A 144,179-nucleotide genomic window follows, 5' to 3' on the forward strand; every position below is an offset into this window, starting at 1 on the left:
TACCCAGAAGAAAATTAAGTTTTCTTCACCCTACTGTTTTTAAGGTAAAATAAATTTGTATTTCTTAAATCTTGAAATAAATTTTAAGAGAACATATGTAAAATCTAGGAATTGGGTTTCAATCAAGAAACCCATAAGGTATATAAGAAAATACAGATATATTTGATGATACAAACATTAAAACTGATTATGTGAACGAAGGCACCACAAAAAACTAAAAAGGTAAATAATAGTTTGGGATAAAATATTCACAAGGTAAATGAAGAAAAAAGGATGATAAATGTGTCAACAAAGAGCTTTTACAAATGATAAAAAAAAAGACAAATATTCCAATAGAAAATATAGGCAAAGGAAAATAAAAGGAGAATCTCTTGCTCTCTCTCTCTCACGCACACATGCACACATACACACACATACACCATCATCACCACCACCACCACCAAATCAAAATGACCAATAAAATAGGAAGGACATTAAGCTCATCTTATTGTGCAAGAAATGTAAAATAAAATTAGAAATTAAAGAAGTAATATCACTTTTTACCTATCTGACTGGCAAATGCTTTAAAAAGAGTAGAAAATTCTGTTGCTGACACGGATTTGGGGGAATTATCCTTCTGAAACATTGTCCGTGTAAGTATGAATCATTGTTACCTTTTTGGAAAGTATTCTGGCAATATCTATGAAAATTTAAAAAATATATATCCCAGAAATCTCGCCCTTCAAAATTCAACCCCCCAAAATAAATAATCATATATAAAAGTATCAGAGACAAGTAATAATGATGATATCATCAATAATAGTAGTTAATATATCTTAAACACATTCACATCACGTACTGTTTTAAATATTTTGCAGACATTAAGCCACTTTATCTACATGACAAGCCAACAGAGATAAGTGCTATCATTAATTCCATTTTACAAGTGAGCTAGAAAATCTAAGTACAAGAATGTATATTATAGCTTTATTTATAGTGGAGACAAAAGGTTTGCCTGCCTATCAATGGTGGAGTAAAATGTGACCATCCACATCATACGACAGTGTGCCACTATTTGAAAGAATGATTAGAATTAGTGGTTCTCAACCCTGGCTAAACATACAATCATCTGGGGAGCTTTTGAAAAACACAGATGCTTGGACCCTACTCCAGTTAAATCAGCATTTGAGAGTAGTAATATGTAGGTAGTATATATATAATAATCTGGAAAAAGTATAGAAATATACAGATAAGGTTATTAGTTAAGAAATGGGATACAAATGGCTCATGATTGATGGACAGAGAGGAAGGAGGCAGAGACAAGATGGGAAGAAACTAAAAAAGAAAAAGAGGTCTTCAGCTGCAGTTTACCATATAAAAGAGCATATATTCTCATAGTAGTTATCTCAAGGAAGTGAGGTTTCATGTACTTTATACTTTTCTGTATAAAATAGATTTTCTATAAGCCCACATCATTTACATAATCAGAAAAAAATTTCACATTATTATTTTTTTAAGTGATATGTTGTTTTTAGCTCACATAATGCCCTCTGTTAGAACAAGGTCCCCTTGATTATTTGCCTGGCTAACTCTTATCCTTGAGGCCTCAACTTACATGTCAGCTCCTCAGAACTCCCTTGAGATGGATTTGTTCTCTCTCACACTCAATCCTGTCCCGCTGTCCTTTGCTTCTAAAGCACTTATCACAGTTTGAAATTATTTGTGTGGCTACTAGTTTGTCTTCCCCTCTAGAGTAGAAGCCACAAGAGGTCAGGGACCAGGCCTGTTTGCTCTCCATTGAATTCCTAGTACCATGCCCAGTGTTGGGCACATAGGGGTTTCCAAAAAATCGTGCTAACCACTTGGATCATTCTTCTCTATTTAATAACTTTCCACATGTTCCTACCTTGTGCTTGAATGGGATTTTGTGGTCTCTGATGTCTGGGACTGGGTCTTACATATTTTTATTCTCTTGAATGTTCAACAGATCTGTCTGTGGCTGATTGGATATGTTGCGGACCCTTGTTTCCCTCACGAGCAACACCATTTTCCTTTATATCATGCCCACTGCCACTGTCACCTTCTCCTGCTGCTCTGGGAGAAAGATAAATTGGGATAAGAGCCCCAACCATCCCAGAGGTTTCAGTTCTTTTGACTACACTTCAGCTCCTTTGATTATAACTAGATGATCATTAGTTGCCAAGTCAATTACAGTTCCCGTTTTTGTGAGCTTCCCCCTCCTCCACCCCCTCAGTGGTAGAGTTTCCTGTCCCATCTTGGTATGAACTGAATTATGCCCCTCCCAAATTCATTTGTTAAATTCCTAACTCTCAGTACCTCAGAACGTGACTGTATATGGAGGCCAGATCTTTCAAGAGGCAATCAAATTAAAATGAGACCTTTTGAGTGGGGCCCTAATCCAATCTGACTGTAGTCCTCAGAAAAGGAAAAGACACCAGGATGTCTGCATGTGAGGACACAGGAAAAGGCAGTCATCTGGAAGGAGCCTCAAGAGAAGCCAACCCTACTGGCACCTTGATCTTGGACTTCTATCCTCCAGAACTGTGAGAAAGCTGGGGTGCCTGGGTGGCTCAGTCAGTTAAGCATCTGCCTTCAGCTCAGGTCATGATCCCAGGGTCCTAGGATCGAGCCCCATGTAAGGCTCCCTGCTCAGAGGGGAGCCTGCTTCTCCCTCTCCCTCTGCCTGTTGCTCCCCCTGCTTGGGCTCTCTCCCTCTCTCTGTCATATGGATAAATAAAATCTTTTAAAAAATTAAAAAAAAAAAAAAGAACTGTGAGAAAATTAATTTCCTTGTTTAGACCACCCAGTCAGTGGTATTTTGTTCTGGCAGCTCTAGCAGACTAGCACATTCACTCGGGTTTCCCAGGGCTAGAGAGAGACATCTTAGTGGCATCACCCTTTGTTGTCCTCCCTGCCACCAGTCAACCAGTTGCCCCAGGAAGGTGGAACAACCTTCTAGCTGATGTCTTCTGAAGGGTGAGTTTTTTGCTTTTCTGGGACAGGTACTGATGTTCTTCCCACCTCTCCCAGAAGTTGGGGACAGCAGTATCATTGCTCTTTACTCAAGAGTTTCAATGTTAGGTCCACAGGAAGCTCACTATTACCGCCACCCTACATACCCCTTTATTATTTCTCTTCAGGAGGCCTAGCAGGTACTCTTCAAATGAGTCTCCTGATGATCTGTCATGGTAACATAGAGTTCTTGACGTAGGCATCTAAATCAGGAATCTACTAAAATAAAATCTTTCTTCGGACCTCTCCCTCAGGACTTTTGGAAACCAAGAAAGTCCACAAAGGCTACATTAGAGATAACACACTTACCTTCCTCTGAGAAAGGAAAAACTTCTCAAAGTACATGCTGGGGGCATCATCACGAAAAGGAACACTTAGACCCCACTTCTTTTTTTTTTTTTTAAAGATTTTATTTATTTATTTATTTATTTATTTATTTATTTGACAGAGAGAGAGAGAGAGCCAGCGAGAGGGGGAACACAGCAGGGGGAGTGGGAGAGGAAGAAGCAAGCTCCCTCAGACCCCACTTCTGTTTCACTACTTAGAACCCACAATATCTGTTATTGAAACATGATTAAGAAAACCAAATGTCAAGGAAAACGTGGCTTTTTATCATAGGCTTATGGCAGTTTATAATCTACAGTCAGTGTTGAGAAAATAAAATTTGGCCCTTTGGGCCCCTAAAAATAAAATTGATCAAGATCAAACCATCCAGAAAAAAACAATAATAACAACAAAAATAGAAAAAAAAATTAATGAAGTCTGATACCTAAACATCAATGAGTCTTTAATTATTAAATATTTCATTAAAAATACCTGGTGGAACAGAGTGCCAAATGACTGGTACCAACTGAAATAACTCTTTTATATTTGGCTATAGTTCCTTAACTCATCGTACAAACACTGAAAATTTTTCATTACCAAGTCTCTGCCTCATATCTAAGCTTCTTTGGAGTCATGGGATAATGGAGTGAAGACAGAGACAAGTCTGATTTGCAGAACTTAGTATATTTTTACCATCTTCATTTTGCACTCTAGCATCAGAAATGGCAACATGATATTTCAAGCCCTATGCAGAAGAAGACTATGACAAAGTCCTATTAACGAAGGATATGTACATTAAATCCCATTCTGCACTGCAATGCCTATCACAGCCACCTCCCAATTCATTCTCTCCCATTACCGTGACAATCCCGATCTGTCATAAGCAGCCAGAACAACCAGGAAGTAAAGACTAAGACTTTACCTCCAGCTCATGTGGCTTTATTTCAAATAATAATCTTGTTTCTCTGTAAATTCTTGCCTTATTATAACATTGAGGAGTTAGTCATTAGCACGGGAGAGATCCATGCATTCTTGGGCTCCTGGCATCAAGAACTGCTTAGATTCTGGTTTCCTCTTCAATATCCAATTGAGAACAAGATCATATAAAGCCTCAGCTTTCCAGCTCACTCTAATTATACCTCAATCATTAAATGAAACTTAAGTGATCTAAGATAAATGGCAATGTTGAATGACACCATGCAACAAATAAATCATACAAAAGCCCTATCAAAAAGGACATGAAAGAAACAGCATATAGGTCAACCACATCTGCAGTTTTTTGTACCTCAGCTTGAGGGCCTAGTACAGTTCACCATAACTTCTTTTGATTAACAATCTCTAGAAGCTTCCTAAACCAAAATATCTGTTATAAATAGTTCAGGTTAATTGAGATGATCCAGTTAAAGATATAACAAACCAGGGGCACCTGGGTGGCTCACTCATTAGTGTCTGCCTTCGGCTCAGGTCATGATCCCAGGGTCCTGGGATTGAGCCCCACATCGGGCCCCCTGCTCCGCTGGGAGCCTGCTTCTTCCCCTCCCACTCCCCCTGCTTGTGTTCCCTCTCTCGCTGGCTGTCTCTCTGTGTCAAATAAATAAATAAAATATTTAAAAAAAGATATAACAAGCCATAGCTGTAAAAACAGGGGAATTACAATAGTTTTTCTTCAAAAGCTGGGGACACAGTAATTATTCTTCATATAGTTTGTAACCCTGAATTGGGTAAAAGCCAACTACTTCTAGAAAGACTGCTATGTAAAGTAGACAGAAAAATACATAGCTGACAAATCTGTCTGCAATTTGAGGGTCTATCAAGAACTTGGTTTTAATCTCTTGATAAGTGAATTTTGCATTTCCTACCTTAAAGTGTTAAGTAAAGTCTGTAGGACAGCTGTGTACATTTAAGTTAAGCTGTAGAACACCGATAACACTTTTCATTACATTAAACATGGCACCACACTGAAATGTTGCAAACTCATCAAAGACAAATGAAAAGGACCTCTTTTAATGATGAGAGAAATATAGACAATTGTAACACAGAGTGTAATAAGTACAACAGATAAATACACACAAGACCACTGATGGTGTTAAAGTAAATAAAAGCAATGTTGCCCCGCAGGTTAGGGAAAAACTTCACTGAAGAAGGAACATTTAGACTGGGCCTTACAGGTGAAAAGGATTCATGAGGGTGTTTAGGAAGGGAAGGATGCTCATGAAAAGAAAATAACAGCTTCAAAAGCATGGAAGCAAGTGATGCCAGTGAAAATGGCAGAGTAAAGACCTTCAAAAATTCTCCCCTCCAGAAAAATAATGAAAAAATTGGCAACAATGGGCAGAATCAACTTTTTCAGAAAGCAGTAAATTAACTAAAGCCTTGCAGGATTCTGGGCAGGATTTATTCAAGAACACCTGCTGAATTTTAGTAAGAAGAAAGAATTTTGCAATGTTTTAACTTTTTCTGTATTTCACTTACCAACTCTATAGTAGCCTTGAAAATTAACAGCCCATACTCATGGTGAAAACTAGCAGGCCGGCAGCCACCAGAGGAAACAGAACAGGGGTGGAGTTCCTCCAAAACCTCATTCCCAGAGAATTATCATTATTTCCTCTGGCTAGTAGTTCCTGTCCTTGCTGTCTATATCTGACCTCACTTGCTGTCTATATTTGACCTGACTCTGGGTTCTTCCAGTACAAACAGACTTTTCCCTAAGCACATTTGTTAGAAGAATTATAGTCAATTGTTTAACTTCATGGCTGCCTGAAGATGTGAATAATAGTGGGGGCAAACAATGGACTAACCAAGAAGAGCTGGAGAATGAGATGTTCATAGAGGCTTTGGAAAGCTCCCATGTATTTCTGGGACTCTAAAAGACTATGCCTATATACATTGTTGTGCACATTCCCATGGCTGTAAAAATGCTCAGAAAAGACCTGCTAAGGCCCTATGCTTTCACCTCTGGCTGACGAGGCTCTGCACAAGCAGGAAATGAGCGCTAAGGCAAAGTTGTAAACTGCCTGGCTGTTTGCTGAAGGTATACCGCCAACACATAACAGAGTTCCTTGGCAAAGAATGGGAATCATATTTGTTCCAAGTTGTTAAGGAAATCTCTGTCCAATCACCAGCTGACCTCTGAGTTAAATTAGCAGAGACTTCAGTGGCCACATACAACATAAAACACAGACTACAGAATTAGTCCAGAAAAATCACTAAACAAATACCAATAATCATAACACATAGAAACAACAACAAACACAGGGGAAAGGAAGAAGCTGATTTCCCCAATTGTCATGTTATATATTTAAGATGCCTAGTTTTCAACAATAAAAAATTATGAAACATTCAAAGAAAAAAGAAATGATGTCACATACACAAGGAAAAAAAGAGCAATTAATAGAAACGGTCCCTGAGGAAACCCACACATTGGATTTATTAGACAAAGATTTTAAGTCCATGATCTTATATATGTTCAGAGAACTAAAGGAACCATGTCTAAAGAACTAAAGGAAAATATACAATGTCTCATCAAATAGAAAATATCAATAAAGAGAATTTATGAAAAGGAACCAAGTGGAAATTCTGGAGTTTAAATGTGTAACTAAAATGAAAAATTCACTAGACAAGATCAATATCCGATCTGAACAGGGAGACGAAAGAATCAGCAAACTTGGAGATAGGTCAGTTGCGATTTTCCAGTTGGATGAATGAAATAAAAAAGGAATAAAAATTAACAGAGCCTCAGAGACCTGTGTGGGAAATAATCAAATATACCAATAAATGCATGATAGGAATCCCAGAAGAAGAGAGAAAAGAGGGCAGAAAGAATATTTGAGGAATTCCTAAATTTGATGAAAAACATTATTCTACATATCTAAGAAGCCCAATAAATTCCAAGTAGGAAAAACTCAGAGATTCACACCTAGACACATCATAAACTGTTGAAAGACAAAGAATCTTGAAAACCTCAAGAGAGAAGTGAGAAATCATACAAAGGATTCTCAATAAGATTAACTACTGACTGCTCATCAGAAGCCACAGAGGCAAGGAAGTAGTGGAATGACATAACTGAGGTGCTAAAAGGAAAAGAAAAAACAACCTGTCAAACAAGAATTCTATAATAAGTAATGTTATCCTTCAAAATTGAAGATATACACAGATAATCAACAACTGAGAGAAATTATCATTAGCAGACTGGCCCTATAGAAATACTAAAAGGAATCCACCAAGCTAAAATAAAAGGACACTAGATAGTAGGTTGACTCCACATTAAAAATAAGGAGCATCGGTAAAGGTACCTACACAGGTAAATAAAAATAAAATATAAATATGTATATTAGTTTCTAATTCTCTTTTCTCCTATCTGATTTAGAAGATAACTCCATAAAGCAATAATTATAAATCTGTATTGATGGGTACATAAACTATAAAGGTGTAATTTATACATCAATAAGAGCATGGCAGGGTAAGGAATAGAACTATACAGAAGCAAAGTTTTCATATACTATTCAAGTTAAATTGGCATCAATCTGAAGACTTGGACAACACTATAAAGCAACTAGATCTGATAGACATCTATAGAAAACTCACCTATCTACAGCAGAATATACTTTCTTCACAAGTGCACATGGAACATTCTCCAGGAGAGACCATATGTGTGGCCATAAAGCAAATATCAATACTTTTTAAAGGAGAGAAATCACATGAAGTATGTTCTTTAATCACAAAAGAATTAAATTAGAAATCTATAACAGTGGGCACCTGGGTGGCTCAGTCAGTTGAGCATCTGACTCTTTTTTTAAAAATAATAATATTTTTTTATTATATTATGTTAGTCACCATATAGTACATCCCTGGTTTTTGATGTAAAGTTCCATGATTCATTACTTGCATATAACACCCAGTGCACCATGCAATACGTGCCCTCCTTACTACCCATCACCAGCCTATCCCATTCCCCCACCTCCCTCCCCTCTGAGGCCCTCACTCTTGATCTCAGCTCAGGTCTTGGTCTCAGGGTTGTGAATTAAAGCCCCACATTGGGCTCCATGCTGGTTGTGGAGCTTACTGGAAGAAAGAAAGAAGAGAAAGAAAGAAACAAACAAACAAAAAGGAGGAAGGAAGAAAGAAAGAGGAAGGAAGAAAAGAAAAGAAAAGAAAAGAAAAGAAAAGAAAAAAGAAAAGAAAAGGAAAGGAAAAAAAGATCTAAAACAGTAAGAAATTTGGGAAATTCAAAAATAATAAAGGGGTGCCTGTGTGGCTCAGTCAGTTAAGCATTTGCCTTAAACTCAAGTCATGATCTCAGGGTCCTGGGATCAAGCCCCATGTCAGGCTCCCTGCTCAGTGGGGAGTCTGCTTCTCCTCTCCCTCTGTCCCTCCCTCATGACTCGTGCTCTCTCTCTCTCAAATAAATAATTAAAATCTTTTTAAAAATAGTAAAAATTAAGCCACACACTCCTGAATAACAGGTCGAAAATGAAATCACAAGGGAAATTTTAAAATACTTTGAAATGAAAAGAAATGAAAACACAATATACGAACACTTATGGGATGCAGGTAAAACACTATTTAACAGGAAATTTATAGCTGGAAATGCCTATATTAAAAACAAAGAAAAATCTTAAGTCAATAACTTCAACTTCTGTCTGAAGAAACTAAAAACATATGAGCGAACTAAACTCAAGGAAAGCTATAAATAGTAAGTAATGAAGATGGGAACGGAATTAAATGAAACAGAAAATAGAAAAATAATAGAGAAAAATCAATGAAACCAAAAGTTGGTTGTTTGAAAAGCTCAGTAAAACTGACAAACCTTTCGTTAGAATGACCAAAACAAAACCCAAAACAAACAAACAAAAAAACAAACCAAAACAGGTGCGGGGGAGAAGTCTCAAAATACTAAAATCAAGAATGAAAGAGGGCACATCACTAGTGATCCTACAGAAGTACAAAGGAAATAATCAGAAAACACTATGACCATTTGTATGCTAATAATTAGATAACCTAAATGAGCAAATTTTTGTAAAAGACACAAACTGCCAAAACCAATCCCAGAAGAAATAGGACATTTGAATAGACCTAAAACAATTAAAGAGTTTTAAGTAATCAAAAAACTTCCCAGAAAAAACACCTCAGACCAGATGGCTTCCCAGGTGAATTCTACCAAAAATTAGAAAAGAATTTACACCAATGATTTATGCTCTTCCAAAAAAAAATAGAAGAGGAGGGAACACTTTCCAACTTATTTTACGAGGTCATTATTAACCAAATATGAAAACCTGACAAAAACATCATAAGCAAAGAAAACTATAGCCCAATATCCCTTATGAGTATAGACTGAAAAATCCTCAAAATACTAGCAAAGGAAATCCAGCAACATAGATAAGGACCATACACACACGATGACCAAATGGGATTTATTGCAAGAATGCAAGGCTGTTTTAACATATAATAACCAAATAATGTAACACATCATATTAACAGTATAAAGAACAAAGCCCACATGATAAGATCAGGAGAGGCAGAAAAAGCATTTGACAAAATCCAACACCTTTCATGATAAAAAAAAAAAAAAGATAATCAACAAATTGTGAAGTTTGTTAGGCCATCTATGTAAATGGCCATCTACTAAAAACCCACAGCTAACATCATACCTGATGGTGAAGACTGAAAGTTTTCTCCCTAGGATTAGGAACAAGACAAGTATGTTCACTCTCACCATTTCTAGTCAACTTTGTTCTGGAGGTTCTAGCCAGGGTAATTAGGCAAGAAAAAACATAAAAGGCATCCAGATTGGAAAGGAATGATCTCTATTTGCAGGTGATATGATTTTATATATAGAAAATCACAAGGAACCCAAACACAAAACATAGTAGTGCTAATAAACGAATTCAGCAGAGTTGGTATATACGAGATTAAGATTAATTCACGAAAATCAGTAAAGTCATTTTCATTACTATACGATAGCAAAGAACAACCTGAAAATGAAATTAAGAAAGCAATTCTGTATATAGTAGCATCAAAAATTAAAAATACTTAGGAATAAATTTAACATAAGAAGTATAAGACTTGTACACTGAAAATTATAAAACACTGACAGAAATTAAATACGATTTAAGTAAGTGAAAAGATAGTTCACTTTCATTGAATGGCAGACTTACTACTATTAAGATGGCAATACTCCCCAAATTTATCTACAAATTCAACACAATCTCTATAAACATTCTAGCTACCTTTTGGGGCAAAAGCTGACCAGCTGATTCTAAAATTTATATGCAAATGCAAGGGACAAAGAATAGCCAAAAATATCTAAAGAAAGAAAAACGCAATTGAAGAATTCATACTTCCTAAACAAAACTTACTACAAAGCAACTGTAATCATGACTGTGTGATACTGGCATAGGTATAGATATATAGAACAATAGAATAAAATTCAGAGCTCAGGGGGAAAAAATCCCATACATCTACTGCCAATTGATTTTGACCAAGAGTGTCAAGACAATTAGATGAAAAAGAATAGTCCTTTCAAAAATGGTCTTGGGACAATGGATGTCCATACACAAAAGAAAGCATTTGGATCCCTCCCTCGTACCATATACAAATTAACTGAAAATGGAACACTGACCTAAACATAAGAGCTAAAACTATAAACCTCTTAGAAGAAAATATTGGTGTAAATCTCCATGATCTAAGAATAGCACTGGTTTCTTAGATATGACATTTTAAAGCACAAGCAACCACAGAAAAATAGATAAATTGGACTTCACAAGAATTAAAAATGATTGTGCTTTAAAGATCACTATAAACACAACCCACAGAATGGGAAAGAATAATTGCAAATTATATTTCTGATAGGGTCTGGTATCCAGAGTATATAAAGAACTCTTAAAATTCAACAATAAAAAGACAACTCAACTAAGAAAGGGGCAGAGGATATGAATATACATTTCAATAAAGAAGACAAACAAATAAGCAAATAAGCACATGAAAAGATGTTCAACCTTATTAGTCAATAGGAAAATGCAAATCAAGACCACAGTGAGATTCTCTTCACATCCACTAGGGTGGCTCTAATTCAAAAAGACAGACAATAACAAATATTGGGACGACGTGAAGATAGAAATCTCATATATTGCTGGTGGAAGTGTGACATGGTGCAGTCGCACTGGGAAACAGTTTTGCAGTACCTTAAAAATTTATTTATTTTTAAAGTTTATTTTTTAGTAATGTCTACACCCGACACGGGGCTTGAACTTACCATCCTGACTGAGATCAAGAGTTGCGTGGTCTTCCGACTGAGCCACCCAGGCAGTACTTCAAAAATTTAGAATTTTCGTATGACCCACCAACTCCACTTCTAGATATATACCCAAGATAAGTGAAAACTGACATCCACACAAAAATCTGTACATGAATGTTCATAGCATTATTCATAATAGCTGAAAAGTACAAACAACCCAGTTATCTACTGAGTGACGAGTGAATAAATAAAATATGGCATGTTATTTGTAATGGATATTAATTGGCAATGGCAAAGTGGAATATTATCTGGCAATAAAAAGTAATGAAATGCTGTTACATACATGCTCCAATATGAATGAACCTTGAAAACACAGTAAGTGAAAGAAGCCAGACACAAAAGAAGTCACATAATGTATCTATAACTAAGTAAATCCGTACAGACAGAAAGTAAATTAGTAATTTGCAGTGGCTGGGGCAGGTGGGAATGGGGAGTGACTGCTAATGGGTACAAGGTTTCTTTTTGGGGTGATGAAAGTATTCTGGAATTAGATAGTGGTGGTGCTTACACACTTTGTGAATATCCTTTTTAAAAAAAAACACTGAATTGGGATGTCATGGTGGCTCAGTCAGTTAAGCATCTGCCTTCCTCTCAGGTCATGATCCCAGAGTCCTGGGATCAAGTCCTGCCTTGGGCTCCCTGCTCAGTGGAGAGCCTGCTTTTCCCTCCGCCTGCCACTCCCCCTGCCTACGCTCACGCATGCTCTCTTTCTCTTCCTCTGACAAATAAATAAAATCTTAAAAAAACACAAACCATTGAATCATACATTTTAAAAGAGTCGATTTCATGGTATGTGAATTATATCTCAATCAAAAAATAAAACCTGAAGGCATAACAACTTTCCTCCAGGGAATACAGGATTCATGTGTTCCCTACAACATAAATGAAAAGTCAAGATTATTTAGGCATGCCCAAGCAAATCTTTATAATTTAAATGATAAGCAAAGAATTCTATCAACATCCAGGATGGAGAAAAACAACCTAAAAAAGAGCCAAAAGTGAGATGGCTTCAGACTTCTCCACAGCAGTAAATGACATACTACGAGCAAACTGACAAAGTTTTGAAAGTAAATGTTCTTATTCATCATGAAGACAGCAAAAATATTCTCAGATAACTAAGAACTGAGAAAGCATACCACTACATAGCCGCCCTGATGAGGGAACAGAAGGCGGACTGAAGACAAAGCATAAGCTGACACCCTGCAACTTCCCCCCACCCCCACTCCTGGGTGGGACATGTGTGTGACATTCTTCTAGGAAGCTCCCAACTATCTTAATGTTAATGCCTTGCTAGAGGGGAAAACAACCTTAACTTGACAATGGCAAGGCCATCTGTATCTTGAGCATACGAAAGTTCTTTCGAAACCTCCCTTTTTCCTTACCTCCTCCGACCCCATAGTATATCATTAGCCACATCTCACAAGCCGGGGAACCAGCTCTTTCTGCCCCTGTGCTTTAATAAACCACCATTTTGCACCAAAGACGTCTCAAGAATTCTTTCCTGGTTGTGGGCTCCTGAGCTCATCCCACCGAACGTCACGTATATTCCAAAACCCCACAAACTGATGTGGCAATTTTCATTAAAATTTAAAAATCATGGCCACTAACCCAATGGAAGTAATATGAGGGGTATGTTAACTCCCTGTATGCCTCATTTATAGTGGGAAAAATGAACAAACTACATATCTAGTAATTGGACATTGGCTGTAAGTTATAATACATCTGATGGAAGACTTTGCGACTTTAAAAAAATTACATAGTAAATAAATATTTAGTAACATAAAAATGTTAGTAATGTATTGACAAATGGGAAAGAGGCAGATCATGAAACACCACCCATATGTGCAGGTTAGGAATCGTTTTCTCTGGGTGATGGGATTATATCTAATTTTTATTTTCATATTAGCTTTTTTTTCATTGGATGACCTTTTTTTATAATTAACACATTGCTATTTTTATAATCAGAAAAAAGATATGATACGCAGATCATCAAACTCAATATTCAGAGCAGATGATGTTGCGAGAGCTCAGGGAGAGTGTATGAAGTGGGAAGGCAAAGGGCAAAGGGTAGGACCCAGGGGAACAGCTAGGTAAGAGTGAGTCTGGTAGTACTGTTTGGTCCCTACAACAATGAGACCTGTCCATCATCCTGAAGGGTGGTGCATATAATCCGTGATTGAATTTGCTTTCCTGGTCAGGTACCTAAGGCTCCTTTGGGTTTTTATGATCTAAATGCAGATCATAACCAGGGCAGAGCAAAATCTTTCCCTGAGCACACCCAAGAATGAAGACTCGTCAAGGATCATTCTCTCTCCCTTGTGGCCTAGATCTTGGTGTAGCCAGGGTCCTGGCTTCCTCTCCCCAGTTCCCAAGTAGAGGTCTAGATGACACAACACACACACACACACACACACACACGTACACACACATACACAGATGTACACACACATATACGCACACATGCACACACACGTACACATGCACACCCTTTCCAATGACCTCTCTCACACTTATCCCTCAAGCTGGTTCCACAAAGGGAAGAGAGAAGATCTGTAGAGCAGGGCTAGAGGAAGTGATTTTTTATAATCCTTCCACCCCTCCCATCCCACCGGGAGGCTACGGCCTCCTCCCAACCCAGGACTCCTCAGAAAAGTGGGAGAGGGGAGAAAAGGGAGGCAGCTTCCAGGCATTCCTCTTTGGGAAATGCAGATCTTCAAGTACAATAAAGGAGAGCGAGACAGCTTTAGGAAAGTCTTATCTCCTCACATAAGTCATCAGTTGGCAAATAAAGTGGATCGGATGAAGATATGTTTTCTTGAAACATTCTATATCAACTGCATTTTTGGATAAAATATGGCAACAGAGTTCATTTTTTTAAAGATTTTTTGTTTATTTATTTGACAGAGAGAGAGACAGCCAGCGAGAGAGGGAACACAAGCAGGGGGCGTGGGAGAGGAAGAAGCAGGCTCCCAGTGGAGGAGCCCGATGCGGGGCTCCATCCCAGGATTCTGGGATCATGCCCTGAGCCGAAGGTAGACGCTTAACAACGGAGCCACCCAGGTGCCCCTTTATTTTTTCATTGCTTTTTAAAATGTGTGTATTAAGTCCTTGTTTTAAAGTCTTTGGCAATTCTTAAGTGGTACCATTTATTGAAGCCCTCCTACTTGGCAGTTGGAATTTTACATACATATTGTGTAGTAATCAGCACAACATACTTATAATAAAGATGGTATCATTAACATTTCATGTTAAAGAAGAAGAAAATGAAACTAAGTCTCCCTGATTCTAAAACCATATTCATGTGATATTATGAAGACTATAAAATGTACTGACATCTCTTTTGGGAATATTTTTAACTACTCCAAAGCTATAATTTATTAAACATCAAATAAAGATGTTTAATGACAAATGTGGGGGGGGGGAAAGTGGTGGCAGTTGGGAAGGCCTGGTCTATTTGCTCTGGGCTTTGAATTGTGGCTAATCTGATAAGGGGAGAGAGTATTCATAAGAGAAAATGTTTGTTTCCCTTTGCTATCAACAGCAAGCTTCTTTTCCCCAGATGACAGGTTTTAGCCTGTTAATTAATTTTAATTATTGGCATAATTAAAGGCATACGTTGAGGAATAGCTTAGAAGCTATATGACTTAGACTTCCCTTGAAATCACTAGAAGTCTCAGCCTCTGATCTCACTTCTCAAGAAATTCTTCCTTGAAAAAGAAACCCATTTCTATTAGTAGGGAGTTTCCCAAACTTGGACCTGAGAGATTCTAATCCCGCCACCCTGCCCCCACCTGCCCCAGGCCTTTTCACCTTTGCTGTACTTCAACCCCTCCCACATCCCATGTAGGTCAAAGACTCTGGGAAGGCTCACTGCTTCAGCAACCTTGATTTTTTTCTAATGTTTTATTTATTTGACAGAGAGAGCACAAGCAGGCAGAGCGGCAGGCAGAGGGAGAGGGAGAGGCAGGCTCCCCGCTGAGCAGGGAGCCTGATTCGGGGCTCGATCCCAGGACCCCAGGATCATGACCTGAGCTGAAGGCAGACACTTAACTGACTGAGCCACCCAGGCCCCCTCTCATTGATTTTTTATAATCCCAAGCTGATTATAGTGACTAGCACACAGTAGGCCGCAGTATATCTTTCTTGAATATACTTTGTGGAATGGCAGGTTAATAGTAGCCCTAGAATGAATAACGAAAGTAATCCCAAGAGCACCCTAGAACCAGGGAGAACTTTTCCATGTCCTCTATGAGAGCTTAACTGGATTTGGCCCATTAATGAGGAGTCCGAATCTTGACAAGCTTCTCAATCCATATTATTGACTGACAAATGTATTCCTCCACTCATTTTATTCTGGAGAAAAAACATACGGGTCTAAAATACAATAACTAATTAGAATCTTTCTCAAAATGGTCGGCCTGCAGAAGGAGCCCAATCAAAATGTCTGAGCCTTCATCTAAAATCAAGAAGACAGGCGCCTGGGTGGCTCAGCCATTAAGCGTCTGCCTTAGACTCAGGTCAGGATCCCGGGGTTCTGGGATCGAGCCCCGCGTCGGGCTCCCTGCTCAGCAGGAAGCTTGCTTCTCCCTCTCCCATTCCCCATGCTTGTGTTCCCTCTCTCGCTGTCTCTCTCTGTCAAATAAATAAATAAAATCTTAAGAAAATAAAATAAATAAAGTCAGGAAGATAAGAAACAACAGGTGTTGGCGAGGATGTGGAGAAAAGGGAACCCTTCTGTGCTGTTGGTGGGAATGCACACTGGTGCAGCCACTGTGGAAAACAGTAAGGAGGTTCCTCAAAAAACAAAAAAAATAGAAACACTATATGATCCAATAATTCCACTATTGGGTATTTACCCAGGGAAAACAAAACACTAATTCAAAAAGATACATGCATCCCTGTGTTCACTGCAGCGTTACTTACGACAGCTAAGACATGGAAGGAACCTAAGTGTCCATCAATAGACAAATGGATAAACAAAATGTGGTGTGTGTGTATAATGGAATAATACACAGCCATAAAAAAGATGAGGTCGTGCCATTTGAGACATGGATAGACCTAGAGGGTATTATGTTACATGAAATAAATCAGACTACAAAGACAAATACCATATGATTCACTCACAAATGTAATCTAAAAAAATAATGAATAGGGGCGCCTGGGTGGCTCTTGGTTAAACATCTGATCTTTTTTTTTTTTTTTAAGATTTTATTTATTCACTTGGCAGGGAGAGAGAGACAGCCAGCAAGAGAGGGAACACAAGCACGGGGAGTGAGAGAGGAAGAAACAGGCTCCTAGCGGAGGAGCCCGATGTGGGGCTCGATTCCAGGACTCCGGGATCACACCCTGAGCCGAAGGCAGATGCTTAACGACTGAGCCACCCAGGCGCCCCAGCATCCGACTTTTGATTTCAGCTCAGGTCATGATCTCAGGGTCATGAGATCGAGCTCTGTGCTGAATGTGAAGCCTGCTTGGGATTTTCTCTCTCCCCCTCTCTCTGTCCTTCTCCACTTGTGCTCTCTCTCAAAAAGATAAATAAATAAAAAATAAATAAAATAAATTAAAAAGTAAAAAGAATGAATAAACAAACAAAAAGCAGAATCAGAACTATAAATACACAGAAGAAACTGATGATTGCCAGAGGGTTGGGCAAAATGGTGGAAAGGGAGAGGGAGATACAGGCCTCCAGTTATAGAATGAGTAAGGCACAGGAATAAAAATCAGGGTCTAAGGAATACAGTCAGTGATACTGTAATAGCAATATAATGGGACAAATGGTAGCTATACTTGTGGTGAACACAGAATAATGTATACTCGTCAAATCACTCAGTTTTACACCTGAAACAAATGTAACATCGTATGTCAACTACACTCACACACACACACACACACCCAAGTCTGAGTCTTGGTAACATAAAGATTTCACCACTGTCTGTTCTTCTCAACCTATTCTTCCTGCCCTGAAGCTTGTCCTGAAACAGTCTTTGAAAGAGAAGTGTCCCCTTTCCCTTGAATTAACTCTTTCATAGGAGGCAGGCCAGAAGGGGTAATTAAGTGGGGATCTAGACCCAGCACAGCCACCTACCAGCGGTGCCCTTGAGAAGGATACTGAATGACTCCAAGTCCATTATTCTTATCAACAGAGAAGGGATTATAAACCTCCTTAAGAGAGTTGTTCTGAGAAGTATGACATAACCATGAATGTATTTAACATGGTGACATGGCCGATGGCACTTGATGCATGAGGGCTGCCATCCTCACTGGCAAGGTCTGGCTAAATCAAGAACCCTGCAAGGATCATCATAGTTTAGCAGTCCCTTAAGAAGTGAGGTCAGATGATCTGGGCTTTGCCAATTATTAGGTGCATGACTTGGGAAAGTTACTGAACGGGAGCCTCTGATTTCTCATCCATAAAATGGAGTCAACAGCATACATTCCATCATTTTCTTCTGAGCATTAGACTTGCCAAGGAATATAAATTTTTAGAACGATGCTCAATATCTGTTATCTCTTTTAACTTAGAACCTAGAATAGAATGCAGCACATCGTAGATACTCAAAATATTTGATGAATAAATAAATGTGATTTTTTTCCCTCCTGAAATAATCTGAAACACTAGAAACTAGTTAAGGAAATCTTTTGATGTTTTGTGCACATCTTCCTAGGATAAACTTGAAGCTATCTGGGGTGGTTTGAAATGTTTGAAAGGAAACTGAGACACACCAGAACTTGGGTGGCCACTCTGTCTCTCACTAGATGCCATTTTATGACACCCTGTCAACTAAACTTGATTCTATTCTTATACTTAACTCAGATACTTTGTTCCACAGGACCAACCCAACACAAACTTTACTCCTTAGAAAATTTTTCCTCCAAATTCTCAGCTGCCTCCTTAGAACTGTCCCCCTTCTCCTTATCGGCTGACTCCTTATCAAGACTCAGCCCTCTCCAGATGGACTGGATTGGGAAGATTATAAATTCTTTCACTGTGAGAAATGTGTCTCTGCTTGAAGATGTTTGGGAAGCTATTTGCAAATTAATGAATAGCTCCTTCTGGGATGTGGCAGACTGGAGAAATAAAGACAACTATTTATTGTCCAACTTCCCCCTTAGGCTTTATTCCCAGTTGTTTTCAGGTATGTATTCATTCCTCTGACAAAGCATTCCTCTGATAAATCAAAGGTGACCTATATATTAGTCAACATACAAGAGCCAGCTTCTCAGTTATCAAGCAAACAGAAAAATCTAGACATTGGTCCAACTCCTAATGATTTTTTTTTCCTGAATGTACTGATCCTTCAAATGCCTGGAATCAAACTGACACCATTTCTAAACTTTTTACATGTTTCCATTAGATGAACTATTTTAGGAGATCTAAATGTTGCAACACTGATGGTTATACCAAAAATTCCTTAATTTAGGAATTAAGATAATACATTGCCTCTCTATGGGGGCAGGGAAATGTCTCAGTTAAAAAAAAATCACCAAACTCATTTATTCTGTAACTCAGTAGGATGAATGGTATCTCAGTAGTAAGTCTATAAATACTTGGACAAAATTATTTTTTTTACAATACCATTGGACTATATTCTCCATGCTGTACTTTACATCCCCATGACTATTCATTCCATAACTAGAAACCTGTATCTCCCGCTCTCCTTCCCCCATTTTACCCATCCCTCTACTCCCTATTCTCTGTATTACAGGGTCTGTTTTTGCTTTTTGTTTGTTTCCTAGGTTCCACATAGAAGTAAAATCATATGGTATTCGTTTTCTCAGACTTCTCTCACTTAACAAAATATCCTCTAGGTCCATCCATGTTATTGCAAATGACAAGATTTCATTCTTTTTATGGCTGAGTAATATTCCATTGTATATATACCACATCTTCTTTATCTATTCGTCTATGGATGGTCAGTTAGGTTGTTCCCATATCTTCTCTACTGTAAATAATGCTCCGGGGCACCTGGGTGGGTCAGTCAGTTAAGCAGCTGACTCTCGATTTCCACTCAGGTCATGATTTCAGGGTCCTGGGATGGAGCGCTGTGTCGGGCTCCTTGCTTAGCGGGGAGTCCTCTTCCGAATTCTTTCTCCTTCTGCCCCTCCCTCTGCTCTGTCTCTCTCTCTCTAAATTAAATAAATAAATCTTAAAAAAAATAATGCTCCAATAAAATAGGGGTGCATATATCTTTTTGAGTTAGTGTTTTCATTTTCTTTTTTTTAACTTTTTTCTTTTTTTTTAAATTTATCTGTCAGAGAAAGAGCACAAGCAGAGGGTGCGGCAGGCAGAGGTGGAGGGAGCAGCACACTCCCCACTGAGAAATGATCCCAGGGTCCTGGGATCATGACCTGAGCTGAAGGCAGCCGCTTAACCGACTAAGCTACCCAGGCACCCCTGTATCTTCATCTTCTTTAGGTAAATTCTCAGTAGTGGAATTACTGGATCATATAGTATTTCTATTTTTAATTTTTTGAGGAATCTCCATACAGTTTTCCACAGTGGCTGCACCCATTTGCATTTCCAACAGGGCACGAGGGGTCCTTTTTCTCTACAGCCTCGCCAACATTTGTTATTTCTTGTTATTTTGTGGGCAAGATTATTTAATAGTCAACCCTTCTTTGCCTATTTCCATTTTCAAAATAGGCATCTCTTGTTAAAGGGGATCATTTCTCTCTGGACTGTATTCTATTCCTAATTCTATTCCTAATTCTAATTTTGCACAAAATGGTGAGATTAGGTAGCGAGAAGGTGCAAGTGGAATCTGGTTATCTACAAGTAGCTTACTCAGCGAAGCAATCCATAGACCCCTTCTCAAGTTAATTTTGGGGAAGAATATCAGTTTGGAGTACCTTCCTTGACAGACCAGTTCAGCGAATCTTGACAGTCTTATGTCTGGGCATTCATTTAAAATGTTAAATTCCTACCGTGTCACAAATACTGTGCTAGTTCCTAGTTACTAAGATGATTAAGATACAGTCTTTGTTTGCTTTTGAATGCAGTGTAGCAAGAGAGCTGATGTGGAGGAGTGGTGAGATATGCATGCATTCCTTCAAAAATATTTGAACGCCTAGGATGGTGTCCGGTGCAATGAGCTAGCATTTAGTACAAACAAAAGAAAGCCGTGTACCTGGTTTTCATAGAGCTTATTGCCTATGAGTGGCGGAGGGAAGACAACATCATTGATTAAATTACACAATAAGTACTATGATGGAAAAGTATAGGGTGCCCGAGAGCACATAGCGAAGGAAGAGGTAGTAACAGACTTGATTTTGGTAAGAGACTGCTCGAAACTGTGAAGACACAGCAACAAATAAAACTCCGAAACAGTTTTAGTAGATTTAAATTCTTTTGTTAGCAGTTCATTCGTCCAAACAATAACTTAAAGACTCCAGGCTTAGCCAACTGGGTCAATAAGGTCAACAATAAATATACATTTGAAGCTGTTACCCATGGTCTGGGCCTGGCTTCTTCAACAATGATGAGGTTGTCCTATAAAACTTACAATTATACACTAATGAGCCAGCAAGTCCTGTCTGTCTACTTGGGATCCCTTGACAAGGCACACTTAAAACACCTGTGATAAGCTATATACTTGCCCCCAGACACCCAACTTCTAATCTCCGGAACCTGTGAATGTTACCTTTACGGCAAAAGAGAGTCTACAGATGTGATTAAGGTAAAGATCTCGACGTGGGAGATTAGTCTGAATTATCTAGGTGGGCCCAAGGTCCTTATAAGACAGAAGCAGAAGATCAGAAGTAAAAGGTTACATGGCCACAGAAGCCGACACCGAGTGATGAGGCGAGGACCAAGGCATGCCATGGCCTCTGCAAGCTGCAAGAGACAAAGCATGGAGTCTTCCCTTTCAGAAGAAACCAGCCCTGCCAACATTTTCACTTTAGCCCCTGAAGACTCATTTTGTAATCTGACCTCCAGAACTATTAATAGAATAAACTTGTGTTGTCTAACGCCACTAAGTTTGTGGTAACTTGTTAGAGCAATGGGAAACTAATACGACACCCTATTACGTCAACAAAAAAGGACCTCGGGAGTCTTTACGGGAAGTTAGTGCGACTGGCATTTCCTTACCACTGGTCTTTTCTGTTGCCATTCTTCCCGTAAAAGCAAAATACTCTTCATTCTCTTCCTCTTCCTTCATTATAGTGTCCATTCAGAGGAAACTATAGTGGAAAAATTAATTACAATAAGTAATACGGGAAGATTGCTCGAAAGTGACTGCTGGTCTCTACCAATTTTCTTCCTTATAAACTTGAGAATTATGCTTTCTGATCGATGCTGCGTTAGAGGCAGGCATATTATAGACATAACGGTTCATTTCAGATCACCGTATTTCTATTTGTTATTATTAAGATTGGTGTGTGTGTGTGTGGGGGGAAGACATAAGGCTTTAAATTATTTGCTGATGATAATCAATCTTTATTGCCTCAAAAAGGATCAGCAAGGTGGTGAGACGCCGTCCTTGATGTTACCGCTATTTCTTCAGTGCCCACTGAAAGAATTAGTGTGCGGAAGGGAGGTGAGAGAGGCAGATCACACTCCAGTTGTAGGCAGTGTAAGACATGTTCTAGTCTCTTCTTTCACATAAACGAATCCATCAACATTTATATCTATAAACATATAACTCGATTGGGCGGCACAATTAGATGGATGCATGTCGCCTGCAATAGCAAATAGGAAAGCAAACATTCTGTAATATGAAATGCATCTATAATCATTAAAGGGGCTCTAGGAAGCAGATAAATCTGTTGTATTATCACCTGCAAAAACAGCTAGCTTCCATGATTTTAAAACCCTAATGATCTGATGTGATGGGTATTCAGCAACTCTCAAGTGCCTCCCAGCCCTGAGTAACTGTCTGACTCTCCAGATCTTCTCCTCACCTGTGCTGCGCCCCAGAAGGCTGACCTGTGTCCACTGTTATCATATGGGTTTCTTTCTGACTCCTCTTCCGTGGTGTCTGGAAGCTCTGCCCACATTTTGGTAAATCACTCATTTATTAAACTCTCCTCTGAGTCGGGTGTGTATTTTTTACCCATCTTACACAATCACTTCTTTCAATTTCTTGAAGTCGTATTTTGAAGCAAAGCAATTCCATCATAATCTATTCTCTTCAAAATCAATTGCTCTGTGGGGTCTAGACTGAAGTTATTTTAATACTAACTTGGCTACATCTGCCTTTGACATTTTTCAATAAATAAGTAATCTCTTCTAAGCTTTATATAACAAGAGCTCCAGGGTCTCAGCTGAGAAGTTGTCTAAATCCTCAGATGCAAAACTCTTTTTCAAAAGAGATTTCACCCTATAGAGAGAAGGGATAAATGAGAATAACAATGAGATTTCTCTATTTTTTGCCAGAGTATCAATAGTCTTGACTCAGTAAAAATGTCATAAAAAACATTTGACTCTCTATAGTTAGCAAGTACTCCAGTCATTCACTAAAGAATTTAACCATGAAATGACTTTGATCTAGCAAAAACTTGTCAACACTATTTTGTTCAAGAAATTGGAGATCTGCCCACCTCAATGCATAAAACCCCTGTTTCATTCCATTCTCTGAGTATAACATTGTACCTATACATTCCCCCACTAAAGGTATTTAATTTCATTGTTTTACTACAACTACAATGGACATTTTTATACACATCTCCCTGCACATATGCACTAGGCAAGTATTAAGGCCAATACAAACCTTATCAAGTTTCACTTTTACCAGCTCCATGTTTTGACCTGCTTACAAACTGCGAAATCACTTTTTCTATGTCTTTACCAGCATTCTTTTCATTTTAAGGTGAAATAAGATAGAAAATACAAGTCAATGTATATACAAAGGGTAAGGATTATCTTACAAAACTTTTTTTATATATATGGATATGTATGCAGATGTGGGCACCATGTGTGTCACAGTGTAAAACATTTTTCTTATAATGGGTTAGAGTCAAAATGTCTGAAAACTATTCTGTGATAAACACATAGAAGCACAATTTCTGTATCATAGAATATGCACATTTTCAACCTGAGTCACTGTTAATCCAGTTGATGATAAATTTATGTTTCTATGAGGATGTAAGCGAATTCGTTTTTCTCCGTATCTTTAACATTTGATTTTATAACTTCCTCCTCAATATAATGGATTTTAAATGATATCTTTTTTTTAAAGATTTATTTATTTATTCGACAGAGATAGAGACAGCCAGCGAGAGAGGGAACACAAGCAGGGGGAGTGGGAGAGGAAGAAGCAGGCTCATAGCGGAGGAGCCTGATGTGGGGCTCGATCCCATAACGCCGGGGTCACGCCCTGAGCCGAAGGCAGACGCTTAACCGCTGTGCCACCCAGGCGCCCCTTAAATGATATCTTAATGTTGTTTCAATTTACGTTTCTCTGACCCTCCAGTGAAGTGGAACATCTTTTCATCTGTGAATTGCCTAACAATATTTTTGTAAACGTCCTATTACTTTTCTTTCTGATTTGCATTTTTTTAAGAAAAATCTTAAATGTTATTGAAGATCACACATCTAGTAAATGACGGGGTTCTGAATTACACCCAGGCAATCTAATTATAAAATTCTTACTGTTTTGCTTGTAATCCACTGAAATGATGTACATTTTTATTTTAATTTCCAATTATTTGTTGCTAGGACATAGAAATACAATTGATTTTTACATATGGACTACATTCTTTCACCTTGCTAAACTTTCTACACCTGTACAACTTTTTTTTAGATTTATTTTAGAGAGAGAGAGAGAGAGCAAGGGAGTGGGGGGAGGGGCAGAGGGAGAGAGAGAGAGAGGGAGAGAATTTAGAGCAGACTCCCCACTAAGTGCAGAGCCAGACATGGGGCTCGTTCTCACAACCCTGAGATCATGACCTGAACCAAAATCGAGAGTCAGACGTTTAACCAACTGAGCCACTCAGATACCCACCTTGTACAACTTCTTAGCTGTAGTAGTGTTTTTGTAAATTTTTTAGATCTTTCTATGAAGTGGGAGACATTCCCTCACCTTTATTTTCTGAAAGACTGTGTAGAATTGGTAACATTACTCCCTTGGATACTTGGTAGGATTCACAAGTAAAGCCACCTGGGCCTGGAGCTTTCTCTGTGAAAAGGTTTGTAACTATTACTTCAATTTCTTTCAACAATAAAGGCTATTCAGAGTACATATTTCTCCTTGGGTGAGCTTCATAGTTTGTGTCTTTCAAAATATTTCTCCATTTCATTTAAATTATAAAATTTACTGGAATAAAGTTGTTCATAATGATGTTTTATCAGCTACAGAATCTTAGTGATGTCTATGCTTTTATTCCCGATGTTGGTAATTTGCTGCACTTTTGATATATCCTGAACATGAATCCTTATCTCTTACAGAAGTTGCAAATATTTTTTCCTAACTTACTACGTTTCTTCAACTTTGTGGTATGTTTAGTCATACAGAAGGAAAATTTAAATTTAGATATAACCAAACATACCAATTTTTTTTAATGATTTGTGATTTTCACTTTTTGTCTGAGAAATCCATCTATCCCACAAGGTCAGTCATAAGAATATTCTTCTGTATCACTTTTTTCTTTAAAGATTTTATTTATTTTAGAGAGAGAGGAAGAGAGAGAGCATGTGCGCACATGTGTGAGGAAAGGAACAAAGGGGTAGGGAGAAGGAGGAGGAAAGAATCTCAAGCAGACTCCACACTGAGTACAGGGCCCAACACGGGGTTCGATTCCCAGATCTGGAGATCATGACCCCAGCTGAAACCAAAAGTCAGATCCTCAACTGACTGAGCCACCCAGGCACCCCTCACCTATCTCACTTTCTAATAGTTTTAAAGTTTTGCTTTTTTCCAGTTAGGTCTTTAATTCACTTGGAATTTATTTTTGTTATGGTGAAAAGAAAGGACCTAATTTTATTTTCTTTGATATGGAAACCCAGAGTTCTCACAACAGGAATTGAATAGTTTGTTCTTTTCCTATGATTTGTGATGCCATCTTTGAAAATTGCCCAATTGTTTATATGCTTGGTCTTGTTCTGGGATCTCTATTATGTTCAATTTATTCTACTTGTCTATTGCTGCATCAATACTTAGATTCTTTATAAGTTTCAATATCTGGACAGTCAAGTCCCTCTGCTTGCTCTTAATTTTCAGGATTGTCTTGAGTATTTTTGGATCTTTAATTTTCTATATGAATACTAGAATTATTTTGCCAGGTTCTATGTTAAAATCTTGTTCTATGTAGGTTCTATCTTGTTCACCCTATGTTCTACCTAAAATCTTGTTAAGATTTTAATCGATGTTGCCCCTGTTAGTGTGGCTGCCGAAATTGCCTCAGCAAGACCAAATGCCTCCATCACTGTGGACCCCAGCTGAAAAGAACCTACACATCACAAGTATGGCCTCCACACCACTCCCACCTTCCAAATTCTAGCTGTATCTGACTGATGGACACTAAATCACATCTAGAAGCCTAGGTGTAAGAGAGTTTGGGAAATGTACATTTTAGCTTTAAAGCCTTTGTCGTAGAGTAGTGAACCGTGGATTTCACAGTATGGGTGGCAACCTACTAGTGGGTTATGAAATCAATATAGTGGGTCACAAATGGTGTTTAAAAAAATGAAATAGAACAGAATATAAGTTATCAGCATGCCTAGCAAGAATAAGTATTGTTTCATAGAAATATATAGAGAGAGCATATAGTTTTATATATTTGTAAAACTTTATATCTATAGATATTTATAAATCTCTCTCTCTCTCTATATATATATATACATATGTATAAAACTTAAAGGAAACAATACTTATTCTTTTTTTTTAAGTAGTCTTTCCACCCAAAGTGTGACTTGAACTTACAACCCCAAGATCAAGAGTTGCACGCTCTATCGGCTAAGCCAGCCAGGGACCCCAAAACAATACTTATTCTTATACACACACACACACACACACTTATACATATAAAATATTTTAAACATTATATAAATAAGGGGTGAGAGAAAGAGAAAGTGAGAAGTGAGGGAGAAAGAGAGAATATATAAAAAAAAGAAAACATTACTTATGGGTCATGATCAAGAAAGTTTGAGGGCCAAGGTCCCAGGAAGGTGCTAATTCACTGCATGTACTACAATATCCCTTATTTTGCTAAGGAAGTTTCATCTGCTAATAGCTTTTATTTTGAATAGGGGAATTTTGCCAAATAATATTTACATATATATTGAGGTAATCATAAGTTCTTTCTCCTTTAATATAACACAAAGATGAATTTCCAACAATGCATAATCTTTGCATTTTTCTCTAAAAATATTTTTATAGTTACTTATGGTGCCATGACTCCCTAACTTGACTACAGCCCCTGTCCCACATACCATCCATAATTTCTAGCACATTATGTATTTGCCCAGTTTGTCAAAGATGATTCTATACATCCTGACACATTCTCTAAGGAAAAAAAAGGTCTATGCTTTGTGATTCTTTATGAAATTAATAAGAAGCCAAAATATCTGCACTTAAATAGTTTAAAAATTCTCTATAGATACCTTTCCAATCTCAGAACCAATGATCTAATAAGAATTTGTAATGGAAGAGTAAGTGCTATGGGAAAGCTGTATTTTAATTCTGATATGTGGGCACCTGGGTGGCTCAGTCGATTAAGCATCTGCCTTTAGCTCAGGTCATGGGATCGAGCCACCATCGGGCTCCATGCTGAGCAGGGAGTCTGCTTCTCCCTCTCCTTCTGCCCTTCCTCCACCCTCCCCACTACCACCCCACCCCCCGCTTGCTTGTGTGTGCTCTCTCTCTCAAGTAGATAAATAAAGTCTTTAAAAAGATAATAATTCTGATATGCTAGTGACAATTATTTCAATGTTTTTGTTAAGAATATCAATTTACTAACAGTATCTTCCTCAATTTGACCTCCACAAAAATACGTGCCTAGATGATATTCACTTAAGCAGTGCCTCAGAAAATTTCATTTGCTTCTTATTTGTTGTATTGCTCATTTTTAAATACTAAAGAATGTCTATATTGCTTGAAAGCAGCCAAATGACAAATACTGCATTTTCAATGGGCAGTGGTTTTAACTCACCAAATCAGGAAACTACAACACTGTTTCTTTTAACATATCAGTACCAAGGTTCTGGACAAGATGTTCGAAGACCTTTGACACTAGAAACTGGGGGTTTCTTCTGTGTCTTACATTTTTCTTGCCACTTTTGAGGACAAAAGAAATTTAATTTTGAATACAATAAAAAAGGATGCTTTTTACAAATCATCTGCATAAATTATATTCCCTGTAAATTAAAAGCTTTCCAATCATTTCATCAGTGCAAATACACACATGTACACATTCTCTATAATCGCTATTCTTCAACGGTTAATATCAAAAGGAAAAAAATCTGTTTATAAAAGGTGGTAGAATGAAAAAACTGTAATTATTAAACTTCACCAAAAGACCATCTAGAAAGAAACAACAACCTTATTAGTGACACAACTGACTCAAGCAGCTGATAGCTGGCCTGGCCTTTTTAAGCAACATGTGTATCCCCCTTTCCTTCTTCCACCCCACAGATGGGAAAGCAGGAGACCCAGGGACAGAACTAATGGAATCCTCATTTATTTAGCCGGAGGCAGAGGGAACCCCACTGCCAATAGAGAGATAGATTCCCAATCTGTCTTCAGTTAGAACGAAGCCATCACACTGGTTACCTCTGGGTGTTAGGCCTATGGGTGATAGATTTTTTAACTTCTAGTTTCCAAATTTTCTATAATGGGACATAGTACTCTCATAATGCAAAGAGCACTCTAATTGACCAAAGAGCACAGATATACCAGTTCATTGTTTCATCTTTAATGCCCAACCACTAAGAAGATCTTCTAAGTGTCCTTGTAAGTTCCTCCCCTCTTCCTCTCCTGGTGGTGGGTAAGGTCTCCATCGGCCAGAGACGGAGAAGCAGGACTCCACAGTTTGGAGGTTTGGGTCACATTTGCCTGGGATTTATAAAAATGATACTGCAAGGATTTCCACAGTTTTCTTGATGGTTAGAAACAGTAGTATTTATTAGGTCCTTAGTGCGTCTAGGCCCATACTCTTCCGGGCACAGCAGAGAAAAGCAAACAGCAGGAGAGATGGCCCCTATTTATGAAGAGCTCAAAACATCATCAAGGGCATACAGGACATAAGAATAATTTAACAAATACAAAGGTACAGACTGATAGAGTGCAAACCAAGAGGATAATGTGGAAGAGGATGGGAAAATGTCAGAGCCAACTGGGGGTGACGTCTCCAAGATTTCCAGAAGCAGGCCCCATGATGTCTTCTCTTTACCTCCAATGCAACTTCTCTTTCTCCAAGAGTTAGTAAAATGGGAAATTCTGAAGACACAGAAATGTTCCTAGTTGGAAAGCGGCCTAAAGCCATATTGCACAAACCTGTTGCATCCAGGTTAATACTCCTACTTGAGATAGCATTCAAGTTTCGAGGGAAACAGATATTTCCAGCATGTGATTTTAGAAAACTAAGTGTGACAGACTTATTTGAAAGCTGGCAGGACCTCATGAAAAAACAACATATCCTATGAAATTACTTGCTTTCCCCTCTGACTACAGAGGCAGGGACTGATCTGGGATTAGAAGCATTCAAGTTCTTAACGGTTACCCGAGTGCCTCTGTGCACAATGCCGGAAACAGAACAAACAAAAACCCGTGACAGATCATTTTCTTTTCTTCCTATGAAAGCTGCCCCTTTTCAAGTGTTCGACATGTCTGTCACTCTGCACCTGCCCTCCGCCTTCACGAAGCTCCATCCCTTACCAAGCGCGGCTCTGAAGTGATCGCTGGTACTGGAATCTGAGATGGAACGGTTTCTGGAGGTGCGCAAAAGTCAGGACTGAGGAAGTGACACAAGTCGCATGTCAGAGGGAGTGGACAGGGAGCTGCAGCCGCTCCTCTGGCTCTGAGAAAATCGCTTCAGTACAGTTGGCTTTTCCTAGGGGATCATTTGTGGGACTCAAGGCACAAGGTGCTCAAGCCAACCCTGAACCTGGGAAGCAAGGGGCGGACAGTCAGGGTAAAGCTGGAGGCCCTGGGCCACACACAATCACCTCTCAGTGCTTTCCCTCTGGCACAAAACTGGAATGCGAACACCATTTGGCCTCAAGAGATTCCTGGTGAGGTACAGACAATAAGGGGTAGGTGTCAAATATGGTATTAGGATGAAATCTTAAGGATGGTTTATCTTTTCCCACGAATGCACGAGAAGGAATTTTACATGTCTGCCTTTAGGTCATGATCGAGGATAAGCAATACGCTCAGACTTCCAGAAACAAATGAGCTTTCCACTCTGCCATGCAGATTTGAGCTATGTGGCCAGAAGTCAGGGTGCGGAAATAAGCCTGAATTGTGGACTAATGAACGACTGTTCCCTCAGTCCGGTGATGTCCTCGCTCATGAAATCTCTTCTCCATCCTCCTTTGTGCCTGAAAAAGATGAGCCCATGCTAAGGCCTTTCCATGTATGTTCAAGCCTGTACTTCCACAGCTCTTACGTTTCCTGGAAAAGCCTGCCTTTGCCAGAGGCAAGGAGATCATCTGCTTGTGAGGGGGGACCCGGGGCTCTTCACTTAATCATCTGGGTTTCTTCATCCGCATCAAAAAATTCCTCCTCTTCCTCACTCTCACTGCCTAAAATGTCCTTGTCTGCAGACTGAAATGGGAAAGGAGAAGAAGAATGGTCACATAACGCCATGACATTTCTAAATTGAAAATTATCCAGCACTCAACCGACAAATGCATTTTTACGACATCTTCTCCCCTAAGAGTTCGCCCTAAAGTGTTCCACGAAAGTGAATGAATCACTGGCCACCTTCATTTCTCTATGAATGTGCTGCTATGAATCCCAGACCTTTGCTTTCCAACAGTTCTGCTATTAAATCTAACCAGAACATTCTCCCCACCCCCCAAAATATCATCATCCCCAGTGGTACATGTGAATGGTTAAGAAAACTACGCCATACCTGCGGGGGGTCCAAGGTCTGTAAAGATAACGCCTCCTCCCCCAGCCTCCGGTATGAATACACCTGAAGGTCGGAAAATGTCTCTAGCAATGGGCTGTTAAGGGTTTCCGGCAACAACAAACTCAGGAGGCCGGAAGTCAGGCCGGTGGCTCCGAAGACAACGAAGGGTAAAGACCATTGCACATACCTCTGTGGGGGCAGGGAGCAGAACAAAAACATACAAAAACTCGGTATCCATTTCCCAGCACGTGACGTCAGCGGTCTTCTGACCGAGGCATGGCCGTGTTTACTATCCAAGTCATGCCTTCCCACTAGAATACACTATGAGCCACTTCTAACCCCCTGGAGAGTTACCCTGGAAAACCACGGAGTGGTTGCTCAGGCACGCAGAAGTGGGAGTGAGTACACAGAGGCCACAGAGGTATGTGGATCGGATCCGAAGCGGGGGCGGGGGGGGGTATTGCTTTCACTGCAGGCAACTCCCTTAGAACACAGCGATCTCCACATACTCTTTGCTTGGGAGACACCCCAAATCCTCACTCACCATAAACTCTAAAGTTCTCGACACTGGAATCAGCCAAACGATCCCCTTGCCGCCCATGGATTCACTCAGCATTGAGTTAGGGACAGGCGGGGCTAGGAAGGGAGAGATAGGGAGGGGGGCTACGTGATGGGGCTCACAGAAATCCCCAAAATGCAGAGGTGTAAGGAAACCTGAGATAAGGGAACACACCAGACCTCCCTGCCGCAGGTGTCTGAGGAGGGGGGTCTTTTTTATGCCAGTCACCTGGGACCAACAGAGAATAACCAGACCCTAAAAAAAAGTAAGCCATTGAAGATGTTATCACTAGTCCTTACACAAAGGGGCTGTCAGTAGAGAAAAAAGATTTAAATTCCCTGATCAGCTTTCAATAAAAGACCAACCCTAAAAGCCCTGAAGGGCAACGCTGTCGGGACCCCTCTCACTCCAGAAAGCTTTTTCTCCGTATCCTTGCTTAATACTCTATTGCTTTGCTCACTCCTTTGTCCGAGAGATTCATTCTTTGGCTCCGTGAGACAAGAATCTCGCTCTCCTGCCTCAGCAACATACCCGGGAGGTCAGGGGTTAAAGGTATGAATGCCCCCGAAAAGAAAGAGAAAAGCCTAAAGAAACCTAGCACATCCAGGTGGTTTGAAAACTGCTTAACTGAACAGGGTGATACAGCTTTGCTTCAGAGACCCAACAGACCTTCTCAGGAAGATTTACATAGTTTCTTGAAACACAAGCAGGTTCAAAGAGAGCAACGCAGAAAACGCTGTGCTGCTCTGAAGCCACTGGTGTGTTGCTCTGGGGCCTTTCTGAGCTGATTAACATTCTTGAGTTCCTGCACAGGAGTCGCTTAGCTTTCTGATCTTCTCGTGGGAGCTCCCAAATTGTGTGGACGGGACCACCACTAGTTAGGATATCCTCTGCCCGGTTTTTCAGAAGTAAAGAGATGACGGACAAGGTGGGGCAAGGGGCGGAGCTGGGCGGGGAGAATCTCACTTCTGGAGCCCACATGCAAACCCAGGTCCAACACTGTGGGTGCGCTGCTGAATCAAGGGGGACACAACACTTTCACCTCTTCTCAACTGAGTAGGAACAGAGACACAGTGCTAAGTATTCTGATGTTCTAGGAGTTCTAGGAGAACCATCCAGAGGCGGAGACTGTTAGAGATAAACCCCGAATGTCCCACACACTTTGCAGAATGGAACTAATTTATATTAGAGAAATGGTCTCATCGTGTAAAATTAAGCACGAAACGTGGAAAGGGATACTCATGAAAAGGAAGTGTACTGCATGTCAAAGACAGAAGGACGGACGGACAGACAGACAGAAGGAAGGAAGAAAGGGCCACAGTGGCATTTCAGAGACATCATCATGTACTAGTGAGACAGGGAAACCAAAGGGACGGTGACAGGAAAAAGCTGATTCTTCCCTTTGCTGCTTTTCCTGCTTCTCCTCGTGCTAGGACCTGTACCCCCAGCCCACTTTGCACATTCCTTGTAACTCAAATCTCATAGGTCCTTCTTGTAAGGGGCCAGCCTTAGTAATTTCTCTAGAATAGATAACATCTAAGGAAGGACCAGGTGACAATGACCAAGTGAAGCTATCATATGCACATTCCAGACCACTGGAGACATTCTAGACATCTCCACGCCAAGAACCCCTGGCTCTAAGGAATAACACTAGGGCCCTTGTCTTTGTTCTAACCGGTTCCTGGATGCCTGGATGCCTGAGAGGACACGTATACCAGACCACTCCCAGCCCCCTGGACAAAGATGAGACTCCCTCCTTTCCTTTCTGAGCCTCCAAGACTGTCACTCCATCTGTATCTGCTCTCTCTAGATCTTCAATAAACTCTGTTTGACCTCCTGCTGGCTCACATTTGATTTCCATGCTGCGTGAAGCCAAGAACCCTCTTGGCTGATCCTGCGGGAAGCCCCTGGGTCCTTGGACCTGGCCTGCCAACATCGCTAGGAAGTGGGGAGAACAGTTGTCTACACAGCACATGCAGTCACCCTTCGTTGAGTCCTGGCTGGGAGGGCCAAGGTCGGACCCAGCAGACACATGCGCAGGGCCTCTGTGGATTAATCCGTCACAGAACCGGAACATTTCAAGACTGGAAGGACTTTCAGGGCTGCCATTCAGTCTATCCCCTTTCTTTTGACTATGACATTTTAAAAACGCTAAAAACTCTTAAAAGACACACTGTTAGGCATGTTTCTCTTCTAATTTTCTCGTCTAAGTGGTGTGCCTTTGGACAAGTTACTTAACCTGTTTCTGCTGATTTCTCATCTTTAATAGAACCATGCCCGCCTCACATGGTCCTCGTGAAGCTTACACGAAATGATATACGTTGAAGTGCTCAACACGGAGCCCAGCACACTGCAGACCCTTAATAAATATTCACTGACTGACGAACTTGTGAATGGAGACAGAAGGGGCACCACTGGCATGAGCTAACTCTCCAACGAACGCAGATAAGCAAACACTCAGAGCCTGGAGGGTAAAAGCATCCTCCGTCACAGCCCATCTGCCCTGAGGGACATGAGATCTAAAAGATACAAGGTTCACACTCTGGGGCTGGCTGATCTCAAGTGGCAATTGTTCATTACCACGTTCTGCTCAAAGGCACAAGCATTTCCAAAGCAGAGAATCCAGAAAAACAAAACTAGGAGGTACAAACCAACCAGTGAGGGGATGAAGGGAGCAATAATCCCACCAACTCGGGAGAACATGGAACAAGTTCCAAGCCCAACGTTCCTGAAAGGCATAAAAAAGGGGGAACAAATCAGTAAGTTCTGGGGGGGGGTAGCGTTAAGGCCCTGTGGGACAAGGGGCTTATAATAATAAATCCCAAAGTGGGGAAGCACAGGCTCCTTTAGAGCAGTGCTGCTGCTGGAACATTCTGAGCGGCTGGGAATGTTCTATGACTGCACCGTCTAGTATGGAAACCGCTAGATACCTGCAGCCATGAGCACTTGAAATGGGGCTAGTGAGAATGAGGAGCTGGGTTTTTAATTTACTTCATTTTAATTAGTTCAAATTTAAAGAGCCGCACGAGGCTAGTAACTAGCATACTGGACTGTGCAGTTATTACAGAGGACGGTACAGAAGTGACCATGAGAGTATTTTTGTCAAATCTTCTCACGGGTCTTTGTGCGTGAGGTTTCCTACGAATTGATATACCCCCGGAGAGCCAGGGCTTTACGATCTGGGAAGTCTGCCCATTTATTTAAATTCAGCTAATTGACGATTCAAGGGTCAGGCACACGAATAGGAATTGAGCACATATTCTCAGGAAACCAGGAACATTACCTTCATGAGAGGTATGGACATGTAAGAGGTGGGAGGGAGCGGGAATGAGAGTGGTTACAGGAGGGGTGGCCGGACATCACCCTCTCACCCTAGCCTCATTGCTAGTAACGCCCACGCTCGCTCTCAAACGCGTCCCCGTTTGTGAAAAATGGTCATCCTAGCATCACAGCCAGCAGCCAGAAAAAACAGGTCAGAGGAATAATTAGGAAATGACTAGCCAATCACAGACAGCCTGGGAAAAACTGGGGGGGGGGGAAGGGATATAAAATTAATAGGCAGAAAGAATCATTAAGTTTGCATCGATGAGGGAAACATTTGGAATGATCTCCGAAAAGCCTGCGGAAGTGCTGAGCTAGGGAACACCTGCCCGGCCCACAGAGGCAGTTCTAAGAAGGCTGGGCTACGTCCCTGCCCATCACGTTTTGTTTGCAGACTTATTTTATGAGGGGAAACTTGAGCAGAATATGTGCTTTCTGATAGGAGTGTGTCCTACTCAATGGAAACCACATTTAACAACTAATATGTAAACCTCATTTTCACTTCTAAATCGAATTACCTTTTTACCAATGTGTCTACTTTGAGTTAAAATGTGGGTTCTGGGAGAACAGGAACCTAGTCCCCTTGCCTGTCACGTGCCTGACATAGGACGGGTGACTGAATAAATCCAGGCCACTGAAATCAAGATGGCATCCGAGCCCTCTTGGAGTGATGGGATGTGTTTAGTGTAGAGGACTTCTCTCATGATTTCCATGAGGGAATTCAGCCCAAAATACAGCTACAATTTCCTCGGCCACGTGGGCCAAGTGTGGTCTACACAGGCAGTTTCTGGGCTCGGGCCTGCTTGCTGAATCGTTGCCGGCCCACACTAACTAGGGTCCCGCTGGAACAAGAACCGTCTACGGCACGGCATGCAGGATGTGTGAGGCGCACCTGATGACTGTGGGGTACAGCTCGGACGTGTAGATATAGACCACGTTAAAGGCCGCGCTGATCGTCAGCTTCCCGAGCAGAGACAAGGAACGGCTGTTCACCACTGCAAACACGCCTGTATCTGAGGAGGACAAGGGTAACACCGTGAGGTCCTTCGGGGCGAAAAAACTGCCTTTAAATGACACACTGAATTCTGAAGGGGCCAGAGGCATATTGATCTCAAACAGTGAGGAGGTTGTGTGACGGAATACCCTTTCAGCAGGGTTAGTAAGCACACACAAATACTCTCCCAGGGTCTTGGCTAGCCCCCCGACATCGTCCACAGTGGTGGTCACTGTGGTGATTCAACTTGCTTCCTCCTCAGTGACAGAGCTCTTGGAAAACTGTCCTGTAGTAAAGCAAGCTTCCTGGGGATCGAAAGTCTCATCCACCATGGGGGCTCCTTGCCTCTCCTTCCCAACCTCCTTCCACAGCCAGGGACGTGGGACGGTGCTTAGCATGACAAGCTCTGGTGCGGGCGGGGAGTAAGTGTGACGGATCTAAGAGGCAGCGGGGAGGGGAGGTCCAGGAAAACAACTCTCTCCAGTGTGCGTTTCTTGGTGTTCCATTGGAAGATAAGGAATAATCCCGCTAAATGACTACCAGAGGATAGAAATCATTAATGTTCTTTAAAGAACAAGACTCTAAATTTGGAACTACTTTTAATCTTTCTTCCTGACCAACTTCTTTGCATTACTCATCACTAATGATATTTCAGTTTCTTAATGTTACATTTTTACATAAAATGCAAAAATACAGATTATGGCAGTTCATTTCCCTATCAAAAATACTATCAATTATCCCGTGGTTCTTTCTTTTATTAACATTTTTCTCCCTGGGATCTTGCAATGCAATTATTCGCTTTCAAACATATTTAACCTCTCCCTTCAATAACCCACTAGACTCTGCTTTCAAAATAACAATTTCTCCTTCTGAGGAAAATAAATCTCATTGACTCTGTTGTACTTTCCCCCTTGGCTAGCAGACATCTTCAGCGAGCGACCAATCCTCCATTTCCCCAAATACACCTGCCCTGTAGCTCGCTACAATCTGGCTTCCAATAGCAAGCTCTCCTCAAAGTCCTGCTCTTGAAGGTCAACAGCGAGGTCCTAATCACCAAAGTAATTGCCTCTCATTTTCCTTGACATTTCTGCCAGATAGAATACGCTTGTCCCCTTCCTTGGGGCTGCCTGCATGGCTCATGGAAACCACTCCTCCCTTGAATAACTCAAAAGCAGTATCCTTTGCTTCCTTTGACCTCCACTGTCCCTATTCCCTGATCCATTCAACTGGCGTGCTTCAGACACACTCCTGGAGCGGCTTCCTCTTCCATCTTGTCTGCCCCAAATACACTTCGAGTTACTTCAGGCTAAGGCTGGTATCCCATTTGTATCTGTGCCCCTTGCACCATCTCCTGTAGGACAACACTCAATCTTTGTTCAACAAAGAAGCAGAAGGCCTACGACAGGGATTAATTTAGTGAAAAGAATCTGTGTTCATGCTCTTGCAACTTCTAAGGAGGGAGGCATTTAAATACTCCATCCTAAACTACGCTTCACCTCCCTGCTCGACTGTGAAATAAATAATCTATTTTAAAGATGGTTTCCTGAACCCAGTGGCCCAGGCACTGCCAACCCCGACCATCTGGGGCTTTCCCCGCTTCTGCCAGGCTATTTGGAAGAAGATGCTAGCTCTTTTCAGTACTGAATATATTATTTTAAGCCACGAGTGCTTCTGGAAAAAGAACTCTACCTTTCGGCATTTACCCCAAGATATATGTCTGCACTTGAGATCTAACGATCTCTTCCATTAATCCCATAATAAGGGTAATTCTTCAATTATTTTCCAGAAAACTTAGTGTGTTGGGAAAAGGTATTCGGTAGCCTTGAAGCAAACAGGAATATGCACATTTGCTTTACTGCAAATGAGCTCTGGGACCGTTTTCAACCCATACAGGATGGCATCTTTCAGAACTGTATAGCGACGCTCTGTGTAACATCTTTAACAACAGGTTAGGGGATTGCTGTCCTGCAAATTGAATTCAAATGGCGCGCCAGAGAAGGCTTTTTTCCAAACACCCACAAGAGCCAAAGCTGGAGAAGCCTTTCACGCGAAGCTCACGACGCTTCCAGCTGTAAGCCACTGAGGGCGAGGCTCCAGCCGTGTCGTGTACCCACAGAGCACTCCATCGGCCTAACACCTCATCAGATGCTTGAAACTTCTCTCCTGCCTTCCTTTTTTTTAAAGATTTTATTTATTCATTTGACAGAGACAGCGAGAGAGGGAACACAAGCAGGGGAAGTGGGAGAGGAAGAAGCAGGCTCCCAGCAGAGGAGCCTGATGTGGGGCTTGACCCCATAACTCCAGGATCACGCCCTGAGCTGAAGGCAGACGCTTAACGCCTGAGCCACCCAGGCGCCCTGCTCTCCTGCCTTCCCGACAACGGGGTCTGCAGTCACCGCTTGAACCTCGGGGAATTCACCTTATCCCCAGGTAGCCCATGTCAAGGTCAGACAGCTCTGTTTATTAGAAAATTATTTCTTATCCTTTCTGGGGCTCCTGCCTGGGGAGCGGTTGGGCTGTTGGTCATCCTGAGTCAATGTTCGGGAGTGCTCTGCAGCCACTGGGCTGGTTCCTTTGATTCCTGACTTTGGTTCTTTATCTGAAAGTAAAATCAGATATTACTGGCTAGTCCCAGCAAAAGTCCAGAGTGACTGTTTAAAAAAAAAAAAGGTAATTTAAAAAGGAAAACTCGGGGCACCTGGGTGGCTCAGTCAGTTGAGCATCTGCCTTCGGCTCAGGTCATGACCCCAGGGTCCTGGGATTGAGCCCCGTTTGAGGCTCTCTGCTCAGTGGGGAGCCTGCTTCTCCCTCTCCCTCTCCCTCTCTGCCACCCACCCCCTCCCCCCACCAACTTGTGCTCTCTCTCCCTCTGTCTGCCACTCTGTCTAGCCGTGCTCTCTCTCTGTCTAATAAATAAATAAATAAATAAATAAATAAATAAATAAATAAATAAAATCTTTAAAAAAAAGGATACTAAACTCAATTATCTTTGAGGGGGAAAAAAAAGATAATTCTCAAAACACTTGTATCCTTCACAGCACTGAATTCAAGAGGTTATAAGTTTATTCCAACGATGAAGCTATAAGGACATCACTTTTGGAACTAGCTATCTGGAAGTTTCCTCAGAGCCCATCTGAGGTTGCCAGAACAAAAAACATCTCAGTTATGTTACAGCCACATTTCACTGACCCAAAATAGTAAAAATTCAACTTAATCATCTACTTCATTCACTGGGTGATTATGGCAAATTTTTGATTGCTCGTGCATATGTTAAAAATCTTTAGGACAGCAGTATGCCCTCTGCTATGATACACAGGTGGGCAAAAAACCCTACAACTCATTTACTCCCCCCCCCACTTTTTTAAAGAAAAAATACCATAGATGCACGAAGTTCTGTCACTGTAGTTTCACCATTTCTGAAATTTCCCGTGAATGATATAATCCAGTTTGTAGACTTTTGTGTCCGGCTTTAGTTAGCATGAATGCTTTTGAAATGTATCTGTGTTATTGTGTGTCAGGAGGTCACAGTTCAATCCTTCTGCTGGTCTCGTTGAGCAATACTTCATTGTACAAATAGGCCACAACTTGTTTATCCATTCCTCAGCCGATGGGTTCCTTCCATTTGGGGGCTATTATTAATAAAGCAACTATGAACATTTGCATCAAAGTCTTTGTGTACATCCGTGTTCCTGCTTCCCTTCGGTGAAGGTGAGTCAGATGGCAAGTGTATGTCTCCCTTTTAAATAAGCTGCTAATGTTTTTCAAAGGGTCTGTACCATTTTACATTTCTATCAGCGGTATATGAGTTCTAATTCTTCCTTATCATTGCCAATGACCGTATGGTTGGTCTTTTTAATTTAAGCCATTCTATTTTTTTTAAAGACGTTATTTATTTATTTGAGAGAAAGAAAGAGAGCACAAGCAGGTAGGAAGGGCAGAGGGAGAGGGAGAAGCACACTCCCTGTTGAGCAGGGAGCCCGACGTGGGACTCGATTCCTGGACCCTGGGATCATGACCTGAGCCAAAGGTAGATGCTTTAACCAACTGAGCCACCCAGGCACCCCGACTTTAGCCATTCTAATAGGTGTGTAGTGGTATATCTCCACTGTGGTTTTGATTTCCATTTCCCTGTTAAATAATTGAAAATCTTTTCCCATGCTTATAGACCATTTTCTTATCCCTTTGGAGAAGTGTCCGTTCAAATCTTCTGCCCATGTTTTTTTCTCATTATTAAACTGTAAGAGTCCATTCTATATTCTGGGTGCAAGTCCTTTCTCAGGTATATGTTTTGCAATTATTTTTCTCAGTCTGTGCCTTGCTTTTCATTTCTTAAGTATGTCTTTCAAAAAGTAAAAGTTTTTAGGGGCGCCTGGGTGGCTCAGTTGTTAAGCGTCTGCCTTCGGCCCAGGGCGTGATCCCGGTGTTCGGGATCAAGCCCCGCATCAGGCTCCTCCGCTAGGAGCCAGCTTCTTCCTCTCCCATTCCCCCTGCTTGTGTTCCCTCTCTCGCTGGCTGTCTCTCTATCTCTCTGTCAAATAAATAAATAAAATCTTAAAAAACAAAAAGCAAAAGTTTTTAATTTTGAAGTCTAAGTAATGAATTGTTTTCGCTTTGTGCTTTTTGTGTCCTATTTAAGAAACCTTTGCCTAAACCAAAGTCACGAAGATTTTTCTCCTACATTCTCTAATAGAGCTTCTATGGTTTTAGCCTTTTCCTCCGAGTCTCCCATCCATTTTGAGTTAATTACTGCATATGCTGCAACATGCAAGTTGAAGTTAAATTGTTTGCACACGGACATCCAACTATCCCAGCACCAATTGTTTAAAAGATAATCTTTTCCTCATTGAGCTGATTTATCATCTTTGCTAAAAATCAATTGACTGTGTGTATTTTTCTCTATGTTATAATCGGATAAAACATTTTTAAAAGGCGATCAAAATCCTAGGTCCCCTCAAATAATAAAATAAAAATCAACTGACCCTATGTGTGGGTTTATTTCATACTAAATTTTATTATCTATACATCCATTCCTATCTGCCAATATCATACTATCCTGATTAATATAACTTTGTAGTAAGTTTTAAAATCAGGAAGGATAAGTCCTACAGCTTTATTTTTCTTGATAAAAGTTATTTTGGCTATTCTATATCCTTTACATCTCCATAAAAATTTTGGTATTAACTTGCCAATATCTGTCCACAAAAAAAGTCTGCTGGAAATTTTATTGGGATTGATTGAGCTGATGATAGACTGATTTGGGGAGAACTGACGGCTTAAACAAGATCTTCTGACCCTGAGCATAGTAAGCTCTTTATTTATTTTATTATTATTACCACCAATTCATTTATGTAGTGTCTTTTTTCATTTTCTCTCATCAATGTTTTATACTTTATAGCTTTCTACGGGTCTTAAACATATTTTGTAAAATTAATCCCTAAATGTATCACATTTTTATTACACATGGTATTATTTTCTTTCAATTTTAAATTGTTGCTAATATGTAGAAATAAAATTGTGTCACATAACTCCGTGAAACTCATTTATTAATTTTAGATTTGTTGGTATATTCCCTGGGATCTTCTATGGAGACGATCGTGTAGTCTTGTGAATAAAGACAGTTTTACCTCTTCCTTTCCTATTCGGATCCCTTTAATTTCTTTGTACTGCCTTATCCTTTTCACTAGGAATTTCAGCACACCGTCCCATAGAAGTGATAAGAATGGACATCCTTGCCCTTCTCCTGATCTTAGGGAGCAATTTTTTACTTTTTTACCATTACCAAATTTAGTTTTTTACCATTAAATGTGATGTGAGCTGTACGTTTCCCCTTGATGCCCTTTATCAACTACTTCTAGTTGCTGTTTTTGTAATGAATGGATATTGAATTCTCACAAGCGCTTTTTCGACTTGTATTGAAATGATCATATGATGTTTTTTTTTCTTTCGGCTTTTTAAAATGGTGAATCACACTGATTAGCTTTTGAATGTCAAACTAACCGGGCACTGGTAGCATACACCCTGCTCGGTCATGAGGTATTACCCTTGCTGTGCACTGCTGGATTCAGTTTGCTAATATTTCAGGATTTTTGCATCTATATGGATCTGTAGTTTTCTTGTAAAGTCTTTGTTTGGTTTTAGTATCAGGGTAATTGCTGGCCTCACCAATGAGGCTGGGAGACGATTCCTTCCTCCTGTGTTTTCTGGAAGAATGTACAGAATGGCTGTTATTTCTTCCTTAAGTGTTTTGGAGAATTCACCAGTGAAGCCATCTTGTAGGAATGTTTTTACTGACAGATTAAATTTCTTGAATATAGAGGTCTATTCAGGTTATCTGAGTTTTTGAGTATACTTGGCAGCGTGTATCTTTCAAGGAATTGATCCATTTTGCCTAAGTTGAATTTACTGGCATAAAAATGTTCACAATGTTCCCTTATAAATGCTGACTCCCCTCTTTCATTCCTGATATTGGCAATGTGTGTCTTCTCTCTTTTTCCTATATTAGTTTGGCTAGAGATTTATTGATCTCAACAGCCAGGTTTTGGTTTCATTGGTTTTTCCCTAGTATTTTCCTGTTCTTATTTCATTAATTTTTGCTCCTATTATTTGCTTCCTTGTCCTTGCTTTGTGCTTGATTTATCATTTTTTTAAAGTCTGTCTTCTATTTTTTTAGGAAAGAAGCTTAAATCATTAATTTGAAAACACCTTTTTTCTCTAAGCACCGCTTTATTGCATCCCACAAACTTCGATATGTTATACTTTATTGTTTAATTAAAAATATTCTCGGGGCTTAACTTGGGTGGCTCAGTTGGTTAAGCGTCCGCCTTTGGCTCAGGTCATGATCCCGGGATCCTGGGGGGATCGAGCCCCATGTCGGGCTCCCCGCTCAGCATGGAGCTGCTCCTTCCCCTGCTTGTACTCTTTCTATCAAATACATAAATAAAATCTTTAAAATATATATATATATATTTTCTAATTTCCTTTGCAATTTCCTTTCTTCTTTGACCCTTGGGTTTTTAGAAGAGTGATTTTTAAAACCCAAATATCTGAGGATTTCCCTGGTATTTTTCAGTTTCTGATTTCTAGCTTAATTCCACTCTCAACAAACAACTATTTTTGGAAGATTCCGATCTTCTTCAATTTATTGAAACTTGCTTTATGGCCCAAATGTTGCCCTTGTTGGTAAATGTTTCTGTGTGCTTCTGATAGAATGCACGTTCTGCTGCGTTAGGGGAGAGCGTCTGACAAACGGCAGTCAGGTTATGTTCAAGTCTCCGTATCCATAGTTATGTGCTATCTATCAGTCGTGGAGGGGTACTGAAATATCCAACTGTAGTTTTGGATTTGTCTATGTATTGTTGTGGTTCTATCCAACTGTCCTGTGTTTTGAATCTGTTACTGGGTGCTCCACGATCAGTACCGTTACATCCTCTTCAGGAACAGACTTTCTCGTCATGTGTTTACAGCCTTCATCAAACGTGGAAAGGATCTGACCACCTTTTCTGCAAATAATTTTTTCTTTACTTCCTCCTTCTTTGACTCCAATTACAAATACGTGAGGCCTGGTGTTGCCCTACAACTCACTGATGCTTTGTTAACTTTCCATTCCATTATTTTTTTCTGCTTCATTTTGCAGACTTTCTTTTGTTGTGACTTTCACCGAGCTTCTGTAGTTAATCTCAGTCGCTGCGTCTTTTCTCATATAATGTATACTTCATCTCTAGATGTCACACATATGGCTTTTATTAGCCTCTATTAGTCTGTTCTTGATGATCACGCTTTTCTCTATTTTCTTAAACACGTGGAACATATTGATAATAGCTATTTTATTAAAGTTCTTGTCTCCTCCTTCTATCATCTGGGTCTTTTCTGGTTTTATTTCTATTGATATGTCTCCTGGTTGTAAGTGGTATTTTCCTGCCTGGTAATGGCTGGATGCAGTACTCTGTGGATGTTACATTGTTGGGTGCTGGAGTTTATTGTATTCCTTTAAATACTGTTGCTCTTTGTTCTACGATGCAGTTTAGTTACCTGGAATCACTTCATCCTTCTGAGATTTTTAAAGCACTCTGAGGGCAAGCAGAGAACAGCCTTTAGTGTAGGGCCTCTTTGCTCCGGGAGGTCTCTACCCAGAGCAGCACATGTGGATGAAAAGAACACAAACTAGGCACGGCCTTGGGTTCCAAGAACGGTCCTGAATGCTGCTTCCTGGTGGTCCTCTCTCTGGCCTCAGTAGCTTCCTCAAACACACACACAGATCAGTGAACAGCCAAAGATCAGTAAGCAGTCAAAGACTCGGAGGCCCCTTCTGCAGATCTCTGGAGTTCTTCCTCTGTGTATCTTATTCTTCTCCAGCATATTTTCTAGCAAATTCTAGAAATCTTGGCCTCCCCACGTTTTAACACCATTGTCCTCTGAATTCAGTAACGCACCCGGATTTGCTGGGCTCCCCGTCCTTGCGCCGTGGCTCAGACACCCTGAGCTAGGTCACGGTTAGGGAGCACTTTGTTTCCTTCCACTTGGGGATCACTGTCTGTCCTGAGCAGCCTACTGTCCAGGGTCTGAAAATCAGTGCTTCTTATATTTTGTCTGGTTTTATAGCTGTTTAACGCAGGAGGACAGCTGGTCACCGTTACGATCATGGTCCCAAGTGAAAGTCCCCATGGCATTTTGTTGTCAATTCTCCTACGGTAGCTTCTGACTTTTATTGTTGTTGTTGTTTTTCTCTAATCACTCCTTTTCTTCACCAGGTTGTAAGTTCTTTGAGTCCAGGGACTAGGTCTTGTTTATGAATAATATCCTGTATAAGTCAAGCACTAGAGAAGTCAAGTGACTAAAGAATGGGCAGACCAAGGTTGATAAAAGAAATGAGATCTACAGGTGCTCAGAGTAGAGTCTGAGGACACCCTTTCAACTGTGAAACTTGTTTGGTCATGTGCTGTGACTCCCTAGTATTCAGTCTCTGGCAGGACCACAACTGCCAGGAACCTCCTTGCAGCAAGAGCCTAGTGTCACGCTGACAACCCAAGCTCTTGAGCCCTGGCCAATTCCCATCAGTCCTGTTTACTGAAGAGTTAAGAACTGGCTCTAATTAGGCAGCACTAATTCTCTAAGACAACAGCCTCACCATGTGCAATGAATACTTTGGCTATAAAACTCTAATAGGGCAAAAGAGCATTTCCCAAACGGCACCATTTAGAGTCAGACGGACCTGACTCTAAAGTGTGTGGCTTCCTTGCTGTGCAAATTTAGACACATTGCTCGGCCTATGCGAACTTTAGTTTCCTTACCAGATGGGGATAATATGTAGTATCTTCCATGTATAAAGAGAACCCAGTATGTAGTCAACCCTTCATAAATGATACTCAGTATTGCAGGTTTAGTTAGGATCCTTTAAGCAAGGATAGAAATCAGGTAAAAGGAATGATGAGAAATCTGTACAAAAATATTAGTGGCCACCTGGTAACAGTACCTCCAGGGAGAACATTGGCTTGGAGGCCAACCAATGTGTGAATATGCACTGGGCAGGACACTTGGCCTAATAATTATAAACCACAGGCTGAGGAATGCCAAGCAATCTCTTTTCTAGCTTATTGGCGGCTTCCTCGAGAGGTGTACCTGTGTATATGTCTGTCTGTCTGCGCCTCAGACACAGAACTGCAATCATACACAGGTACCGAACAAAAGTTGGTAGGTCCTGGGACACCTCCATCGGCAGAAAGAAGAGAGTGAAGGTGTGTTTGGTGGGGAAAAGTGAAGGAAAATGGGCACAAAAAGCACGGAGAAGAGGTGTGGTCTCCAAGCTCACACAAGATGCTAATAGAATTTTTCAAACTACTAGGTCTCTTTCTTAATATATATTTATCAGAACTTTTATAAGAAGTAGCGTAAGGCTCAGAACTTTGAACGAACTAAGATTTAAACGAGAGCCATCGAAATGCTTTAAGGAGTAAATATGAAAGGTTCAAAGAAAGTTTAAAGAACAAATTTTTTCAGCTCAAGGAAGAGAAGATTCAGGAATAGTTAAGATGACTACCAGCAAATATAGAAAGGATTATGCAAAAAAAAAAAAAAAAAAAAAAAAAAGGGGGGGGGGGTGGTCATCTGTTCTCTATCTCTAGTGATGAATAAAATGAAAGGGAATGGGCTCAGTTGCGGATAAGGTCTGTTCTCATGGCTATTAAAAATAGAAACAATTTTCTAAGGGATGTAGTGAGGTTTCTTTTCCTGGAAATCTTCAAAAATAGACTAGAGGTCCACTTTTCTAAGTATAACAGAGACACCATGGTGCTGAGGCAAGCTCCTGGAGTACTCCTTACTCCGTGTTCATCCAGGGGCACGATCGACTACGGGCTCGCTCGAGCTTTTCTCTTAAAACTGACCAGAAGTGAGCAGAGAGTGAAGCCGGGTCTGGCCGGAGACCACACATCTGCTTCCACTTTGGGTTTTTGTAGAAAGAACCACGTGCAGAGTGCTGGGCTGTGGGTTGGTTCCCTGGAGCACAGAGCTATGTGGGAGCGGGAAAGATGTGAACTGGCCTGGCTGGCAGAGATGTGACAGGTTACAGGGGTGCTTATGGCCGTAGGAGACAGTTTTCTCTACAAGGCGACAACCAGAATACTGGCTATTACAGATAGAAAACAACTGGATTTCCAAGTTATCTATGAAAAATGAAATCTGAATCTACAGCTATGATGATCTTGGGATGCCTGGGTTGAGCGTTTGCCTTCGGCTCAGGTCATGATCCCGGGGTCCTGGGATCGAGCCCCACATTGGGCTCTCTTCTCAGCAGGGATTCTGCTTCTCCCTCTGCCCCTCCCCCCCCATGCTTTCTCTCTCTCTCCCAAATAAATAAAAATACTAAAAACAATAACGCTATGATGATTTGAAGCCCCCTACTGTCTGTCCCAGTCAAACAGAACTGGGAGCTTGGTTCTACAAGCCCACAGCAAGGCAAGAGCTGAGGACTGTCCCTTTTCTGGCACTAGCTGAGGTAACGATTTCCTCAGAGAGTAAGAAATGGGCAAACTTATTGAATTCTCCAGTTTCTGTGATTCCATGAGAATCACTACAAGGCTGTGCTACATACGGGTCACGTCCCCAGTAGCGAGCGCACTGCTCTCTGGGTTCAAGGCGCAGGACCTGAGGTGGCGACCAGCCGCGTAGCAGGTGTACTGGGGGTTACAGAACTGGGGCGCGCGGCCTGGGGTCTTTGGTGAGCCGCTGCTACTACCGAATCTCAAGGAGAAGCAAGGACCACAGGAGCGTTTCCTTCGTGATGTGTTGTGTCAGGGAGTAAGTTCTCCAGCTGTGTTTCGAGCAGCTGCCAAACCTTCTGTCAAACCACCGCACAACGATTCCCACCTGAAGTAAAAGCTCAAAGAAGACCTATTCAGATCCCAAAGCTCCCAAAACAGGGCTCTCGTGGTACCGTACGCCTCAGCGGCGCAGTGGTAGTTATGACCCACTCTGCACTGCTGGAAATCACTGCCCAAGTCAGTTTTTGACACGACAGCTAGCACGTGTCAGACAAAACAAACAAAGGCTGAGAACCATCACTCTGTAGCATAATTTCTATAGAGGAGCAGAAATCAAGTTAGATAAGGGTGTACATCAAAGCTACAAATATATAAAAATACCAAGTTTCCGAAGATGATCTGTTCACACTTTATATAAAACTGAGAAAATGTCCGCTGTCACCAACCGTGAACAGCACTCTTACTGCGGCTGCTGTTAGGGTCAGCGGGCCCTGGGAGAATGGATGGATGTGCTCGGGGTGCCAAAGCTGCCTCTGAGACCCTGACCTCTGATCTGTGATTGGCTGGAATGGGGAGTGCAAATGCGTAGCCCTGGATGGAGTTTCTCTCTCTGCAGAGCTAAATGGTCCTCCCCATCTTCAAATAAACAACTCTAACATCACCAGTACTGCAGCCCAGACACCCCAGATGGTAGCTTAATCACCTGAAAGAATTAATAGTGCACCTCTAAGCACATTATTCACCCAGAGAATAGTTTAGGCAATGGGAAGAATCTGGCCCATTATACCCCACACAGTCGCTAAATAATATGCAATCATAGAAATGAAGCATGGCATATGGTAATCTCTCTACTATATTGAGATTCATTGTAATGAAAGTGCTGTTCAAAACCCTTATGTGGAAATCAGAAAGGCATACCTTTCTTTTCTGGAAGAAACATTATAATAAGACAAGCCAGTCCTCCTAGGCACAGAAATGCCGCTAAAGTCCGCTTCCGACCAAACCTAAACAACAGAAAGACGTTACACATTTCTCTTGAGGATCTTATAAATTTATCTGCTTTGTCTCCCGAACCTTCTTTCTGAAATGTCCCCGGGTTTCATTATATACACTCATCGTTGCTTAAGGAATGGGTGGCAAATGTGACTGACTGACCAGGACATAAAATACGTAACCATCACAAAACAAGGGGAAACTGGCTGGATGGCAGGATCGAATGACATGTGCAGGAAAAGAACAGAGAATCATTCTATTGATTTCTGTGAGGGCTCACCATGTTCCAGGCAGTGCTGAATGCTTTCCATCAAGTATCTTACTTAGGTCTCACAGTAAACCTGTAAGGCAAGCGCTATGCTCTCCACCTTCCAGAGAATGAAAATGAACCGCAGAGAACGGAGACTTCCAACTCACTTTCTCTTCTCGTTACATGAATCTTTAGCAGTTCATTTTTAAAAATTTTATTTAAAATCAATTAATCAGTAGGGGGAATGAAGCATGAGAGACTATGGACTCTGGGAAACAAACTGAGGGCTTCAGAGGGGAGGGGGGTGGGGGAATGGGATAGGCTGGTGATGGGTAGTAAGGAGGGCATGTATTGCATGGTGCACTGGGTATTATATGCAACTAATGAATCATGGAACTTTACATCAAAAATCAGGGATGTACTGTATGGTGACTAACATAATATAATAAAAAATATTATTATAAAAAATACAAAAAAATAAAATCAATTAATTAACATACAGTGCATTAACATTTTCAGAGGTAGAGGTCAGTGATTTCATCAGTTGCATATAACACCCAGTGCTCATGACATAACCCGCCCCCCTTAAAGCCCATCACCAGTTACCCCCGCCCACCCCAGTAACCCTCAGTTTGTTTCCTATAGTTAAGAGTCTTTTATGGTTTGTCTCCCTCTCTAATTTCATCTTATTTTATTTTTCCCTCCCTTCCCCTATGATCCTCTGTTTTTTTTTCTTAAATTCCACATACGAATGCAATCATGATATTTGTCTTTCTCTGACTTATTTCTCTTAACACAATACCCTCTAGTTCCATCCACGTCATGGCAAATTTTAAACACTGTAAAACAAGGCTCTCTCTCTTAAAAATACAAACTGAAGAAAATTTCTTGTTAGTATGTCAGAATTAAGTGACATGAATTGCACACTTTATTAAGGGAAATAATTTTCAAAGAATTGCTAGAGGCTTGAAAGGCACTGGCATTAACAAGCCTCCCTTCACTAGGGGCCCATGACTCACTAGGTCCCCTGCAGGAACTTCCATAGTACTTGTAACCTTTATAACAATTCTGCCAGGGCATTTTATAAGCCCTAGTTTAAGGATAAGTACATGGAAGCTTACCTGTCAAAGCCATCAGAGTAACTGAGACTAGATTTGAACTCAGTGGTAGTGTCTGCGAGACAGGACTGCACACGGGTCTCCAGGTCATTGTGCCTCATTTAATATCAGTACTGAGCACCTTTCAATGGACACGCACCATGCTAGGCAGGCAGGCTACTCCCCGGGATGCATCCTTCTAAAACCTTAAGTGGTCATCAGAGGGTAGCGTGGAAGATGTGACAGCACAAAGGACGGGCGTCTGGCTCACTGGAGGCGATGGGGGCAGATTTCTGAATATGCAGCCTGACTCGGCTCTTGGACCATGATGACAGCAAGCTCTGTTCCTAACAGAGAGGTCAGCAGAGACAACTGGGACCGCCCCCAGAGAAAAGCCTTCAACTGAACAGAATCCAAACCGGCCCTTCAAAATGCACTGAGCCCACCATCCATGACAACAGCACCAAGTGTAGTGCAAAAGGAATGCTGTTTGGATTAAAATAATGATTTCTGGATAATTGGAAACAGCACAATCTGCCTGGTTCACTCTGAATGGGATTTTCTGTTGCCCTGGTCAGGGCTCAAGAACAGAAGAGACCTAATAGGGAATCTGAGGAAACAGTGCTCTTTTATAAAAGAGCTTTTAAAAAGTATTGCAAAACTCCCCACTAACAAGTAGCAAAAACAAAGTCGAGTGGGCCTTACGGGGTAAGAAAAGTCTTCAGGTCCTGCAGTTCTATGCCTTATGTAAGAACCTCTCCATGATAGCGGCTGGGTCGATGGAGTTCTATCCACACAGAGCCAATGACCCTGTCTCTTGGGGCTACGAAATGACACACAGACGATCCAAAACGCTTCTGGTGGAGGTGCATTTTAATATTGGATTGAGAACCTAAAGAAAAACTCATACATGGGAAACCCAAGTAATACCACACTACAAAATGATTCCAACTGCATTTGGTCTGCAAAGAATTCTAATCCGCCTGGAGTACCGAGCGGATACCACCTAGAAGACGAAGACCGTAACACTTACGTATTTACGTATTTACGACTACAGGAGCGCGATCCTCCGTGCTGTGCCTCATTTCCATCTATACTCACCATGTTTGGTTAATCAAGTAGATGCAGATAGGGTAAGACGGAATCTCTATGAGGCCGGACAGGGCCAGGTTGGCATAAATGCTTCCGCCCAGGTCGCCCGCGCTCAGGGTGAGGCCATAGTACACCAAGCTGCATACAAACCTGCAGTTGGGGTGAAAGACAAGAGGCCAAGAGAAAAAGCCCCTGAGGACATGCCGGAGGGGAGCCAATCACGGACGCGGTATAAGGTCATCCGTCTAAGCAATCAGCTTGACGTTCCCGCTGACCTTCCTATTCCAGTCTAAATGTACACTAGGAAAACCTATGAATGCTAGGCGCCTTGGAAGTTCCTGAGCTAGGCCTAGATGCTTCCTGGATGAGCGGCCAGCTTCTGAAAGCGCAAAACGTCATCCGTCCTTTCATCAAGCACGTCTGCATTTAATAGAAGACATGACTATTCCTGCTTTATTTAATCCAGCAGTTGATGAATGCTTGCCACAGGCGACTGCTGTGATATTGTCAAAATGACTCTAGGAAAGAGCTCCCCAGGGGAAAGCCAACAGGGGATGGCGTTGAGAACTCAGGCTGAGAAGTGACTGGTTGGTCGAGGGGTCACCTGCAGGCCAGAAATGACTGGCCCTCCAACCCCTTGATCAGGTTCTTTTTTTTTTTTTTAAGATTTTATTTATTTATTTGCGAGAGAGAGAGAGAATGAGAGAGCATGAGGGGGGAGGTTCAGAGGGAGAAGCAGACTCCCCGCTGAGTAAGGAGCCCGATTCAGGACTTGATTCTGGGACTCCAGGATCATGACCTGAGCTGAAGGCAGGGGCTTAACCGACTGAGCCACCCAAGCGCCCACCCCCACCCCCAGGTTCTTGACCCACCCAGACAGGAAAGAGAAGACCAGGAGCCCAGCAGAGGCAGGATCCTCAGGGAGGGTCGGGTGAGGAAGGACCCTTTGCGAAGCCATCAGTTTATTTCTGCACGCTGTTGCTGCAGCCCTTGGGGACAGCCTCCTGGGCGGCAGGCCCCGGGCCAGGAATGGAGGAGCCTGTGGGGGTCATAAGCCGACCAAAGCGCCATCCTGAAGCTCCAAGCTGGGGCTTTCTCAAACAGAGCGAAGACAAGAAAACAAACATCTGTGCCTAGGAAACTGAATTATTAAAAACAAAACGAAATGGAACAGAATGAACAAAAACAAAACCCTAAAACTCAGCTTTACTAGTCCATGGGTATATTTTGGAAACCATACACTTCTATATAATGTACTACAGGCTTTGGAAGTCCATCAGCTTTTACGTTTTTGCAATTCGCTTTGACGGGTGGTTATGACAGGGAAGTTTCCATTTGCTTCCCTTTAGTTTTCCTTAGAAAACGTCCGATGAGCTGTGGCTACGATGAGATGAAACAGGAAAGGGAAAGCTTTCTCTCCCTCTCTGCCAAAACGGCGAAGTGGGCTCAGTGAAGGGGCTATTAAGAAGGGGCTGCAGTGAACAGGAGAGGGATGGGAGGAGGGGAGAGGGACCTCCGGAGCTGGACTGTTTCGTGGGTCATCCCTCCCTGGCAGACGAGCCAGCGGCAGCAGCTACTTCCCATTGCAGCTCACTGGGTGGAGCTGTCCCTCGTGTGCTAAGGGCGATGAGCGGTGTCAGAGCCAAGACATCGTGTGTAAGGACGCAAGGTGACACTGAGCTGCCTGTTTTCCCTGTCCCCTAGCACCTTGTCTGCAAATAGTGAGCTAGACAAACCCATGCAGCTTTCTAAAGTATTTTAAAAATCCTTTCTACCTGCAGGAGACACCCTCCTCTGCCATGCGCTGTCTGCGTCAGCGTGTGTCCACTCTGCACTTAAAACAGAAATCCCAGGGCACCTGGGGGGCTCCATTGGTTAAGCGTCCAACTCTTGATTTCAGCTCAGGTCGTGATCTCAGGGTCGTGAGATCAAGCCCCGCATTTGGGATTCTCTCTCTCTCTTCTGCCTCTCCAAGCTCACTCTCGAACATGCCCAATCAACCAATCAAAAAAAAATAGAAGTCCCAGTGAAGTAATTCCAGCCATGGAAACACACATATTTAAACCCAGCTGGGATGGTAGCAAGTCAGGCACAAATACACATAGCCAGGTCAGGACAGGAGAGGCGTGCAGAAGCCCCCGTGGTGGGTGAGCATGGGGACAGCATGGGCAAGGAGGGCCTCTGGTCCCAAGGCAGGGACTCTGCCTTGCGAGGTTCCTTAATGGCAAGTTGGTCATTGGGATGCGTAATTACAGCTATTAAAATCATCTCAATCCTTTTTGTGGGCCCCAAGCAAAATTTAGAACACTTGCATAATATTTAACAGTATATTTAGGGCATCAAAGAACTATTTAAAAAGGAACTACTGTGGGAAATAACCCAACGAACAGATGGGAACCACAGAGGTATCATTTTACTCCGCGGTAAGGCCTTTCTTCAATGACAGATCCCCAGAAAAGACTTCAGAATTTTATGGCATCTTCAAAAACAAAAGCAGTTATGGGGAATGACACTGCCTCTATTATTGCGTATTTTAGCATTCGGAGCCCAGGGGGCAAGAGGTTTATTTGAGAAGAACTCCTTTGGCTGTGTAAGATAGAAAATAAACAGGGACATTCTCCCTGGTTCCAGTCTACTTTGTTTGTTCGTCTGTTTTTTATCCCCCGAAGGCCAGAATCCCAAAGTTAATCTGCCTCAAAAAAAACACAAAAAACCTAAACACAAGAAGTAAATTATCCTCCAGAAGCAGGCAGAGGGTGTGACTGTCTCTGCGACATGCAAACGCGGAGTTTTATGGAACCCGAGCACCTGAACGTATTTGGTAAGTGTCTGCAATAGGAAGAACCCAGAGGAGAAGCTCTGTGCTGGGTGTCAGGTCTGGCTTTTCAAAGTTCCCTCCATCTCCCTGTCTCCAAGCTTGCGTCCTCTGTTCCACTTTCATTCCGCATCTGGGATATTCCAGCACGGTGCTGGGTCCGTGGGGAAGGCAGCGGTTGGTATGCCCTGGCCCCTAAGCATACCGGTGGCAGCCAGTGCTTGGCTGGGTAGAAGAAGAGAACCATGAAATAGAAAAATATATTCACGGCTTCTTCCTCTCAATCTGCTGTTCTCTACAGCTTTATATTGAAGATCCCTTTCCTATGAAATTATTCTCCTTAATCCCCACATGAAAACGTAGGTTTCTACGCAGCCTTTGTAGCAAATACCTTCCAACCACAGCACGACAGTCCTTTGAGCCAGTGAATAGGCTGTTCACACCCAGCCCTGAACGCCTGGCAGAATGTACAGGCATACCTCGGAGATACTGCGGGTGGGGTTCCAGGCCACCGCAATAAAGTGAGTATCGCAGTAAAGCAAGTCCGATGAAGTTTTTGGTTTCCCAGTGCATAGGAAAGTTATGTTTATACTGTATTGTAGTCTGTTAAGTGTATAAAAGTATTGTGTCTAAAAAAAAGGTAGATATCTTAAAATATTTTATTGCTAAAAAATGCTAACCATCAGTCTGAGCTTTTAGCGAGTCATAGTGTTTTTGCTGGTGGAGGCTCTTGCCTCCATGCTGATGGCAGCTGACTGAGCAGGGAGGTGGCCGCTGAAGGCTGGGGTGGTTGATGCAATTTCTTAAAATAAGACAACACTGAAGTCTGCGGCATCGATCGACTCTTCCTTTCATGAGTGATTTCTCTGTAGCATGTGATGCTGTCTGATAGCATTCTATCCACAGGAGGACTTCTTCCAGAATTGGAGTCAATCCTGTCAAACCCTGCCACTGCTGTATCAACTAAGTTTATGTAATATTCTAAACCCTATGTTGCCGTTTCAACAGTCTCCACAGCATCTTCACCAGGAGTATTTTCCATCTCAAGAAACGACTTTCTTTTTTTTTTTTTTTTAAGATTTTATTTATTTATTTGACGGAGACAGCCAGCGAGAGAGGGAACACAAGCAGGGGGAGTGGGAGAGGAAGAAGCAGGCTCCTAGCAGAGGAGCCTGATGTGAGGCTCGATCCCAGAACGCTAGGATCACGCCCTGAGCCGAAGGCAGACGCTTAACGACTGCACCACCCAGGCGCCCCAGGAAAGAAACGACTTTCTTTGCTCATCCGCAAGAAAGTGACCCTTCATCCGTTCAAGTTTGACCATGAGATCCCAGCAATTCAGTCCCATCTTCAGGCTCCGCTTCTCATTCTCGTTCTCTTGCTCTTTCCCCCACACCCGCAGTTACCGTCTCCACGGAAGTCTCAAACCCCTTAGAGTCAACCATGAGGGTTGGAATCAACTTCTTCCAAACTCCTGTTAATGTTGATATTTTGACCTCTTCCTATGTATCATGAATGTCCTTAATGTCATCTAGAATGGGGACTCTTTTCCAGAAGGTTTCCAATGAACTGTGCCCAGCTCCATCAAAGGAACCACTATCTATGGCACCAATATCCTTATGAAATGTATGTCTTAAATAGTAAGATTTGAAAGTTGAAATGCCTCCTTGATCCATGGGCCACAGAATGGATGTTGTGTTGGCAGCATGAAAACATTATTAATCTCATTGTCCGTCTCCATCAGAGCTCTTGGACACCCATGAGTATTGTCAGTGAGCAGTAATATTTTGAAAGGAATCTCTTTTTTCTGAGCAGTAGGTCTCCATAGTGGGCTTAAAATATTTAGTAAACCATGTTGTAAGCAGATGTGCTGTCATCCAGGCTTTGTTGCTCCCTTTAGAGAGCACGGGCGGAGTAGATTAAGCATAGTTCTTAAGGGCCCTAGGATTTCCAGAATGGTCAGTGAGCACTCTCTTCTGCTTTAAGTCACCAGCTGTGTTAGCCCCTATCAAGAGTGTCAGACCATCCAGGTACTGACTTCTCTTCTCTAGCTATAAAAGTCCTACATGGCATCTTCTTCCAAAAGAAGGCTGTTTCGTCCACGTGGAGATCTGTGGTTTAGTGTAGCCACCTTCACGGGTTGTCTTGGTTGCATCTTCCGGAGAACTGGCTGCAGCTCCTACATCAGTACCTGCTGCTTCACCTTGTGCTTTTATATTGTGGAGACGGCTTCTCTCCTTAAACCTCACGGACCAACCTCTGTTAGCTTCAGACTTTCCTTCTGCAGCTTCCTCACCTCTCTCAGCCTTCAGAGAATTGAAGAGAGTCAGGGCCTTGCTCTGGATCAGGCTCTGGCTTAAGGGAATGTTGTGGCTGGTTTGACCTTTTATCCAGCTGAACTGTTTCTACCTTTTGATTTGAAGCGAGAGACCTGTGACTCTTCTCTTCACTTGAACACATAGAGACCATGGTAGGCCTAATTAACTGGCCAACTTCCAACATAGTTGTGTCTCCAGGACCAGAGAGGCCCCAAAGAGGGAGCGAGATGGGGGAACGGCCAGTCAGTGGAACAGTCAGAACACACACAACATTTATGAAGTTCACAGTCATATACAGGTGTGGTTCGTGGTGCCCCCAAACAATTATAACAGCAACACCAAGGACTACCGATCGCAGATCACCATGACAAATATTACACGAATGAAAAAGTTTGAAATATTGCAAGAATTAACAAAATGTGACACAGAGACACGAAGTGAGCAAACACTGTTGGAAAATGACGCCCGTAGACTTGCTCGACACAGGGTTGCCACAAACCTTCGACCATAAAACACACGATATCTGAGCAGCACAGTAAAAGCGCCTACACGGTTCTACAACACACGTGCGGGTCATACGCTGTCCGCGTTGCCCACCCACTTCTCCCCTTTCCGCCTCACTCTTTCCGCAGAGCCATCCTGAATCGTTCGGCGCGATTCACTTGAATGCTGAGAGCGTGTTGAAGGGCGGGTAGGAATAAGCTAAGCAAGAAAACCAGGTTCAGAGAATGCCTATCTCTTCACTCACTGGATCTGCACATGTGGCTTCGAGTCCATCATTTCACACTTTCACACCCCCAGGGCCCCGTTTGTGCAAGGAACAACACCGCCCACCGCCCGGGGAGTGAGCGAGTGAGATGTCACACAAAGTACAGGACGGGGTGCCACAACTAGAGCGTGCTACCCGACCGACCTGATGCTAAAAGCAAAGACAGTTACTTTAAACTCCTATTTAGAAACTCTTCTAATATGCTTGCTTTCCCGGTTTTCTTTTTTTTTCTTTTTTTTTTTTTTTTTTTGAGGTTGGTGGGGGTACTTAAATATTTACATGGAAGAGCTCGGGAGCAAAGATGTGTTTCTGCTGTTTATTTCAGTTCAGTAAACCTGCCATCGGCAAACCCTGGGTTCCTCCTTGCCCGGCGGCAGTTTGCTGCGAAAGCAGAGCTGAGCGCCACACGGGTATTAAGAGACAGAGGACTTGTTCTTGGAAAACCACTTCCAGCGGACAAATCAGGTAAACTTTTCTGTAACCCTGGAGAAGGAACCCTTTAGCAGCCCGAGCTGAGGATCAAGACAACACCGCAGGAATAATTACCAGATGAACATCAGGGTGAGCGTGTGCCCCAAGAGGATCCGGTAACGGAACAGATCCAGGAAGCTTCCGGTCTCCCCGGGGCTCCTGCTGGCCGGGTACGTGAGTGAGAACGTACACTTGAGCTTGCGGTTCCTCTTGGCAATGAGACACAGAGCCGCTTCGGCCTCACTCAGTCGACCCTGGGAGTATAACCAACGGGGTGATTCAGGAATGAATCTGAAAGAGACGTCATTAAAGGCTGTATATTCATACAGGTCATACAGGTACACGGTCACAGGAAGGAGACAATTCACCCAGGAGGATGTGGATTCCCTCACCACACCCGGATTCCACGCGAGGGTCAAAACTAACTCTCCCAGGGACAGGTGAAAGAGAGAGGGGGCCACTTTCAACAGCGTGCCAGGGTTAAAAGGTGGCAGCTTTATGAATGGAAACCAAGAACATACTCCCAAAACAGCAGTAAAAAAAAGGGGGGGTAAGCAGTATGCATTGACTTTTAAACAAATTTTAACAAATGGCAAGGTAAGCTTAGAATACTGAGTGACACAAATTTTTTCATAAAGCACAGGTCAGAGAGAGGGTTCTAAATCCCAGCCAAGTGTGAGAATAATACTATAGAGATAGCAGGTGTTTAAGTTCTGACAAAGCCTCACAAAGAAGAAAATTTTTATTGTCTCATCAGAAAAAATAAATTTTTAAAACATGTTTTTAATGTCATGATATGTCATTAAGAAGGCCGAGATTATTTTAAGACTCTACATAAAAATCAAACAGGGGTGGTCACATCTCAACTACTTTGGAGCATTTCCTGCTTCAAAATCGGATGGCTGACACACTGGCTTTACGAAGTGCTCATGATATTTCCTGCCCCCAAGACCTTAAAGAATAAAAGTCATTTTCTGGTTAACCTCCAGGTATCGAATAATTATTTTCTACTACAACCACAAAGTATCGAACAGTTATACGGTCACTGATATTTTCCAAAAGTTTCAAGACTTAACTCTCTGATGTGTCTTTTTCCTTTTCACATGTCCGTGTGCACGGCTAGAGGGCTTATCAAAGACAAACTGGGACAGGAACAGGGACACCTTGTTTACTAAATACAGCATCCAGTACCTTTTGATCTAATGTGACAGTATTTGCTTAAAATGAAACTTCTATCTGTAAGTACCACTGGCTATTGAAGACGCCTTTTAGAATTCCCCGTGCCTTTCCGTAAGGACAGTGAAGTGGCAACAAATCCCATGGAATTTGCAACTTCGTGGACAGCCAGTCCATCAATAACCACTTGCTGAGCACTTTCATTTTGTGTTGAGTCATGCAGGAGGTGCTCAGAGGAAACAAGAAGGCAGGAATCCTCCCAGAGCTTCGCTACGGGGCAGAGGATTCACGCGCATTTGATCGTCCACAAAAGCAGGGCCCAGGCCTTCTACAATGGCCTGAAAAATCCCTTGATTTACAGCTGCATTACCATTCGATTATTATTACTAATACACGAGCAGATAATCAAGCAAAATACTGTTCTATTGGAAGTTAGGTCGGCCGATCATCAAGCAGACCCAGTGGCCCCATCCACCAGGCCGCTTCCAGGCTACCATGTGAACCACCTGATTGAATCTAAAGGCAAATCCAAAGAACATGCGCGAAGCCTCCTGTGATGAACAAAGTACACCTAAGTGAGACACCAGAGGTCTGTCGTAATAAAGATGAAAACAAGGGGGACGGGGAGGTGAGAGAAAGGAGACAGGGAACAGCCAAAATACTAACAGTCATTAAGGTCACTGTCCCCTTTCCCTCAAACTGCCCTGTTTTCAGAATTGTTGATAAGCATTCACCATTGTTAAAATGTTTTAAGTTACTGTCATATAAATGTTTACATTACTGTTAAATGTTTACAAATCATTTTTATACTTGAGAGATAGTCAAGCTTTGGAAATTGGAGTTACTGAACTATTTCTGCGTGGGAAAGGGTCTGTCTCGTACACAAACCGTGGACCTGACACGTCCCCACATTTGGAGAAGCCAGTAAGCTTGCTTACGCAAAGCTCACCTAGCTGCCAACAGATGGACTTGGGAATAGAAATTCCAACGCATGCAGATTTTGCATATCAAACAGCAAGACGTGTTTTTAAAAGAAAAAGCAGTCTCTGAACACGCTGCCCCCTCCACCGTGCTGGGGCCAACTTCAGAAGCTACAGTGCTAATTTAACAATGTTGTCTCTGCTCAAAACATGTCCTGTGAATTTCTCAGAAGGTGGAAAATCTTTGTAAATTAGGGGGGGTGCTGATTTTTAGTGTAAAACTGTTCAAATCCACGTATTGTGAAAATGAGGAATTTTTAAACTACGCAACAACGTTTCTAGTAAAACAAAAAAGACAAGGTACGACGCTAAAATAATGTGACTTTTTCTTACGTCACCGATGGCTAATTCCAGATATTTTTGTGCCCACACCTGTCCATTCGATCTGGAGGATCATCTGTGCAGAAGACCCTGGGCTTTGGTGTTGGGGGCATGTGACCGAGCCAAGTGCCTCCAGCCTCCAGGGAGGGAGCTCCTGGTGCGGAAAGAGATGGGTTCCAGTGTGAGGTGGAAATACAGCACTCGAAGGGTGCGGGGTAAGTGCTGGAGAGTTCAGAAGCCAAAGCAAAGGACTGGTAGCTGGAGGTGCGATGCGGAGAAGTCTGGAGGGGGTGGCAGTTGAGCAAACCCGGGAGGCCAGGAGTTAACTAGGAAGAACTGGGGAGCAGGGTGAGGGAAGGGCAGGAGCAGCAGCGAGCAGGGGGCACGGACGCAGGACAGCAAGCTGAGGCCGGACACTGGACACGGCAAGCAGCTTGCTGTGCCCGGAACACAGAATGTGGCAAAAGGGCGGGGAGACGATCAGAAAAGATAAACTGCAGGCTGACGTGGGAAGGCCTAATGGCATAAATACATATTTACACACTCTTTTCTCTCTGTTTCCTGTTTTTTCCTGACCTGAATTCATTTCCAAGGGTGTGGATGTCCCCACCTCGCACTAGGGCCATAACAAACTCAGACCACGTTCAGGAAAGACAGGCAGAACAGCTCATGCCATCCGTCAAAGTCGCTCTGAAGGAGACTTTTAGCTATTTGAAAAGAAAATTCATTTATCTACCCACATTTACATGACTGCTTATTAATTCAAGGATGATACTAGGCAACCATTTATTCCAAAAATGTATAATACACGAACTAATAAAATGTCGTTAGTTTCCCTTTCTGGTAGAATTATCTCATTCCAATTCACATAACTAAATACATTCAATACATTTTGCTTTTTTAAGTATAGGTAAACTATTTCTATTATATTCATTCTTTAAAGTTTATTTATTTATTTTTAATTAGCCTCTACACCCAAGGTGGGGCTCGAACTCACAACCCTGAGATCAAGAGTCCCATGCTCTTCTGACTGAGCCAGCCAGGCGCCCCACTATTATATCCATTCTTGCATTTACTTCTCTTATTTCAAAGAGACTACAAACACAGATTCCAGTTCAATGCTCAATCTACGGAATCTCCATTAGTAGAACTTGAAAAAAGAACAACTACGTGAAAGATGCATCTGAAGGAAAATTCTACCACAGATATCCCTCACTTTATGGCACAGAAGCTGGTACCATTGGCTGAAAATTTTATTTATTCCAAAGGTTTTGATGATTAAAATTAGAAGTCTGATACCTTAGGAGAAAGCCTTTCATAAGCACATTAAAACTTCTGGTGAAATAAAACTAAAAACTCAAACTTTTTTTTTTTTAAGATTTTATTTATTTGAGAAGAGAGAATAAAAGAGAGAGAGAGAGAGCGCGAGAGAGACAGCACAAGCAGGGGGAGGGGCAGAGGGAGAAGCAGAGTCCCGGCTGAGCAGGGAGCCCGATGCGGGACTCGATCCCAGGACCCTGAGATCATGACCTGAGCCAGAGGCAGATGCTTAACTGACTGAGCACCCAGGTGCCCCTAAAATGTCAAACTTCTTAAGCACATCATTAAAATGATGAAATAAGAAATGGAATAGTATTACTTCTTTGTGACTAAAGATCGGAACGTAGTACAGTATTTGTGAGTGAAACTGGGTTTTTAAGCCCCAACAAGATGGTCAGTGTTTAATGTTAATTTTATGGAGAACTCTGTAAATGTCTCTTAAATATTAGTTTTACTGTTACTGGAGCTTGAGGCTATTTAGGAAGAATATTAATAAACAGTATTATTCTATTATATATTATGTATGTACACTATATAACAAGCACTATTAATAACATCATTAATGAAGTATTAGCTATGGGAAGAAAGGCCTGGCCAAAGTGCTCTAAGCTGTGGCTCACCTCACAGCCTTTAGGGCACCGCGGTGCGACATCGGAGCGAGTTGTTGGGAGCACCCTGCCCTGACCAGGGAATCACCCTTTGACTGCTCTGAGCCCGTCCACCCTAAGCATTTCTCCCATATCTGAGTCTTCCTGTGTCCACATTTAGAGGCCCTGAAATAGGAGTCACCTGTGGAATGGAGTGTTGCTGCTACATATTGGATGTGAATGGACTGTGATGTTTGCAACGTCATACCTGAGTCAGAGCCTAGCACCCGACCTCATCCAGCCTGAACTCTTTAGGCTTGAGGCATTAGGTTACAAAAGAAACTGGCACCCTGGGGTCAACAACTTGAAGATTAAAATGCAATCTATGGAGACGTTACTTGAAACAAGGGATACCTGCATTCTGAATTAATTAAGCATCTCTCTTCCCAGCAGCTGCCAAGCATTGGAGCGCTTGCGGGATTTAGCTCTTCACCAAAGTCAGTTCAGGCAAACTCCTGAAAGGGAATAACGTCGCTCATTCACCCGCATCCTCTTAAGACATTCCTTCTGCGTATTAAATTAAACCGCTAAGAGGAAAAACTACTCACAAAGACAGGAGAAAGACCACTGTTCCCTGAAGGTTAACCAGAACGGCGAGGGTCCTCCAGGAGCGGATGAAGTATCCCAACAGGGCATACTGGGCGATGCCAACCGCAAAGAAGAGGCCACCGATCGACCCTAATTCAGGAAAAAGATACCTGTTACTGGAGAAAGCGTCATCCACACCACCCTTTCCAACCCAAGTCGCAGGGCCAACGCCCTCCTTGGGAGGTGTCAGCAGGAAAGAAAAGCCTACACAAGTACTGACCGTCAGATGATAAAAGTGGCAGAGAGGCCAGCCAGTGAGTGGAAAAGGAGGAAGGACAGGTGAAAAATACAAACCACTTGTGGTCAAGATGAATTTTCAGGGTTTGCCCCGGTGCTTTCTGAACTGAAGGCTGTGCTGATGTCTGCCTGCACATGTGTGGAAGCTTGGAAAGATGCCTTGCTGGCTGGCAATAAGGGTTTTAGGTCATGAGATTATCTCAATGCTGGGACTTCAACTGATCACAGAGGTTGTGCCTCAAATCCTCATCTTAAATCACAGGCTACTCGTCAGTTCTCCCTCTTGCCCTTCCCTATTTGGTGTATCGGCGCCAGATACATGACATGTTACAGCTCTCTGTTTCTTGTCTGTCTCCATGAAGAACACAGTTTTTCCCAGCACACTGACAGGAAAAAAAAATCAACCACCGGACTGTTAAAAATCCTATATTTTTTGGGGGCGCCTGGGTGGCTCAGTCGTTAAGCGTCTGCCTTCGGCTCAGGGCGTGATCCCAGAGTCCTGGGATCGAGCCCCACATCAGGCTCCTCCGCTGGGAGCCTGCTTCTTGTTCTCCCACTCCCCCTGCTTGTGTTCCCTCTCTCACTGGCTGTCTCTCTCTCTGTCAAATAAACAAATAAATAAATAAATCTTAAAAAAAAATCCTATGTTTTTTGAAATAAATGCTGAGATGGGTATTAAGTCCACTGGCTTGCCCAATATACATGTGAATTTATACCTCTGACACACTTTCTATAACTGCGACCGTCACGATGAGTAGTACTCACTACTGTTTATTGTGCATTCAGCCTTTTACATACATCGTCCTATAAAGCAGGTGCCATCAGAGCTACACACAAAGAGGAAACAGCACTGAGAGGTTAGGACACGGAGCTGTGCACAGGATGGCTGGGACCGTACCCTGTCTGCCTGACTGCAGAGCCTCTGCGCTGACCCAGTCCTCTCTCTCCACTCTTCCAGGGAAAGGCAGGCTTCTGTGGGCAACCCACAGCAAGAGGACCTGTTGATCTCGTGACAAGCACTTTCTACAAGAATTCTATAAAAGAAATGTGTTCTTGTATTTTTGTCCATAGATGATCAATTCTCTAGCCATAACGATGTGTCTACTCTGTGCCCCAGTGAGGAAGAAGGGGGAGTAGAAGGGAAAGCTGAAGCGGCAGCATGTTCAGAACACCAAATCAGAACATGTGGTCCGGTAAGTAAGGGACTGGGGACGCTATGATTTCCCTGGAAATTTAAGACAATCAATAGCTATTACGGCTTCATTACAGTGCATCAGACAGCACCTGGCTTCCAAGAATAACACTTTCTGTCACTGCTCAGAACAGCTCTGAGCACTTGGTATCCACTGACAACACTGCAGGCAAAAGGAAGACAGCCCACAGAACGGGACTGTTTCAGAGGGACTGAGTTCGGACCCTAGTTCTGCACCTGCTGCTGTGTGACCTTGGGCAAATCATGGAAACGTCTCTGAGTCTCAGTTTTCTCAAAGGTAGTTGTTAGTATAGGGTGAAATAATGCCTGCTGTACAAATATTAGCCATACTGTCCTACTGTGATATGGGTACAGCCCCTTACATCTATTAACCTCCCCCCAAAAAGCCATTAGGAAGCCTTCTCTGGTGAGTATCTACTACAAAATACTGTCTACCTAGCACTGTTATCTAAGTCTGAGAATACCCCTTCCCTCTTCTAGAGAGCAGACCTCCCCTTACTTCATCCCTGTGGTTCAAGTGGGGGCTGCCCATCATAGTTCCCCTCACTGCAGGGCCCCAGCTGGGCCAGACAGAGCTCTGGGCCCAGATTTTATTTTATTTATTTATTTTTTAAGATTTTATTTATTTATTTGACAGAGATAGAGACAGCCAGCAAAAGAGGGAACACAAGCAGGGGGAGTGGGAGAGGAAGAAGCAGGCTCATAGCAGAGGAGCCTGATGTGGGGCTCGATCCCAAAACACCGGGATCACGCCCTGAGCCGAAGGCAGACGCTTAACTGCTGTGCCACCCAGGCACCCCTGAGCCCAGATTTTAAATACTGCACTTGGTGGTGAGAGCTGAGAGCTATGGGGGTCCATCCCTGACTGCACAGAGGAAGCTTCTCAGGGAGGAAGGGCAGAGACAAGAAGCATTGGACTTCCTGGTTCTGGGCATCTCTGGGCCCTGGCTCTTCAGGAGTTTAATTATATTAACCACACAATTTCCCTTTATATACATATGCTCATCAGAGTTGAATCTTTATCCCTTATAATCAGTAAAAGTTGGTATCAACTGGGTATAATGGACAAGAGGAAATGATTTGAAGGGGTATAGTTTAATGACCTGAAACGCTGTGATGACATTACCATCAACAGCGGTCCCGGAAGATGAAGATTATTTAGGTGAAAGAAAGCAATAATTTTTATTTGAGCGTCCAATGGACATTCACATCTCATGTCCAGCAGGAAGCGCGCATGTACGCCTGGAAATGACAACAGAGGTAAGGTGTTGCCATGTAGATGTGGGAAGGCTCTAGGTTATTTGGTCAAAAAAATTAATTAAAAAATGAACATTTCAAATCACCACTTTTGCACGTTGTCATTCTGGAGTGCCACTGGGGTTTTCTGCTTATAGGCTGTTAGATATTTATCCTATTTTTCAGATTTCCTGTCTGCTTCTTTAGAATAATTTTCAAGTCTGCTATGTTTGCTCAGTTTGCACTAGTAAAAACTAAATTTCAGCAGGTTAGACTTCATTTTTATAAGTGGTGCCAGGAATCCACCCAGTTTTCAAGCAAAGCCAGAAGGTCCCGCTGACTCCTCCATCTCTCCCCACTCTGATCCTTCAGCAAGTCATTGTCCCACCCAAATGCAGCTCACATGGCCCTCTTTCCTTGCTCCTCTCCTCCCACTGTGTCTAAGCAAACCCCCATCGTGTTCCACGGGCCACAACCACCTCCCAAGTGACCCCTCAACTTCTCCTCCGGCCCCCCAATGGTCCATTCTCCACACCTCTGCCACAGTCGTCTTCCTGCATCCTATCTGATCCTATTGCCCCACTGTTTAATTCGCCCACTGGCTTCTTACTGCACTTCAAATAAAAACAAAGTTCTCATTTAGCCTAGTACAGGCCCTACATCATCTGGTCCCTCCGACTTGTCCCTCCCCTGCCCAGGACATAAATATTTAATTAAATATAACAAGAAGGTGATGGGGAAGGAGCGTCTAGGCTTTCCTATGTCTGCGCTATTTTTCAGTTTAAGGTGTAAACAGTAAATGCCCTTCTGAGAAAACTGACACTCTCGGAATAATCTAGAGGCAAGCCCACCATCTACGAGGCAGGCCCCAGGGGAGACTTTCTACAGAGGGATACGAATAAAATGACGTGTTCAAGGTCATACAGAACAAATTCCGGAAAGCAAATCTAATGGGGAGATAGACTGCCTCAAGTTCAAGTGCATTTTTAGACGTTCAACTGGTTCCCTGCGAGGTTTTCTGGGGCCGCTCACCATCTCTGTCATCTGCATGGAGTGAAGCAGTACCTGCGAGTGCCCAGTAGGCGGTGCCCACACATTCGTTTAGCAGGACGAAGGCCACCAGCGACATTCCTCCGTTCATTACGCCCACCAGGAAGCGAGTTACTGCAAAGAACTCATAGGAGGGGGAAAACCCATTTGCAATAGCAAATAAGATGTCAAGAGCAAAACCTAGAATTAGAGGAACCGTAGTCAATAATCCAGATGTAAAACAGCATTTGATCAAAGTAATATACTCATTTTATGTTTGTAACGATAAATATTTATAAAGTGATATTTTCAAAACTATGCTTTTTTAAAAAAATTTTTTTCTCTTAAAAACGATAAAAGAAAAACTAAGGTTTCCCTTTCTTTGTTACAAGTTGATATCTGTCAACCATGCACAGTTTTCAATTATTCATAATAGTGTGGGAAATGGAAAAATCCCAGCTCATGCTCGGCTTGTCAAGAGAGCTATGCTGGGTCTTATATAGAGCATATTTGAAATAAGCCAATACACAAGATACAAGGAGATGGACCTAGCATTCTGGCTCAGTCTCTGTTCTCTTTAGAAACGTGGCATAAGTTAGAGTGCGGGAGTCCTGGAGAGCACCACCATCTCTGAAAAGCTTAGACACAAATCCGTGGCCATCACCAGGAATGCTGCTGGTCCTTTGAAAAAGCGTGGCCAGAACTCTGGCTGCACTGGGGCCTCTCGCCAGTATAATAAAGATCAGTTCTGTATCCACGTGGCAATTCCCCGAGAACCTTAAGAAGTAAGTCCTCCTATTCAGTTCACAAACACTCATAACTGATTACCTGTGAGATAGACTTTTTTCCTTCCGAAGCGATCTGAAAGCTGACCAAAGGAGATAACTCCCACAAACACACCACTGAAGAAGAAAGAGCTTGCTGCACTGACTTTGTAAGATCTGTTGGCAATTAAAAACCACTACAGGAAGAAAAAACAGAAGAGACGTTTAGATCACAGAAAAGGTAGATGGACTGTTAGCTATTAAAAAAAAACCCAAAGTACAACCCAAACTGGTACACTGGGAATTCTCTACCGCATTACCCACTACTAACCAAAATGTCGTGGATCGTCTGTCTTGGATAACACCCAAGGAGGTTTTGTCTTCAGAAACACTAGAAATCATTATCGTAATGTGCTCCCATAATAGTCTATACACATCGTATTACAGCACTAAATATAGTATATAACAGCTACTTTTATTTATGCAGCTGGTGATGCATAAAAGACGTCCCTCCTCCTAAGCCCCTAAGCCCTTGTATTTCTTGAGAGAAGGAGCCATGACCCACCCATTCCCATTTCTCGGCTGCCTAACATACATAGGACATATAGGAGGCAATCAACGAACAGTCCTTTTCTCCAATAGTTAGTGGGTTTTAAGCCCCGTTAGCATTTTTCTTAAAAAATTAAGCATAGAATTACCATATGATCCAATAATTCCACTTCTGGGTATGTGCGTCAAAGAACTGAAAGCAGAGATTTCAACAGATATTTGCACCCTAGCGTTCAGAGCAGCACTATTAACAAAGCCAAATGAAGGATGGCCAAAATGTAGTAGATACGTACGCTAGAATATTATGCAGCCTTGAAAAGGAAAGAGATTTTTGACAAGCTGGGTCATAGATGAACCTTAACCTCATGCTAAGAGAAATAAGCAGACAAAAAAAAAAAAAGACAAATATGGTATGATTCTGTTTATGACTGGGATATTGAGATTTTATAGGAAGAAATCTCTATTTGGTGTTCATCCACTGTCACTAGCACATAGTTCCTGAAACCCTTGTAATTTCCTACAGAAGAGCCATAGGGGCATCTTTGGTTATGATAGTTTTGATCCCAGTTCCTGAAATAACTTCAAGGCATTAAAGGAGAAATGGGTGTCCTCTGGTATTTATAACAAGCCTCTTTCGATCACACTTGAGTTTATTTAATGAGGCGACTTTTGGAAAGTCCCTTAGATGGGGGCTGGTTGCCAGGGGAACCAACACCCCCCCAACCCCCCCACTCCCATCATTAGAGGGTTGGAACTTTCAGCCTCCCACCTGCCCCGCCCTTGGGGGAGGGGAAGAGGGACTGCAAGTTGAACTAATTGTCAATGGCCAATTATTTAATCAATGATGCCTTTGTAATGAAGCCACCCCAAAAACACATCTATACACATCTTATTATAGTACTATAGTATATAATAGCTACTTTTATTTATGCATCTGGTGATGCATAAAAGATGTCCCTCGAACAAGGGTTCGAGAAGTTTCCCAGTTGGTGAATGCAGTGGAGGTGCTGGGAGAGTGGGGCCCAGGGAGGGTCTGGAAGCCTGCGCCCCCTCCCACCCGCCTTGTCCTGTGCGTCCCTTCCAACTGGCTGTTCCTGACTTATATCCTTCATGATAAACCAGTGATCTAGTACATAAGAGGTTCCCCTGAGTTCTGTGAGCCACTCTAGCAAATTAATCTATCCCAAGGAGGAGATTGTAGGAACCACTGATCTCTGGTCTCTGGCAGCTCAGAAACATATGAAACAATGTGGACTTGCAACTGTCATCTGAAGGTAGGGGCGGGGTCAGCCCCATGGGACTGAGCCCTGAAACCAGTGGGATCTGATGCTACCTCCAGGCAGAAGATGTCAGAACAGAATTGAACTGTAGGACACCGCGAGGGTGTGGTGCAGCTGTATGATGGGGGAACATGCCTCACCTGCCCCCACAAACCCCACCTCACACACCTAGTGGCCAGAAGGGTCAGCAGTGAAGCAGCTGCCAGGGAAGGAGGCACAGGAGGAAGGCTGGTCCTTTACCTGGTGTCATCAAATCCAGAGACAAAAAGTCAAATAAGGGTTCACAGGGGCTGGGGGGATGGGGAATTGTGTCATGGGTACAGATTTTCAGTTTGGGATGATAAAAAAACTCTAGAGATGGACAGCAGTGATGGTTGCACGACATGAATATACCTAATGCCACTGTACCCTTAATATGGCTTAAAGTGTTACAGTTTGTTCTGTATATTTTACCACAATAAAAAAAAAAGCCCAATCCCTTGAGTACGGTTATCTTCTACTTTAAGGAGACTTAGGAACTTAGAGAGAAAGCAGTCATCCCCTGCTTAAAACGCTATTATCTAAAACTCTGTCTGGTGGTGAGTTAAACAGATCTTCGGTTGTAAAGGTCTGTAGGGGAAGCTGCAGCTCAGAGACGGAGAACCAGGGAACGCTCGTCTTTCCCCTTCGCAGCCCCTCGCGGGGAGTCTGTGAAGACAGGCTCAGGAAGAGCCCCAACACGCAAAGAGGCGCCCCCCTTGCCTGTCCCTTCACCTCTCAGACCTCCCTTCCCATGCTCCACCAAGCAGTCATCAAGGCTCACAGCACATCTGACTTCTCCTCTTGTATTTCCTGTAAGACTGTGACAGCCTGACCAGACAGCTTCTGGACATCTCCATGCAGCAACCACAATAACAACATTCATGACACTAGGACAATAATATTCACTGGAAAATAAGTAAGGATAATGCCCACTCACTAATGCTGGACTTGTCTTCTAAAGTCCGTTTCTTCACACGCAGTTTTTTTTTTTTTAAGATTTTATTTATTTATTCGATAGAGATAGAGACAGCCAGCGAGAGAGGGAACACAAGCAGGGGGAATGGGAGAGGAAGAAGCAGGCTCACAGTGGAAGAGCCTGATGTGGGGCTCAATCCCATAACGCCGGGATCATGCCCTGAGCCAAAGGCAGACGCTTAACCGCTGTGCCACCCAGGCGCCCCCACATGCAGTTCTTAACCAGGTTAGTTAACTGTTTTCCCAGCCCCTTGCAGATGAGAAATTGTCAACTAGGTGTCACTGCTTTTAGAAATAGTAATCAGGAAGTTACTGCTCCTGGTGGCAGTTATGGCACAAATAAGAGGGATGGAAGCAAAGTGACAAAAATCTGAGATATGTTCCAGACAGTTTTTCATTTGGGTATTCAATCAATAGTTGATTCGTTTCTACTGAAGGTTAATGACTATACTAAACACCAGAAATACAGATGTGAATAAGCTGGACATGGTCCCTTCCCTCAGGGAGGATACGTGCCAGGAGAACAAACACACAGGGAGAGACTAGGAGGGAACCTCTAGTAAGGTGTTCAGGGAAGGCTTCTCTGGGGAGGTGACATTTGGACTTGAATGATAAGGAGTGACCACCCTGGAAAGCTGTTCAGAGAACATGAGAATAAGAGCCCTTCCCTAAGGTGAAGCACCCCCAGTGCTCCCCCAGCAGGTGGTATGATGAGGTCAACAGGTGCACAGGTGTCAGATCATACAGGGCCCTGGGCCACGGCGAGGAGCTGAGGTGTTATTCCAGTGCAAAGGGAAAGTGCTGGATTATTGGACTTAAGTTTCTGAAGATCACTCTGGCCATTCTTGGAGAATGCATTACAACAGAGGAAAGCGGGAGCAGGGAGGCCAGTGCACCAGCTCAGGAGACCATGGCGGCTTGGATGAGCGTGGAAGCAATGGAGATGGAGAATTATAAGCACTTAGGACTGATTTTGAAGGCAGAACTGGCAGGACTTGCTGATGAATGACATGGGGTGGGGGACAGAGAATCAAGGGTTTCACCTAAGTTGCTAACTTTGGCCAGTCGGTGGATGACCTTTATTGAGATGAAGAAGGTGGCAAGCAGGGACCACGTATGTGGTGGGAAACAAAGAGCTTCGTTGGACTTGCAGAGATTAGGAAGCCTATAAAACGCCCAAGTGGTGATGCCAAGCAGATATGCGGACTTGAGTCTTGAGCTCCAGGGAGAGGTGATGAGGGTTTATGAACCTATGGAGAGGGAAGAATTTCAAGACTGGGGCCTGGGACACTGCCACGTTCAGAGGCTGAGTACAAAAGACCCATTATAGAAAACTCGTAAGTAGGACTCAGAAAGATAGCAAGAAAATGGGGAGGGGTGTGGGGTCAATAATGCTGTGAGAAGAAATTTGATTCAGGGAGGAAGGGGAGATCACGCACATGAAATACTGCTTCAGAGGTCAGGTAAGATAAGGACAGAGACGAGCAGTTATATTTAGAAACAAATGGACACTTAAAAATAGCAATTTCAGTGAAGTGTGAATGGAAACCAGATTGGAGACGGGTGAGGAATTGGAGGAGTTGGGGAGTCGCTGGCAGCAGTTGGGTACAAAATGGTTTCCAAATGTTTTGCTGTGAAGAGAAGCCAAGAAATGGGACAGTGTGGGGACAGGTATGTGGGTCAAAGATTATTGGCTTGTTTTTTTAAAACACGTGTGCATGTTGATGAGAACAAGCTGGTAGAGAAGATATCCTTGCAGGAGAAAAATATCTGGAAAAGCAAGAAGGGATAGGCTTGAGGGTACAATGTAGAGAGTTTAGCCTTTCACAGAAGGTAGGAGATGTCACTGCAAAGTAAAGCAAGCAAGAGAGGAAGGCAGAAGGTGGGCTCAGAAGCAGGCAATGAAGAAACTCCCACCCGATTGCTTCACTTCTTTTTAATTGAAGTATAAAGTGAGGTCCCTAGCTGAAAGAGAGCAGAAGTGGGGGGGGGGGCATTTCAGGTTTCAGGAGGAATGTGACAGACAGACTCCTCTCAGGAGTGGGACATGACCCATTCAAGGGAAATGCTGCAGGATTGCCAGGCCACAGTGAATAGACATTTAAGCTTTGTGGTTACTAATTTTGTGAGGAGGATGTTGGGTTAAGCTTACACAGAGTTGGGGACTTCCCAGAAGTACTTCAGAGAGAGAGAGAGGCACCAGGGCATTGTGGGGATTTGCAAAGGAGTGATTATTATAATAATGGAATATATGCTATAAGGAGAAAAGGTAGCCAGAGGGGGGTAGTGGGTAGAGAAATAACGTCATCATCAGAAAAATCCCCTACATCATTAACTTTCCTGTACTTTCCATTCCTGCCCTAACTGAAACATGGTGATCCCCTGCAGAAATCATTCAGTGAACTGGAACCCTCTCAACTGGAAGCTGCTTCTCCTTTTACAACCATGGACCTGAGAGCTCGTCTAAGATGATGAGAGATGGGAGAAGATAACCAAACTTCAAAATCGTCAAATAGTCTGAAGATCACATTACCAGATGGTGTAATCTACTACCCTTCTAGAGCTGACAGAGATGCTAGCTTGTTTTGAAATAACCAATTTTCCTCTCTTCCATAGTAATAGTATGTTTGCGGGGCATATGGCTACCCAGATTGAAGACTAATGTCCCAATCTCCCTCACAAGTAGGTATGACACATTATCAAGTTCTGCACAATAATACAAGCACCATGTGGCAGCTGCCAGGACTTTGTCTTAAGAAACAGCTGATTTACCCTTTATCCCTTCTTCCTTTCTATCCTACTGCTTAGAATGTCCTTATGAAAGCTGGAGCTTTATCTGGGGCCATGATGAAGAGGGCCACATATTAGGGATGATGAAGTTCAAAGCTGAAGGAGCCTGGGTCCCTGAGAACAATGGAGTAGGATTCGGGCATTGGCATATTGTTTTAAGTTCTCCAGATGATTCTCATAGGTAATCAGGTTAAGAACTCCTGTCCTAGACCTGGTCATCCTCAAAAGCTGTATCATCTCTAAAATCTTGATTTTGAATATCCTACTCGCTGTCCTCCCACCCCCTACTCTTCCAACTCACTTCCCCCAGTACCCTACTCCAAACATTCTTGAACCTCTTCAAGACTCCTGGTCACCATACTCTACAGTAAGTATGGCCTAAGTCAGCAAAAAAGATTAAATCATGGTAAGAAGATTTAAGGATCTGTAAAGAAAAGGGTAAAATATATTGTAAAATTTCACATAAAAGAGATTAGAAGAGGTCTGGAATTTGAAGGAGAAATTCTATTTTATGAAAAATTATTTTGGATTATAGTAAGTTCTGTGGTAGAATTTTCAATTCATGAGAAATGTCTATGGTGACATTTTTCAGGTTGAAAAATAAATAAAATCTTAGCTATCTGGTTGGCCTAGAAAATGGAGGACTGTATTTGTCACAGGGATATTCCTTCTCTTACAATGGCCAATAAACAAAGCCTCATTGTACTCATTTTTAATACCTTGAAGCTCAAACAACTTCTTTTTATGCTTTGTATGGTGTTAGTGTTTGCTTTGGTGTTTTCATGCCTTTAAAATGTAGCCAGCACCTTTAGCTTTGATTATCCTGCACCTCAATTTTTGCCAGTTTGTTTATATGGCCAAGATGTTTAAGCTCATACTAGCCCATTTTGTGCTTAATTAATAAAAAGCGGCTAAGGTGTCTTGTCAATAATCAACTGTTCTGTTGACCATACTTGCAGAACTTCTCAAATCCACCAAAAAGGCCATAATAATCATCCTTCTAACAACTGGAAAGCTGTCAAGAAGAAGCCCACAGGATGTTCGACTGGCAAATTCCATATTCTGATTCTCAGGCTGACAGTTTCATGTGTCAAAGGAATTTCTAGTAATTCTTCTTCATGTCAATGCTGATTGAGGTAATGCACTTCCTTATTTCACCTGGAATACATTCAGGAATAGGTAGAAAAATCTAAAGGAACTGTCAAGTTTTAAAAAGCAAATTAAAGCATGCAAAGCTGACATGCAGAACTCCCTGACAAGTCTAGGCAAACTGAACATGGTGGATTCAGAAATGTCAATTCAAGGACTTAGGACAGTATGTTTACAACCAGCTTTCTACATGCACCATCCCCCAACATGTGAGATTTTGGTTTAGATATTTTGTTTCCAACTTTTAAAACTTTTCAAATATACTTTATATATTTATCACATAGCTATTATGTGATCTAAAGAGTTTTATTTTGTCAAGGCTCAGACAAGATACATTAGGACAGTGGTCACTGTAGTATTTGAGAAGATGTACTGGTGTAACTTATTTTTAAAATTTTGTAATAAAATTTTGTAAAGAGGTCACCTGCCAGACTAGACTCAGTTGCTAGCACATTTTCTCGTCCCTTAGTTCAATACTTAGTACCAAGGTAAAATCCAAGCCAGGATATCACCAGGACATTGGAAACTAAACTATAATAAAACTGAATGTGCTGACTGTTACATTCTCGAAAAATGTGCTTTTTATGAGGCTTTAAATTGTAAAATTCATATATTTATAAGTCACTCAAACCCTTAATTGGCTAGAGATTATTAAAGGGATGACTCTCCTATTACTTTTTAAATGACAAGCCAAATTCTAGAGCTAGAATGTTCTTTTTATACTAATTCATTTCAAATTGAAAAATCACTCACAAATTGAAAAAGCTGGAAATCTTTTTTTCCCCATACATTAACAGAAGAGGAAGAATATAAAGACAAAATATTTTCAGTCTTTCAGGATGACCTAGCTAAATCTATTTTTGCCTTGTAACCAACATCTATATTTTTTATATGATTATCACAATCATTGAGTTCATAAGCCAGGCATGCATTACACTGTATTTTCAAAAAGGATTTGAGGAGGCTAGCACTAATCATTCACTCATCAAAAGAAGGTAGACCTGAGGGAAAATCAGGCACCAGCAGCAGGTGCCTCAAAAATAAAAGATGAAAGGAACATAAATATGGTGAATGCTGGTGTTGAGTATGGAGCCAGGTACCATGCAGAGCCATCCAGCCCTTAAGGATGAAAAAAAGTCATGCAAGCAAAAGTAAAGAGTGTTGACTATTGACTGGGTAGGAGTGGAGCATCCAGGAGGTTTTTTAATATTTGGATTCTCACTGCTCAGAGGGCTAAGAATAAGACAACACCTCCCATAAAGGGGTAAAGTATTGTGGATGTCAAGAAAAGGCGCTCGAGCTGCAACGCAGAGAGTGGAATAGACCCATCAAAGGTCATCGCGGTGATCCAAGCCAGCCTGGTTGAGGTGTGGGCTTCAGAGAAGAGAACTGATTCAAGCTGGAAACAGATTGGGTTGAGCCATCCATGAATAGCTATTATTTGATGCCAAATAGATCAATCGCAGATTGAGTGAAGCTTGAAGATAAGTTTTAAAGAAAGTAACAAAATGTGTTTTGAGCATCTCCCTTGAAATCATTAAACCTTCACCTTTGTGGAAATGCCACAAGTCAAAGCAGTCACTTTTCTGACATGGCAGAAATAGGATGATCTAAAACAATTAATTATTGCTTTAAAGTAGACTGTGTGCTTATACGACCCTAAAGACAAAACATACATCCAAGTGCTGAAACCTGTGTATTAAAGATCTATCAAACGGGAAGTCTCAGCACCGTACAACCAGGTAATTAAAAACCAACCAACTTTCCCATAATATTCTCCCCTAATCCCAACAACCACCTTTTATAACAGGTATGATTATTATTATTCCCATTTGATAGATTCCCATTGATAGCTACCCCCACCTGTAGCTCAGACGCGATCACCCTAGAGTAAACCAGGGAGCCTGTACCGGATGCTAACATTGGTCTCAAAACTGCCTTCTTTGAGTACTGTAGGCTTGAATTAGTTAAATCTGAGGATTCTGGAGCTAACCAGTGACAGAACACTATATTTAAGTGTGTTAAACCAAAGTATAGAAATTACCATAGTCTATTTCTTAATCCTTAGCAAGAGTTCCATCCAGGAAGCTATGAAAAAAGTCCACTGAATATTAGAAGAAACACGAGAACCAGGTAGGTCTTTGTGGCTTAGGGTAACAGAACCAGGGGCTCCTGGAAAGGAGGAGGCAAAGGGAGAAAAGGAACGTCCTATGTCAGATAGGAAGTTGAGGTCACGTGGGCCGTGTGCTTGGGAAGATGAGAAGGCTGGGAGTGCGGAGAACAGAATAATGTACTTAAACATCAACTTCCCAAGGGTTTTCTTTGGGGGGAGGGGGGATTTATCACATTCTACAATATAGGTTTTAAATACAAATACCTAAAATTTCTGTATTTTTTAAAGATTTATTTATTTATTTTAAAGAGAGGGGGACAGAGAGAGCACGTGCGCATGCACGAGTTGTGGGGAGGGGCAGAGGGAGAGAATTTCAAGACTCCTCACTGAACATAGAGCCAGATGCTAGGCTCCATCCCATGACCCATGAGATCATGACCTGAGCTGAAACCAAGAGTCTGACGTTCAACCAACTGAGCCACCCAGGCACCCCTAAAATTTCTATATTTTTAGAATTGAACACTTATGTACTACTTGACATCCTCATGTACCCACATGACACAAAAACGCACCCCCAGCTTGTTTGCTTTGTTTCTCTCTGCTGAACAGCATGATGCCATCCCTTCCCTACGGCACCAGAACACAGATGATAAGATGCTTCCCAAATTGGTCGTGAATAAGGTGAAAAAGCAAGAGGAACCCTTCTTAAATGAACTCTGAGAATTCAGACACATATCCAGTTCTGCCCTGAGCCACTGCTCACCAGCTCTGTCCATGTCACAAATTTGTCTGTCTCTGCGTCAGTTTTTTCCTGGGCCCTGAACCATCCGTTCTTATCCCCACCCTCCCACCCCTGCCAATGCATGGTGACATTTCATGGAGTAAGAGTTGAGAAACATGCTGTAGCCGCAAAGCTTTCTAATGGAAGAGACTGTACATGGTAAATAAAAACTGCACCCTAAGCTATGCAAGCAGTGGGTCCTTTCCCTTCCCCGAGGAGGCTGTATACGCCTGTCCTCCTTGTTTGGGCCCACAGCGGGGGAATGTGATGCCCCACTCACAAGTGAATAATGGGGGGCCACTGGCATGCAGAGCCCCGGGGAGGGCATGGTTCCCCACGGGAAAACAAACGTCCATCACCCCACTCTCACGTGAAGCCTGGCACCTCTAGGAACTGTCTGTCCTGGGCTTAGGCTGTGCCCCATCCTCCCACACTCACGCCAGCCCCACCTTGTCCCGGGTGAGCTCCTGTTCACCCTCCATGGCCCTGCCTGATCCGCTGGAGCTGACCACGTTCTCCATTCTGCCAGCTCTCTCCCTCTTTTTGCATCAAACGCGATGTTCGGTGAACGATGCGTTGACTTGTGTCTCACGTACAATGCTGTGAGCTTCTTACGGGCGTACTGGTGTCAAGTGCTTACGTGACGGGGCCGGCACTAGTGAAATATTTGCTGAATTCTCTATGCAACAAGAGCGAGTGCTATGGTTTCTAGGCACCTTCACATGCAATATCTCCAGGTCACGAGCTCCACGATCAAGTTGCGAGCTTATGGACAGTCAGGGCAGGAACGGCCTTCCTCGTCACCCAGGAGCCACTAGGGGTGTTCTCGTGACAGGAAGAATGAGGGAGACCTGGAATCACAGGGGTCTGCTTCTTCTATATGACATGTAGTTAGCCTCTCCGTTAATGAGACGGAAAACGATGGAGAAAAAGAGCCCCCACAAAACCATGCAGTTTTCTAACTAGAAAGGCAGAATCTGTGCCACGGAACATATTCCAAAGCCCACAGAGAGCCCCGCTGAGAGAAGCAGGGAGGAGGAAGAGCACTGCCCACAGAGCCTCAGGGAGCCCGCAAGCCAGGCGGGGGCCACGGCAGGTCTCTGAGGGGTACCCAAGCCCCTCGCACGGCTGCTGTGTCTCTTCTAAAGGAGAACTTGTTCACCAGCCTGGGGTACACCGCTAGTCCCAACTCGGACTTCCCGAGTTGGGGGCGGGGGGAAGAGACCCCAGGGCACAGCCTACCTGATCATAAAGAAAAAGGAAGACAAAGGAAGCTTCCCCCAGCAGACCTGCCAAAATGGGCAGACAACACTGTGCACATGCTTACTGCTAGAGCTCTCTGTCACCCCCCAGCCCCACTTTGGTGAAAACCAAGTCATATGACAAGGGCCAGAGCCCGACCCAGGCCCTCAGCGTGTCGGTGTTTCGGGGCTGCAGGGCTGGAACAAGCAAGCAATGGCGTCCCCCATACGCCTGCGCCATGCGAGCAGCAGGTGCTCTGACAACAAGCCCAACCAAACTGCAGCCCCCCACTGTCCTATAGCCCTATAAACATATTTACCGTTTCGTACAGGAAAATCTCACTTCAGGAGAAAATCAGGTAATCAGAGGTCTCCAGTGACTCGGGAGTACTTGGACAGGGTATTTCAGAGATGGTTTCATGGTGATTAACTAACTTGCTTCATTTCAGTGTAGTTGTCACTCTGAATTACCACTTAATGGGTGAAGTGTGCAGGCTATAACAATCAGTAGTACAGGCATAAGGAAGCAAGACATTAAAAAAAAATTAGCCCCTAAAGCAATTATTGCAGTGAATTTTTCAAATAGTTTTAATACTCGGTCTTTTGACCCCAGGGTACGGCTTGGGGAAAATATATTAATCTCAAGATAATAATCAGTCAATTTCAGTTCTTCAATATCGACGATGATATTAAAGATTCCAACCTTACTCTTTTTGGTTGCAAACATTAATTAAGCATGATAATTGTGTGCCTCCGTGATATTTGGTACTTTCTGAATGAGTTAGAGCTCGGGGAATAATTTGAATACAGCAGACAGCAATTTGCTACATAAATTCACCCCAATGGCTATTAGCTCATTTTAAAATAGTCAAGACTTCTAGATTAGAGGGGTTCTTTTTTGCATTAATACCAAGTTAATCACATCTATATAACCTTTTATTCACCCCTCCCCAAACCCTCCATAAATAAATTCTGCAAGCCCGACCTGAATGTAATAAGGTGCAGGGGGTGAGGGAGGGGGGCTTGAGGAGGAGAGAATTTTAAAATATGCATTTTTAACACAATCTCCTTCAACTATAGGGTTCTAATCGGCTCTATCTTGATATTTATTTTCAGGAGTTTTATGTGAGAGGTCAACGGGCTTTACACTTTTTTTTTAACCCTCACTTTATACCAAATCATTTCAATAAAAACCATACCGTATCTATATACCACTGATCTGTATATTAAGGATATTTACCAACGACTGGATAAGTTACCTGACAAGTTCAGGGGCCAGTTTTAATGCCACCACTTTGGAGATTTGGAGGAGCAACTGAGAAACTACAGAGGTAATTAAAATTGAATTAATGCTGAGAAATTCATGAAGGGGGCCTCATGGGGACGGCATGCACCAAAACAAAGATGAGCTCAACTGGGGGTGCAGAGACGAGCAGCCCTTAAACAGGCGCTGGCCAAGAAGCTGCTGTGGTTCCCCTCCTGCCCGGCACTGCTGGCCCCGGCGGCTCCTTGATCCTCTTTATTCTTCGCTCTGCCGCTGCTTCTCTGCTGACTCCTGTCATTTTGGTAGCGGCCGCAGGAAACTTGGAAGCCACCCACGCCACCTGCTTCGAACCTCTCCAGGACTTGGAACACCATCCACACGGGGCTCCGATGTCCAAGGTGGAAGGAGAGCTCGGGAATTCACACGGGACTCGCACACCCTGCAGGGCGGGCATCCGGATACAAGCCAGACGCTTTACTTGTATCTTGAAATAAAATGAAAGGACTGCAGGGAAAAGATGAGATCTGCACTAAAAATGTAAAGCAGACGAGCATCCTCTAGGGTCTGGCTGAATACATGTGGAGGAGAGACTTGCGCGGCGCCATCACCACGCGGGCAGCCGGCTGCTGAGCCCGATGCAGGCGAACCTCCGTGGGGCTCGCGGGCTGCTGCTCCTTGCACCTAACTCTCCTGGGCTATTTTTGGTTATATCAGTAAACTGCTGAGTTTCTCTGGGCTTGACAATTACTAAAGCTTAAGTGGATCGTTTCTACTTTCGTATTACTTGTGTGCTTTTTGGTTTTGTATTTTTTGGAGGGGTGGGAGGAACCGCTAGCCAGGATCCTCAGGAGATGGACACGAATATCCGGAGAGTTGTGTGATCAGATTGACAGATGCCCTCTTTCCTTCTGCTCTGGTCACATGCCACCATGGAAAGGTCACAGGAACCTGTGGCCAGGCTCCTCCATTTACTGTGTGACACTGAGTAAGTCGCCAGCTACTCTGAGCCCACACATTCTGGTATTTTTCATTTGCAAGCCAAAATACAAACACCATGACTACCCTTCCTCCTTAGAATTCACTCTGTCAGAGGCAAATCCAAGCATGGGATGGGCAGGCCGGGGTAGGTATTTATTTTGCTCATGTGCCATTTCCTACGGTCACTTGGCCAACCTTCGCTGCCACCAATCCACCGACCTATACTTGCATTCACTCTTCCCAGGCCGAGCCAAGCTCCTCCCCCTGTTCTGCGCAGAGGTGCCTCCGGGCTGCCGAGGCCGGCTGCCAGTGGCTGGGGAGGCTCTGGAGCCCTGGACCCCACGCCCCTTCACTGACAGCAGCAAAGCACTTACCTCTTTTAAATATGAAATGCCCACTGAGATACTATTAAACCTAAAGACTTCTGTTATGAAAAAAAAAAAAGTTTGAAAATCACTGGGGTAGTGGAAAGAGTATGAGCTCACTGAACCCAGACCAGCGACTTATTAAATATGTGATTTAGGGCAAATTCTTTAAATTCTCTACATGCCAGTTGCTTAATCTACAGTGCAGGGCTATTGGCAGGACTAACTAAGCGGCACGTGGGGAAGGTGTCTGGGAGACAGCCTCTCATACAAGAGCCAATGAAAAGATAGTCACAGTTATCTGCTTCCTCACTGTCCTCTACCCACCAAACCTTAGGAAACTCCTCTGTGGCCACAGGCTCTTGGTATGGAACTTCTGTCTGTACTCCTCCGTCCACAGAGTAGCCAGGCCACGGCCACCCTTGTAAAGCCCCATGAACCCACTCAGGCCGGAAGCAGCCAGTTTAGCATCTAGGATGCTCCAAATCCCCTGGAGATCCCACAGAGCAGTGGTGTGTTGATATCCGCAACTGTGCGGCTGCATGACCCTGCCCCCACCTGCCATTCTGGACCCATCTTGGAACACCTGCTGGAGACTGAGGATCTTTGTCTGCACAGAGAATATCTGTGCCTGGAGATCCACCCCCGCGGTAGGTAACTACCCGACCTCCTGATGGGATGGGAACCTGACGTGTGCCTCTCCACCACGGGAGGAACGTAGCAGGCATCTCTAAATCTATAATGGTAGACGTATGACCCAGATGGATAGCATATACATCCAAGTCCACGTGCATCCCAGGTACGAGAAAGGACAGGTGAGTAACAGGAGGAGGGCGAGGGGGTGGGGAAGAAAGAGTGAGAGACAAAGAGGAAACCAGGGAGACACACGCAGAGAATGAGGCAGAAATGTGGGAGAAAGAGAGGGAGAGAAAGGCAAGACAGAGACAGCCAGTGAGACGGAGACACAGAGAACGGCAGAGAGAAAGAAATGGGAGGCAGAAGAGAAAGGCAGAGAGACTCAGATGGAGAGAGGTGCGGAGAGAGAGACATAGGTGCTGAGAGACAAAATGACAGGGACCAGGAGAGAGAGGGGAAAGAGAGAGCAAGGGAGAGGACAGGAGGAAGGGAGACACACACAGTCCCGGTGGGATGACAAAGGCAGATGGCAAGAGGGACAGTGACTCACAGATGCGCCCCAGCCGTGGTCAGGGGGATACAACAGCTGGGTGAGGTGAGGCCATCTTAGCCCATCGTCCTTTTTTTTCTCAGAGCTGCTTTAAACATCGTCAGCCCTTGCCGGGGAAGCTGTGCCACCCCATTTCTCCTACATCTACCAACTCTTTATCTGGGGAGCAGTAGCTCTCCAGGCTCCCTTGTCTCCATATGCAGCCTCCAGTCGAGCTCTGTGAAGGGTGAGCCCCTGGGTGCCAGCACAGAAGGTGCACTGGTGACCAGGGTGCCCCTTCCCACTGTCCTGGAGGGTAGGGTCTGACGGCGCTCCCCCTCCTTGGCTGGCATGAAGGTTTTCTCTAGCATCAGGCGAGCAGTAGTTGCTCAAAGAATATTTGCTAATAATGGTGTCCCTCTAGTGATATGTAAAAGGGCTCCCAATTATAGGTTTCATTAGTATTAATTTAATTCGAGTCCATTGAAATGCATTGGGGTCTGCTGTGCTGAAGCAGAGTGTTGCTGTGGGATCTGATTTACCTTACAGTATGAAGCGCATACTGTGGGATGTTCTGCATAAATATTACTTAGCTCTCGCGCTGGTATACGAGCATTCTAGTCGAGGCCCCACCGTCCAGAGCCGGTCAGCTGGCCTTCTCTTCAGAAAGCCCATTCTGCAGAGGGAGCTCCTACAAGGACTTCAGTCATCATGGTCTCTATTAGTCATGCCTGCTTTTGCTTCTATCTGATTGAAATAGTGGCCTGATGACTAGCAATGATGACTATAAAAAATGGGCTATCTCTGGTGCAATCAAAGACACCCAAGGTACATGAATTAGATCAATATATTTTAGAGTCATTCACTGCCCTTCCGTGAATTTGTGAGATAATCCAGGGTGCTCTGTATTCTTTATACAGGAGTGATGCCCTAGGCTAAAATCCCTCCTTGGTCCTGAGACAATATGAACTCTGGAAGATTCTGCCTGCTTGATGCTGGTGGGGAGGGGAAGCATCAGTAGCCTTCCTATGGAAAATTGGGAGTTTTTCTGTAGTGACCTGCTGTGTAAACAGTATTTAGAACACCAACAAAACCACAGAGCTAGGACTTCTCAAGCCTGCAAGATATTTTATTGTGTGCTTCTCTGATAATAAGAACTGAGTTAATAAATGTTTCTACATGTTGGCAGAATTTGGTCTGAGATCCACTTTCATTGTAATGTGGTAATGGATTTGTTGGAGTGCAGACTTATGGCTCTCACCCATTGCAAAATCCTATGGGGGTAATAAACAGAACAAGTGCCTTTTGGAGAAATGGCTAATTCCACAGTTGGAGTAGGGGGAGGTGAAAGATGAATCTGGAATATCTTGTTATGCCAAAAAATTTTTAAGTGCTCAAAAAAACCCCAAAGTGATGGGCACATCAAAAGGACTTTCAGCTCCAGGAAAATGGAATAAGTGTATTTTTCCCTGTTTCTCCCACTACATACTACTAAAAACCCTGGGCATCACATATGAAACAAACATAAGACAACCCTTAAAGATGGAGAGAAGACCAGCTACGACCCTGGGACCCAAGGAATGACCCGGCGGTGAGTCCCTGGGTTTCTCTTTGCCTCACATACCCGAGATTGGGTGCTGGAGACGGCAGCAACTCAGAAATGCCAAGAGGAATGACAAAAGAAACCCCAACCAAGCCTGCTATCTCCAGCCAATGGCCCAGGCAAGGGGCAGCCCAGCAGGACAGAACATTTTTATTTATTTATTTATTTTTAATTAATTAATTAATTAATTTTTAAAGATTTTATTTATTTATTTGGCAGAGAGAGAGAGAGACAGCCAGCGAGAGAGGGAACACAAGCAGGGGGAGTGGGAGAGGAAGAAGCAGGCTCCCAGAGGAGCAGGGAGCCCGATGCAGGGCTCGATCCCAGGACCCTGGGATCACTCCCTGAGCCGAAGGCAGATGCTTAACAACTGAGCCACCCAGGTGCCCCAGGACAGAACATTTTTAGACAAGAACTGCTTTACTCCAGCCATGCACCACCACAAAACAAAAAGACAAAAACAAAAGCAATGTCTCCAACTCCATCCACAGGAACAAAGGCTAAGTGGGGAACCTAAATATCCACCCCCCACTCCCACCCCTGGCTAGACAGTAACAACTCACCCCACTTCACTCCATTTGGATGTGTCAGAAAAAGACAAGCAGGGAGCCAGCACTCTCATTACTGTCGTCTGCAGGGAGGAACCCTCCATACCATCACCGCCACTGCCACTGGTGTCAGCGCGAGCACATAGGGAGACTGGATTTCCACCACCATGAGGTAGTAATGAGCACCTCTCCCCTCTTCTTGTGTCAGAGCTGGGTCCAAGAAAGTCAGCTAAAACAGAAGATTTAACTAAGACCCAGAACCTCTAAACATAATCCCTGTAACTTCAGGTTTCAAACAAAAATAATTTGTGATGCCAACAACGAGGAAAATTTCAAGTTGAATGAATAAAAGACTGCCGAGATGACAGAGATGTTAGAACTATCTGAGAAAGATGTTAAAGCTGCCATCACAGCAGTGCTTCAACGAGCACCTATGAACATGCTCGAAACAGATGACAAAATAGACTCAGTGAAAATACGGAAAGTCTCACCAAATAAAGAGAATGTATTTAAAAAGAACAAAATAAAAAGTTCAGAACTAAAAAAATATATGACGAGTAGGTTCAACAGCAGAATCAAAGGGACAGATGAAAGAATCAATAAACTTGGGGGAAAAAACAACAGAAAATATCCAATATGAATACAAAGATAAACCAGACAGAGGAAAATAAACAAAGCTTCAGAGATCTATGGGGCTATAACAAAAGAACTAATATTTCTGTCATTGGAGTTCTGCAAGGAAAAGAGAAAAGGGGATAGGCTAAAAAAAAGAGTACTTGAATAAATAATAGCTGACAATTTCTCAATTTGTCAAGAGCCATAAACCTACAGATTCAAGAAGCTCAGTAAATCTCAAAGAGGCTAAACTTGAAGAAATCCACACCAAGAAACATCACAGTCTAACTTCCAAACACTGGCAACTAAAACACTAAAAAATCTTGAAAGTAGCAAGAGGGAAATGAGACCTTCCTTATAGGAAAAAGACAATCCAAATTACAGCATATTTCTCATCAGAAACCATGGAGGCCAGAAGAAAGTGGCACAGGAGTTTTTAAATGCTGAAGGAAATGAACTGTCAGCCAAGAATTTTATTATGAGGGAAAACAAGAGATGAAGGAGAAATCAAGATATTCTCAGATGAAGGAAAATTAAGAGAACGTGTCACCATCAAAACTACCCTAAAACAGTGGCTAATGGAAGCTCTCTAAAAAAGAGAGAAAACATAAAAAAGGGACCTTGGAACATCAGGAAGGAAAAAAGAACACTATAAGAAAAAGTTGGGGTAAATACAACAGACTTGCTTCTCTTGAGTTTTCTTTTTTTTTTTTTCAAAGATTTTATTTATTTATTTGACAGAGAGAGAGACAGCCAGTGAGAGAGGGAACACAAGCAAGGGCAGTGGGAGAGGAAGAAGCAGGCTCCCAGCAGAGCAGGGAGCCCGATGTGGGACTCGATCCAGGACCCTGGGATCACACCCTGAGCCGAAGGCAGACACTTAACGACTGAGCCACCCAGGCGCCCCAGTTGCAGAACTTATTATATAACTAAAGTAATACAACTAAACCGAGATGAGACTGCACAGAATCATGCTGAGTGAGAAAAGTCAATCCCAAAAGGCTACCTACAATATGATTCCATTTTTATAACATTCTTGAAATGACACAAGTAAAGGAGAACAGATTAGTGGTCACCAGGGATTTGGGATGGGTTGGGAAGGGAAGTGGTTGTGGCTACACACACACACACACACACACACACACACACACACACACACGAGGGACCCCTGTGGTGATGGAAATGTTCTGTGTCTTAGCCATATCAATGTCATTATTCTGGCTGTGATATGATACTATGCTTTTGCAAGATGCCATTGGGAGAAACTGGATAAAGATTCACAAAATTTCTCTGTATCATTTCCTGCAACTGCATGTAAATCTACAATTATCTCAAAGTAAAAACTTTTATTTAAAATAAAAGGACACAAAAGCCAGCTTGAAGAAGTTCCCACTGGTAACCTGGGGATAATTTGAGCACCAAAATAATTAAAGACTGTAAACAATTATAAATAATTGAAAAGAATAGGAATCCATGAGTACATAATAATAGATACATAGGTAGGTAAGTAGGTAGATAAGTAGATAGATATAGATAGACAGGCAGGCATACAGACAGACAAGGAAGAAGAAGAAAGGGCTTTTGCTTACAGCTGAAAGGAAAATGCCATGGAAATCTTAAAAAAAAAAAAAAAGCTTATAGATACAGAGAACAGATTAGTGGTTGCCAGAAGTGGGGCTGGCGGGGGGGTGGCTAAAATAGGTCAAGGAGGTCAAAAGGTACAAACTTTTGGTTATAAAATAAATAAGTCCCAGGGATGTAATGTGCAGCATGGTGACTACAGTTACTAGTACTGTGATTGCAGATTTGAAGGATGCTAAGAGGCTAAGAGAGTACATTCTAAAAGTTCTCATCGCAAGAAAAAATGTTGTAACTATGTACGGTGCTGGCTGTTAACCAGACCTACAGTGGTGATCATTTCACAGTGGATACAAATATGGAGCATGTTGTATACCTGATAGTGATACAATGTTATCTGTCAATTGCACCTCAAAAAGCAAAAAGGCAGAATGCCAACTGGTAAATATGGAGGAAGTGCTAGAGTGAAGAAACCACCATAGCCTAGCTTGGCTTACAAAAGAATCATCCAGAAATGCTAAATTTGGGGTGGGAGGTTCTGATACGGAATAGTAAATTTGCATAATCTTAAAATGATTCTCCACAGATCACTTATTCCTTGAAATGAAAAGAATATTAACTGTACAGGGGAGAAATCAAGCAATCCCTGGAGGTGATGATCAGAATTATCACTGAAAAGGGGCAGATGGATAGTGCATGCCCAGATGTGACCCAGAAGGACACGACATTACTTACTACTATGCCGACTCCGGATACACAACCTTAATGAGAAATCATCAGGCCTGAGATAAAAAACACTCTTATTTTTAAAAAGAGAAGGGGTATGTCTTCTTCAAAGATATCAATTTCATAAGAGGAAAAGTCTGAAGGTGAAAAGACCCTAAGAATCATGACAACTAAATGTAACCTGTGACCTTAAAATGGAATTGAGTATAAAATGGGGGAACCACTGCTATCAAGGACCATACTGGGTCAAGTGACAAAACTGGGTATGGGTGGTCTATGTAACTATAGAATCAATGTTAAATGTCTTGAAGTTGATAATTGTACTATGGTTACATAAGAAAATGCCCTTATTTTTAGGAAATACACACTGAAGTATTTGGGCATAAAAGAACAACAGTACTTATATAGAACTTTCAAAAGGCTTAGAAAAAATTGGGATGGTAATGATAGATGAAATTATGGGATATAAGGGTATTCTCTATATGAGTGTTGAAATTTCTGTGAGTTGGAAATTATTTCCAAATTAAAAAAAAATTAAGTTCTTTGGCTACTGTTACCTATCGAAAGGAACTGAGAGATGTGCATACCCATTTGGATTGGATGGGTTCCTGAAAAGCACAATAATTAAGAGCATAGGCCTCTGAATTCAGACAAATCTGGGGCAAAGAGCCCCTATAAGCTGACCTGACCTCAAGAAGTCTCAATTTCTTCATCTGTAAAATGGGGGAAATAATGTTCTCATAAAATTATCTTGAACGCTAAACGAGTTCAGGGCTGTAAGATATCTGGACGCCTGGCAGGTGGTCACCGTCCACACTGCTACTCGCTGCTTCAATAGGTTAGTGGTGGTGGTGCCTGGTTAGCACTCGCAGTGATGGTGGTTGTTGCTCTAGGCCGCAGAACTACAAAGATGACCAAATCGTGGTTTCTGACTTCAAGGGACCTTAGAGTTGAACCACAAAGTACAGTGTGTAACGTAAGTGCGAACAAAATGTTACTGGAGCGGAAACAAGCATATTTACTTCTTCCGGGGGGTGGGTTGGGAAGGACTTCACAGGGGAGGTGATGGTCAAGGTGAGCGGTAGAGGGTAGGTAAGGATTTCACCCCGTGGACGCAAGGGTGAGTGAGGGCATTCCAAGGTTAGTTACCTACTGAGGTGACAGGTAGGCCGAGCGCTCAGGGCCTGCGTGGGAAATGGGAGGCAGAGGGAGTGCAGACGGGGCTGGACCAGACTGTGGAGGGAAAAGGGCCTTGAATGTACCACCTGCAATGGAATGGGTTTCACTGCTTCCTGCGTGCAGTGGGAGAATCACTGGAGGTCCTGAGTAAGGGATGACATGCCTGGATTGTTGTCCTGGACAAATACCACCTAGGCAGTAGCTCGAAAAATTAATTCAGTAATTATTCCTTCAAATGGAAACTCTTGCAGAAAGGCCAGGCAAATACTGCAGACACAAATACACAAAAGACACACATATGCCCAGACACACACACACACACACACACACACACACACACATGCACACCCATGTACACACACACAAGACATATGTGCAAACATGCAGAGAGGAGGGTGGACGTGGGATGCAGGCAGAGTGTCTGGCAAGCACTCTGGGAGCCCTGCAGGGGAGCAGCCAAATGGATGCGGGCGGAGCTAACCAGCATGGTGGTCAGCACTGAGAGCTGGAAAGTGTCCTGGAGGCCCTCTGCACACCAGGCATTAAGCCCACTGGATCAGTGGGGCCAAGGGCTGGGCCAGGGTGGCAGTGGGCAAACGGAGAGCTTGTGGGGAGCACGCAAAGGACTGAGTATTCCAACTTTTTAACAACCAATACACTTGCCGGCCACCTGCACATGAGCCCCTCTGAGCCCAGGGTTTCTCTTCACCGGACTGCCCATCCTCAGCTTATTTCCCTCAGGCTGGCTCAGAAGGCGCTGTCCTTACCAGAACCATGGTGACCACAAATCCCCCTTCAGAGTAAGGCTTCCTGCCCCCACGAGGCGGTACCATCTGTATCCTGTGTTGTACAGTCAAGGGGCCCCATGGGGTCTACACATAGGACTGGACCAAAACATGAACTGTGGGTGTTGCAGACGGTCATCACATTTCTCTCTCTTGACTTTGTTAATTTGGGGGTAGGTAAGAAAAAAATAAAAGTTTTATTTCACTTTTTCAAGGGACGCTCTAACTGAAATGTGGCTCTTCTGGAGTTTATATCTTACTTCAACTGACCAGTTTGGGAAGGTTCACACTTTTCCTGTTTGTACAAGAAGGAAAAAGAATGTGTCTTCACGGGATAGTCTCCTGTAACTCCCAAATTTACTAGACAGCTACTTGAAGACGGGGCGGACATTGAAATCTACAAGACAGGCATGCGGTTCCATGGGGACCAGGAGAAACGTTCATCTCGTGGTCAGGACAGCCTGCCTTCGTTTCCCCGGCGGCCACTCGTCACCTTACCTCAGAGGCGATGGAGGTGAAGCTGCCGCTGAAGTGCACGTGCTTCCGGACCTCGCTGCCGTTGGCGGTCAGCAGCCAGTCCCCAAGGGCGCGCTCGTCCCCCGCTGACCGGTTGCCGTGGCTCTGATTGGGCAGGAGCTCCGCCAGGTCCCAGTGGTACGAGGGCGTGGCCCCCACCAGGGCAATGAGGATGGCCTCCGTGGCCACGTACAGCTGAGGGAGCAAACACACAAACCCATCCGCGTTGGAGTCACAATCAGCAAGGGTACAAGCCTCACAAGATCAGTTTCCTGCTTTTTGTGTTTCTCTGAGCTACCGAAAACCAGACGCATCAAAGCAAAGGAGAGAAATGTGAAAAAGAAGCTTGCCCATCTACCACCGACAGAGTCATCAGCAATCCCCCTTGAAAAGCACCCTAGGGCTTTTTCCAGGGGGATCTCCTACATTTGAGATACGCTGATGCTCAGGAAATTGCACATGGATGGTTCAACCATGGCGGAGGATGGGGGGGCGGGATATTACTGGCTCTGATGTGGAAGACTGACATTCCAGCTATTTCCCCTCAACGCTACACCCTCCGTTCAGATAATCAGGCACCAGGGCCCCAGAGTATCTTGGCCCTGGATTCACAATCTAAACTAAACCTTTTGTGGCATAGTCAAATGTCTCAGAAAATAGCATATATAGAGACAGGATATTTTTATATACACAGTAAAAGAATATACAGAGTATATACATAATCACATAGAGTATGTACGATGTGTATATATGGAGAGAAAAAATATAGAGAGTATATATATATATATAGATAGATAGATAGATAGATAACATAGAGAAAGAGTGAGCACTAACCAAAGTACTTTATTAAGTATTTAATAAAGCAGGTAATCATAATAAGTACTTGAGTAGGTACTATTTTAAAACATAGTACACAATTATAAGATGTAAAGAAATTCAAAATCCTAGTAATAGATACTCACTTTATAACATTAGCCCTACTTAATCATTGTTTAATCTAAACATAGTTGTTCTCCCAAGGGGAAAAAAATTCAAGAAATATTTATTGAGCACATATGCCATTTGTCTCTGATTGTTCTGGGCCTTATAGCTATTCACAATCAGGTTTATAAGCTGTTGAGCCCTATGTAGCCTTTTTATGCTATGAATTTCCATTTATATTAGTTCTCGTTGTTGGATGATTATTTCAAGCTTCAAATGCATTAGGAAAACACAGAATTCATCTGTTCCAGTGAGAACTATCTCCCTTAGTGAGACAATCTTATTTTAAGAAATTACCCCTATTAACTTAGAACCTGGTATCTTAAAATACCTTTAAGCAGAACAAGTGTTTACAAAATACAAGGCTGTGACTTCTCCACAGCATATAGCAACACCCCCAGTGGATGGATGCATTGACTGAGGCACGAAGGGGTGGAGACTTGCCGACCGCTTCAGCTCCATCCATCAGGGAACCCCGGGCTGCTTCCGCACCCCCCTGTAGGGGCATATTCAGCTGCTAAGTGCATAAGCTAAACCGTCAAAGGCAGAGTGATTTATCACAAGCAGATGATGGAATTACTGTCAAGGAAAGAGAAAAGAAGTCATGACACTGTGTGTGTCATAGCAGAAAGCTAATGTAAAACCCAAGATGTGATTTTTGCACTCTGGGAAAGGCTGCGAGGATGGAAGGCAGCCCCAATTTATTTTGAGGGGAGTGACGGTGGGCCTCTCGAGAGGTACCACGCCACCACGCGTCAGTCTGCGTGGCTGATCTATTGTAGAAGGCAAAGGAAATCATGTTTCTGGATTTCTACTGCTTCCTGGCCCCTATTTGCATACTATTAAGGAAGTTTTAGAACAAGAGGCAGTTTATAAAAATAGAAACCTTAATAATTACAGGAACAAATAGATTACACATTTAGCAGCCACTGTAATTACAAAGCTGCTTGCATCGTTTTAGTAACTGTCCCTCCTTATTACAATCTGCTGGACTTAATTGATGGGTAAAGAAATGAAAATAGGGGGCAAGGGAACTCTGGAGATGAGGCAAAACACATGTTCAAAACACAGCCTTCAATCGGGCGAAGCAAACTAGTTATATTTTCTCTCTAAATATGCTATTTTCTGCTTTTGTTCCTACCATTCGCTTCACCTGGAAAGCACTTCACCGGGTTCAGCAGTCTTTGAACCTTTCCCATCTTCCCAGAGGCAACTCGGGTACCACCTCCTCCCACCTCGCCTTCCTCCCCAACCCTCCAGAAGCCCTCTCCTGCTTCTGCCTACCCCCCAAAAGTTCCAGCCTAGACCTTTGTTAGAGACATATCCCTTTCTTCACTCCATTATATATTTATGTGTTTGCTCATCTTCTTTTTCCTACCGAAAAAATCCGTCCCTGAGGATAGGCTCTTTGTATGATCCAGCCCTGGGCATCCAAAGCGAACACCTCAGGACCTTGATACGGGATAGCACACACTCAAGTGAATGAATGAATGAATAAATGACCAGGATGGAATGCTAATAACAACACTTCTCTAATGCTAATTATGCGCCAGGAACTGCTCTAAGTGCTTGCCGGAAATATGTTCACACATCATATTTTTATCTGGATTGTACTAAGATAAGCCACATTCTAGGTGAGAGAGGCAATGCTCAAAGGGACCTCTAATCTGAAGTGTGTTTTCTCATGGAAACCACCATTCTCAGCAATAGCTACGATGTGTATAAAGTAGTTCAGAAACTACACACACCCAATGTTTATAGCAGCATTACCTACATTGGCCAAACTCTGGAAGCAGCCCACGTGTCCACTGACAGATGAATGGATAAAGAAGATGTGGTATACACACACACACACTGGAATATTACTCGGCCATAAAAACGAATGAAATCTGGCCATTTGCAATAACATGGATGGAGCTAGAGTGTAATGCTAAGTGAAATAAGTCAGAGAAAGACAAATACATATGTCGCTCATATGTGGAATTTAAGAAAGAAAACAAATGAGTAAAGAAAAAAAAAGAGAAGGAGACAAACCAAGAAACGGACTCTTAACTACAGAGAACACACTGATGGTTACCAGAGGGGAGGTGGGCGGGGGGATGGGTGAAACAGGTGATGGGAATGACGAAGGGCGCTTGTGATGAGCACTGGGTGTTGTATGGAAGTGCCGAGTCACTATATTGTACACTCAAAACTAATATTACATCATATGCTCACTATAGTAGAATTAAAATTTTAAATTTAAAAATTAAAAAAAGCAGTTCAGATACAAAGAGGGGATGCTGATATATACCCTAATTCACAGAAGAGAGCGGTGAAACCTAGTTCATCAGCATTATCCCTAGCAACCTGGAGACTCAAAAAGCACTTCCACCTTCTCATCTTCTCCGCCCTCCTCCCACCCTTACAATGTTTCCAGTGCCCACCCCACCCCTGCGCGCACACATGTCCACCCAGGGACCTCAACTGCACGCCCGGGGCCATGGCTTTATGTCACCAGAGGGGTCAGACACAGGCAGTTCGGAACTCTATGATGCCACATGCTTCTCTCCCCCAGAGTCCAAATATTCTCTCGATCGTGTCTCTACCATTCTGCAACTACCGTGCACACATTCGCCCACATATTCCTGTCTAATGATCGCACCCATCAGCAGATGGGCCTTAAAGCCACAATCAGAAACCACCATCCACGCGCCTTCGGAGTGGGGCCCACAATGTGGCAAATAGACCATTATCTTCTCCAATGCTACCTCCAGGGAAGAACAAGTACCACAGATGGCTGCACTTCTTCTCCCCTTTCAATGTCATTATAATTAGAAAAGTGACTAACGTGCACCAGGGGACTGAAATTTTTGAAGTTGCAAAAAGTGAAGGTTTTAAAAATGATTTTATATCGACAGCATTATAAGCTTTTATGATAGTCTAGAAACCAAAAATGTCCCCCATAAATGATCTCATCACAACATCTTGTGCTGTGAAGTCATGGTAAGTATGACGTTGATGTTTTAAGCAGGAAAAATGGGCAACAGAGCAATTAAGTGAATCGTTCAAGGTCACGTATGACACTAATAGCAAAACCAGGATGAGAATGGAAGTCGCTTAACTTTGAGGCCAGAGCTTCTCTCAGAAGAAAAACAAAAAAAAAACAAAAACAAAAAACCTAGAAAAATCAAAGATGACTCTATTGTTGTCATTACTGTTAATCTTTTCTGCACTTAGGACTCAGTTAGGTCATTGACTCAACCAGTAGCATGACATGAGCAAGCATATCATGGACGACAGAGCCAAACGCCCGTGCCCAGCACAAACTGGGTATTCAATAAATATTTGTTGGGTGACTGACTGATACCACTTATATTTATTTAAAATATGTAGTCTTTATGTCCTACGTAACTGGAGTCTCGAGTCCTGTTTCTTCCCAACTCTAATTCATCCACGTGGTGCCACCGGCTAGGTCTCCCTGAGGCCCTCCTCATGAAGTTCTTCTGGCCCAAACATATTAATGGCTATGTCCCAGCATAAATACCCTAGCGATAAATGTCCTAGCAGTCCAGGTCTCCACTGCATGGCCCAACTGCTACCTAAGCCACGTTCAAGCTTTCTGTACGAGCCCACTTAGATCCCCAAATGTGACTTCTCATCATGTGGTGTGAAAAGCATACGGACTCTGCATACCTGAGTTAGACCCTCAGCTCTAGCAAACTTTCAGCGAGTCAAAGCCTCTCCAAACTTCATGTTTTCTTTCAGTGAGATTGAAAACTAGTAGTCCACCTCTTCATCTAATTCATTCATATCTAATCAACCTATTCTGAGGTTCAAACGGGATGCTGCTTTAGCCAACCGCAAACTGTACAGCCCTACACAAATGGGATCTAACAGGGCTTCCCAAACGTTACTGGGCAGGGTCTGATCCCACAGGCCTGGGGGAGAGCTGGTTCCACATCTCGAGAGCAAGCTCTCATGAGCTCAAGACTGCTGGGCTGGGTCACACTTTGGGCAGCAAGGGCACAATCTGTTCTCTGTTTTACATATTTTTTTCCAATTGTATGGTTTTCCATCTGAAATGACTTTCCACTTCTCTTTAAACCCAAGCTCCAAAGTTCAGCTCAAGCTCAGCCTTTCCAAAGTCTTCCACAAACCACTCCAGACCACACTGATGGCGCCCTTCTTAGTTTCCAAAGCTTCCATTCGGTGGCTACACTATTACTGGGGAAATGTTATTTTGTATTATTTAACAGGGCAGATATAGTGAAATGCTAAGCTGTTAATGATTCTCTCCTGAAGGAAAGAAACCCTAATTGACATTTCTATATCCTTCCAAGTAAACCCGACACATCGCTGTATACAGAACAGCCTATGATACATTTTGTTAACTAATTCCTTGCAGAATGGTGCAGGGGGAAAAAAAAGATGATGATGGATGACAACCCAGTAATTCCGGGACCTAATCCTGGTTCCAAGCACTAATTAAGACTTTGGACAAATTAAGCATTTGGGTAAACAGTGATTTAACCTGCATCTGTTTCCCCCCCCCTCAATCTTTCTCCCAAATAAAATGGGAATACCACCACCTGACCACTTCCTTCTGTTACTTCCACTTCATTCTTAAAAAATTTGAGCGAGTACCAGCCCTTTGCAACATGCCTGTTATCAGGCGATAACAAGGATGGATAAGAAACAAGTACTTCCTTTCAGGCAAATACATTCAAGTGAGGACAACAAATACACACAAAGCTATAACACAAGGCCGATTTTGACAAATGCGGTGTTTGCCATGGTAGAAATGAGGTTAATGAGAACACAAAGTGGATGGGAATTCCAACGGGGAGAATAAGGAAAAGGTTGCAAATGTGACACCTGAGCGAGGTAGTAGGTTAATCAGAACCAAAATCAGGGGAAGGGATTTTTAGGCCAAAAAAAAATTAATAATAATAGGCCAATCAGAGTCGGGAAAGCAAAGAACACATTTTTAGCGTTCTCTGAAGAAGTATTACAGGGCTAGCTCAGCTTTTCCCAAACTTTGGTCATCTGGATACCCCCTGCAAGAGTTTTATGTGCTCATTTTCTGTTTTCTATTATTTACTTAATAGTCTTTTAAATCGTTTCAAATTTTTTGAGTTTTTATTTAAATTCCAGTTAGTTAATTTATGCTGTAATATTAGTTTCCGGTGTACAATGTAGTGATTCAACACTTCCATACATCACCTGGTGTTCATCATAACAAGTGCCCTCCTTAGTCCCCATCACCTATTTCACCCACCACCCCCCCCCCACAACTCCTCTGGTAACCGTCAGTGTGTTTTCTATAGTTAGGAGTCTGTTTCTTGGTTTGCCTCATTTTTTCCCTTTACTCATTGGTTTTGTTTAATTTCACATGAGTGAAATTATATGGTATTTGTCTTTCTCTGACTGATTTATTTTGCTTAATACTCGCTAGCTCCATACATGTCATTGCAAATGGCAAGATTTCATTCTTTTTATGGCTGAGTAATATTCCATTGTATATATATACCACATCTTCTTTATCCATTCATCAACTGATGGACACTTGGACTGTTTCCACAGTTTGGCTATTGTAGATAATGGTGCTATCAACATTGAGGTGCATGTATCCCTTTGAATTAGGGATAAATCAGGTAAATACCTACTAGTGCGATTGCCAGATCATAGGTTAGTTCTATTTTTAACTGTTTGAGGAAGCTCCATACTGTTTCCAGAGTGGCTGCACCAGTTTGCATTCCATGAACAGTGCAAGAGGGTTCCCCTTTCACCATATCCTTGCCAACACCTGTTGTTTCTTGTCTTTTTGATCCTAGCCATTCTGACAGGTGTGAGGTGGTATCTCGTTGTGGTTCTGATTTGTATTCACCTGATAATGAATGAGGATGAGCATCTTTTCATGTGTCTGTTGACCATCTGTCTGTCTTCTTTGGAAAAATGTCTATTTATGTCTTCTGCCCATTTTTAAATTGGATTATTCATTTTTGGGGTGTTGAGTTTTATAAGTTCTTTATATATTTTGGATACTAGCCCTTTATCAGATATGTCATTTGCAAAATTGATCCAAATTTTTTAACTTAAGTAAATTTGCTGAGGAATACAATTTTATATCAATAGAGATATGACCAGCCAGATTGAGCTATGAAAATAAACACCATATCATAATGCCAAGTATTGGCTACTATGTTTTTTTTTAAGGTGGGCCACAAGAGAGATTTTCAAGCAAGATTTGGGGGGTAGGGCGGAAGGACGAAAGCAAAGGAGTAGCCATCTTGTTTTTTGTGCTCAGAAGGCTGGGGCAGGTGCTCCCGTGCCTCACATATATGGCCGCTTCTTTGCTGGCTCACTTTGTTGGTGCAGCAGGGCAGTTGGGCCTGTAACTGAGCCACGTTCCCCTGGACCCTCCCTCAGCATCTCTGACTCCTGGGCCAGGTGTGCGTTTCGTTCCATGATGAAAAGCAGTTGCTTCATCAAGGCTCGAGGCAGAGAACGACACAGATCCCGGTCATTTCTCATGGCTTCCAGATCATAGTTTTTCTTCCAGACTGCCTTCCCTGCAGACTTCAAGCTCCAACAGCAGACACGAAGACAGCAGCCTTACAGCCAGCTCCCACAATTGCATATGGTCAAATCTCTGTAATAAATTATTCACTGACTACAGGTATAATCATATACATATAAATATATATGCTCCACACACACATACACACACATGTGGGTCCCCGTCCCAGGAGTTCTGCTTCCTGCCTCTCCGGTTGAACTGTGACTGACACCACCTTGAACAAATATGGCACAATATCAGCACTTACCAAATCTGGAAGTAGGTACACGTGTGTTTGTGACATTATTTCCTGTATTTCATTGGAAATGTTTCATAATTTAAAAAGAAGCTTTAAAAGAAAATGAATAATAAATACAATAAAAACAGAAAAATGTCATTACATTCCAACGAGGCAATGTTTTCTGCCGAAGTCTGAGCCTTCTTTGGTTCTTACTTCTAGTTCATTCCCTTTGTGACAACAGAAATATTTGCAAATGTTTTGAGAAGTGCTAGCATCGCAGGAGATTTTCTTCTTAGACAAAAGACAGATTAAGGAAGAACGGAAGAGGGACTGACCCTCTCACTTTATAAGCTAATGCTATTTAATACTATTTCCATATGCCACCTAACTCTACCATGCAAGCCATTCTTTGGGACATCAGAGAATGCAGAAAGATAGAAGATTAGAAATAACGAGAGAGCATTTGTGATAAGCAGGTGTTGTGTGTAAGTGATGAATCACTGAATTCTACTCCAGGAACCAATACTGCTCTGTATGTTCACTAACAAAATATGTTAAAAAGAAAAGAATAGAAATGACTGATGGAGTAATATAGAATCAAGAACAACAGTGAGAGGGTATTTCTGGAAGTGGGGGAGAGATGTCTTCCGCTTGGACACTGTGGAGAAAGCCTGAGCTGTGTGTGTCTTGGGATTTGCTGGCGCTCCCTCCTAAGGCAGCCTCTGACCGTGGTAATGAACCAAGCTCCTATTCTGCAAACCTCACGGGGACACTGACACAATGCCAACCAACGACCGGGCATTGGGCAACTTTAAGAAATTCTGAACTTGCAAAACATATTAATTAAACCTTCATGATCCAGCCATTTCCCAGAGCACAGTAACGACCGAGGGGTCACCTCCAGAAACTCACTCAGCCATCTCACGGCAGAGGGTCACAGCATTCAAGTCTAGCGTTCTTTCTGTCACACACTGTCTGTCTTCACACACTGTGTGTGTGTGTGTGTGTGTGTGTGTGTGTGTGTGTGTGTGTGTATTGTCTCATTAAGCGAATACCTTCTCTGTCAGGGCACATGCTAAGTGGCTGTGCTGTGGGTGGCCCTGCCAGGCATGCTGCTGGGGACCTGGGTGCTGTAGAGGTGTTGAGCTGGTTGCTTTCCAAGGCACATCCCAATTTTGAGATGCCCGAGGCTCAGAGGAGCTCCCTAAACCTCCCCAGGGCTCCCTGGATGTCCATAAGCGCCCTGGATGGAAATCTGGTCGGATCAAGTTGCAACTTCATCTGCTTTACGCCAGGGGGCAGTGTCTGTCTATAGACAGCAGCTTTCCTGAGGACAGACTGGGGGACAAGCGGAGCTCTGGTCTCTCTGAACTATGGTGCCCCGCTCACCTAAAGTGATGGGAGAACACCAGTAAAGGTTCCCCGGATTATCACCCTAACTCAGGGCCACTGTCTGAAGGCAGACAGAACTAAATCTGAGGGTAAGGGCAGCATAAACACCTGCTCAGACTAGCAGAGAACCCTGGTAGATGCTCCCGTGTTCTGGAGTCATGACAGAAGCTCTTACTAAGGCCCTGTGTTCCCATCATGGCTGAACCCCCGGTGGTGGTGAGAAACCCCGAGGCACAAGGGCTGGTCTTAATGACTAACCCAGTGAGCTCTTGACTGATATGTACGGTAGGCACTTCATTACTTGCTTATGGTTGAGAGGTTGGAACCACCTCAGAGAAACCTCACCCAGAGAAGTCCTTCCACGAATCTCCTGGGGAGATTAAGACATGGAGGCAAATGCAAGCAGGCGGGAGACATTCGTCGTGACAGTGTTCTATAGAGTTTAATAAAGTACCCTGAACAAAACTCCCTCTACCACATGCTCCTCAACGTTCAATTCACAGACCACAACTCACAGCGTTAACTGGTTAAAGAAACAGCAATAGGAGAGTGGACGGTTAGTCTCATAGAGTGAACGGTAGCATTTTCTTCTAAGTACGCACATCTTTTCTATATCCCATTTGTATTTTTTCAACATTTAACACAGAGAAGCAAAACAAAATTCATGAACCCGCCATCACAATGAACTAGTTTCATTTTAATATATTTGCTTCAGATTTTTAAAATACAGTATTACGAATACAGAGCAAAGCTCTTTTGCAGCCCTCCCACTCCGACCTGTCCCTTCATCCCCTGGAGGTAACCAATCTCCTGAACTGGGCATGGAGCCTTCTACTCCATATGCTTATACTCCTACACTGTCCATATACATTCATAAACCAAATATGGTATTGTTTCCTACGTGTTTACAAATTTTTACGAAGTTATGTGTCACACTGTATACACCAGGCTGGCTATTTTTTTTCATTTAACATTGTGTTTTAGAAATTCATTCCTGTAGCTGTTTATAGATCTGGTTCATTCACTTCATCTGTTATATTCTATCAAATTTATACCGCATTTTAATGACCTGGAACCTTTTTGAGAGTCATTTAGGTGGCTACTCATTTTTGTTATTACAAACAGTGCTGCAATAAGCATCCTAGATATAACTCCTTATGCACAAGTTCAAGAGATATTGGGAGGACACACACCTAGGAGTCCAATGCTGGGTTTTAATTGTACTAGCCAGTGCCAAATAGTTCTCTAAACCAGTAGTTCCCACTTCTCATTTTCATCCCACCTGTACTGTTAGACTATTTAATGTGTGCTAATCTAATAAGTGTGAAATGATATTTCATAGTCATTTTAATATGCCTGTCCCAGATGACCACTGAAGGTAAACATCTTTTCATGTGTTGACACATGCACTTTCCTGTTCTGCAACACTCCCAGGTCAACCATCCCACTTTCTAAGTCACCATGAAAAGACATTTATTGTGTGAATGATTTGAATGCACTGGTAGCTCTAGGATCTGGTAAATAAGGTTGGGGTTATTAAGAGTTTACGTTAAAATAATGCATTCCGGAACACCAGAGGACTATACCTCAAGCTCGGGTCCTCAATGTCATCACAATTTTGCTGGTGAAACTAATGCTTGTTACAGGTTACATGTTGGCTAATAGGTGTTTTAAATCCTGTGCAAATCATACTACAATCTGTGCTTTGTGATCCCTAAGAAAATGAAGGAGCCGGAGTCTGTGGCTTAGAACAAAGAAGTAGGATCCATTTTCACTTTGTGTCTAAAGGGATCCAAAAACAAAGAATTGTATTCCAACACTTCTCCTCCAGACAGCCTGACAAACAAACATATACATATGCGAACACCAAATAATGATGATGGCATGAAGTCTGAATCACTATCAGGAAATAGAAACAGAAATAAAGTACACAGAATTAATCATATTTACATACTACAAATAGCTCTTACCCAAGGGAGGGCACATATATCTGGAGAGTAAGAATTTTTCTAACTGCAAAACGAAATATTACTGCTTGTTCATAAGACAACTATTTTGACATAAGGCAATCATCTTTTCCTTTAGCTTCTGGCTTATGTACTTTCAAACTACATAGCACTATTATGAGGGGCATTTACATCTTATCGTAGGAAGAGAAATCTACAACATCTGCATCTGTTCTTTTTGTATCTGAAAGTTGACTGCTACAGAGATTCCGAAGACTGTGTCCGCAAAGAGTGTCAAGAGAAGTCTCCTAAAGGAAACCGCATATTGAGGTAACTTTTGATGAGCTACGTGATGGTATCAATAATCCAAGAAAACAGTTAACCTAAAGACCTTTAGAGTTGGCTTTGTAACATGGTTTTGGCCTTTTAGTTTGAACTTGGATGTGTTCGAAGGAAAGGGAGTTAAAACCATTAAAAATAATACTAATGGCCCCAGAAGGAAGAAAATGCAAAAGGATATAAAGTTGCTCTCTCTGTCCCTCTAGTTTTGTGTTTCTCAGCTGGGGATGGTCATTACCAGCCCGTAGATGCAGAAAAGGCTCGTGCTGCAGCACAGCCCGCTGTCTGGCTGCCCCTCTCCCTGGCAGTCCCATGCACAATGTGCAACGCTGTCTGGCAGGGCCCCCTCTCCCTGCAGGGCTGCTGCGCAGGTGGTCTCTACGCTCCTTGGGCAACGGGAGACCGGGGCTTTGGTTTTTATTTTTTATGTTTTTCCAAGACTTTATTTTTTTTTTAAAGTCATGTCGACACCCAACATGGGGCTCAAACTCACAACGCCAAGATCAACGTCCCACCAAAGGAGCCAGTCAGGCACTCCAGGGCTTTGGGTTTTAAAGCAAATATCGATCTCCCACCTAAGCCTACTCTGAAATGGGCTTCTTGCTTTTTCCTCTGTTAGAAGAAGCAACCTCCACAAGATGATGAAAGCATCATGTTACAACTGCGTAATGGGGCTCCCAGGACTCCCACCCCACAGGCCAGCCCTAGCCGAAACCATCTCCAACAAGAGACTTGGTAGAGAGGTCTTTGGTGACACACTCTCATTTCCAGGATAGTGTTGGGAGACCCCAGGACCATGAGGATCATGTATCTCAACGGGGTGGTTAAGTCCTCAGAAACAGGTACCGTGGTGAAGGATTCACTTCTACTTGGACTGACGCACCGACTCTGTTGGGACAGACACAGCGACAGGGCACCTCCCAGCCCACACCTAAAGATGAAGTCACTGATTCCCAACACTCTTAAGACCCAGTTCTCTGATGGCAAATCCTGACCACATGTCAGGCAGGCATCAGTGAACAGTCACGGTCCCACGCTTAGGGCTCTTTGGTACTAAATTCTAACCAACTGGGTCAACCATAAAGAAAAGTGAGGGAAACAACAGGTCCTGAAGCCAGCTCAGTGGCCTTTTCAGTGCTGCACACCCTCAAGATAAACTTATTCTCCGTAGGTGGACACCTGGCCAGGCCTGTAAGAAGATAACAACAGCAGGTGGAGTATAGGGATGGGGGGCGGGGTGGCATTGCTCAGAAAAAGGAGTCACGTGCCTGGAATTCTTCGTTAGAAGAGGAAAGAAAAAGAATTTTCTCAAAAAAAAAGTATTATAAATGAATATCAGGCATCATGGATACAATTTTATTTTCTCTGTGTTAAATACTCTTTTGTTTTAGGAAATACTTTCCCCCCACAGAAACATTACATTTAAAGCTGAAGGAATGAATTTAAAGGGACTTCAGAATACTGCATGTTTGTGAACTGAGAACTTGCTTTGCTAGAAGGACTGATATCATCTATCTGTCCATCATCTGAACAGCTCTTCTGGCTGGGGAGAAACTCAACTGAACTTGCAAACATTGTAATGGAAAACAGAATCAATAAGACAACGGGTACCGCCCTCCACACCCCTGTCTGCCTGCTGAGCGCTTGCCTTATGCCAGGTTTAAGCAACTGGTGGTGATTAGACTCAGGACTGCCCTGTACTTTCCTTAGGATAATTATCATCACAGGGTCATTGTACTTAATTTAACTGTCTGCCTGCCTCAGCCCAATCCCCACTAGAAGGCAAGCTTCACCAGAAAGGGGCTTTGATTCGGCCGCCATTGTAGCCCCTGCCGAGCACACAGTAGGCACTCATTAAATATGTGTGGACTGAAGAAATAGTGCAATGACTCACACAGTAGATACTAACAAAGAGTTTGTGAATGAACCAACTTTAGAATATTGGGAGCAGTAACTGATGTTAAATGGGCCATTTAGGCTGGCAAAGGAGGAGTAACTCTTGCCTGGCAAAGTGTATCGATAGTGACCTCGAGCATACCAAACCCACATTTTTAGGCTGGGTGGGCAAGCAGTCTGAGAATTCTGCACAATGAAGAAACGATTCCATTTTATAACCACACGTTGTAGACGGCATTTTTCAACTTATGAAAGTCTCCGCCCAAGTCTGGCTTCTGAGCAGAATGACCCAGCAGAACTTAAACCGGAGAGAAAGCCTTGCACGGAAAGCATCTGACACAGGAGGCCCCTCGAATCCAGGAAAAGGTGGTAAGGGGACACCCAGAACTGAAGGAGGCCGCTCTAGATCGGACCTCCGTGGGCCGGCGACCAGGGCTCTCTCTGTGCTCCAGATTCCAAGGTGACGTAGCCACAGGTGAGAAACAATTCCCTCGCGCATTCACGGCGTATCCCAGGGCACCGCGGGACTGGGCATCATTTATTCACCAGCTCAAGGGCGGAAGTACATCCCCACCCTCTTTCTCGCACTGCTTCTCCCACTCGAGGTGGCGGGGAGGGTGGGCCTGGCGGAACCGCCCACGGGGGTGGCTCTAAGGCTGGGGTGGGCACCGCAGGCCAGGCCCGCGGGCGACCTTGGCGTGCCGCGGCCCAGGCCGGCCCTGCGGGGCTGGGGGCTCGCGGCCCCTCGGGGTTTGGGGAGACGCGGCGGCGGCTGGCCAGGCTTCGCGGCGGGGGGGCGGGGGGAATGGTCCGCGGGAGGCCGGGAAGCGGGGCGCGGGAGGAGGCGGCGGGGGACTCACCTGCAGCAGCACGGCCAGCAGGAAGCACAAGTACATCTGGTAGATGCCCATCTCCCCCACCGCCTGGAACGCCTCTTCCACCTCCATGGCTGGCCTGGCCCGGGGGCCCCGGCTTGGCCCGGCGGTGCGGAGCGGGAGCTGGAGCGGGGGCCGGGGCTGGGGAAGGGCGGGGGCGGGAGCGGAGCCGGAGCGGGCGGGCCGGGCTGCGCGTCTGCGCGGGCGGGGCGCGGGGCGCGGCACCAGCCGCCCCGGCCGCGGGTCTTCCCGGTGGGGACCTGGGTCGGAGACAGCTTGCAGGGCGTGCCGCTCACAGGGCCAGGGAAGAGGAAGTGGGCTCGGGCTGAGGCATCCTCGCCGATGGAGAAACACGGAAACAGGAGCCAGTCGGCCTCCGGGCCCTGCTTGGGGCGGGGGGCGCAATAAGCGGGCGACCTGGTGGCGGCTCAGCGTTGTTTGTCCCTTTGCACAAATCGGGAATGGGGGCGTTCTAGAGCCTACGGAGAAGAGTGCTGCTCGGCCTTTCTTTGCAGTCCTACTCTGTACTAGCTTTGTAGGGGTCACAGGTAAACAAATTCTTGCAAAGCCGCGAAATTCATTTGCAAACAGAAATAGGAGGTATAAAGGAAATGCAAAAGAGCAAAGGTAAAGGTATGGGACAGGACGTGATGGATGCCAAGGTGTTTGAAGGGTCGGCAGCATTTGCCAGGCGGGAAAGGTGGAGGAAGACGAGGCAGGGCCGAGTGAGGGGTCACCTGCCTTAAGTTCCCTCATTGCCGCACCTCCTGAGCCTGGTGTTAACAGCTGCCTAGTATTCTCTTGTCCCGGCCACGACCCCCAATACAATGTGGACGCAAGAGGTGACCAACTAATATTTTATTTAGGCTTTCACGTCTAAGAGAGTGAGATGGGCCTGTAGTTTTCTTTTCTTCCTACTGTCCCTGTCTGCATTTGGCAGTAAGCTCACAGCAGCTTCCTAAAAGGAGTTTGAAATGTTTGATAAAAGTCTCCTTTAAATCTGGATTGGCTTGTTTTGCAGGGCGACCCCCTTATTACAGAGATAGATAGATAGATAGATAGATAGATAGATAGATAGATAGATAGATAAATTACATATATTTTTAGTGCTGTTTTTAAATTACTTTTTTTTCTAAAAATGTTTCTATTTTATCGATTTTTTTGGTTTTGTAATAAACTTGTTCATCTTGTTCTCTTAGGATTTTATAAAATCATGCTCTGGCTCTATGCCCTATTTTTCATTGTTAATATCGTTAATTGATTATTTTTCAACCTTATCAGTCATGCTAGAGGTTTCTTTTTCTTTTTTAAAGACTCAATTTTTATTTTGTGGTTTTCCTGTATTTCTTTGTTTTCTATTTTATGGATTATGTGAATTCTTTTCCTCCCTACTTACTTTTGTTAATGGGTAATTCTTTTATTAACTACAGGACTTAAAGTTTAGCTTATTTGTTTTTAATTTTACTTTTTTAAGAATAATTACATTTCGGGCTATGCATTTCTCTTTGCTCTGTCCTACAAGTTTTGTCATGTGGTTTTTGTTGCCTTTGGTTTGGAATATTCCATTCCATGACGTCCTAATGTCCTCATTAAACCAATGAACTATTTGTTAAGGCTTTTTCTTTCTTTCTTTTCTTTCTTTTTTTTTTTTTTAGTTTCCATGTAAATGTTACTGCTATTTTTTAGCCATCCTTTTATTATTGATTACTAATTTAAATATTTAAATGCTTTTTGAACAGAGATGATATTAAATCTTGGAAATTGTTTGAGGTTTCTTGTGACCAAGTATGTGGTCATTTTAGAAAAATGGACTGAGTGTATTGAAAATATTCTCCATTTGTTTGGGTGTAAGGTTCTCTATATATTAGATCAAACCTGTTAATTGTATTCAAGTAATGTGTATTACCACTGGATATATCAATAAATGTGTCAAAATCTTCCAAAATGTTTATCATTTTTGAATTTTTATCAAGTTCTTTTTATTTCTGTAAGTTCATAAAAGTACCAATTGAATCATTCCTTTTATATCATGATAAAATAGCTCTCTTCTAATGCTTTTTGTCTTGATTTTTATTTTGTCTAATGTTAATAATCCTGCATCGGGTTTTCTTTTTGTATTATTTTCCTTGTAATCTTTATTTTCATCCTTTTGTGTTCATTATGTTCTAGGCATGTTTATGGAAGGAAGGTCTTTTTGTCCATCCAATTTGATAGTCTTTGTCTTTTAACATGTGAATTAAATCCATTTATATTTATTGTGAGTGATATATTTGAAATTATTTCTACTATTTCATTTTCTGTTTTCTGTTTGCCATCATCTTTTTTTCCCCCTTCTTGTCCATCTGTTGGAGTCCGAAAGCCATTTTCATCCTGCCCTTCTCTCTTTTTGCTATTTTGGGGACAGATTGCATTATTATAATTAATATTGCATTATTATAATTAATATTATTATTATTATTTTGGTAGTTATGCCTATATTTTTAACATCTATGTAACCATATATTCTTCTACAACGTTCATAGTTGTTTAATACATCTATTCTCTTTTCAAACTCATAGGAACCTACACAAGATTCTGAAGGGATGCAGAACAAGTCTCCCTAAAATGTGCCACTTTAGCATGTTAACTATTTTTAGCGGAAGGCAATAAAGGCACAGCAGACTCAAGAAAAATTTTCCTCTCCTTTAAACTACCTAAAAGAATCTAGATAGGGGCGCCTGGGTAGTGCGGTGATTAAGCATCTGCCTTTAGCTCCGGGCGTGATCCCAGTGCTCTGGGTTCGAGCCCCACATCAGGCTCCTCCACTAAGAGCCTGCTTCTTCCTCTCCCACTCCCCCTGCTTGTGTTCCCTCTCTCGCTGGCTCTCTCTCTGTCAAATAAATAAATAAAATCTTAAAAAAAAAAAAAAGAATCTAGATAGGAGGTCTATCCCAGAAAGAGAACGATTACTAAGAGATAAGTTTTTTTATCTGAAAGACTTATCTGTATAGCAGCACAAACATCTACTTACCAAACATCTGCTCTTCTTATTGTCCTATGAATCACCCTTTACCCCTTTGCAGCGCCAGGCCCCTATCCCATTCCTTAGTTCAGGATAGCATATAAGCCTCAAGTGCCCAGCTTTTCCTTGGATCTCATATTCATATTCCCTGTATGGATGAAATTAAATGTTTTTCTCCTGTTAATCTATCTTACGTTATTATTAGACCAGCCAAAGAACCTAGAATGGTTAAAAAAAAATGTTTTCTCCCCAACAATTCTAAGAATGCTTTATCTGAGAAAACATAGGAGGGCATAAAGATGTTATATTCCAGAAAACTTCATTAGGTCACTCAAGAAGTTACTGTTGTGGTGCTAAAACGTTGGTGGAGAAGATTTTTGTGAAGCGTTTTATTAAAAAACTTCTATTGTTAAGAAAGATTAGCCTGCACTTGTAAATAATAAGAAAGCAAGAAGAGGACTGTATGTCCTTTCAACGTAGTAATGAAGCATCGTTTAACAGGCCCACCCTAGGATTATTTAATTCTCTAAGAGAATTTACCTGTGTTTAACTTTGTATTTACTACAAATTAGATTCCAGATACTGTGCAATTCCATGTAAATTTGTAGATTTTTGTTTGGTAGAGATATAAACGATTATGTTCAATAGAAAAGATAACCTATTATTTCATTACCCTATAAAACATTCACTTGTTTTGTACAAATCTACAGATCCTATTTTAACATGATTTTTTTTTTCTAGAAATTACCAGTTCCTCAACTGTTCTTAGCACCAGCTTTTCCAGAGTACTGGTTCTTTCATCAGTTAAAATAAAATCTTTGACATGAGTTCATTCTCTATTGGTAAGAGAGTCATAGTTTTAACTTGAAAATTTTTCTTTGATGTCATGATGTATGGGGAATGAAAAAATTATATATTAATAGTCATATGATATATAGCTAACTTAATAAATTGTTAAGTAGAAATTGGGTTCTTTCATCTTCTTAAAAGTTTATCTATTAATTCGTCTTACATTAGACGTATATGGACATATATGCTAAAAGCAGTTGGCTAGTGTGAGGACAGGAAGTGCAACCTGTAGATTGTCAGAAATGAGATCTGATGGGTTAATAGAGGCCAGGTGTGCAGTGCTAAGGAGCTTAAACTTTCTCCTGCAGGTGACAGGGAACCACTGAAGTGTTTTAAGCTAGAGTGGTAGGATTTTTAAAAGATAAAAGATGACTTGACAGCAGTGTTAAAAGCATGCAACACCAGTTGAAACAATGCTGTAATGGACCAGGCAAGAATCAATGAGGACCTGAGGGCTTAAACCAGAACAGTAATAATATAGATGGAGAAGTGAAGTCAAATTTAAAGTAAAACTTCAAAAATTGATAGTGACTGCATTTTGCACAGGCAAAAGAGAGACACATCAGGAATGACTCCTATGTTTCTGACCTTGATGACTGGGAAAATGGAGATGCTATTAATTGAGGTAGGGAACGCAGAGGGTGGAGTAGGTTGGTGGTGGTGGGTTGCAGGGCCTAGGACAGGAATGGTGGCGCAGACCGGCATTGCTCTTTTAAATGGTCATTGTCCCTTTAAGATCCTGCCCTTCCCCCTTAACCCACCCAGGCCCCTGCTGGATTTGCTTGCCCTAATTTACAGGCAGCACCAGAGCTTCTGAGCATGCGCTGAAGAAAGAGCTGGACTAATTAAAGCTCTCCTGACGCTCAAGGTATTGCATCTGTGGCTCTTAGCAAAGAGTTCCATTTTGAGAACGTATTTTCCCATCTGACTATTATTTTCTCATTTTTCTTTTTCTTAAGCCCTTTTCTACCGTAATTTTATATTACCTGAATCTTTTCTTTATCACTCAGGAGTAATGAGCATTGCAGGGTTTTTTTTTTTAAATAATAAAAAATTAAAATAATGTTTAGAATAAGGTGTCTGTCAAATACATACTTTTGGGGATCTGAGAAGAAAAATGGTAAACTTTGGTAAATCATATAAAGCTTTGAGGCACATAGACTCAATCATTATAATCTTTCTAAATTATCATTCTAAAAGCTGCACACCTAACCACTGTATCATGTCTTCTGCTCTATTGGTAATTCATGTCCCAGAAGGCTACTGAAATTTGGTGTGCAAGATAACAAGACTTCATGCATGTCAAGTGTTGTTCAAGTCCTTGGAAATCAGTGTCGTAGACCCACTAAATGTGCCGAGAATTACTGTCTTCTTTAAAAATCTGAAGAACATTTTTCCTTCTGCATAAACCTTCACGCTGTAATAACCCTCCATTATTAGTACTTCACAGCAACATACCTTAATTAAGATAACCGAAGTACAAATACCTCTGTCAACATTAAGTTGATATAAAGAAAGCAAATTTGGGAATAACCAGATCACAAGGAAGCCTCCCTCCTAGAAGGAAGGAGCAAGAAGACCGAGGCAGGAGAAGCAAAAAGCAGATGGAATTGGCAGGGAGATGAACGTGTCTCCATCAACCAGCCTCCCAAACCAACAACTGTCATTCATATAAAATAAATCTAAATTAATGGGGAGAAATTGGCCATTCCCATGTCTTAACCTTAGCAATAAAGGAAAAGAGCATGGGCCTTAAAAAGGTCATGTGATGTCATCGGCACTGGGTGTTCTATGCAACTGATGAATTATTGAACTCCACATCTGAAACTAATGATGTACTATATGTTGGCTAATTCAATTTAAGTTAAAAAACAAACAGAAGAGGATGAGTAGGGTCAGGTCTAAAATTCAGGAGGTTATAGTAGAAGTATATGAAATATGAGGGATATCAGCCATTAATTGTGCTTGAATTTAGATAATAGAGTGTTTTGCTTGCTAAGAGTCCAATTTTACATGCTGTCCCAAGAGGCACTGAGCTTAGATAATAGGACTTTCATTTAATTCAACAAATTCATTCCTGAGTGCTCAACTTTAATGAAAATGTCCGTGTTGTTGTTCCTGTGGTTGCTGCTACTATTTCTTACAGGGAGTTACCCAACAAGGGAATACAGCCTGAAATGATGAATTTGCTTTACTGAGGGGGTCAATAAGCTGGGACTGCAACGCAGTAGGATGGGTGAACATTTACCCTATACAAGGACAAGGGCTTCCAAGTTGCCCCTGAATTAAAATCTGGGTGCTGTTGGAACTGCCTCCACCTCCTTAGCTGTTGAGTGTTGCTCAAAGCTGATGATAACCTGCATATCTAGAGTTTTAACCACAACTGGGTCTTCCAGTTAAAACCAGCAATTGACATTGCATTCAGAAAATAGGCAGCCAAAGTAGATTTCAGAGAATCAAGTGCAATCTACTCAATCTCAGAAAGGAGAGGTCCCAATCCTAAACCATTCCGAAAATGCAAGTATTAGATTCATTCGACAAACAGTTGCTGAGCAACTCATCTGTCCTGGGGGATGTCCTGGGTGTGAAGAGTATGGCATTATACCAGCAGAGCCTCTCCCTCTCCCTCTGTCTGAGCACATGCTTTCCAGTGAAGACTTCCTTCTTGGCTGCAATTCTGGAAGGCCCCGGGTGGAGGAGGAGGAAGAGGAGTTGGTGACTATGTAAATTGCAAGCTTCCTCTATTAGCTGATCATGAAATCAACCCCAAATTCAAATGTAACAATGCGGACCAAGTAAATCATAAAGGGGGGCTTTGCAATCCAGTCAGTCTTCTTCAGTCTAAAGGCTCTTGTCCCTGTGTTTATCTGCCTTAAGAAGAAAGTAGTCAAAGGTCATTATCTCCTGGTAATGAAAGTCACTTAGTCGAAAGTTACAATAGTGCACAAATCCACAAAAAGAATTTACATGATCTTCAGAACCAAAGGAATTCCTCGTTTACTGGCATACAGCTATTTGAGCCAAAAGATCATAATGCGTTTTAAACAGTATAAACTCCTCTTCATCAGTCTTCATTTGCATGAGAAGAGTGTCTTATTCACAGCCAAACAGAACCAGTCAGAGCCTCCTGTCAATGATCTAGTCTAGCACAAGACTTTGAATATCCTCAGTTTCATTTTCCACTCCTACCAGGGCTGAGATGCTTCCATCACCTTTTTTTAAGTCACGTGGCCTTTTGCAAATCTAAATGCAAGCGAATGGTTTTTCTCAGGAAAAGGAGGGTGCAGGAGAGGGCACACTCATACACGTATTTTGAGTACTATTTTTTAAAAATCACCGATTCCAACCCCGCCAGGGTAGAAATGATGAATTAAAGGCTGTCGGAGTTTAGATAATACGTTTAGAATGCTTTGGAACCATTGAGAAAGTCACACTGTTGGTAGAGAAGTACATGAAAACCCAAGTTCTCAAAAGTTTGTGCCTTTCTGTTTTTTAAAACTACCGGGGACCACTCTCAAGTTATAGGCCCCATTTCTGAGAAATTTTTCTCACCTGGAAATATGAATATAGAACAGTATTATCTTTGTAACACATTCGCGCACTGATTCCTTTGTAGGCAGAGTAACTGTGCCCCCGGATCCACAATGATGTTAAGGTTGGGGCTGAATAGGGCCTTCCGTGCCTGTCTCCCAAGCCAGAGACTCTAGGTGGGCGTGTGTGATAACTCAGCAACGTGAGCGCAATCACACACGCAGAACGAGTTCTCATCTGTTGTGTTTGAAGCCGAAGAATGGAATCGTGTTGTAGCTTTCCTTTGTGGATTATTCCTCACTCAACAGCCATTCTGCTTTTGACCTGATAAAACTGGGCCACAGAGATCCTGCACCACCAGGCATATTTCCTGTTGGGCTGTGAATGTCTAGGTATGGCTAATTACAATTCGCACCTCCTTAAGTCCTCTACCAATCCACTGAAGGCTATTTTGTCTCTTAGGTTGACTGTTTGGAGCACCTTTTGCAGACAAAGCAGCAACCGGCCCTTTTGAAGGTGCCTTTTAATCTCAGATGATGACGGGAGATGATGGTCTTCCGTCCCGGTTGTCGATGATGTATTCTCAGCCTGGTCTGTTAAATGGCTGTATTCCTAATGCTGTGTCATTGTCATGACAGTATCACGGTGACCAGCTTTCCTTTCCTCTCCATCTTCCTCCCACGCCTGTGTGTGGAGGGTCCGAGGAAGAACTAAGATAGGTGAAAGAAGGCGGGATTTTAGGAGCACAATGGCGATGGCATGAAATAAGCCAACACAAATGATAATAGAGATATTTGAATAAAGATCCCTGAGTCCTTTGGAGTTTACGTCTTTATTTTTATCCCTCCTTTTTTCCAGCTGTGTGTCTGTGAGAGAAAAAAGTGCTTAGTTGCAAGGAGATGCGTGTCTCTTCGAATGACGTACAACAAAGATATTTCCTCAGACTTCATTTAGTTTTTAAAGATATTTTTTAAAGATATTTCCTCAGACTTCATTTAGTTTTTAATTTGTGGGATATTAAAATACAAGCTGATAACTAAACATCACTTAAGCAGAGAGGTTTCCTCTTCAGTGGAGTGGCTTACACGGGGAGTAGTGAGCATTCTGATGGAGATATTCTCTTGGAAGCTGGATGCAGAATGTAGGAATGGATTTCGTCCTGGGGCTCTCTTCTGGCCCTGCCAACAGGTGACCAGCTGGCACCAAATATAAGTATGACAGCTTGGTGCACTCAACTGAGACCCACGTTTCTATTTTTCTTCATCCGGAGAATAGCTAAAAAAATGATCTCTAATTCCCTTACTGGCATGGGGCAGTGCAGAAATAAATGAGCTCTCAGTTAAAGATTCTCAATAAAAATACATCGAAACAGAATTTTCAAGTTGACACTTGGTAGTCGTGTTTTAGGAACTGGGTGATCTATGAACCGAAGTCATGGGAGCCCCATCCATTCTCCACCCTAGGAACAAACTTGGGAAGTTCGATGATATGAGAGATTTCACATTTGAAAATTCAGCTTTGAGGGCATCCCATTTATGGGATGAATATCTTTCTGGGAGACCTACACCACCTTGATGGGGATGCAGAGCTAAGCGAGAAGATTCAGCCCTTCTCCTTTTTCCCTAAATTGCCTGATTTGACCTAGAATCAGCATAACCATGCTAAAGACTCACAAATACTTCAAATGAGCTCTTAAATGTTAATGCTTTCTCTTTCATTAATATTTCTTTAGGAGGTAATATAGCCAGCAATTAAACAGAGCTCTGGAGACACCTTGGTGGCTCAGTTGGTTAAGAGACTGACCCTTGATTTCTGCTCAGGTCAAGATCTCAGGGTCCTGAGATCGAGACCTGTGTGGGGCTCCATGCTCGGCGGAATCTGCTTCTCTTCCTCTCTCTCTTCCTCAGCCCCTTCCCTCTCTCTCTCTCTCTCTCTCTCTCAAATAAAGAAATAAATCTTTTTAAAAAGAGAGAGAGCTCTGCTGTAAAAGGCTCAGGACTGTTAGACCTCAGGTTCAGATGGGCCACAAGGGAAGTGCACCTGAGACTCGAGCAACATAGTGGTCCATTCCGCCCTAGCCGGCTGCTCTGTGCTCGGACACCTGGAAGTGCTGTGTTTGCTGCAAACAACGTCCGTTCTGGGCAGGAATGCACTGGAACTCATCGGCAGTCATACCCACTTCCCAGCTTCCCCAGCACCTGCAACGTCACTTTATTCCTTCGGGATTATATGTGATATGTCCAAGATCACTTAAAAATTCTTCCATACAGGGAAACAAAAGGAGACACTTAAATGAAACAATACCTTTCCTGGGAAGAAGCTGCCCGGCTGGTTATAGCTTTGGGGGGGAGGGTCGTGCAGGAGGCCGAGGTTTACTGAAAAACAAATCTTGATATGATTGCTCATATTTTCATTTTTTATAGCTTCCACTTCTCATTATATGTATGTTTTCCTTTAACTACAAGGGCATATTTATACTAACTTTTGAAGTCCTCGTCTGCTAGTCTGCCAATTCTGTGATCTCTTCCTTAATGGGTGTGTTTGTATTGACTGATTTTGCTCCAGATTATAGGTCCCAATTTCCTGCTTCTCGTACATAATTTTTTTTTCTATTGAATGCTGGAAATTGTGAATTTTGGTCATTGAGCCCTGGAGTTTGTCTTAGTTAAAGCGTATTAGATTTTATTCTAGCAAGCAGTTAATCTATTTGTGCATCAGCTTGACCTTTTGAAGCTTTTTCTTAAGCTTTGTTGGAGTGGGTTTGGAGTAGGCTTTACCGCGGGGCTAATTTAGTCTTCCAACAAAAGCATGACTCCTCTGAAGTGTCTAGACCTACCCCAGGTGTTCATTGTAGTCACTTCACACCAATTTGGCTTTTGCCTTTTCTATACCCTGGAATTGCTCTTTATGGGAACACCAACAACTCTGACATCCAAAGGGGAATTTCACTTTTCGTCTTAATTGAACTCTTGGTAGTGGCAGTGAACGCTGTTAACCACTCCCACCTTCTTGAAACACTTTTCTTGAGACTTTGGTTTCATGCCATTCTTGTTCTGCTCTTATCTCCTTGGCAATTTCGCTGGTGCCCCTTCTATCTTATCTTTCAATATTCCTCAGTGTTTCCCTGAAGCCCCCTTCCCATTTCACTCCACACTCTCTCTTTCTCTGGGGGATCTCACGCTGTGCCACGGCCTCCACTCCCATCTAGCTTACAAGGAAAAAAACTCAGTGTGTGTGTGTATGTGTGTGTGAAGTCTGTGTCTGTGTAGGTGCGTGCTCTCATCCTGGACTTTTTCCACCCTTCAGACTCCGCATTACCAACCCCATCTTCAGAATCTCTTCCTGAACATTTCAAACACATCATGTACAAAAGTGACCCCATGACTCCAGCCCACTGCCCTACACGTGCTTCTCTTCCAACATTCTCTCTCATGAAAAGTCACTACCCAGCTTCTCATGCAAAAAAAAAAAAAAATCTGAGTCATTCCTGCAGCCTCACCCTTGTGTATGTGAATATCAAATACAATCATTTTTTTCCTTCTAGATATCTGTTGAATCTGTCTCCAAGACCCAACAGGAATCTGCTGGTCCTGCACGCCAAGTGTGGTTCTTGAACAGAAGGGAGACACAGACAGTGTGAATATGACAGGGTTGAAACAGTCTCAGAGTGTTGTCCACAGCCAGATTAAAAAAAAAAAAGAATCTATTTATTTGAGAGAGAGAGAATGAGAGAGAGAACACTAGAGGGGGGAGGGTCAGAGGGAGAAGCAGACTCCCCGCTGAGCAGGGAGCCCAATGTGGGATTTCTTCGGGGACTCCAGGATTATGACCTGAGCCGAAGGCAGTCGCTTAACCAACTGAGCCACCCGGGCACCCCAAACCAGATTGTTTTGGAAGAAGTGAAACATTTTCTACACCTGGGGAGAACAGATTAGACATGGTATAGACAAGAGGGGACCCAAGGAGGTTTCAAGATGGGACAGAGAGGGTGCAGCAGAAGGCCGGGTGAACCTCTGACCGCAGGTCGGATGGGACCAGCAGCTCCACGGTAAGACATGATCAGGGAGACCAGATTGTTCACCCTACTCCCTACGCCCGCCTTGTACACCATCTCAGCATACCTTCCTCCCCAAATTCAGATCAATACCGAGGAGGTGGAAAGACCCACAAACGGACTGAAATCAGACTTACAACTTTCAGAAGAATGAGAGCTTGAAACTGAAATTAACTTCACATCTATACCAAATAATATTGTCCTTCTTTGCAAAGAGATAAAAATCAGACCCAGTATATGAACAACATCGCTGAGAAAGACTTGCTGTTTACTCTAACTTGTGAGTAAGTGTAAACGCAAAGGTGAAGGAGGCCCTGCAGCCAGGCCGTCCTCACTGCCGCCACCCTCAGCCAAGCCACTGTCATCTCTTGCCTCAACACCAGTAATCACCTCCCTAATATTCTCTCACCTAAATTCCTGCTTTCCTCCAATCTCATTTTCCACACCAAAACTGGAGTGCTCTTTTTGGTATGCAAGCCTGATCCTGCAACTCCTCTGCTTAGAACCAGAACAGCTTCTCTTTGTCCTTAGAGTGGAGTCCGGATCCATTGACCCCATTTACCAGCGCCTCTGAGGCCCTGCGCTGTCTTGCCAGCGGCCCCCTAGGGGGCCCCTCCTTCATTTTCATGCACTGGACTTCTCCCAGCTCCTCTGGGCTGATAATTCCACAGGCCTCCCTCTGCCTGGAATGTGCCTTCTGGGTCCCCTGCACACATACCCCTCATCCTTCAGTTCTTGGCTCTGGGGCCACTCCTCCCGGAAGCCTTCTTCCTTCGCCCCGATCAGTCTGGGAGCTCCTCGAGTCCCTCGGCTTTGCTCCCTGCCACTTTACCTCATCATGCTTGACTGCCACTGTGCTCCAAGAGGGCAGGGCCAGGGTCTCCTATCCTCAGTATCCAGGACACACACTGCGCCCCAAATGGGGCGGTCTGGCACAAGGGGGATTGCAAGAAATGCTGGGTGAAGGAAAGGAGTCCAGAAAGTTCATTCGCACCAAAGCATTAACTGATAACGTGTTCAAGGGCTGGTCTAGAGGATATTCTGATAAATGTAAAGGAGCCTGTCTCTCTTGGAAAAGCTTCGACTCTTGGCATATTTCTTAGGTAGACACTTCTCGCTCCTGACGCTTCCAGTCTGCTGTTCACTAGGAGAAAAGGCAACAGGGACTCTGCCATTACCCCTGAATCCCAAGGTCATCGTCCACCTGCTTCCCTAACCGGGTCCCCCTTCCCATGGGGCTCTGACCAGAGGGGTTTCGTTTCTGTTCCAGAAACACTCTAAGCTCTCCCCTCACCGGGGTCCTTGAGTGCTCTCTGTGGGATGCTCCCTTCACCCCCACCTCGCTCCTTGACAACACTAGTGAGGCTTCCTAAGAGAGGCCAGCTCTGCTAGTCCCCGTCCTCTCTGTCTCTGCCACGGCATTTGACCACAGGTGGTAATTTTACACATTTGTGTATTTACTTGCTTCAACACTGTTCTTTACTAAGCTGCGAGGGAAGGCAGCGAGCACGTGGGCCTTGCTCCTGTGTTCTGCCAGGATCCAGCACAGCGCCTCGGGCGCAGTGGGCACTCAGTAAGCATTTGCTGACTGAAAGAACGGATATCTATAATAAACCATGAGCCGACACATAGTTATTAACCACCATACCACACACAGCTTCCTAAGAAAAATTGGGATGTTTTTGTTAAACTGTGGGGGTTTGGCAAGTCAGACATAAAAGTAACCTGGAGGTTGCTTCCAGATGGTTCTCTGGCACTAGGAGTGGGGGGTATTGGGTGGGGGTGCGCAAGGGCTGGAGAACCCAGGGGGCTGGAGAATGGGGTTGAGAGGAAAGCTAGGGGAGCAAATGCCATTTGGAGCATTTACCCTTTGATTTGTGTTCTCCCAAGACCTTTCCCTTAGAGATTTCTAGTTTCCATGCTTGAGGCCTACAAAAACTAATGTGATTGAAGGGGGAAATTATTCAGCCTCTGGGTTAATTTTGTGAAGTCACTGGAGTCCTATTTGAGCTTCCTATCGCTGGTATAACAAATTGCCACCAATGTCGTGGCTGAAAACAACAGCAATTTACTCTCTTACGGTCGTAGAGGCCAAAAGTCTGAAAGAGTCTTATGGGGCTAAACTCAAAGTGTCAGCAGCCTCCTTCTGGAGGTTCCAGGACAGAATCTGTCCCTGCCTCTTCCGGCTCCCAGTGGCTGCCACTATATTTGACTTGACATCACTCCAATCTCCACTTCCTGTTCCCATTGCCTTCTCTTCTGTGGTCAAGTCTCCCTTGCCCTCCCTCTCGCAAGGACACGTGTAGTTACATTTAGGGCCTGCCAGATAACCCGGGATCCTTGTCCTATACCACAAATGATCTTTCTCGCTCAGGATCCTTAATTTAATCACATCTGCAAAGTCCCTGTTTTTGATGTAAGGAAGCATTCGCAGGTTCCAGGGATTAGGGTGTGGATATGTGTCTTCGAGGGCTATCCCTCAGCCTAGCGCGGGTCCATCTCAAATGTGAATTTCTAGCCTACTGCCTCTTTAAAAAAGCAGGTGCTCTATTTGCTTGGCGTGGGGTTTATTTTTAGAACTCAACATGTTCTTTATACTTGTTTTATTCTTCAGAGCTCCAGCGATTTTCAATGCTAATCAAACTTTGGTTCTAAATAGTAGTGCCTCTCATTTCTCATTGACCAAAACTTTATTTTTATAAGGAAGAGCAAATGTATCGTAAGCCAACAACACAACAGTCTTGTTTTACGTCAGGCATCTCTTTGGAAAGGCGCCTCTAGTGAAACTAAACTTAAATAAATATTTATCTGATTAAAGATCTGTTTCAGAGATGTCAGAAAATAAAACACCTGGAGATTTCTGCTCGGCAAGGTGCTGAGAGACAATTTCTCATGTTTCTGATCTTAGCGGACCCAGACCACTCCACTCCTCCCAGGTGTGGGAGAAATTCACTGCTGGGGGTCTTGTGCTTTTCTGCATTGACTTGATGGAACTGGTGCTTGAAAATCAACTGAAATGAGTTGGCCCTAGAGGCCATTATCTCCAACCCCTGGAAACCTGCTAAACTACATATCCCCAGGTGAAAGTCAAATTATTCTTAACTTTAATGATCACTCCCTGAGGGCACATAATTCAAGACAGCCTAAGTCGTGAAGCCTGGAGCTGCTCTTTGAAGGAGACCCTAGTCTCAGGACGGTAGAGAGGAAGTTGCTTCTAGAAAGAACCCCAGCCTTCTCAGCTCGGTTGCAATGGACAGGTGTTCAGGACGTTCAGTGCTGTGCCGTGATAGGAATATGATGTAAGCAGTATATTTAAAAACAGAATTTAAATTTTTCCTGTAACCACATTAAAAAAACAAGAAGAGGGATACCTGGGTGGCTCAGTCGGTTAAGCATCTGCCTTCGACTCGGGTCATGATCTCAGGGTCGTAGGATCGAGTCCCGCATCAGTCTCTGCTCAGTGGGGAGCCTGCTTCTCCCTCTCCCTCTGCCGCTCCCCTTGCTTGTGCTCATGCTCTCTCTCTAATAAAGAAATAAAATGTTTTTTTAAAAAAGGGCAAAAAGAACAAGTGAAATTAAATTTAATGATAGTTTAATCGAATATATCCAAAACATTATTTCAACATGAATCCATAAAATAATTATTGAGGGATTTGTACATTCTTTTTAAATGTTTTCATAGTAAATCATGATTCTGGTGTGTACTTTACACCTCCAGTGCATCTCAGTTTGGTCCAGTCACATTTCGAGGGCTTGGTAAGCCCCATGTGCCTAGCACCTATGGTGTTGGCCTTTTGGGGTGACTAATAAAATTTTACTTGGTCAATAGTGGCACTTCACCATTATAGATGCACTCCTTTACTCTTTTTTACATTTTCCAGTTTTGTTGTATTTTTGCTTATTGGATTTCTTGTTAGGTGTAAGTCTTGGTTTTTATTTTCTTCAATGGGGAAATGGGAATTTTCCCCTAAGAGATAGAAGATGGAGAATAACCCATGTACTAAAAAAGAGATAAAAAGTCCAGAATGTGATCTAGGCCCAAAAGACAGCACGTGGATGCTGGGAGGGTGATAGAACCACCTTACGAGAGCTCTAGCAAAAGCCACATGCCTACCAAGGCAGCAGTCACAACTTCTCAAAACAGGTCAGATTCTGGAACAAACGTGCTCTGCTTAAAGAAATAGTCCTGAACTGGGATTCAGGAAACCTGACTTTTATAGCTGGTTGGGAGACCTTGGATAACTTACTTAAATTCTCTGAGCCTCAGAGCACTCATCAATAAAATGATGAAGTCAGATAGGTCAGTGGTTTTTTCACACTAGGCAGTGAACTCTGTTTCCAGAAGTCTATCTTTTTTTTTTTTGTTTTAAGTAGGCTCCATACCGTGGGTGGGCCTCAATGTGGGGCTTGAACTCATAACCCCGAAATCAAGACCTGAGCTAAAATCAATAGTGGGACGCTTAACCAACTGAGCCACCATGCACCCCTGAACTCTGTTTCCAAACAAAACTTTACGGAGAATCTCAATACATTAAATATATCCAAGGGGAGCTACTCTGATGGCAGGAAGAAGAGGGAGTGGAAGAAGAAGAGGGTACAAACAGGAGCAGGATGGACCAGAGCCCCCTGCCTCAACCATCCCTTTGCATCTGAGGCACAGTTTGAAACTCTGGCTAGATGGTGTCCACTATAGCTTTCAGCATTAAACATTTGAATTCTCTGTTATTCTCCATTGTACTCTATCAGCCAACGCTCTCAACCAACAAGAAAAAGAACCAAGCAGACAAACAACAATGTAGGTGGGAGATCATACTTATGAAGGTTCAAGGCTGCCTTAGGACTTGCAAAGGGTCTAAGCACTTTTCCTTTGGAGTCCCATTACCCCATCCTATAGCGTATCAAACATACAAGTTTCTCTTGGTATTAGAGAGACAATTTTTTCAGATCTCAAACATTTCTGAAAGTCCTTAAAAACTCAGAGGCTGGTGGCACTGTGCCTTTAGTACCTAATGGATAAAGAGCCTGGAGGCAGGTGTCTCAGTGTCCTGTCTCCAAGGGTCCAATTTTCTTGATTTCCGGTGATGAAACAAGATGGAGCAGAACTGGCCAATGTGCCCAACCCTCCATTTCCTCTGGCAATATTTCTTTAGCCTCAAAAAATCCCTACCTTGCAGTTAGAATATAAAAAGAGTAAATCCTGGATATCAAAACCATCAGCAAATGAACGAAGAGAAATATGAGCTATGTAAAAATTGCAGTAGAACCACAGCTCGGTAATATTAAAATATCTGACCTGAATCTGAGTATTTCAGGGTACGTGGCTGTGGACGTAATAAATAGTGTCTGACTTTGATATCACTGAGAGAAAAAAAAATGGACCTAATTATAGGACAAATAAGCATTGGCTGATGAGCTGCTATTATTTTGTTTTTCTAATCTGACTGCCTATTAGTAGTATTATTCTAAATGTAGGCAATATTCCATTTTGTGGCCAATCAGAGAATGAGATATTCTACTGGAATAAAAAACAAATTAACCCCTTTCATAAAATCATATAGATCCTCCATTTAAGCTCTGGGGCAATTTCTTGATATTTTCACTGAAACCACTTTTCTTCAAGCTTGAAGATCATAGCTGAGGCATGGGAGGAGTTTTCTGATTCCTGACAAGAGGGTAAACATTGTTTCATCTCTCAGTCTCAGCCCCAGGGATGCCAAAGAAGTGAAAGAAAGGTTGACAAACTGACCACACTATCCAAACAATTAAGAGAGAAACAAAACAAAAATATTGAGAGAGGAGAAAAAAATAAACATAAGAAAAAGTCTTAATAATTTAAGAAAATAACCAGAAGAATAAAGACAGAATGTGTGTGACTTTTGACTATTATATTTTCCATCTCTGCTGAAATTCCCTCCTGCTCCTTGTCCTTTCCCACTAGATCCTTAAATGTATTAATTATAGTTCTTTAGGACCATCTGGGTCATCTCTGAGTCAGGATCTTTGATTGCTTTGTCTTGATAATGTTATTACCCTTTGATAGTTGTATGTCTTAAAATTTTTGGTTGAATGCTGGTCATTGTATGTAAACACACAGTCAAGGACTGAGATGAACAGCAGTTATGTCTAGAAATAGGTATGCTGCTTTTTTCTGACTGGCCCTAGAGATGGAGGGTTAAGTCAATATAACCAGGAGCTGAGCTGAGTTTGGCACCTTCAGTATACCACAGCACTTCTGTTCAATAAAGAAAATCTAAGCAAAGGTAATTAAAAGGTGATAATTTGGGAGAAGATATTTCCAATGTCCACCATATCTAAAATAGGCCAGAAACAACTTTGAATCAACAACAACAACAACAAAGACAGGAAACCCAAAGTATATGAAGTATATGGAGACTCGCTCAATCTCACTTTACACAGAGATGAAAATAAAGATATGACTTTTCACCTATCATACTGGCAAAAATTCAAGGTCTGCTGACACTAAGTGTTGACAAAAGGGTGAGGAAACAAAAGCCTTCATGTAGGCAGGGGGTCAACATTCAGGTAAGCAACCCATTCCTGGGTATATGCCTCTGGAAAACTCTTGCCCACGACCAAGATGAAATATTGTTCAGCAATAAATGCATATTGAGTGAAAGTCTGAAAGTGTTCATCACTTTCAGTTTTTGGTAAGTGGAGTCGAGGCAACCCAATAATCTGTATCTAGAAGCGCAAGAAAGTAAACGGTATGGGAGGGATGTGTTTGACAACAGCTAACACTGGCCAAATGGTGGCAGTGTCCCAGGCAGTCTTTTAAGTGCCTCGTGTGTATTAACACAATTATCTTCACAACAATGCTATAAAGTGTTTGTTTTACACAGAAGAGGTTGAATTGGATCAAGCCAGAGGTCATGCAAACAGTAAGAGTCAGGGCTGGGTTTCAACCTAGGCATCTGGCTCCAGCAGCTGAGCACTGAACCACTTGTGATAAGGGGCTGCCTGCCTTTTGGACTGTGTGTCTCTCCCAGAGCCCTGCCCTGTGGTCTGACCATTCCCCCCTTCCCAGTTTGTCCTTTCTGTTATGGGACTTATCCTCTTCAAGGGGAAACAGTTTCCTGTTTAGCAGATAGGAGCACACCTTAACTAGGCTCTGAGTGATCTTCTCCTACCTAATTAGGGAAAGCGTATTCTCCTAGGCCTTTCAAAATTTTAAGGTCCTGTGGTGAGGTGCTGGGACCTCAAGCAGCCTCTTTCCTAGTCTTCTCGAGGTTCATTTTCAAATAACCTGAGACAATATGGCGACTGCCTCCTCCAGGTCCCTCTGCCCTGGGCTACAGGCACATTCAGCCCTCATGGGATCTTCCAGAGATACCCTTTATGTATCTTTGTGTACACCGAAAGGCTTGAGACAATTGACTGTCAGTCATCCCAGCGGGCTGTGTGGCAGTGAGTCCCTCAGAGGTGACTTCGGTCTGGAAAGCTATTTTTGCCTACACTAAAAACGCCAGACTACTCCACTTTGGAATTGTTTTTATTTTTATAAAACATTCCATCTTCTCCTTCTTTGTGTATTGACTGTATCCTCGAGCCTTGTCTCCTTTATCACTTGTCAGCATGTTTCTTCCCCAGCGGTCTCCTTGAGCTGCCCACCTTGTGAGTCGGTGGTGGCTGGGGAATGAGATGGCCCAGCTTGCTAGCAGAGTGCCTAAAGAAGTCACGGTCCTGAGCCAAGCACCGAAGGGCTTGTGTCCTGAGCCAAGCACCGAAGGGCTGTGTGTCTGGGCTCGGCGGAAACTACTTTCAAATTTAATCCCCAACACAGTGGAGTCAGTAAGCACGAGACCTCGTGGCCTGCCCTGTGCTGCATTTCTTACTTCATCCTCGGGACCACCCTGTGAGTTGGGTCAAAGTGTCCCCATTTTGCAGACACTGAAGCTCGCGGAGGGAAAGGGTCTTGCCAAAGGTCCTCTGAAAGGTTGCAGAGCTGGGATTCAGCCCAGGTCTTCTGGCACAACTCCCTCAAGTCCTCCATTCTTTTGCACCGTCGCTGATTTCCATGCTCTAAATTGCCAATTAATTAACCTCGACCTAAATGATGCGTTTCTGTATTTAATTTCCTTTCTTCTAAAAACAAGTTACCTAAAATTTGAAACTCTCTCTTACTTTAGAATATTCACTGCCTTAGTGAAGATTAATTAGCAAATGGAAATTTCCTGCAAGGAAAAAACAATCACTCGATAATAGGAAACACCATTCAGTTCTTCTGAAGCCACGCTCTGTTTCTACCAGCCTGGCTACTCTGTTGGGGAGGCGTCTCCTTTCCTTGGAGCTGGTTTGTTGATTGATTTAGCAAGCGCTTCTATGGTGCACTATGTGCTAGGCCCTCTCCAGACCCTTTACAAGTATGAACTCTCTCTTACCGTGGAAACTAATAATATCATGCACATCTTGCAGATGAAGAGACTGAGGTTCAGAGAGATCTATTTGTCAGTGGCACAGGCAAGTTTTTAACGTAAGAAGCCTGTGTCCAGAGTCCAGGGGCTTAAGCGCTGTACCAGTTTCCTTCCTTGCTAACTCATGTTCTGTGCTATGGCGGGCAAAGTAAGACAACAGCATAGAAGAGGGGATAGAAACAGGGAGGAGCCAGGAGACCCGGCTCTGCGGACTGGTTGAAGAAGCTTTGAAAGCCACACGGCCTGAGATGGAACTATCTTCCGTGTGTCCGTCAACTCCCGAGCTGTTCCAGGGGATCAGTATCGTGGGCTCAGAGAGTGAGAGAGGCCCCAGTCTTCGTTAGCCGACACCTCCAGTGTGAAGCAAATTCATGAGAAGGACAAACATGTTGGTCTTCAGGAAACAAAGAGAGCAAACGCCCACTGCACCTCTCCTCACCCACCGCCTGCCTGGCATCGCGGAGGTGTGATCCGGTGTGCCTGTCTGGACCACGTTAGTCTCAGTACAGCAGGCTGTTGAGTCGGAAAAAGGATACCTTTTTTAAGGAAATGGACCTATGTGTTGAGTTCACAGTCCTAAAATGGACAGAGAAAGAAAGAATTCCATTTCGCTTCTGCTCTTAGAATAGATAGAATGAAAAATGCTCTCAGTTCTGCCTTTATCCCCCAAGGGGAGCAGAAGGGTTATCAAAGCGCCGGTCTCAGCACCACATAATCAGGTCCTTCCCCTCAGAGCCTGCTTCTGAGGTCTGTCGAGGATCCCCACGGCTTGCTTCCGTTTCGTATCTCTCAGGGTTCTGGCCTTTGGAACCATTAGTCAGGTCACAGGAGGAAGAATGGGGTAAAACCAAAATGAGGAAAGACAAATTCATTTGCAAGCTTCCTTTTTAAAAGGAGATAGAATGAGAGTTTCAAACAGGATCATGTGATTGTGAGCAACAGATCTCCACCGAAGTTTCCTGAGAAATGCAGAAAATCCCAGAAGCCTGGGGTCAGGTCTCTCTTTTGGCATCTCTGCTTTCCTCCCTCTCTCTCCTTCCTTGTCCTCTCTCAGAGCTTCTGTGTGTCCCTCGGCCTATCTGCTCGGTCATTTTCTCTCTGCCAATCAGCTTCCCTGCCCTCTATTTCCCAGAGCATAGACTCTACCTCCTCGTAACATCAGCTTTGGTGTGATTTTTCTCATCTGTTTGGCATCAAGCACCCTTCACTTCAGCTCCACTGCTAACTCACTCACTCTTCCCGTTTTCCCAATTCCTAATTCCTAGGAGAGCTCTCTGAGAGGCCCATCTTTTCAAGACAGGCTGCATAAGCCACAGGCTAGTCTGTCTCGAAATTGGTGACCTTTGGGCCAGTTGTCCATCGCCCATCAGCAGCCTGATTAGTATTAAATGCATCTGCCTGGGCTGCCAGGACAGATGGGGCTGGGAAGTTTCTCTTACAGGGCATGTGGGTGGACATGCCCCATGAACCAGGGCAGGACAAGGCAGGTGAAGTGAGTTAAAATGAGCACACTGCCTGCAGCCACACTTTCACAGTAACCTCAGTGTCCACGTCGCTGACCCCCCCTCTGCATTAAACAGTGATCAGTGTCTTTACGGTCCTTCCAGAACAAAACCCTTTGGATGGACTCCAAGATAGATGCTTTTGGTACTAACTTCGTTATGGCTGAGCGTCTTATGAAGATTGGTAGGGGAAAATCTGTTGTTTTACCCTCTGATAGCATAAAGAGATGAAAATAATGGTCTGGTACACTGGAGAGGGCCTGGGGTATTTTCGGTCAGGCAGGCCCCAGTCATGTGCCATGTGTACCAAGTGTGACCAGTCTCCAAACTGGCTTTCTTATCTGCAAGCATAGATAGCACAGTACCACCTTCTTCATGGGGCTATTAGGAGTATTTTTCTTTAAAAGTACTTTTTTACAAGTAAAGTACTTTTTTTTTTTAAAGATCTTATTTATTTATTTGAGAGAGAAAGAGAGTGAGTAAGAGAGAGAGAGAAAAAATGCACACGAGCCAGGGGAGGGGCAGAGAAGCAGACTCCCCTCTGAGCAGGGAGCCCGACGTGGGGACGTGGGGCTCAGTCCAAGGACCCTGGGATCCTGACCTGAGCTGAAGGCACATGCTTAACCGACTGAGCCACCCAACAAGTAAAGTACTTTCATGTACTAAAGTACTTCTTGTAGTACCTGGCTCATATTCAGTACTCAGTAAATGGTATTTGTCAGCAGCTATAGCCCTTTCCCAAGGAGAACTTTTTGGCTTGCATTTGACCGTGGAGGGGCCATGATAATAGACTTGGTAAAGTCTACATGGTCTACACTTCAGTGAAGTATATTTATTCTCCAGCCATCTTTTAAAACCCTTGAGAACACCAAAAAGAATGACAACAAAAGGAGAAAACCTCTTTTCATTTTCAATCGACTGATTAAACAGCCACGTTATCAGTGAGGCTTCTGAGCTACAAACAACAGAAATCAGTTCTTGGAGGTAGAAGCAGAAAAAAGGTACATCGAAGAGGTGCTGGTAGCTCACTGACTCACGGGGAAAGCTGGAGAAGCAGGGTCAGAAAATGACCGGGGACAAATGGAGGCGGGAAGGGAGAGCCACAGCCCATGGAACTGCCTGCAAAGCTGAATGGGGGTGCCTGGGCCAGCACCCCACCAGCACTGGACCTTGATGCTGCCACAAGTACTGCTGGCCTGGAAACTGTGAGGGCCAGGTGCAAAATATATTCTCTGCTATCCCTTGGTTTGGGGTGCCTTTTTTTTTTTAAGACTTTATTTATTTATTTATTTATTTATTTATTTATTTTTAGAGTAGTTTCAGGTTTACAGAAAAATTGAGAGGAAGCTACAAAGGTTCCCCATCAACCCCGTACCTGCACACCTGCACAGCCTCCCCCCTAACCAACACCCCCCAGCAGAGTGATGCATTTGTTGCATTTGGTGACCTACAGTGACACACCATTATCCCCTGGAGTCCCTAGTTTGCCCTAGGGCTCACTGTTGGGATTGCACATTCTACAGATTTGGACAAATGTATAATGATGTGTATCCACCATTACAGAATTGTACAGAGTATTTTCACTGTCCTAAAAATCCCCTGTATTCTGCCTACTGGTGTCTGGAGCTTTGCTTCCCACACTTCCTCTCTCCAGGCTGGGTGGCAGCCATCTTGGCGCCACGCAGGGAGACGTTGCCAAGCAGCTGAGGATGGAGGAGCGGCAGGCTGGAGAGAGCCTGGTTCTCGGATGACATTCTTGAGAGGCTGAATTCACCCTTGGATGCCTCCCACCAGCCTTCCCGTGATTAAGGTTGTTATGATTTAGATCACTGTTAAGTTCATTGCTGTCGTTGCTACTCAGAGCCAAATGAACCCTAATATAGTCCCCTTAAATAGCTGGGCTCAAGCACCCTGACCTACAGCAGAGCTCCCTTTTTTGCCTATTCACCATTGGCATGAGGAGCTTAAAATGGCCAGGTGACAGTCTCAGCTTCGAATTCAGTGGGACTGTTGTTTTCTTCCCTAGGACTGTTCCTTCCTTGGATTCTCAGTTCTCTACATCAGGGGGCCCTGAGTTATGGGGGAACATAAGCGGAATTTCACAAGTGGTAGTGAGACATAACTCCTGCTTCCACCTTCCTGATTCCCAGATAGGTTTATCCTCGCCATGGCTGAAATGGCGCCATATATTGGCCGCTGGTTTAGAGAATAAACTTTGTCTTACGAGGCCACACTGTAACCTCACCTGGTTTAGCTTCCAGTGAGGTTCCATAACCGAGCCTTTGACGTACTGTTCCACTCCTCTGTTGTAAGCTGTAATAGTAGTGGTTACGAGCACAGGCTCTGTAGTTACGTGTCTGGATTCAAATCTCAATCCCCCCCTCCTTACTAACCAGGTGACCAGAAGCAATTTATTAACCATTCTTAGAAATTGGTGTAATGATGTAATTACTTTGGAGGGCTGTCATAAGGGTTAAATGAGTTGGCACATGTGAGGTTCTAAGAAGAGTGCCCAGAATATACAGATGGTCCCTGATTTATGATGGTTCAACTTAACCATTTTTCGACTTTACAATGGTGCAAAAGCGGTAAGCATTCAGTAGAAACCATACTTTGAAATTTTAATTTTGCTCTTTTCCTGGGCTAGGGACACATGCACTATGATCCGCTCATGACACTGGGCAAGCTCCCAGTCATCCACGTCATCATGGGGGTGAACAACTGATACACTGACAACCATTCTGTCCCACACAGCACTTCTGTTTCTCATTTTCAGTAGAGTAGTCAATAAATTACATGAGATACGCAACACTTCACTATAAAATAGGCTGTGTGTTAGCTGATTTTGCCAAGTGTAGACTAATGTAAATGTTCTGAGCATGCCTAGGGTAGCCTAGGCTAAGCTGTGATGTTCTGAAGGTTAGGTGAATCAAATGAACTTTGACTTACAATATTTTTGACTCAGGATGGGTTTATTGGGACATAACCCTATTGTAAGTCAAGGAAGATCTGTAAATGTTAGTTGTCATTACTATTCTATAAGGCCAGCTGCTTTGGGTAATGGGAAATAGATCCTGTGAGTCTCATTGCTTTACATCTTTCAGAGATCAGCAAATTCTTTGGTTAGAACCAATGCTCTGTGGGATGCCATGGAAGTATGTCAGGCATCTTTTTATCTAACAAGGGGCAGAATCATGGTGGACAAGAAAAATAATTCTGAACTCAGAGCATAGATCTATTCTGGAGATGACAGATTTCCGACTCCCCACTTGAAGTCTGGAGTCCAATGTTACTGTGGGGGAACAGGGATGTGTCAGTGGGGCTCCTGAGGATATGGTACCATATTAGGACTCCATGTTGGTGAATGCTGAGAGCCAGTTGGCCACTCAGAAATGCAAAAGCCAACAGCAGGAGAGAAGGGCAGTTCATGATGTTAAGCCTGGGAATCATAGCCAATGATGGTTGTTCAGGATCCTGTTGAATAAGCCCTAGAGTACCTTGGGGAGGAGGGTGACTAACTCGCAGAGCAAGTAACTTTGACCACCTGATTAAAATTTTCCTCTTTGAAAGACACATTTGGGTAAACATTTACATGGGACACTGATAGCCTCACATTTCTGGACCATCCTCAGGGATCTGCCATCCACTCCTCCAAACCTTCTTGCAATCAATCCTCCAATCTTGTGCTTTCTTAGTCCCTGACCATCCAACCATATCACTGGCTACTGTTTATGAAACAGAATAGATCCTGACCTCAGGCCACATCTCATTCTAAGAAAAATGCACCAGTGTCCCTCTTGAAGTTCTGCCTTCTGGAGTGATTTTCTTTCCTGATTGTCTTTCAGGACCACCCCAAGTAGGGCTGTCATGCTTTGCCATCTACTTCCACTGATGTCATCGTATCATGCAGAGCCATCTTTCAACAAGACTTTCCCCCTCCCCCCTTATCCAAGACCATAGGAGTGGATTGAAAAAGACCTGCCATGGAGAAGGTTCTGCTCCTGTGACTATGGTATCTTTAGGGTCTTTTAGCCTGCCGTATACATGACACTACTTCTCCTGATGATATGGAGCTGCTGGACATGCCCAACTTTATGGCTAGGAGAGGATCAGCTCTCATTTTTCAAAGACAGGCAGGCCAGGTTGCTTGGGAAAACCTTGTAAATAAAGGTGCATCCATTTCATAAAAAGAGAATAAACCCTTGAATTGTATACAGCAGGGGTTGGCAAACTGTTCCTGTAAAGGGCCAGAGAGTAAATATTTTGGGCTTTGTGGGCCATACTCCTCTTTGACATTATAGTATTAAAGTAACCATAGATAATATGCATTTACGCTTATTTGCATGGACACTGAACTTTGAGTCATATATAATTTGCACATCATAAAATATTATTCTCTTTCTCAGCCATTTAAAAATGTAAAAAAAAACACTCTTAGTTTGCGAGTCATACAAAAACATACAGTGGGAGGGATTTGGCCTGTGGGCCAGAGGTTGCCACCCACTGATGTAGGATATTAGATTTCACAAAAGGATTTCATACACCCAAACGTACCTCACTTGTTTCTGAGCTCAACCCACTGAAGTGGGTAGAGACGAAAGTATTTGCCCCATTTTACAGAGAAGGAGAAGGTCTCAGAAGGACCAAACAATGTATTATGGATCACAGTTAATAAGAATTACAGGTTAGATCTGACCCTAATCTCCAGAATCTGCTACTCTTTTCTTTTCCATGCTCCCAGGTAGATACTCACCTAACACAAATTTTGGAAAAAGCTATCAGCTCTTGGCTATGTATACCCAAGGAAGGGGCTGCTCGCACAGGTGAAGGGAGTCCTAACTGGGGGTTTGTTAGTACTCTGTCTATGCGAGGTTCAGAAGTGGTTTGTATTCACTGTGAGGAGGACGGGGGGGAGGGGGGGCGGAATTTATCTCCTGCTGCTCTCTAGTTCCAGAAACTTGACCTCAGGAAGCAGGCCCCAAGGGCTTTGCACCTCCTCTGAAAGCTCTTGTTATGGCAACCCCAAAGTGCATCCAGCACACCCCATCTAGGGACCACCTGGTCTGTGTTTTTTGTTTTTTTCTATCTATTATGTATCCCAAAGGCCCAATACAAAGAGAAAAGAAAGAGAGAAAACAAGAGAAAGTGAGCTGCCGCGTGTGGATTTGTGCCTCACCCATACTACAGAAATCTGAATTTCTTACTTGATATGCTGCCTACATGCTGGGCCCCGTGGTTTCAATACCAACTTCTCAGATGTGGAACCTCCAAGTCAGAAAATAGTGGGATTTTCATTCAATTAGGAAGTTATTTTACATTCAAAGTTAACTACTTATTAAAAAATGAAACATTAATACAACAACAAAAAAAACATCGTATACAATATATAGTGTATATATATTATATGTGTGTATATATGCATGTCTATGTATGGTATAATTATATGTGTTCCCAAGTAGAGCAAGAGTTAAAGATATATAAGGACTTGGGTGTTAAGGCCGCCTTAACAAAATACCAAAGACTGAATGTTTAAACAACATTTTCTAACAGTTCTGGAGGCCGAGAAGTCCAAAATCAAGGTGGTAGCCTTTCTGGCTCCTGGTGAGAAGGCTGGTCCTGGCTTGCAGATGACCCACTTCTGACTGTGTCTGTCCTATGGGGAGAGAGCCCAAGTGCTCCGGTGTCTCTTCTTACAAGGGCACTATTCCCATTAGACCAGGGCCCTATGCTCATGACTTCTAACCCTGATGACCTCCCAAAGGCCACAACTTCAAATACCATCACAGTAGGGGTTAGGGCTTCAACATACGAGTGGGGGGGGGCAGGGAGGACATAAACAAAGCGGGCACCACTTTCAATGTGTTTAAGAATACAAACATCGTTCCTTTTCTCTCAAACTTGGGAGAAAAAAGTCATCCATCCATTCATTGATAGCTGGTTATTTTAATTTGATTTTTGAGCACCTACTAAGTGCCAGACCTTCAGTCGTTCAGGGATTGAAAGCCTCGGGATTCACAGAGCTCTTTGTAACCCAGAGTAGACATCTTTTTACTGCCTTTTTCATTGGCTCTCATTATCACCTATTCTTTTTCATGTGTAGTTATTGAATAAATTCCCCAAGGGGTTTTAAATATTTTTTCTTAGATCTCCACCTTTCTTCAAATGTGGCTCAACACACAGAAAGCGACAACTGCTATGGGCACCCCATGCTTCCCAGTGTGACTTCTCAGCAACTCTGTTTTTGCAATTAGTCTTTACCTCCTCAAAGGAGAGGGCCTGTCTGCCCACGGGTACTATATTTGGCTGTTAGGTGTTTAATAATTAATTACTTGGATTTACAATTTTTCTCCTTATTAAATCTAATAGGCACTTATAACAGTGATTCAGATTTTAAAACGACCATACTCTTTTCCCAAAAAACATAAAGTTTAAACACACAATCTATATAACATTAGAAATTACGTTTAAAACAAAAATAAAATGGTGTCCCATAGTCACCACCACCCTGATAGAAACAGGGTGGGAAACTCCAGCTCTGCGAGAACAACGAACAGGGTTGTTACGGTTCTTCCACACCAATGTAAGAAAAAGGAGAATGTATCCAGACCACAGCTCTTCTCACGTACAGAGATCACTGATTCGTTCCCTCCATCTGTGCTCACAAGTCTCCCTGTTGGTGCTTCCCGGTCACAGTGTCATGACATCATGACGTCATGGCGCACTTTCGGGCAGAATCAGTTGTGGAGAGCATCACATGTACTTGTTACTTATATGGCTTTTAAGTATGTAGATAATTTTCTTTTCCATAAATTAAGGTAGAGTTGAGGTATTTTTCCTCAGTACCATTGCTAGAGGAAACAGGAGGCAATAAGACATGACATGTAAGAACACTCTAGTTCCACACTCCTTAAGCTCTCAGCCAAGCTACAGCAAGGACAAGTTGAACAACGTTAGTCAAGACAATTGAAACTAATAAGCCTCCATTCTTCATCTCTAAAATGGGGGTTTAAATTATTTAGGTTATAAAAAATTTTGGTTGAAAAATTACAAGAATTAATTCAGAACATGAATAAAAGAGTAGAGTGTTTGGGATATAGTAAATAAAGTTGAGCTAAAATAACACTATTTCCAAAACTACTACTACTGCTATTATTATTATTATTATTATTATTATTATTATTATTACTGAGAGGCCATCTAATGCAGTGGTTAAGAAAAAAACATTTCAGTTCAAATAAACCTGGTCAAGATCTAGCTCTGCCATTTACTAGTTCTGCAACTCCAGGCAACTTGCTTAACTGCTGTTAGCCTCAGTTTTGTGATATCAAAAAAGTACATACAGCACTGTGGATGTTACATGAGCAAAAACTCATGTGTATAAGAAAATATAAAGTGGCTGATGAATAGTAATTGTTCAGTAAATGTTATCATTGATGATAATGATGATAGTGCTTCCTTAAAAGTGGAAGGGAGGGAGGCATTGTGTTAAGGAAGGTCAGATCCATGATCCATTTGGTGAAGAAACTTATTATTATTGGTAATGGAGTGGCTGTCCTAACCAATTTGAGACATAATAAGTATATAAAGACATATCAACTCTTCTCACACAATTCCAAACCTCCAGAGAAATCTCGTGTCCCGAGACAGACTGGGGCTCCCTAGGTATAGTTCAGAACTGGGAGTTGATCACTTAATGATATAAAGAACATACAATATTGAAGAACCATTAGAAATTATATAGTCCAAATCTTTCATTTTTTTAAGTGAGGAAACTGAGGCCCAGGGAGATAAAATGATTTGCCCAAGGTTAAGATCAGGTCCTTAATTTTAATACACAATCAGACCTGGTTAGAAGAATGTGTAAGAGAAGGATGTAGTTTGCATCTCTATTTCTATATTTGTGTACTGGCATGATTCTATGTGGGTTTTTTTGGGGGGGGGAGATTTTATTCATTTGAGAGAGAGGGAGAGGGGTGCAAGTCGGGGGGTGGGGGAGTGGGAGAAGGAGAGAAACTCTCAAGAAGACTCTGTGCTGAGGGTAGAGCCCTGATGCACGGGGCTCCATCCCATGACCCCGAGATCACGACATGAGCCGAAATCAAGAGTCAGACGCCCAACCAACTGAGCCACCCAGTTGCCCCTACTCCACGCTTTTGATTAAAGATTGCATTGACCCATCAACTGAAAACTAAGAGAGAGAGAAAGAAAGAGTTATCAAAATCTTTCAAGCATCTGGATGTTTCATCTGTCCTTTTTTATATACAAATCATAAGAGAAGGAAAATTAGTATTTACTAAGTACTCACTAAGTGCCAGTCACTTTTATATAAAAAAATCTCACTTGAACTCCATAATAATCTTGGAAGAAGATATACCCATCAGGATTCAGTGCAGAAAACAGAAACTACTCTGGTTATTTTAAACAGAAAGAGACTCTGGTACCTACAAAATACTGGAAGGCCTCAGTGAGCAAGCTTCAGACAAGACCTTGAGGAATAATGGCTCCCCAAACACCGCCATCGAACTAACCTGTCATGGGAACTGTTCCCTCGACTGCACAAGGAGTCCGGAAGCTGCCCTGCTACAGCAGACTCTAAGAGCCTTCCATCAAAGCCGGGCGTCTGGGACATGACTCCAACAAGGACTGTTGGCCCCAGGGCTGTGCCGTAGCTGCTAGATCACAGCAGTGACAGCTGATGCCCTTTAAAGCCTGTTTGCCCACAATTCCCAAAGTCGGCTTGCGTGCTGTACGTCTGATTGGTTGCAGCCATGTCACGTCAAGATCTTTAGCTGCAAGGAGTCTAATGAATATAGTTTTTATTTTTCTAAGGCTTTGCAAATCGGGAAGCCATATTGGAAGGAGGTTGCAACAGATGTCAAGTGGGCCAATATTTTGAGAGGTTAAAGAGCTTACCCAAGGAAGGTTCATACCAGTTCATAAAAAGGAAGAGATTCAAATTATCTTCTGGCTCTAATGCTGTCTGTGCTTATGTCCTTAGCGTATGTTGGTATCTCTAGTACATCATTTACCACATTGGGTAAATTATATACTCACTCATTTCCCTTGATTAGGAGCTCCCCTAAGGTAGAGACATGTTGTGATTATTACATTCAGGGCCTCCCAAATATTCAGGCCCTTGTGCAATCCCCTCCCAAACACACGCTTGGTTGCATGATTTTCTGATGCTGAGATGTCAGCACACTTGATGCAAGCTCAGTAAGGATTTGTGCATGGGAACACTGCTACCACCATGTTAGGAAGTCCAAGGAACCAACGTGAGGGCAAGAGAGAATTCCAGACGCTCTCCCCGCCCAACTGAGTCCAACCCTTACAGACCCCCAACTGAATGCAGCACCACGAATGGGCCCACATAGAAGAGCAGAAGAACTGTCCAGTCGACTCACACAGTCATAAGAAATAATAAATTATTGTTATTATCTTTAATTATTATTAAATTATTAATTTATTAATAATTGTTGTTAAATTATTAATAAATTATCTCAGCCTTGGGGCTGTTTATTATGTAGTAATAGATATTAAAACGTAACTTATTTATCATTGTATCTATGTCCTATTTGTTTACTCATTCATTCAGCAATGATTTAATTAGCACATGCTATGTAGCACAGACTCTGTGATAAGCACTGGGAGATGCAAATGAGCACGACAAAGTCCTTGCCATAGAGAAGCTTCCAGTAAGGGGTATGAAAAAATGAAGATATGATTACAGCACTACGAGATATGGGTTATCTGAAGGGTAAACTCTGGGTGCTCTGGAAGATCCTAGCAGTATACATAACTCAGTTTGGGGACAGAGCATTATAGGAAAATGCCTGATGTAGACATTCAGTGCATATTTATTTTTTGGTTGTTGTAGATGAGAGAGAAGTTCAGCTATTTGACTAATGTCACTTGATTATTGGGACTAATATAATTTCTCCTGACTCTCATTTGAGGGCACTCTACTCAAAGGTTGTTTACTTACATAAGTTTGGTTTTTTTTTAAAGATTTTGTTTATTTATTTGACAGAGAGAAAGACAGCCAGCGAGAGAGGGAACACAAGCAGGGGGAGTGAGAGAGGATAATGCAGGCTCCCAGCGGAGGAGCCTGATGCGGGGCTCAATCCCAGGACTCCGGGATCACGCCCTGAGCCAAAGGTAGCCGCTGCTTAACGACTGAGCCACCCAGGTGTCCCCAAACTTACATAAGTATTTTGATTGTTTAGTTGGTTTTGTGTTGCCTACAATGGAAGTATAGTCTCACCAATAAGAACTAGAGTCTTGTAGTTTCAATAACTGAGTTTTCTGCAGGCATAATTTTCTAAAACAGATCAGCCTACTTTCTGGCCCAATAAGTCTTTCTTTCTTTTTTTTTTTTTTTAGATTATTTATTTATTATTTATTTGAGAGAGAGAGACAGAGAGCACAAGTGGGGGGAGGGGCAGAAGGAGAGGGACAAGCAAACTCCCCTCTGAACTGGGAGCCCAACCAATGCGGGCTTGATCCCAGGACCCTGAGATCATGACCTGAGTCAAAGTCACACACTTAACCCACTGGGCCACCCAGGCGCCCCGGCCCAATAATTCTTTATTAAAAATTTAAAAAGTAGAATAAATTATTTAATAAAGATTAAATGCCAAAAAAATGTTACACTGGAAAGTTACCTTTATAGAGCAGGATTTAAGAAAACAAATATTGAGACACAATTTGGTGCCTTTCTTACTTATCTTCAATTATTACCAGTCATGGATAATCCAACTGTTTTCTTCCCATCAAAGCCTGAAGGAACACACAAATTCTGGTACAAAAGTGATCTTCGGGCCAATGAAATGGCTGCTTCGGAAGGTTCTATAACCTCTCAAGGAGTTGTAAGTGTCACAGGGGGGAAATGAGTACATTAGAAAAGGACAGACATAATTAGTACCCTTATTTTAGTTAAAAGGCATGCTTGTACATCGAAACAAGACCACCAGTCTAGAGAAAAGTCCTCCAACAGGCAGTGCAGTTTTAATTAGTTGAGTATGGAGACTAATTAATATGCAAATGAAGAGCTTACCAATATTAATCATCTGTTTTACTAGGCAGCTTTTACTAAAGAGTTTCTAACGAGTTTGCAAATTAAGTTTCTTTGACATTAAAAATCAGCTAAACGCCTGTCTGAGAATAATCTCTTCTAACTCAAAAGCAGGAAGGGGGGATTTTTTTTTTGGATGAAAAACAGCAATGTTTAAAACCAATTCCCATGTTGGCAAGCACTGTGCAAGAGTTCGATATCAAGCCTTTCCAGGCTCTAATTGAAACCATTTCGGCAAGAGAGACACCAGAAAACAGTTGGAACAAGAGACAAATAGGAGTCGTGGTGATTTAAAGATGCATGACCTAAAAAGCTACATCGCGAAATTGTTAGTGACCCGCATTGTTAAAATCCTAAAGGGGTTTGAACACACATTTTTTTAAAACTCCCCTTTATGGCCTCACACAAACTACTCTGGTTCTCTTGGAAATGTTTTTTAAAACTCCCCTTTATGGCCTTACACAAACTACTCTGGTTCTCTTTTCTTGGAAATCTCTTTTCTTGGGTTGGATCTTGATTTTCAGAAATGATTTGAAATATGGGGGTGGATCACAAGGTGCTCCTGTGGTCACTTCCGTTTTAGGATTCATTTTCCTTCGATTTGTCTGGAAGTGCATGGGTTTGGGCTCAGCTGTGTCGATGGTTTTCAGTGTCCGCTAGCTCCATTATTGTGCCATTCGGCCATTAACACAAAACAATCCAATACAAGTTAATAGGATACTTTTAAGTTCCCTTCTTTCAGGCAGAATGTCAGAAAAGAAATTCTGTAAAGGAGACGATAGACCAAATGCAGGACTAAAATACACAGTTGCCCTTAGAAAGATGTTTCCTGTCCCACTGCATCCCTATGGAGATTCAAAGGAAGCTTTGAAGTGATACACTTTCAATTAACACACAATCTGTGTTTCTTCTCAAATTTTGCATCTCTGCTTCCTGCCCCCCCCCTTTTCAAGTAGGCTCCATACCCTGCATGGAGCCCAACGTGGGGCTTGAACTCATGACCTTGAGCTGATATCAAGAGTCAGACGCTTAACTGACTGAGCCACCTAGGCGCTCCTGCCTCCTTTTCTATAGCTGTCAGCTGAAGGTTATACTAACACAGGCTGGACACATTTGCTACCGGTAATCTTTTATTCATTAATTTGTTCAACTGTTACTTATTGATCGGGTTGAACCAAGGTGTTGAGCACCTCCCACCGTTATTGTGGAATGCAAATATGTATGATCAGCAGCCTTAAGGGGCTTACAGTCTACTAAGAAAATAAAACATGTTCCTAATAAGCCCGAATCAGATGAATTATGCAATAAAATAACAATGTATTTATCATTGTTCGCTGCAAATGACTGAGCAATCTTACAGAAACACCATGACTTGATATCTGAGTAGGTATAGCAGAGATAGTGAGACACATGGAGGACAAGGATACCCTTGGTGATTTAGTACTTTGAAGTTTACAGTGGCTAATGCAGTGAACACTAGAGATGGTTTCCACTTTCTCCATCTTAGGAAGAGACCCTTCTTCAGTCTATGGATATGTTTACCCCTGACTAGACATGATGATGAGCCAGTGAATGGCACTCACCTAAAGATGAGTCCAGGAGCTCTGGATTGTATGGTTCAGTCTCTGTTATAATTCTGGCTTGTCCGAAGCCTTATTTCTTTTGGTCAGTGCCCATGCTAAATGTCATGGCTGATGGAAAACACTGCTAGGTTCAGATTCATTGAAATTCATGGCAAAAAGAAAGAAAGTCCTTAATCAAAGGCACAAGATAGATTTTTGCAAGGAAATAACCGCCAGAAAATTAATCCAAAACGCGCTTTGGTTTGGGCTTCTGTGCAAGTGTGACTTGGCGGCAGGTCTGGACTCGAGGTGCTGGGAGTGCAGGAGTGGAAAATGGAAATGGCTCATCCGCACCTGCCCTTTCTCCAGAGATTTGGCTCATCCTCTCCCATGACCCACAAAGCCAGTTTACACACAGAAAGAAGGCTGTAGGCCACCCCCTCCCCGATGCCCCGGCTCCAGCAGCCTGGTCCCACAAGTCACTGTCCCTGAAACTTTATTGTTTTACAGATAACTATATGATTGGATATAGGATGTATCTCTGTGGGCTGTGTGAATTCTGATCTTTCGCTCTAGAACAGCTCTGCTCAATAGAACTTTCTCCAGTGACAAAAATGGTCTATAAATCTCTGCCTCTGATACAATAGCCACTAACCACTTGTGGCTATGGGGCACTTCGAATGTGGAACTGAATTCTTAATTTTATTTATTTTTAATTAATTTTAATTCAAATAGCCACCTATGGCTAGTAGCGACCATAATGGCCAGTACGACCCTTATAAAATGACTTCATCCACTTGGATTTCCATGAATAAAAGTGAATAAATGTTCACCCTATGATAATGACACAGTTTTGACTTAGGAACACGAACTAATTCTCTTATTTTTTACATAAACAGAATGAATAAGTGTCTGAAAGATTTTTTGTCCGCAGTATTCAGGTGGCATCTCAGGCTGTGTCTCCACAATACCCAAATATCAAGATAAAAAAGAAAACAATTTAGAAGACTAGATTTTTTAACCCCATGATTACCTAGGTGTTTGGGATATCAGTAGATAATTGTAGCATCAGACTTCATGTCCTTGGTCAGCATTCATAGGCAGTTGAAAGTTATGCATTCTGATCAAGGGAATTCAGAGGAAAAATGTTCAGCCTTTCGCTATTAAAAAAACAAAAAAGTAAAGCTTCAGCCTTCCTTGGCTGTCTAGATTGAATATGTAACTGACTGACTACTCGCTTTTTCTCCCCCATCATGCATCTTTGCCTCCCACTCCTAGCCATAGACAAATAAGATTGCAATTTACTAGTCTCCCATCTTAGAAGCAACATTAGGGTCCTCTAACCAGGACAAAAAATTATGAAAATAGAAATATAGTAGATACAAGTAATATTAATAACCTCTAGAATATTAACTCTAAGGGCTTTTTGGATCGGACTCTTGAACAAGTTGGTGACATGTCCATACTAGAGCTAAATCTGTCATTACTTGAAAATTATGATGTCATGTCCTGTTGATGATGTGTTCTAATGAGAAGAAATAAAGACAACCAGCTCTTGAGTATATGGTGATAGACAGGACACTAAGCCCAACTAATACAAAAGCAGCATTGAATCCAAACACTTTTATTTTAGGTTTTATGATATCCTGATATTTAACACACAGCTCATGTGTGGGAGGAAGTGCCCCCAATATCTGCAGCAAAAGCAGAAGCCACTAGTGAGTCCACGGGTCTGATTCTGAAGACAGGAAGTCAGCACTCCTGAGCCCCCTTCCCCTGACTGACCCATGTTGGTCAGACCTCCACACACAACACACTGTCATATTGTCACTTTTAAATCTGCCGCTATCCATGAATATGGTTTAGACTAGACTGAAAAATGTAGTTTTTTAGGTCACCGGAGGCATCCGCCAAATTTTGGGCATGAGCTTGAGAGCACCTGTTCCTCTCGTTGCATGAATTTGGCTCCTGGCAAACCAACCCACTTGTTTATACAGCCTGCCTTACTTCATAGGATTCATGTGAGAATCAAACGACATCCCGAGAGAGTGTGACTCCTGCTGTAGAGTGAGAGCAGTCGGATGATTAAAAAATACCCGAATCCTAATCCTGGGATTTGACTGAATTAGAGTTTTCGTTTTCTTATCTGCAGAACGATGGTAGAAGTGTCTGCTCCGTGTACCTCATGGAGTTGCTGTGTGAATTACATGAGGCACTTTGTAGTTCCCATTCCGTAGAGACAGAGATTTCCTGTCACTGTTTTCCAGATAAGATTCATTGACTTTTATCTTGTCCCTCTGTCACCGGTTGCACATAGATGTAAAATGATTGGCTGGGATTAGTGGTGTGGTCTGTGAAGGTGAAATTGAGTGAAATGAGAAGAAGCATAAACGCCCCAAATCCGTGGCCTTGACTTCATTAGGCAGGCGCGATATTCATCACGGTGACCCATCTTCAGTCAAATGCAGCCTTCTGACCTTTTGCCAGCTTAGCCCTGCTGTCTGCAGTTGAGGGCCCTGCCCAAAGGGCAGGGGGAGGGAGCCCCAGATTGCCCACACTGCAGATTATCTCGGGAATATTTAAGAAGGACTGTAAAATAAACCCCCCAGTCCTGTAATTTTACTTCAAAAAGCAAAAACACTTCCGGATAATGAGCATTTTCTCTAATAAGAACTGTAGGATTGATTAGGCTCAAACTGTTAACAGACATCCTTATGGTTAATGAAGCAGCATTGAAAATGCCTCTTGATGCTCTGGAAACTTAAATCATACAAAGGCAGCAAGGAGCAGGAAAAGAACTGGAGGTGGGATAGAATAAACTGTCTGCTAGTTAATATCCTCGAGATAATGAACAAAAAATGTTTGTCCTTTGAGAAGTTAATATTTATTGAGAGTTATCTCTGCAGTGGGCAAGCAATAAACTTTGATGATTATTGTTTAAACATTCTTTGGATAACATGTTTTTCTGTGAATCTTGAGTGGGGGACGGAAGCTTCTGCCATTTTAATTCCTTTGTTAATGTCTTTATGAATGCAATTAACACTTCATTCACGCTTCTTTGTTTCTGGATCCCATTAGGATGTGGTTTATGCCAGTTTCTCTCTCCCAGGAGACAGCCCGCATCACACAACACTTCACTCAGCTGTGTGGCTGAGCACTGACAAACTCAATTTACCAAAGGCAAGACTGAGTTGACACCATGCTGTGGCAGTTGTCCTGATGGGAACAAATGACTCATTTCATTCCAAGGTGGAGCCCACCTTCTCTGCAAAGCAAGCTTGCACACAAGAGTAGGGGAGACGAGACGAGACAAGGGGGTAGACAAACCTTCCTGGCTGACACAAAGTAACACCACTGCGGGTCAAGGCATGCTAAGAACCAACTCCTTAAAAAGGAAAGCGTGCTCCTGTAGGCACCACAGGCTGCTACCACCTCTCTCACACACTTGGTGAGGGCTGGCTAGGTAGAAAGTCAGAGGATAGCCCAGAAGCAAGGGGCACAGTGTCTCCCCTTCTGGACCTTACACTGAAATGAGAGGCAAGAGATACACATAACAAATATATCAGCAAGGGTGCAGGTAGCAGAGCTAAGTTCCGAATGGGTGTAGATCATAAGAACATTAGAAGTTCAGGCCTCTGTGTGATGGGGAGGGGGGTTCTGAGGAGGTGGGACTTGTAGTCAAAGCAATTCCCCGTGGCCCTGCTAGGGAGACCGCCAGCAAAGAGGGGAGGGTGGGAAGAGCTGCGGGAGGGAGGGAGAGACAGGCATTAGCGAAGGTGTAAAGGTGCAAAGTGAGTAAGAGGGTTCATGTTCATGAGAAATTATTTTCCCTTTATATTAAAGTCTCTCCTCCAATTGATGGCATCATTTCTATTTCAAATATCAGTGTGATATTTGCTTAACAGCCAAAGGCACTGCGGATGAATATATCTGAATCTTACTAAGATACTGTACAGATGGAGGTGGAGGGGGTCTGAGGGGATGTCAGAGACAAAGAAAGCAGAAAGGAGGCCCTGCCCATCTTTGGGGTGACACGTTTCCTTCAACGAAAAAGAATTAGAGGCCCTCTCCCTGTGCCATAATTTTAAGTTTGGTTTTTGGGTTTTTTTTTTTTTTCTGACAAAGACCAAAAAGAAAAGAATTTCTAAGAATCATTATGAACCATCAAATACTACCAGGAGAGGAAGTAAAACAGCCTGTAGCCCCGTCATCCATGCCTGACATTCAAGGTGTGTGAATAAATCGAAGGATTCTATTTGCAGTTTTACCATTACTTAATGATACGCAGATTGCTTGTTTCCTTTTCTCAGAGTTTCTCCAAAAATCTAGCACTTGTTCCATTAGTTATATATATCCTGATGACCAAGGCGGGTCTCCTGTCTTTATCAACCAGACCTGGGCTGTCGACACCATATTCTATTCTCGTAAGGCCTGGGTCAATCTCTGCCGGCTCGGCCGCCCTCGAGCAGTAAAGCGTTACCGACCACAGCCATGACCCGACCACAGCCATGACCCGACCACAGCCATGCCCCAGAACCTTCTCGCATTAGGAAGGGTTATTTGTGTTTACATTTCACCGTCTGTGAGTGGTCTTCCTGGGAAAAATGGCTTCCTGTACTATAAATGGTGCTTGGCCAAAGAACGTTCCCACTGATCCTAATCAAAGGTTCAAGTACGTGTGGGTTGGTTCTAGGAGTAGCTGCTGTTCCTTTTCTCTAAAGCAAATAGGTGTCAATGGTTAGTTGCAGAACTACCCCGTGATTTATTGTGAGAATAACAACTCATTAGAATTACGAAGTTAATGTCCAAACATTAAAAGGGGAAAGAAAAAAAGGTAATGCTCTGTGTGTATGGAGGTAAGGGGGTACTCTGGGGCTCAAAAAAAAAAAAAAAAAAAAAGATCTTTACCAGAAGTGAAGTCCTTGCTTGTATGTATTTTTTGGTTTTTTTTTTTTAAGAGAAAAAAGTCGCTCTGCATTCCCTGGCCTTCAGCCACTAGGTAGCTATGTAAAACATACTCAGGGTCTGTGTTTTGGTGCCTTTGAGAAAGATGTAAATGTGTGAATATGATGGAAGAGGTTTTATTTTCTTTCCCCCTCACAGGAATGGTCTGACAGCCCCAGGCTGGAGAATGTGTCTCTCCCAAGTGCTCTGTCACCCTGGTAACCATGGAGACCATGACGATCGATTAGATGCCATCTGATCTCAACCTCATAAAAAAAAGGCAGCAGATGGCAACCAGGCCACTAGACCTGTCTCAAGAGAGAAGCAAAGGAAGAGAGAGAAAGGGAAGGAAGGAGGGGAGAAAGGAGACGAAGTGGGGGCGGATTGGTGTGGGGGAGAAGAAAGCCCAGGAGCAGCTCCGGGAAATGAATGTTTTAGAAAAAAAGTAGAAACAGAAAACAAGGAAAGCAGGAGTAAGCGAAAGAGGACACACGATGAAAAAAATGAAATTAAACCTGATGGTGCAATCCACGTCCCTAGTGATGGGGGGGTGGGGGTGGGAAGGGGAGCAGGGGGCGGGGCGAGGGAGAAAACCCCTACAGAATGCAATGAGCGCTTTCCTAACTTTCTGCTCCGTCTGTCGGCTCAGAACGCTGGGGCCCCATGCCTCACTGAGGGGCCCTCACACGCTGGGGTCCCTGCTCTAGGCTCTGCTATCGGATGGGATCTGATGAACCCGCCCAAGAACGCTGAGGCCGGGCTGTCAGAATGCACGCTCCATCAGACAGGGTCTCCCTGGGGCCTGCCAGATGGCCCCACGCGACGGGACCTGCCGCCCCGTCGCCAGCAGTGTTCTGCTTACCCTTTACAGGAGCAAGCGATGACCAGGTCAGCAGATACCCAAGGTAAACAGAAGAGCGAAGCCAGTGCCGGTAACTGGGGCGTCTTGGGCAACGGCCCGGAGTAACGCTATGGCTAGTAGCGATAACGCGTTTCTGACGTTGTGGCCATCACACACTGTGCTAGGCACCGCAGAGACATTATGTTATACAGGTTATTTAATGCGATCAGATTACAATGCTACAAGACAGGTGATGTTATTGCCCACATTTTACAGAGAGGAACTGGGTTTGGAGAGGTTAACGCACCGTCATTACCGGCGCACCTAGAAGGCGGAATGTGTGCGCCAGTTCACCCGTCTAGAGAGAGGCTAACAGCTTGCTTGCTCTTGCTTTTCTCTTTCCCTTTCTAAATTTTAAACTTTTTGCAGATTACAAAACATAAGATATGTTCAACGCAGAAACTGGTTTAAAGCAAGAGAAGGAAAATCCCATTAGAGATAAGCGTGTGGTTTGTACTACATACTACACGGCATTTTCTATGGGTACATACATTTCCACAGGAATATCTATGTCTCTCTCTCTCTATAGGCATATATATATCACGTATTTTAACCAAATATAGTATTAAATCTTAAATACCATTTGGTTAACCTGCCCTTTCCCAACAATATATTATGAACATCTTTCCATATTTTTAACTGTTCTATTTCATCTTATTTAATGACCACACAGCATTCTACTGTTTGAAGGTACCATAATTTATATAACTACTTCCTTATTAACTGATTTCGAGGTTTTCACTACTATAAAAAATGCTGTGGTGATCGTTCTTCCATGTAAACCTTTTTTTATATTCCTCTGATTTTTCCTTTAGGATGAAAACATAATTGCTAAATCAAAGGGTATGTTTTCATAAAACTTTTTAGTGGAAATGTAACATATATACATGAAATGCATAAATCTTAGGTGTATAGCTAGTTGAATTTTACATGTGTGTACAACTGTATAACCACTACCAAGGATCAATGTATTAAGCATTTGCAGCTCCCCAGACCACTCCTTCATGCCCCTTCCTAATCGGTACCTACTCCGTGTCCTTGAACTTCATATAAATGGAATGACAGGGTGCGTATGTCTGTTGTTCCTGGCTTCTTCCACCCAGCACGATGTCTGTGGTATTTATCCATGCTGTAGTGTATAGCAGTAATTCACCCTTTATATTGTTGAGCAGGATTTTATTTTTTGAATATACTACAATTTGATTTATTTTGTTGTTGATGGAGATTTTGACCATTATGAATAAAGTTGCCATGAATGTTTCTGTACATGCTTTTTGGAGGACATATGTACATATTACTTCAAACTAGAAGTGGAATGAGGAGGTCACTGGGTAGGCATGTTTAGCTTTAAATGCAGGGTAAACATTTTTTCAAGGGTTTTGTTTGTTGTTGTTTTGCTCTACAGTTGACCCTTGGACAACAGAGGTTTGAACTGCCCAGGCCCACTTATGCACAGACTTTTTGCAGTAGAGTATGCTGTAAATGTATTTTCTCTTCCTTATAATTCTCTTAATAAAATTTCTTTTCTCTAGCTTACTTTATTGTAAGAACACAGTATATATACATAATAACATACAAAAAATGTGTTAGTCGACTCCTTGGGTGATGGGTAAGGCTTCTGGTCAATAGTAGGCTACCAGTAGTTAGGTTTTTGGGGAGTCAAAAGTTATACATGATTTTCAACTGTGCGGGAAATGGGGGCTTGGAGCCCCTAGCCCCCATGTTGTTCTAGGGTTAACTGTACTTTTAAATTGACCTCCAAACAGTTATACCAATTTGAACTCCAGCCACCCAATGTTATGAGCGTGC

At 42.8% G+C, this 144,179-nt stretch overlaps 1 protein-coding gene across 2 annotated transcripts; it reads right to left on the reverse strand.

The window, feature by feature from the left end:
- Nucleotides 1–28,040: 28,040 nt before the first annotated feature.
- SLC22A15 (solute carrier family 22 member 15) lies at nucleotides 28,041–102,671 on the reverse strand. 2 transcript variants are annotated; one of them, XR_005834043.1, is made up of 13 exons: nucleotides 102,506–102,671; nucleotides 88,292–88,504; nucleotides 66,153–66,285; nucleotides 65,361–65,525; nucleotides 61,570–61,699; nucleotides 56,653–56,868; nucleotides 50,214–50,354; nucleotides 47,691–47,776; nucleotides 35,416–35,536; nucleotides 33,858–33,930; nucleotides 30,644–30,832; nucleotides 29,443–30,333; nucleotides 28,041–29,004 (listed from the first exon to the last, which is right to left on the reverse strand). XR_005834043.1 is itself a non-coding variant. In XM_040626868.1 (12 exons), the coding sequence occupies exons 1-12, from the start codon at nucleotides 102,590–102,592 to the stop codon at nucleotides 30,247–30,249; spliced, it is 1,641 nt and encodes a 546-aa protein (XP_040482802.1). In that variant the 5' UTR covers nucleotides 102,593–102,671; the 3' UTR covers nucleotides 28,043–30,246. The 2 variants fall into 2 exon arrangements, 1 of the variants encoding a protein (XP_040482802.1); XM_040626868.1 differs by having other exon boundaries at nucleotides 28,043–30,333.
- Between the last annotated feature and the right edge of the window lie 41,508 nt (nucleotides 102,672–144,179).

This window comes from Ursus maritimus, unplaced genomic scaffold (genome assembly GCF_017311325.1).
Source record: "Ursus maritimus isolate PB19 unplaced genomic scaffold, ASM1731132v1 scaffold_12, whole genome shotgun sequence".
Classification (NCBI taxonomy): Eukaryota; Metazoa; Chordata; class Mammalia; order Carnivora; family Ursidae; genus Ursus; species Ursus maritimus.

Bases quoted from the DNA above. Each gene is read 5' to 3' on its own strand.
- SLC22A15 (XM_040626868.1), bottom strand. From the start codon at position 102,592: ATGGAGGTGGAAGAGGCGTTCCAGGCGGTGGGGGAGATGGGCATCTAC. The intron at 66,286-88,291 runs GTAAGGTGACGA...TTCTTCCTGTAG, and splicing joins TCACCTCCATCGCCTCTGAG to TGGTTTTTAATTGCCAACAG. The intron at 50,355-56,652 runs GTAATTATTCCT...CCCCAACTGCAG, and splicing joins CTCACCCTGATGTTCATCTG to GTTTGTATGCAGCTTGGTGT.